At 46.8% G+C, this 143,812-nt stretch overlaps 1 protein-coding gene across 2 annotated transcripts; it reads right to left on the reverse strand.

Moving 5' to 3' along the window:
* Positions 1-6,125: 6,125 nt before the first annotated feature.
* Positions 6,126-97,332, reverse strand: BRINP1 (BMP/retinoic acid inducible neural specific 1). 2 transcript variants are annotated; one of them, XM_063409483.1, is made up of 8 exons: positions 96,969-97,332; positions 68,768-69,035; positions 34,331-34,521; positions 27,382-27,551; positions 26,004-26,109; positions 19,164-19,400; positions 13,373-13,595; positions 6,126-7,864 (listed from the first exon to the last, which is right to left on the reverse strand). In XM_063409483.1, the coding sequence occupies exons 2-8, from the start codon at positions 68,983-68,985 to the stop codon at positions 6,724-6,726; spliced, it is 2,286 nt and encodes a 761-aa protein (XP_063265553.1). In that variant the 5' UTR covers positions 68,986-69,035; positions 96,969-97,332; the 3' UTR covers positions 6,126-6,723. The 2 variants fall into 2 exon arrangements, with proteins under 2 accessions (XP_063265553.1, XP_063265554.1); XM_063409484.1 differs by lacking the exon at positions 96,969-97,332 and adding an exon at positions 69,306-69,385.
* Positions 97,333-143,812: the final 46,480 nt, after the last annotated feature.

The following is a 143,812-nucleotide window of genomic DNA, read 5'->3' on the forward strand; positions in this document are numbered from 1 at the left end:
CCCTCCCTTGAATTCAGCAGCACCACAATCCAGGCGTTCTCTCCTCTGTTCCTGGCAGCAGCTTTGAGAACTCCTGACCTTCAGCTCCCCTTGGCACACCCTGTGTGAGCATCTTGGAAAATCACCCCTGCTGAACTTCTCCTTCCTATTTAAACAAATCTATGTTCTAGACAACATGACTGACAGTAATGAAACACAGGGCTAGCTCAGATTCTCAAAAAGTAATACCCCTCCCACATTTGTCAGTCAAGAAATCTTGACTTTAAACTATTTTTTAATACCTAAAATTTCAGCCAAAATGATTCAGTTGGACATTTTCTACTGGAAGCTCTTGTGTAGTTAAAAATTAAGGTATCTCACAGAGATTTATCACTGGCAAAAAAACATCCCTACTAAACAAAATGAGTTGGTGTGCTTTTCCTATTTCATTTTGCTTTTTTTGTTGTTGTTGTTCTGTTTGATTTATTTGGCTTTTTCAGCATTAAAATATTACCTTAAGCTGTGCTTGCTTGCATGATGTGTGTTTTATATATATATATATATACACACACACACACACACACACACACACATATATATATATGTGTGTGTGTGTATATATATATATATATATATATATATATATATATACACACACACACACACACACATATATATATATAAATATATAAAATATCTAATGGGCTGGCTTTGTCATCACTCAGTCAAAATTGAAACAAGGAGGTGATGAGAGACAAGATGAGCTGGGGGAGTGAAAGGAGTCCTCCCTGAGCACTGAGGTCAGTATTCCAATTTCTTTTGAGCCTGCCTGTATCTCTTCAGGGTCACCTCACCAGATCTTTCTTCTCCACAGATTCTGCTGCTGTGGTGATTTTTTCCTGCTATACCGTTTGTAGTTCTCCTGGGGTGGAACCCATGGACTGTTTTTTTAAGGGCTCTACACAAGGTCAAATTTCCTTCTTGGCTTACAAGAAGGAAGTGGACAGGAGCCACCTGGAGATTGCACAGATCTACAGATAAATGCTCAGGATGGGGACACAAAGAGGGGTAACAGCACCTGGAGCTGTTCTTGGAGATGTCTTTAATATCCAAGAGGCAGAGACTTGGGTAATTTGCCTTTTTTCTTGTTACACTGAAGGAAGGTTTGGTTGAACATTGTATTGGTACAAAGCACCCATCTTGTTCCAGTTAAAAATTCAGGAGGAAGGACTGAAGTGTCCAACAAGGCTTTCATATAGTATTTCAGTCCTCACTGATTTCCATATTTATTTGATTCACAGATGAATAATAATTCTGGTGACATTAGGAGAAGATTTTGATTAAGGCAAAGAAATTGTGAAGGTGAGATAATTGATATGTGAATTCTTGGGCAAGAAGTCTGTCATCTGACTGGCTCCAACAGGGTTAATCTATGATTTCAAATCTTCCAAAGTAGAAAGAACATGGAATTGTCTCCCCCATGACCTCCTTATGCCTTGTGTGCTGTATTTCCCTTCAGCCCCTCCCAGAACACACACCACAGACCATCCTCCTGTGTCTCTGCTCTCACATTGCAGCCCCTCCTCCTTGTGCCATTTCTTCCTTTCAACGAGGGTAAATTCCTCACGGAAAGTGCTTTAGGAGCCAGAGCACAGAGCTGGCACTGGCAGTGCCTCCTGCAGCACTGGGACTGAGCAGCCAGGCTGGGGATCTTGCTACACCCCTGTGCAGGAGGCACCATCTGCCAAGCGTCCTCCCGAGCCGTGTTTTAGCAAGTGGGCTAAAGAGCTAAAAAGAGCATCCCACCCATGGCAGCTGAAGTCCATCACAGCTTGCTTACAGGATTCTGGCTCTGAAGGGAGGCTGGGCAAGTGGCCAAGAAGCCTCTCTTACTTGCCCATGTTTCACTTTGAGGAAAGGGACTCCTGGTTTAGCGTGGCCTGAGATGGCTTTAGGGAGCAGGATGGCTTTAGGGAGCGCTGGAGCTCCCTCATCCCAGCTGCACCCAAGGAGATGTAAACTCCAATAATTGGATTTTCCAGGGCCTTGGGGCTGCTCCTGACTTCCTCGAGGTCACTGGCATAAACCTTGTCAGCTCAGAAAGCAGCAAACCTCTTGTGTTCTTCCATGCAAGAGCAGCCAGGCTTCCTGGGAAGGGAAGGGGCAAGGAAAAGGGGAAATTATCTCCATCCTTCACCTATTTCTGTGCTTGTGGCCCCCTCTCCTTTCTTGTCCACCTACTTCTCATCCCTTCAAGAGGACATTTCTGCTCCAGAATGTGGCTGTTCTTGGAGCTGTGCAGGGGTCACTGGGCCTGACTGGGGGGGTCTCTGGGGCTGTGCCCTTTGCCTCGGAGGAGGCCAAAGCTGCTGAGGTCCAGATTCTTCCTGACGATTCCATGTGATAGCTAATTAATGGCCTCCCCCCGTTTCCATGGCAACCTCATGCTGTGCTCTTAGCCCTGATCCAAATGGACGTTCTGCACACTCCTGAAGCCATACCATCAGCATGTTAATAAGACTTGCTGACGTCTTCTGCTTTCTGCCACACCGGCTGGTGAGCCTAAATTTGAATAATTTAAAAGGAGCAGAATTCTTAGGAAGCTCCCAATGAATTTCTGTCACGTGACTGAAGGAAAATGGTCCCAGAAGTCTTCTGCATCTGAAGGGAAGCAGGATTCTGCCCTACCTGCTGCTTTTTCCATGCTTTAGCTTTGGGACACCTGGCATTGGCTTTTCTATTTTTTCCTCTGGGTTGTTTGGAAACTCCAGTTTTCATGTAGTCCCTAATTTAATGACAGCAAGGGACAAGTATCTGTCCTGAATTGGTAGAAGCATCTCTCTATTAACTGAGCTGGACAATCTGATGGGTTGCTCCCTAATTCCTTCTCATGCCAAGGAAGGAAGCTGGGTTTTGTTCTCATACAGTCAGACAATGGTTACTTTGACTTGAGACTATGAACATCCCTTTTATCATTAAATTCTGCAACAGTACCCACTGGTCATGCAGTCAAGGTGGGTCGAGTTTTATGGTGAAGGGGTTTTCTGGGTCCCACCTAATTCTGCTCTGTTAATTACCCTCATTCCAGTCACTGTCTTGTCAAACACATTTTTATGACCATCATTTCCTCGGGAGCCCATTAACCCCACTGCAGCACTGGCGTGGCCTCTCTGGGGGATCTGAACTGCTTTCTCTTGCTGAGACAGACGTCAGATGCCTCCACATCTCCTGTTGCCTGCAGAACAAAATCCCTAAATCAAACCTGAGGGATGTTTCTGGATCTGGCTGTCACAGACTATCCCTTACCTGGGGATGTTCTTTAGGGACTCACCAATGGAAGCAGAGCATGTGCCCTGTTTAATTTATTTCCTAGCATCAGAAGCAATCATCCACATTTGATTGGCTTGTTTGGGTTTTTGTCCATTTTCTCAGTGAGCCCAAAATGGAGGCTGAGCTGCTAAATAACTTCATCTTCCCTACCTTGAAGGACATGGGAGCTTATTCGTGACATTTTTGCTCCATTCCTTCGCAAAATTTTATGTGGCCACGTTGGAGCGTGGCTCCACGTTGTGCTGTGGATGTGCCATCATATCCAGGTGCAGCAGCAGGTACTCCCAAGGTGAGTTCCATATGCTGACAGAATGTGCCAAAATTCCTTCCCCCTCCTCACACTCCAGAGCTTGCCCTCTCCCAGCCAGGGTGGGAATGTTACCTCAGTGCCTCTCTCAGCTCCACACCAGCCACTTGGTTCTGGATGGGCCAGCCAGGATTTAATGTGGTGTTGGCACCCAAAACCTCGCTTAATGTTTATGGAGTTGCCCCCCTTGCTGGAGGCAGTAAATGCTGGGGGCTGCTCATCCCGAGGCACCATTAAAGATACATGAGGGCAATTGATTTGATCCCTACCAGTGCCACAGACACCAGGCGAGATTTAGGTAATGTGCTGCTAGCTACCCATGAGATCTGAGATTTAATTGCAGTTTCTTTGGCTTCTACTCTTTAGACCTGGATTCTTATCTCAAAGGAAAGAATTTATCGAATTAATTTCACTCCGTGTTGGCACGGCCACTATTCCCAGCCACGAGCAAATCCCATCATTGCATGCAGGCTGCAGCTCAGGCTGCTCAGAAGCAGCAGTCAGTATTTTTAGAGCTATAACCATAGCTCTTTCAAGTGTCAGCTCTTTGGGTCATACATGTAATTTAAACAGTACATTTCTATTCCCTGCTTAGATGGATGTAACTGTCAGGAACATTATTTCTACTGATAATTACAAATTTGACATTCATTTCCCATGAATACTCTCTACTATTTGCTTAAAACTCACCTCCATGCATACGATTGCTGCCAAATGTTCTCTTATCAGAAAGCTGAGGCAGAAATGTCACATCTATAAAGAACACTTTTGGAATGCTGAGGTCTAATATGATTTTCTGCTACACAAAGCAAAGACCAAGCAAATGAAAAACAAACACTGGGAAAAATGGGCAGCCTGAGGCCTCTTGTGTGGAGTGACCAGGGCAGAGATCTTGATACAAGGTAGGAGAAAAAAGCTACTACTAAAGGAAATGTCCCTAAAAACATCCTTACTGTTTAATTCACCCCGCTCTTCTTCTGACACCCATTCTTGGATAGACAGGCTTTTGTGACTAATGCTCCTTTTTGGGGTTTAACTGATCACCCAAATTGCTTCTCTTATGCCCTCAATTGGTAGCTCAGCAGAAGAGGTCAGTGAATGTATATTTTCCTTAAGGCATCCAGTTCCTTCTCAGGAAATTTGGATGAGAACAACCTAAATCATACAAATTAAATCTGAAACCAGCCTTAATTGCCCAAGTCCCCGGTGACACAAGACCAACACCACTATGCATTCAGGTCTTTTCAGAACTGATGTTACTCAGAACCTCAGCCAAAGTCTTCAAATAAAGTCAAAACTCCTACAAGACTATTTTGAGCTCAGTTGAATCAACATGTTAAATCTTGAGCCAAACCTGATTCTTGGTCTTTGGATCAGGACTGTGCCCTTTGCTCAGACCTGTTTTCCCCAGGATGCTCCTCCAGCTCTGGAAGCCATCAGGATCAGAGATTTATTTCTCCCTTTCTGGAGGGCAGGAATTCCAGTCTTTCACTAGCACTTCTCAATCAACTCAACTAAAAAAACCCAGTGAAATTAAGAGAAACACCTCACTACTCACCTCCCACAGTGTTCAGGCTTCATCACCCCACTCAGCTGATCCTTCATTCACACACTCCATTCAACATCCTATTTTTTGTTTAAATCCAAACACATGTCAACACACACATTCCAAAAAATTTTACCCACCTTTTGGTTATTTTAGTTTGTTGTTTTTTTTTTTTTTTTTTTGATCACTCTTTTTAATCAAGTTCTTTTTAATTTGGCTTTATCCTTGCAAACTCGGGAAAGGTTGGTGGTTGTGCTCTTCCCTCCCACCCCTCCCTTTTACTAATTTTGCATATATTTTAATAAAATGTTCTCATATATTTGCTGTATTTTTTTTTCTTTTTGTGGACAAAGTGTAAGTGAGACAAGGATATTATTCACAGCCACAGAAACATAAGAAAGTAAAAAGGATTTTTTCTTTTCCCAGTGAACAAAAATGACCTATGTACCCTTCAGTGTCTCCAGGTTTCCTTGGAAATGTATTCCCTTGCATTGTGCTTTAGTTTTTGTGGTGATGAGGGTTACCCAGTGCTTTTGGCAAACTCAGCACCTGAGGCAGAAAGACAAACTCAGCTTTGCCTTTATGATTTTGGCTTTCTCTGCTTTAGGGACTATGTAGAAGGGCCTGAAAGACAAGTGAGTGAAGATTTACAGGTGCTGCTCCTCCTCTGGCACCACTAAAGGCAGCACCAGCCCAGTGCAGGGCACAAACTGCAGGTCAGGCTAAATCACCCAACACATCCCATTTTCCAGCACCTGCTGAGCCTCTGCCTCTGGTGAAACATCTTCCAAGATGGAAATCCCAAAGTGAGGACACCTGAGCCCTGCACCCACCATCCACCCTCCTCTTCTGTGTGGTCTCACCAAGGAGGCATCAGTTTTACTCCCCAAGGGCTGCTATCCCCTCCTGTCCTCCAGCAAAGCTCAGCACAGGCTATGGGAATAACTCAACATAAAGCTGCCATAAATCTCAACAGAAGAAATATCTTTTATCTTTAACCATTTACTCCCACTATAGGAATAATGGTAGCTCTTTTACATTTACATATAACTCTTGTTTGTTTGCTTGGATTTTTTTTTGTATGTCTCTTTGTCTTGGCACCTGCATAGCAGAAAACTTGACAGTTCAGTACAGAAGTTTGCCCCTCTCTCTGCTCCTCCCTTTATTTCCTCTGCTGCCCCTGAGGACTCGCAAGCAACACCCCCAAGGTCAAGAGAGAGTGCGGTGTTACCCTTTTATGACGGATTATAGAAATAACAAACATGCCTGACAGTTTTATACAGCTGCTAGAACGGGTTTAGTTTTCAACAAATGAAGAATTTCCTCTTTTTTTTTTTCCTCTTTTGTATATTAATTACATTTTACAAATCTTATTTTTTCCCCTTTTCCTTCCTTTCCCCCCACTTTTCCTTCTTCCTTTTCACTTTTTTTTTCCTCTTCCTCTTTTTTCCTTTTTTTTTTTGCCTTTTTGTTTGTTTGTTTGTTTTATTTCTTTTTTTTTATTATTATTTTTATACAGCAAAAGGATCGATCACCAAGGTGTCCATTGCTAAGTCCAGGGTTAGCAGAGTTTGGCCGTCATCTGGTCGGACTGTTTGAGGATCTCGGTGTTGTACAGGTCCAGGGCGTGGTTCACGCGGATGATCTCGCTGTTGGTGAGCTTCAGGCGGTGCTTGAGCATACAAGAGAACAGATCCAGCTGCGGCTTCCCCGGGGCCACCGGAGGCGCCAGGCGGTTGATTCGGTCCCGAATATCCAGCAGCAAGAGCATGACGGAGGAGGAGGAGTAGAACTGCCCGCCCTGCGTGTAGGACTGGTTGACCTGCTGCACCGCGCTGCGCAGGAGGTCGGCGTTGAAGCGCAGGCTGTAGCCGTAGACCTGCACGTCTGAGATCTTGATGTAGAACTGGCGCTTGGTGGGGTCGGAAAGGTCCACGGGCCCTTGGCCAGTCTCGTTGCGCAGGAGGGAGGGCAGCCGAGTCCGGCTGCGTAGGTAGATGTGCACGGTCTCAAAAAAGGTTTTCCACCGGTTGCCCAGCAGCAGGGTCCAGTTGTAGCACTGGCTGTTCTGGAGGCGCATTTTCTCCCAGCGCGGGTAGCCGTACTCCCCGAAGGGCATGTTCCAGCCCTCCGAGTGGCTCCCGCTGAACGGGTTGACGTAGACAAAGAACATGGGGTCCAGGCTGCTGTTGCGCATCTGGCAGATGCGCATGGAGATCCCGATCACCATGTGGATGAAGTCCATGCGGTTCTTGTTGCTCTTCAAGGTGAGGGACATGCGCTTGCGCCACCGCGGGTCGAAGAAGGTGTCCAGGCGGATCTCGTTGCTGATGAAAGTGGTGTGCACGTACAGGCGGGAGTCCATCTTCTGCAGCAGGTACTTCAGCTCCAGGTCCTGGAAGTCCAAGTCTGTCTCAAAGCTGATGAACTGCTCGCTCCGCTCCGAGTCCACGTTCTGGGGCTCGCAGCGGCCCCGGTAAAGCTTGTAGCCCTTGTTGCACGAGCCGCAGAGGGAGATGTTGGCCAGGCTGCACATGGCACAGCTGTTGTTGCCCCCGATGATGCAGGGGATGGGGCGCTGGCACAGACTGGTGCCCCCGTGGCAAACGCAGCTCCGTTGGCTTTCCAGAAAGGTCCCCCAGAAGCCATTCTCGTTGCAGTAGAGCAGGGACTGGACTCGGGTAAGCCATTCCTGTATCGTCCTGTGGGTGGGGAGAAGGAAGATTTAGCACTCTGAGGCCTCACAGGGACTCGGTGTTGGCATCTTGCTGGAGCTACAGGAGTGTTTTCAGGGATGTGTCTGAGGCAGAGCTCTCAGAACATCGATGCCCTGCTGGGCATCTGGGAGCTATTCCAGTCTATTTCTAGACTGAATCTTTCATCTGCTCTTTACTCCTTTGGTGATGAGCAAAAGCCTCCTAAGAAATCGCTACCAGTTAGAAATGCTCATTTGAGCTCTGTCTCTTCACTAGGAGCTGAGACAGGCACTGTGTCCTGCCAAGGATCCCAGCAGTGCCACAGTGGCATGGGAATGGAGCTGATAAAGCCATGCCAGGGCTCTGGGGCTATCAGACACCACAAGGGCAGCAGAACTCCCAGGCTAGCAGGAGAAAACTGCTCTTTGGTCATTGGCAATGGGCGCTACCCTCTAAAATCAGACCCATAACAAGGCAAGGCAAAGCAAGCAGCAACCTCTGCTTATGGTGCAGAGATCAGAACAGCAGGAAAGAAGATGGAAGCCAGGATGCACAGAGACAAGGCTGCTAAAACTATTCCTCCTTAAAAACCCCAAATGACTGCTGCTAATTAACCACTTCTTGGAGTCTTTCCCTTAAAATCAGCCCCACTCACCCACCCCTGATCCCCACCACTCCCACAGCTGCTGGATCAGCATCTCCAACCCCACATCCTTCAGCCCTGTAACGACTCCTGGAAAATGACACTGCAGCCCACATTCACTTTTTGCACAACCCACTTGCCATGTTGCCTTGTTTCTCCCTTTTCCCCCTTTCCTGTTGCCCCAGGAAAGCTGGGTACAGCAGCTCCTCTCTCAGCAGCCCTCAGCAGAACCCTCTGTGCAGCCGCTGCTCCCTCCCCTCCGCCTCCCCCCTGGCTAATGAATACTTCATTGTCTCCTCTGGGCAAAAAGTTCTTGGTAGTGCTGCAGTGAGAGGACTGGCTAATGACAAATTAGGATTCAGGCCCTGTAGAACGAGAGGAGTGATTATGGACAGAGGCTCTCAGAGCTGGATTAGTGAAATTCATGGCACCTGCATCGCCTGACCTCCGAATAATCATTAAGCTGTAGGCTGTATCAAAGAAGGCATTAAATGATACAGCAGCAAAGAACAGCAAGATGATTAGGGGGAGGGAGCGAGTGCAGGGATGAGAGTGTGAAACAGAGGGAAGCACTGGAAGGAAAGAAATAATCAAGGAGCAGAAGCAAAAAGGTTGGGAAAGAAGGAGAGGAAAATGTGCAGGTAAAAGGAAAAATGAGAGAGAAACACAGTGGACAGGAGTAGCAGGTGGAGAAAGGGAAAAACTGCAACAGCAACAACTGAAAAAGAGCAGGCAGGAATGAAAAGCAGGAAGAAAAGGAATAAAAAGAAGGGAAAAACAGGGTGAGGGAAAAAGGAAGGGCATTAGAAGAAAAATTCTGAACTGTTGGATGTGCGAACAGACAATTTTCACATTCTTCCTGTGGCACAGGGCTGCCAGGGTCTCTTTCCCTTATTCTCAGCCAAGAGAAGCTCTTCTGTTGGTGGAAAGGACAAGGTTGTCTGGGGAGCTTGGGAGCAAGGCAGTGACCTCTGTAAATACCTGCTGTAGAGGGAGACAGTGACAGAGCCCTGCTCCCTCAAAAATGTGCACAGGGCTCCTCTGAATCCCTGGGACAGCTCTGCCTCAGAGGGCAGGGAGCAGCACAGAGCAGTGTGGCTGCAAAACACAGCCACAAGCTGACAGCAACAAGCATTTCCAAACCATCCCGAGGGGCTGAGGCTGCCTTCTGCTCACAGGTGAATTTTTGCTCACTTTTCAGCAATACAAATGTGTTTTCACCCATCTGAAGCCTTGTGCTTCCAGTTTGGGAAGCCAGACAAATGCACCTGGATTTGTGCAGTGCTGGACTGATGCTTTACACAGGTTTTAGGTGTTGAAAATGCCCCTGAGTTCCTGGGCCAGGGGCTGCCAGGCCATAGCAGGGGACACAATAAGAAATAGAGCCAGGTGACCACATTCTGAACATGAACACATTTTTGGGTGTGTTCTGTCTTAGGAAAAAAAATCACTGGATAGTTCTGTCCTTTATATGAACAGCAGAACAAAATGGGAAAGGCACCTCAGCTGATATCTTGCAATGGACACCAGTAAACATCCTCTTCCCCAGATGAACTTTGTGGAGGATGGAAGGGAGGTTGTTTTTTGTTGTGTGTGTGTGTCTTAGCTTTCAGCAAAGACACGAGTAGGACTAAAAAAAAACAAGAAGAAAATGAAACAGGAGACTGCCCACCATCTGCTGATGGCAGCAATAAAGGATGTAATTAAATAAAAATGCAGAATCCAGGGCAGAGCTGGGCATCGACTACAAACACGACAATGGGAAGTGTGAGAGAGTGAGAGAGAAGGAAAGTGCTATAAATTACCCCATTTTTTCTTGCAACTGGGACAGTTTAAGAATATACACAGAACCAGCCAAAGTCCTTCAGCTGACAGGAGGGAACATTTTAAAACAGGCCCCTCTGATGGCTCAGGCTCATGGCACTGTACCTAAGAGGTGTCAGAGCAGGAGGATGCTGGAAAGATCCACTGTTTGTAACAGCTGAAAACCAGAACCAGAGCAGACATTGATTTTCATTTAAAATATTCCCAGGGAGGTGGTGGGAATCCCCACCCCTGGAGGTGTCCCAGGAACACCTGGATGTGGCACTCACTGCTCAGGTTGGGGTGACAAGATGGGGATCAAGCACAGGTTGGACTCGATCTTGGAGGTCTTTTCCAACCTCAAGGATTCCATGATTCTAAAGTGAAAATAAATATGACACGCAGTTCAAGCTCCAAGGGAGAACTACTTTGCAGAGTTTTCTGACTGCTGCTCACTGGAAATGTGGTTCCCTGGCAATGCTGTGAACAGGGAGCCAGACAGATTTTTGGTTTTTATTTGCAAGACAAAAAGACAGGGATTTAAAAAATTTCCTTTGCAAACTCACTTTTCACTTTCCAACCAGCGCTAGCTGCTCTGGGGGTACTTTTGGGTTTTCTGTATGGAACAGTGAAGTAAAAAATGCTATTTTTATTCTCAGCAGCCATGAGATGTATTTTGGCTGAAGGCCAGAACATGTATAACCCCTCTCTCCATTGGATGTTATTTCTATTTTACATCCAGTGCTTTAAAATAGAACTACAGGTGATCATTCCACATCGAAGTTTTATTAACTGAGGAGTTGTCTCCTTTTTAAACCAACAGACTTGCCTCTGTTTTAAACCTGTAAATTTTCCCAGGTTTTGACAAAAGAAGTACAGACCAAATAGATCAGTATCTATTATATCTATATAGGTATATAGATATATCTTTATCTATATTTTTATAGATAAAATATCGATATATGGATATATAGATACATACAGATATATAGATGATATATAGATATATAGATATATACAGATATATAGGTGATATATAGATGATAGATATATATAGATATATAGATATATAGATATATAGATATATAGATATATAGATATATAGATATATAGATATATAGATATATAGATATATAGATATATAGATATATAGATATATAAATATATAGATATATAAATATAAATATAGATATTTCTGTCTCCTTAGCCATTGCAAAGGGTCATGGAGAATCAGTCTAATTGCCAGAATCCTTACTCTTCCTTTCTTATCTTCCTTTTGGAAACACCACCTCTTCCTTTCCCTGAGGACAATCAACAGCAATCTCATTGCTGTTTTTCACATTGCCTTTGAATGTATAATGCAGGCTTACAATTATGTGTATTAAAGAGAGAGAGGAATGCTCTTAATAGAACCATGCCATCCTTTCAAAGGCACTGGCATGCTTGATAAGCCTCTGTCATCCTGTACAGCAAAAATTAGAAAATGAGAGTATTTCCCAGCTCTGTGAGGAGAAAGATGGGTTGCACCTCTTCCACTACAGAGCTCCTACCACACTGCTCCTCTGCCTAGCTGCAGATGCAGAATGACAAACAAGAAAAGAAATTATAATATGCCTGCTGATGTTGACTTAAACAAATCAAGCACATCAGTCAGTTAAAAACCCATCTGCCATCATCCATTCCACCCTCCTTCCCCCAGATTTCATTGTAGTAGTTGGAGGCTCCCTTTCTGCTTGGCTGGGTTTTTAAAATAGATGATAAATGCTGAAGACATATTTGTCTGAATGTTTTGGAGCAACGTGGTTGCATGGAGATTTCCTCACTGCTGCTTCACTTGGTTATTGTTGTCATTGTTGTTGCTGTGGCAAAACTAAAAACTCCACCCTGGACCTGTCTGTGGCTCCTCCAGCACTCAGCCTGGTCAGAACAGCTCAGCCAGTTGGCAGGGATGGGCCAGGTTTAGGAAGCTCTCCAAAGATTTTATTTCATAATCTCTTACATTTAATAGATATTTCTCCTCATCCCTAGTAAGTCCATCAAATCTTTGTCTAGAAACATGACATTCTTTCGGTAATTAAAGAGGTGTTAAGCCCTGGAAGAGTCTTTTTGAGCTGCACAGTGATGGAATGAAAAGTCAGCGTGTTCAGCAGCCAGGGAGCTGGATGAGAGCAGTTGACAGCAGTGAATCTGTCAATTTTGTCTTGAAACTGAATATTTAGGTAATGAAGGAAGTGGACAAACAGTTTCTCTTCAAATATTAACTTGGCCTGACCCTTCCAAGAGAGGCATGGAAGAAAAGGCACTCAGACTCTTTTTTTTCCCCCAAGATTTTCAGTATTGCTTTAGCCCAGACAATGTAGAACTACACAACAAGAGATGTTTATTAAAATCCAGAAATGCAAGTCTCCAAAAATGACTTGAAGCAAACTTAGCTACAGATTTGGGCTCAAAGGAGCCAGCAGGAGGGGATTATTAGATATCAATAGTTGCTGTAGAAGTAATGGAAAATCTGCTCTCTCCCCCTGTAATAACCTTGCAAGGCTTCTGCTCAGTGAGGTTTTACAGGTTCATGCTGCACCTCACAGCAAAAATGTGATATATTCCAAGTGAAACTAGAGCTTCTCTTTCACTCTGGAGATAGTGAGGAGCACAATCCAAAAATGGGCTGAAGCACCCTGTGCTCCACATGTCTCTTTTGACAGCAAGTAAAGACTGAAAGCTTGGCTGTGGATCTTGAGGGAAAACCACAAAAAAGCAGCTTAGCCTGACGAACAGACTAAACATATTCTTGCAGAGCTTGAATAATAAGCAATGCCCTTCCCCTGGGTGGGTAAAACCACACAGAAGGGACATGAGTGTTGTCAGGAATGTGACAAAATTTACCTACACCTCCAGGAATTCCAACCAGGGTTTGGTTTTACCTCTCCCAGGTTTTACCGCTTCCCCCAGACATCCATGCCGACACACCCCACCTCCAAACACAGCCTGGTGGGATTCAACCCAGACCCAAGCTGAGCTCCAGCAGCCCCCAGCCCAGCTCCCCCGTGCCCCAGGGAGGATGGGGGTACCTTTCCCTAGGCAGCTGGTGGTTGGGATTGTGCCGACACCGGACACTGAGGCCAAAGAGTTTGCGGGCGGTGCGCTGGATCTTCTGGCGCTGCGCTTCCAGCGAGCTCTGCAGCAGCTTGTAGCGGTTCTGCAGGTCCCAGTCGTTCCCCCAGTGCTGGTGGATGCTCCCAATGGTCAGGAAGTGGTTGCTAGGTAGCCTTTTCATGAAGGATTTAAACTCGTCTGGAACACACACACACACACAAGAAATGGGGAGAAATGCGGAGGTTTCTGTAATGTATCACTGCGGGGCCTGACCAGAGATGAGACTCGGGACACAGTTCTGAGTTCATCGGGCATGCAGGGCAGGAAGACACTTTATTTACTAAAACCCAGTTTTATACATTTCTTATGAGGCATGTGGATTGGAGGATGGAATTCTCACCTCCCCACCAGATTGGCCAAGGAGGCTGTCATTTAATCTCCCCTTCTCCTTGAGAAGGAATTCATAACAAGGGCAGCATTTACAAAACATGGTCCTGTGTTTAAATTCACAAGCGCGAGAAACTGCACATTTCTCCTTTAATATGAACGCTCGGCAAACCAGGAAAAAACCTCATGGCAACAGTAATGGAGTCACAAATGTTTTCATTGTTGGGGTGGAGGAAGAGCAGTGAGGGACGAAGCCACCAGCCCTGCCAGGACAAGGTGATGTCCATTAACTCACTGCTCTGTCACTCTGCCCCAGGAAGCCACTAATTCCACGCCTGTTGCTGCTCCCATATAAGAAAAAAAAAATCCCTATAGTGAATATCAAGGTGAAACAACACAGTTAAAATGCACAGAGTGGAGGCAAAAAAAAAAAGAAATTCCCTGGAACATGAGGTTATAGTCTAAGGGTTATAAACAAAAAGCTGGGAGTTGCAATCATTGTCAATTAAAGAGTTCTCATTTACATTGTTTTTCAGCTGCTCCTGAAATGCTGTTTGTTGTTGAAGGCAAAGCATTTTGCTGTGTAATTAAAAAAAAAAAAGGGTGGGGGGGAAACGAAGCTTTAAAAATTCCCCAGAGGAAAGGTTTGGATGCTGTTAAAGTGTCCTGCTTTTGCATTTTTTAAAAAGAACATTCTGATTCTTACCTCTCATTTAACTCCATTTGAAGTTAAATGAGTTGCATTTTGTTATGAGGGAAATAAAATAAAATAGTTTGCAGGGCTCTGGTGAGAACAAAAGGTGCCAATTTTAGCCAAAGGGAACAAATCCAGTTGATCAAAAAATATATTGTTCAATGTTGCTGTTTGTTGTGTTTGTTGTTTTTTGATAGTTTCATTTCCATTTTATTTTGTTTGATAATGAAAAAAACCCCCACTGTTATGCAGGGTTTGTTTGAGGGTTTTTGTTTGGTTTTTTTTTTATCACGATCAGAAATTCTGATACTGTTTCTGTTTATGATCATCCCTTCCTACCTGAGAAGGGTGGTTTGCTCAGACTCTGATTACCAGGCTGGGACATCCTCAGATGGGAAAAAACCAGATGGTTCCAGCTTTCTCAGGGGAAAATAACTCAGTTTTGGATGCTAGAAAACCATATTTGACACAGTGAGACCTTCAGAAATGCAATGAGTGGGACAATAAGAACTCTCTAAATGCAATAACCACAAGAGCAATGTTTTATACCAGGAGAGAAAAACCCCACGTGTCAGCACAGGCTTGGGCACAAGCAGCTGAGGAAGATCCTGGGGGGTCAACGTCCTGTTCTCACTGGAAAAATCCTTCATACTGGGCTGAATCCAGCTGGTTGGGGAAGTTAATATTCACCTTTTCTTGGCACTGCTACACCTGGGGCACCCACCTAAAAGGGGTGAACAGGGACTGGGAGGGCAGAGCTGAGGGACCCCGAGGTGCTCCAGGGCCTGAGCACGTTCTGCAGAGTCAGGTGTGGGGAGCTGCACTGGTTTTATTTGGTCAAGAGGAGGCCAAGGATATTTAATTACAGCAGCAACTGCTCAAAAGGTGCTCACAGATATGAACAAAACTCCTCTTTTGAGAGACAGTTGGTATATAACAAGGAGCAATACGCAGTTTGCAGCTTGACAAATTAAAATGATTTACTGAAAAACTTTGTCACTTGGAGGCAATGCAGCGCTGGAACATGATCAGAGATGTATAAAAATCTCTCATTTTAAACTCTGCTAGACAAAACCAAGGCTGACCTGCCCTAGTGCTGGCTGTGGTCCTGCTTCTGGGTGGAGGCTGGACTGGGACCCTGCCATAAACTTCCCAAACAAGTCAACAAGAAGTATAGCCATCTTTTCCCCTACATTATCTACATTATTTCTGATCCTTTCCCAATCCTTTTCTCTTTTATTAATTCCTTCATCCTATTTTCAGAAGGAAAAAGAGAGCTCATACAGGCTGACATCTCTTCAAATAAAAAAGAAATAATCCATAGAATTAGTGGAGAAAACCAGACCGGATAATTAATATCTATAGTACAAAGTTAAAGATATTTGCATAGCAGATTCTCTGTTATTTATCAAGTTGTAATTCATGCTTAACTGCCTAACAAAGGCTATCTGTACATTAGTCAGTCTCACCCTGACACGGATGGTAAATGCATGTTCACATCCTACTCATCACATGGTGCAACCGAGCTCCTCCCAAAAATAACCACCATCCCTGCACTGCCAACATCCCTGGGACATCTGCTTGCCTCCCTTCTCCCCCAAAGACAGCCAGATTTTTTTTTTTAGTCATGTCCCAGGTTTTCACTCTGTTTTTAGTGCTGCTTCCAGTGCCCTTCTCCTCCCCCAGCCCCACCCTGTGCTGTTCTGGGCCTCTGAAGCCACCATCACGTATAATTGCTTCTGTTGACCACGCTGATTACTCCGGGTACCTTTCAGCAGTAAAAGCCTTGCATTTGCTTCCCGCCCCTTATAAATCAATTTCCTCAAAAGCCTTTTTGTGCAGGAGCCCGGGCTCTTTTCCCTCTGATGATGAATGTGTTACATTTTTCATCGAGACGGGCAAGGCAGGAATTTCGGTGCAGTGTGCACATTTTGCTACCGCAGTGCAACGTTGGGGGAAAAACAAATGAGCAGCAAATCTGGCAAAATAAAAGCTGGAAGGGGTTGTTTAAAATTAGGGTGATGAAGAAAAACAAACAAAAAAAGTACTTTAAAACCAGCATAGTTTCTTCATTATTTATATTTATTTATAACTCTGCCTGGAAACCAGTGGTATGGAGGGGGATATTCCCTGTTTCTGGGAACAGTTCAATCTTAACCCTGAGATTTGCCAATTAATTAACAAGTCTGTTTGCATTTGCTGTTGTTTTATTCCTCTGCACAGCAAACCTTGCTGGTGGCTGGAACTACACCTCCCGTGATGCAGCTTGGCCCCTCTTTCTGCAGAGTCACCCTGTCCCCAAGGCAGTCCCACGGCAGTGACTCAGCACCACAAGTGGCACCACAGGGAATTGTCAGGTCAGACATCTCTTTCACAGATTAAATTTTCCTTTTGCCAGCGTTAAAAAAGGAATAAAAATACTATTTACGTCAGAAAGCAATAGTCTTGAATAAACAAACAAATCAACAAATAAAACTCCACCAAATTACTTAATTAAAAGTTGGGGTTGTTTTAATCCACAATCATGGAATTTTTTGACCAGCCATTCTAAAATGCCAAGAGTAAGGCAGTGTTATTTTTCTCAATTTACCCACAAGCAGTGAAGCACAGGGCTAAAAAAACTCCTGAGCTGATTCAAAGCAGTTCACTGCAGCCTCCTTGACTTTGAAGATACTATTCCAAATCACAGCAACTCTTGATTCGCCCTGCAGGATTTTTTTCAAATTAACAGAGGATCCAACACAGACCAGAAGCAGAATACAAATGTTTTGGACTTTCAGAAGCTTCCTGTGCAAAATGGTATTTGCTTTCAGAGCACTCCTGTGCCTTTCAGTCCACTTTATTGGAAAAGCCTTCAGATGTCATCAGAAATTTCTCCTCTGCTGTTCATAATGAAGAAAATCCTCTAGTTATTGGGAATATTTATTAAAACAAAGAAGCAAAACACTAATACTGCAGTCTTTTGTGATAGCAACTTCCATCTCAAAGGATAAGTTCACGCATGATGCATCAAAGTGATGAATCAGATGCAACAGCTTTAGACATAAAGATAATCACTCCATCTAGCCCTGAAAAGCCTCCAGCCCTGGGTGGAATATGGCAGAAATTGCACTGCAATATGTCACTTAAACATGGCAAATGAAAAACACCTTCCCCCATTCAAATCTCAAGGGGAGGGAGCCTGAATATAATTATGTACCCCTGTCTGTGCTTGGATGGAGTGCAGCAAGGACAGAATGTGGGACTGGAACTCCCCTCTCCCACCTGCTCAGAGCCTGGGTTAGAGCCCCTGGGAAGGGAAGGGGTTTGATGGGACCATCCTGTGGCTCTTGAGCACCTGATGTGAAGATCCTGTGCAGAACTAACAACTGCTAACACATGACCAGTGCAGAGCTGTGCTGGCAGGCACTGCCAGCAGCCCTTGTAAACTTGTGTGGTACTGAGCTGGCAAAAGTTCCCAAAATCCACATTTCTGGTTTGCCCTGGTGTTACCCACCCCATCTGTGAACCCACAGAAACTCAGAGAAAACATCTGGCCTCGTTAGCTGGTGACCTGCTCCTGGACCTGCCCAGGCTCCCCAGGGCACAGGGGGGATCTGGTCAAGGTCATTAGCCTCAGGTCATTAACTCCCACTCTGGCTGCTCAGCCCAGCACCAGGGTGCCAGCCTGAGTGGGACAGAAGGATCTGTGCAGCAGCACAAACACCAGCAGGGGCCACGTGTTGAAGTATGAAGCAAATCCTCAACAGCCCTTCAAGGAAACATCACAGGCTTCTGCATTTCAGCCTTTAAAAGGATTAAGGTGACTTTCAACATGAAGAAAGAAAGAAAGCTTATGAAGGATTTGTCTTGGATTGAGCTAGAGGGTCCTTTTCTCAGAGTTTTCCTTCCTGGTGTGGAGATCTGGGCAGTTCTGACAATAATAATTGAAGAAAACGTGTCAGAAGGTGGCTGGTTAAGACTGAAAGATGGGAGTCAGCACAAAGACAAGCTCCTGATGAAGTTCTGCTTGGTGCCTGTGTGGTTTCAGGGCAGGCAGGCCGCTTGCTAAAGGATGGAATTCACTGGAAGTGTTGCTCTTTCCTACCTCAAGCCCTCAGGAGTGAGTACCCTGTGAGTACAACACACCTACCATAGGTAAACTACTCCCACTACCAGCATCGACACAGAACAAACCCTGCTGACACCCCCAGCCTCACCTGGGGAGAAAGGGGAAAAGAGAAATGTTCCCAGCAGCAGATATTGCCCTGCAGGAGAGAGGAGTCATTTTCCCTTCTCTCCCTGCCTCAAAGGAGGTGTCATCTGGCCTGTGTGTTCTTCCCCCTCTGAATTGCTTTCACCAAAGCAGAATAAAGCATTCATGCAAAACTGAAAAGCAATTTCTGCATCATTCGTATTGGGGAAGTTTCTCCATAGAACCATTAAAAGAGAGATTTGGAGATGGTTTGGTCTGAAAAATCAGACTTTTAACCAAACATATAATTTCAAAATATCCCTGTACACATAATTCCATGTGTGGTGTGACTTCAACAGAGGAAAAAAGGGTACTCCCTCAAGGCTAAGGTCCTGAGTTTGGGTTCAATATCCTGTTTTTTACCCAAATTAGAGCATTACACTGAGGGAATAAAAGATTTTTACCTGCTACAACCTGCCACGAATTGAAAAAGCGAGCTTTGCTCAGTTACCTGAATTCTCCAGATCTTTATAGGCTTCTGTCCAGGTCTTGGCCATGTTTGCCAGGGTGTACTCCATGATCTGGATGTCAGTGATGGGGCAGTTGCACTGGGGGAACTCCTCGGAGCACTGGCAGCCGCACTGGCTGTCCCGGCAGATGTACTCGCCCTCCCCATTGCACATGATGTAACTCAGGGCAGACTGGACAAACTTCTCCTGTAAATATTGAGGGAAGATGATCTGGAGACCTGGAGAGAGAACAACAGGGTTATGGGAGGGACGAAAAGTAAATTAAAAAGTCATTTCAGGTACTCACTTCTCTTTTCAAAACTGTTTCATTAACAAATTGGGAACGTTATGGTGAAGAATTAAAAGCTGTTGTGAATAAGGAAGGTACAAATTGCAACCGTCCAGGGCAAGCAGTGATTTAGCTGAGAATGGAGCCCATCTCCTCTGTGGGTGAAGGGTGACCAGAAAATTCCCCTTCCCCAGCACCCCTTCATCCCATTCCCAGATCCCAGCACAGCACAAAGACCCTGAATGCAAAGCCTCCCTTCTTCCCAGGTGTGTTGGTTTTTGTCTCCTGAAACCAAGTGCTAGTTCAGAAGTAATGGGCATTACGCTGTTCTGACCTGTTTTGAGAGACACTAAATGGGTTTGGTACCACAGAAAAAAGGAAAACACACACTGAAAGGGAAAATAAGAAGGATCAGAAAACAGAGGAAAGGAAAATAACACGAGAGGGGGTTTATAAAAGACCCTTGCAGAGTTAAGTGCCCAGCTCCCACAGCATAAATACAGGAGCTGGGTACCTGAGCCCTCGCAGCTTGCTCCCTGCTAGGAAGGCTGCTTGCCAAATCCATAAAAGTGCAAATGGATTTAGTGCCGATGATTTCAGTGTTGCTTGGCAGGCTTACATTAGCAGGGAGATCTCTCCCCTTGTCCTTTTCTCCGTGGCAAGTGTTTGTGTATCCATCCATCTGTGCAGGCATCAGTGTAAGTGCACCCTTGCTCAGGTACCAGGGGACAATACCAGTTTAAGTGCCCTGTACACAGTGGGTTTTCCATCCTGCCCTCCCCCGGGCTCCCTGCAGACCTCCCTGAGGACTCACAGCTGTTTGCTTCTCCCTGCCAGGTCCTGCCAGCCCCTGTCAGTGCCTGTGCTGCCCGAGGCAGAGGACAGGAACTCCGAGCAGGCCTTTCAGGGGACCCCACTTGGAAAAGGGCAGGGGCTTTGGAGAGGCAGCCAGAGGAGTTTATGGCCTGAGCAGCAGCGCTGAACTCGGTGTGATGGAGGCACCAGGGTCAATTACCCATCTGCTTGTGTTTCTGAATTAACAGATCTGTGCCTGACAGCTCACTGGAGTGGAATGAAAATCGGGCCATAATTCAGAGGATGAGAGCGTGCAGGAATGGCAAAAAGGGTTGTGACCCCTTTCAGGAGTGCAGGCCCATCTCTGATGGGTTGTGTTCACCTCAGGCAAGGCACAAAGAGCAGGTGGTGACCCTGGCACCCCCATTACCCTTTTGCTTTTGGATCCAGAGAAGCACCTCAGCCTTAATGAGGTCCCCCTGGAGGAGCAGGCTGGGGGGCTCAGAGGCTGTGGAAGGCACAGGGAGCCCCGTTCCTCTCCCCTGCTCTGGGTGAGGACCACGGCAGCAAGCTGGCATTGGCAGCCTCCAGGCAGGATGAGCTTGGAGCACCCTCCAGCTGGGAATGTATTTGTGACACTTGCACAGGGAAGGGTTTCCAGCCTGGCATTCACAGACACGGCTTCTGCACAGATCCTGCTGCCGTTTCTGCTTTGGGGTTGGGGACTGGAAGGAGAACACGATGAGCTGACCATCCCTGCAAACATCTCAGAACTGGCCTGCAGAGGATCAACATTTTGAGGTCCCTTTTGGTCTTTTCTCAGAACCTCAGATTTCTTCCTGCTGTCTTCAGGAAATCCTGAAGCTCAGCCTCTTCTAGGGGTTGTAATGACAGGACATGGGGGAGTGACTTTAAACTGAAGGAGAGTAGGTTTAGATTAGATATTAGGAAGAAATCCTTCCCTGGGAGGGTGGGCAGGCCCTGGCACAGGTGCCCAGAGCAGCTGTGGCTGCCCCTGGATCCCTGCCAGTGCCCAAGGCCAGGTTGGACAGGGCTTGGATCACCCTGGGACAGGGGAAAGTGTCCCTGCCATGGCAGGGGGGTGGAACGAGAAGATCTTCAAGGTCCCTTCCAATCCCATTCTGAGATTTTATGATTTATCTGAAACAACCACTGCAGGGGAATGGTCCCTTGTCAAATCCTCACACTGATATCAGTGATGGTCCCACCTGCCAGGATCCCAAACCTTCCTTCAGGATGGAATGAAAACAGTGGAGAACTGACCCACAAAGGGGACTGGAGAGCCTGAAGGCAGCTGCACTCACTGAGCTTTCAAGCTCACATGAGAGCAGAGCTGGACTTCTTGATGTGCATTGACTCTTCATTCATGGTCCAAATCCCATGAATACATTTTCCACTCTGCTTCATGGAGGAGCAACCTGCTCTGACTCTTTGAATATGATCAAATTACCTCAGGCTCTTAAGTTCTCCATAGTTTCTCTTTGAATTTTAACTTGGATAAAGCACAACAAGCTGTTTGGGCCCAGCTGCAAATAATCCTGGCTTTGGAGATTTTTATTTTATTTTTTTTTCTGGAGGAAATAGGAGTGAAAAAAGCAACTGAAATTTCAGGGAAAGCACCTCCCATTGCAAGGGACATTGACTGTGCATTCCAGCAGATGCAGAAACATGAATACCCTGTAATCTCCAACACACAACATGTTTTGACACTGCAGTGCTTCACATGGATATTCGCTTTTTGCCCATAAAATTCAAGGTTTCTGAAAAAAAAAAAAAACATTTCCAGGAAAACCTCCTCTTGTAAGAAATAATTTCATGTTTGAGGGGCAATCAGACCTCTGTACACTTAGCACCAACTCAACAAAGCACTTATATAAATACTTAACTTCATCAGGAAAGCAGTTGGAATCCAGCAGTTCCCTGAAGCATTTGACAAGCAGCACTCACTCAGAGCTGTGTTTGCACAAGTGACCCCCAAATCCAGCCACTCACTGGAGCCCCAGAGTGCACACTCCAGACACAAGCCCTGACTTTCAAACAGGATTATGTGTGACTCACATCTTCCAGCCAGGAATTTCCTTGTGGAAGAAGTCAGTGTTACTAAAATACAGCTGTGCCTATTTCCACAGAAGTACTTTTATATAAATATACACACAAATATTCACAGATTTCTCATCATCCCCAGAAAAGGGCAGGTTCAGATGAATTTTTTTTTTCTTTAGTTTTGAGCATCTCTGTGATCAGATCCCAGCAAGAGATTTTACAAGCACTGTGCCAGCAGCATCACCTCACCCAGGCCTGGCATCCTCTTGTTCCTGTGTAGTTTTATCCCATGCCCAGGGACTAAATACTGCTGGAATTCAGTTTGTTATGGTTGGCAGTAAAGCACAGGTGGCATCAACCTTTTGAGACCACTGCTCTGGGGGCTTCAGTTGCTTCCTGCAAGGCAGGAAAGCTGTAATCCCCAGGAATGGAACAGCCCCACTGAGCAGCTTGTGCTGCCTGGGAAAGCCCTGCTGCCAGCCACAACCTTCATAAAATATCCCAAATGCTGCGTTGTTCTCTAAGAAATTTATTTGGATACTGCAAACATTCAAAAGAATATATATATATATATATATGTATATTTATATATTCAGTCTTTCACTGTGGTCTACTGATGAAACAACCTCATGTCAGCAGTCAAGAAGAGAGGCAAGCTGGTCTTAAGAACTGGGATATTGAACTATTTCCATGGGGAGAATCCCTCAAACCAAGCCAGGGGGCACAAGGAAGGGGCTCATCCCTGACAGCAGCCTCAGGAGCTGATAACTGATGCACAAGGTAAGTTTGCTGCTGACTTGAATATCTTAGTTTTGGAGGTAACTTATTGATCAGAGGAAGAATTCTGCCACTTTGTAAAGCATGAAATTTCTCTTTAAAAATGAAGAGCAGCACAAATTTGGTATAGGTTTATCTTAGATAACTACAGGCAGAATATGAAGTATCTGACGAGGGAACATGTCCTTAATTCACCTAGAAAAACTATTAGAGAGAGATGTTTGGCTTTAGACTGTATATAAAAGGCTTCCTGCATTAAAAGAGGTAAATTTCCCCAGCTCTAAATTAGAGCTATTTGAAACATTTTTCACAGAAGAGTTCTCTGTTGAAAATGCAGTTCCATTGAAGCATTTTGTGAGAGCATGTTGACTCCAAAAGCACTTTTGACTTTCTAAATGTATTTTTTTGTATTCCCTCATTTCACTGCACTGAAAAGCTGAAATGTTTTGTCTTGCCATTACTGTTCTGCCCATCCTGGAAAAAGCTTTAATAGTAATTGTAATGTAATTCTAATGTTATACTATCACAGATACTATGTAGGTATATAATATATCTCTCTATGTAGTTATATATATATAATATATAAAGGTATTTGCACATCTATTATGATATAATATTAAATATTGAAATATGATCTATTTAATATTACATAAGCATTGTGTATAACATGCATTATGTATAGTATTATAATATACGACCATATTTGATGTAGCAAATGACCTGATATGCAACATTTCCTGTTTATTGTTGCTCGGTTTAGAACAGAAGGATTGTACCTCACTGAAATAGTGCTGTGCTCCAATATTGACATATACTGTCAAGAACAGTATTGATACAACAAGACATGCCTGTGAAATTTGGATTTCCTGAAATTTTTCAAAGTGTTGCTTTTTTTCAGTCAATTTTTCCGATTTCTGCCCAGGACACCACTCCAGGGAACACAAATTCCCCTTTCCCAACAGGTCACTGCAGAGCTGCTGGCATCCTACCCTGCATCACCACAGGGACCCTGCTCCAGGGAGTGCTGGGGGAAAGGGAGTCCCTCCTTCTGTGACAAACATTGTGTATATTTGTGTATACATACACCCCAGAGCATGCCATGCATGCTTTATAAATTAGTGATTCTTTTTTGTCCCAGTAACCACAAGCACAACACTTGCACCATCCTTCCCCAAAATCGACCTGCCCAAGCCCTACGTGGGTTCATGGAACCCCTTAGGTTGGAAAAGACCACGAAAATCATCGAGTCCAACCTTTGGCTGATCACCACCTTGTCAGCCAGAGTGGGGCAATCAGTGCCACGTTCCACCCACTGTCCCTCCTGAAAGGCTCAGCTTTGAAACCCCAACTCCCAGGGCTGGGCAGCAGCAAGTTCAGACTGAGAAATTCTCCCTGTCATGAAGAAGCTGCTCTTTTATTGAGCCAGGCTCAGAGCTGGAGTGACACAAAGGCAGGAACATGGATTTCTGTCAGCAGCTCATGCTCAGCTGCTAATCAGATCAGAGGAGGCTTGGTCACGATCCATTACCTGCTGCAGCCCTGTGACTAATTCCTAATGAGGCTTCTCAGAGCAGAGGAAGGATCCTGGGTAATTATCCCAAGAACCACACTCTAGGTTAGGTAGAAAACTCAGGTGGAGCTTTAAAGGTCACTTTGTGCTGTTAGGAAGAGCTCCTGCCTTCCTCCCTTCCCTGGCTGTCTCCTTTGGTTTGGCTCCAGCCTCTCCCTGCACTGGAGCTCCATAAAACCCACCTGTGGCTGACCCCCAAGGTCCTCTGTCTGCTCTCATCAGAGATCACAGCCTCATCCCCTCTCTCCTAACTTTTCCCACTTCCTCCACGTCCTCCCCCCTCCCTTGGTTTATCTCCTCTCTTGTAGGATCAGATAACCAATAGAGGTCTATTGATTTACCCACTAGTCTGCCTATAACCCGAGCTGCCTGCTGATTTAGCTGCTTCCCCACTTATCTCATGTGTCATCCTTGGGTTTTCATTACCACCAGCTATCATCACAGTGTAAAAAACCCCTCAAACTGCTTATTGTTAATTAGCTAAGAACCAGAACTCAGTGATTTGGATAATCACTGGCACAGTGAAAACAACCTGCCTATTATTTTTAAAGGCAAATAATAACAACAATAATATTATATCCACAACATTACTTGGTAAATGAAACCCAGTTGCTGTGAAACCAAAGATTAAAACAGCACTTGCCAAATTATACTCAAAGCGGAAGATGTAATGTAGCCCATTCATCTGAAAAATTAAAATTTGTGCAAGTACAAGGATTCAAGGAATAAAACCATCTGGGCAAATGAGCAATTAAATCCCACATTTCCTTATTTTGTCAAAAACTTGGGAATAACCTTCGTAAATTACATGCCCAGTGAATTTCCTCCTTCTACTGAAGTTGACTTCTTGCTAACCAGCATGTTTTTATTTATTAATTCAGCCATGACCTCTATCTGTTGACTTCTGGACTAGCTCCCCATCTGGGACTGAAGCCATGGCTTCTAGCATCCAAATAAAACCTCTATGACTTTTCCCAAAGATTATGGTCATTAGAGAGTCTCGAAAGCTGATCTGCAAACCTCTTACACAAATCAGCATTTCGGGAGGGACGGAGAGACGTGGGCAGAATTCTCCTTCAATACTGATGGAAGAGGTCACTTATTTTTTTTTTATGTTGGTGTGTGTATCATACACAGAAGTCCATCAAAATTCAATGGCAGAGGGCACTCAGACACTTCATTGGGGTCAGTCCTTGCTCTGCTCAGCTGAGCCTCATGTGAAGCCACCAGGAGCTTCAGGGAACTTCCAGACACAGCAGAATCCCAGCCAAGAGAGGAGGGGGAAAGGCCCAGGAAAAGGGCACCCCTGTCCCATTCCCACCCCCGTCCCTGGTTCCTGGGCCCTACCTTGCAGGTGGAGTTTGCTCTCAGTGCTTTGCAGAAGGACAGAACTCACAGAGTCCAGATTGTCGTAGCTGTTACAGCCCAGGGGGCCGGTCCGAGTTTCTGTCACCTACAGAGGATGTAGAAAAGAGAGAATGTTCCCTTGGTCTGCAGCACCACACCTTCCCCAGGCTTTTAAATCTTTTAATTCAAGGACTCCTTGTCACCAGCTGATATAACCCCAAACACATCTTCCCTAGCTGGGAAATAATGCCCCACCCTGCACAGACACTGCTAAAGTTTGGTGCAGTCGCAAGCTGAAAAATCAGAATGAACTGTGGCTGCTTTCTTTAGGGTACCCCAGGTTATCCTGGGCTTGGCAATGGGATCCTGTAGACTGATGTTTCTCACAGAGGATCTCCACTGGAGAACATCAGAAGCCTGTAGAGGAATTATTCCCTGGCTTCTCTTATTGGAAAGCAAGAAACAGAGATGGACTGCCAGCCCACAGCGGTGCCTGGTGCTCCCACCACAGATGTGAACACCAGCCCTGTGCTGAGGATGGATGGAGGCACAGATGACCTGCAGTGCTGCTGCTGTTGGTTTCCAGCCATGGAGGAAAGCTGCCCTTCTGGAATTCACCACGGGTGATTATCTGCTGTCACTGTTTCAATATCTCAATACAATTTCCCATCCAGAAGGGAACAGACTCAGCCATGAGACAGCACAGAACAATAACGAGAGCTGAAACCTTTCAGAAATGGCTAACAATGACGACTCCATCCACATCACCTTCCCTGGAGTGAACTCAGCAACAATAAAATCCCTGCCCAGTGTAGGATGATTGCTTTCAGAGAAGGCAGCCTTTGCAGAGCCATTTTCCCTGTTTTGTATTCTCTGAGCAGCTTCCCTTCCTTCCTGCTGCAACCCCCAAGCTGTCTCTCAGTCCGTTTCATTCCAGATGCCTCAGTAATGCCACACTGAGTTTTTCAGCTTTTCTTGTAGCAAATTCAGCTGAGAGATGTTTTGCAGCCTTACACCCCCAGGAGATAAATACTCCTAGGTGGCACAGGGTTGTTCATTTCACAGACCTGCCTTTCCCTTCCAACCTCCATCACAGACCGGGGTTCTCTTCTCCCTCTCTCCCTTCCAGAAGTCACTGTCACACTCAGTGAAAGCCTCCTATGCTACACCACCACCACACTGAATGCCCACCTCTTTCCAGACATTAGCGTCCCTGGGGAAATCAATTCTTCAACTGAATAAGAGAAAAACTAACCCTGGGAACAAAACAACTCGCAATCAAAGAAGACATCAGACTGGCAAAGCCCTGCCCCAAATCCCTAGAGAATCCATACAGGGCAGGGAATCTTTTTCCTCTTCCTGGGGCAGTATGTGGTACCTTGATTGCTCCTGTAGAGATCTGGATCTCGTGGAGTCTCCTCATGGTGCCATCACGATCTACAAAGTAGGAGGACGCGAGCTGGTGCAAAGCCTCCACGCTCTGGGTGGCGTTTCCTGACTTCCTGTCGAGGCGGCTTTTGTCCATGTACATGGTCAAGGCCTCCTCTCCTGCAGCAGAAAGAAAAGGAGATTTCAGGCTGCCAGGCAGGGCCATCCGAACAGGAGCAAACGGTGTCCTCTGCTGCACCTGAAGGAAGAAAAGCCCGACACCTCAAGCACTCTTGGAGGGATCCACCCTTCCTCACCAGGACCCCACGGGGATATTCAGAATCCTCCTCCTCCTCTATTGAGACAGCAAGGCCAAGGCCACCAGAGAAGTAAAGCAGCTCCACTGAATTGAGAAGACAACATTCTGGACAGTTTTTAGGCAGCAGAGCTTTGCCACAACTGCTGGAGAGGACTCAGCCCATCTGTCCACTCGAGGAACATTCTCCCTGTGGGCAGTGCCTCTAGAATGCTGCACACCTGACAGGAGAAGATCCCACTTCATGAAAGTCTCTGTCCAACCTGATTTCTAGGAGGAATAGATGATGACTGCAAATTGAACACAGTGTGTGGGTAGGTACAGTGCACAAACAAATGTTAGTTAGGTCTCTTCAGCTTCCAGTGGCCTTGCAAAAGGGGAGGGGAAAGGGGATGAGGAAAGAGAATTATTCAGAGGAAAGAGCAAATAAGAAAGTTAATTTGAACTAAGAACCCTTGCTGTCTTCTTTCCTCTCCCAGAGTCTCATTCAGGGAATATAAGAAGAGAGTGAAAATACCACACCAGATAAGGGACAAAAGTAGGTGATTTTGAAATGGTAACCACAGAGAATCTGGGAGTGAAGCAGTTAAGAACTGATAAACGCCAGCAGAGACCTGAATGTAACAAAACACATTTGAAAAGGACATGAAGCTGAGAAGGAATATTTACCTAATAGTTCAATTTGTGCTGGGTGAGGCACATTAAAATCCAGTTCATCCTTAACATAAGGCTGCTACTGTCAGAGGTCTAAAAAGGTGGAATGCCATCCTGCCTCCTTAACATGGGAAACTTGGATTTTAATAAATGAGGAGAAGACACAACTAGGGGAGGAATGTGCCATTTCTACATAACTCTCTTAATGAGAAGAATGGTGCTTGTTCTGATTTGATAGATGAACCACTGATGAATACACTGCCTCTGGCAGAGATAGCATGGTCCAAAAAATATGTACCACCACTTTCAAGGCCAAAAAAATATTTCGTTCTTCATCATCTATGTATATTTTTTTTAAGATAGCAAGGACTTACTTTTCTTAAAAATTCTTATTAGTTGAAATAGTTTGATTCATCCAAATTATTTCTTTTATTGCATATATGAAAAAAATAACCCAAAATCCCAGTAAGCCCTCCCCCTCACTTTCCCTGGAAATTTTCCAGCTTTTATCTGAAAGCCAAATGCCTCTAAACAGACCAAAAATATTCTGGCTGAAAATCAAGTTTTTATTAGATTTCAGTTTTTCAACCAATAGTTGTGTTGAGTATCCAGCCTTTGGCTTTGAGATGAAAAATAGACTTTTTTTTTTTTTGTGGAAAGAAGATACTTTTCATCAAAAGAATTGATCAGTTGAAATCTTTTAATTTGCTTTGCAGGACCTAAGTGGAGAAGTTAGGCATGTAAAACTTTGTCTTTAATATTTTGTTAAAAATAACAGACTCGCCTTCCCACCACGATCAAAGCTGTGGTAGTAACAATGTCATCATTGTTACCCCTCACAAAAACACTTTCCCTGCAAAACGACCACCTTTGATTTCCTTTATCACCACTATTTTTGTGCGCTGAGCTTGTGAGGAGACCTTGGCAGGGATCAAGGCTCTGCCACATCAGGCTCTGTGCACACAAACAAAGTCAATTCATCCTCCAGAGGATTTAACCCCCTGTACCTGATGAGACTCAACAGGTGAATACAACAAACAGCCAGCAAGGCACAGGTAAAATGTCTGTGATTAGTGTGAGGAGCAGTGGTCTCTGCACTGACCACTCTCAATGCATTTTTCCAGTTTCATCTCTTTGTGTTTTTCAGGGGGATTTGAAGGAATTTGGTCAGTTTTCATGAGCCAACTCATTTGCCACTGAAGAGGCTGGATCAATGGGAAAGTGTATTTTGAGCCAGAAGTTGTGGCTTTTTCAGGTATTAGAAGCATTTAACTGCAAGGAGATGCAGCAGAGAGAAATGAGCAATGATGCTTTGCCACCATTTCGTGAGGCTGTGGCAGGAGAAGGAAGATCTGGGATAATTCTCCCCTTAGATTTGATTCACAGCCATCAATTCCACCAATAACTGGGAAAAAGAAAAAAACCTTTTCCTGGAAAAATATTATGCCTCATATTAACAGCCAAGGCATGAAAAACAGGACTTTTTTTCATTCCAGCCTAGTCCATTTTCACTAGAGGAATACTGAGGCTGGAACGCCTTGGCCAGAGGGCAGGCAGGAACCCTGGGTGGAATCACATCAGGCAGCAGCACTGGTGTCAGATCACCAGCAGATCTCCTGTTGGATTTGGTCCCTCCACAACACGAGACAGGCACTGAGAAACACAGCAGAGAAGAGAAATCTGTGCTCTGGGGCTGTGGGGATCAGTGATTTCCCCACAAAAGCTATTTTTGCCTCCAAAGGAAGAAAACAGAAGTCGAGTCCATGAGCAATGAGGCTTTTTCCTGAAGGATTGAGGGATGCTGAGCAGGGACACTGCTGCTGGAAACCTATTTTGTGTAGCTCTGTGCAGAGCTGGAAAAGCACAGCATCCCCATGGAGGGGTCACATGGGAAAGCAGCTCTTGGATCAAGAGAGGTTAACAGAATTTTGCTGCATTATTAAGTCTTAATTTCTCCTTTATTAAGTGAATTATATGTTCAAAGTTGTTTTTCCTTGAGGGATTTTCCTGAAAATTGGCTCTCAGCTCTGTCTGCTCCATCCCAGAGCACGGATGCCCTCAAAGTGACCCTGCACCAGTGCCATGGTCAGAAGCAGACTGGAGCAGAGCTGGGTTTTCACTGGGCTCCCAGGGAACCTGGCTGCTCAGTAGGCTGGAAGGCACCAGAGCTGTCCCTCCTGTGGCCAGGTGTGACAATTGCTGTGCTCAGGTGCTGCTCCCTGTCCCACCCTCCTGGGGCCCAGCAGCAGCTGCTGTTTCAAAGCCAGACAGTTCCCTGTGTGTTTGTCACTCGTCTGTCACCTCCTCAGACACCAGGCTGAGCTGCACACAGCCCTAACACCGGGCAGGGCTGCTTGGAGCTCTGCTGAGGGGACAGCAGGTCCTGGGAGAGCCACCGTGCCAGGACACGTCTGCTTCTATGTCCCAGAGCTCTTGTTCAGGCACAGACTGTGATTAGAGCCTATCCTCCGTGCATAATGCATGCCCAGCTCCAGCTACATTTTCCCTGGGACTGCCATTGCCAAGATAAATCTTCTTTTTTCCTCCCTGCCGTTGCTCGCCGTGCTCGGGGCTGGCGAGGCGTTTAGCTCTCCCCTCCAATATCCCGTTCTCATTACAAGTCTCTGCATATTTAAAGTTGTTGTGTTGTAAAATCAGGAGGAGAAACAAGCCCCTGTGAATAATTTACAACCTCAGCCAGGCAAAATTAAAAATATATTTTACCATCAAAGGTCTTTCTTATTTTGAATTTCCATGGATGTGAGTGGCAAGAATAAGAGGAATGTCAATGGAAAAGAAAGTAAACCCGCAAAAAAAAATGAAAGAATCTCACATTACTTGGCTGTCTTGGGCTCTGTAAAACATGGTCAAGAAAAGTGAATTTCTCAGTAAAAAGCAGTTTATCTTTACCCAGACTTCATTAAGGCCTGAAGAAATCAGTCACTTGTGCTCTTCAATGCTTGGAAACCTCCTTTCTCTCACATTTCTTGCTGATGGAATGGACTTGTTTGGGTGCCTGGACTGGAAGAGCAGCCCAGGGATCTTTGAAGGACATTACCACACCAGAGGCTATTTGACTTCAGGGGAACTGTGCCAATTTACCTACACCTAATTTGTGCATGAATCATAGGCACACATCTAATCTCATCCCAGTGTCTGCAGAATGCTCTGGGAACAGACAGATGGCCAGAAATTCCTCAAAGTCTGCTACAAACACAGGAATGTGGCAAGGCTGGAGGTGAGGTACATTAGAAGGAGCAACAACAACAAATTCTGAAGTAAAACTGAGCCTTTACCACTGCAGAATCCTTCTCACAGACAGCTGTTCTTGGAAGAAAAGCATTTCAGTGAAAGAAAGGCATACCCCAAAGTGGGGAAAGAACTGTGAAAATAATGGAGAGGGGAAAAAAGAGCCAGGAACAAATACCAATAGGAGCTGCTGATTTTCACCCCTCCAGTATTGAACAGTAACTACTCAAAATATTCCTGCAGCACCACCAGCAGCGCCTGCTCAGGAGTTCATGGCCCTACAGGGCTCTCTCTGATGTCATCCCTGACACATTCTGTGCACACACAGACCTCTCTGCAGCCCTTGCATACACATTTTGAATTTTACTGAACTGCTGTTTTTCCAGAAGCCTGCTCCATGTTAATGCATTCAGCCTTCTGGCCATCCCTTCCCCTCTGCTCACGCTCCCTGCCCAACTCCTTGAACTCCCTTTTCCTGGAGCTCTTTAAAATTCCTCCAGCTCCAGCAGGAAAGGATGTTTTTCCCCCCCGTGTTTGTTTTCATCCTGTAAGAAGAGGATGTTGTGAAGCTGAGGGCAGTGGAGCAGGGCTGGCAGGACAGTCCCCCAGCTGAGGGACGTGTTTCTCCTGACACACACCGTGCTCAGAGCAGCACAGGGCCACAGCTCCCACCTCACACTCTGAATTCATTTGCAAAGGCTCTGGGGACACAGACGGGCTTTGGGAGGGAGAGCTGCAGCCTGGCCTGTGCCTCCAGTGCTTTTCAGGGTGGTTCAGATTGTAAAGGACCACACTGGGGGATTTGGTCCAGCCTCCCTGCTCTAGCAGGGCCATCCCAGAGCACAGGACTGCATCCAGTTGGTTCTGGAATAGCTTCTGTGAGGGAGACTCCACACCCTCTGTGGGAAATCTGCTCCAGTGCTCCCAAGAAATTCTTCCTCACATTCAGGTGGAACATCCTGGGCATCAGTTTCTGCCTGTTCCTCTTGTCCTGGTGGTTGGCATCACTAAGATGAGCCTGGTCCATGCTCTAGGCACCCATCTTTAGATAATTATACTCATTAATCATTAATTCTTGAGGCTGAGCAGCCCCAGCTTCCTCAGTTGTCCCTCATAACAGACACCCTGCTCCCATCAGCACTGCCCTGGCTCACTCCAGGAACTCCACACCAAACTGGACACACTCCCAGCACTGCCCAGTGCCCTCCCTCTAGCAGGAGCATGATGTGTTATGGAATGAAGTTTGAGCTATCCCAAACTGGGCCTCAGATTTGGGCCCGTGTAGAAGCAGATAAACCTGTGGCGCAGTTAGAATTTAAGTTAAGGTGTGTGCATGCTTTAGATAGCACAGTTAGAGTAGAATCACGGTAGCTGCCTTAAGCTAAGATTGTTTGCATTCTTTCTCATACTGAATGCCAATTAGAAAGCACCTAGAACTGTAAACTATTTCACACTGTATAAAACCAGCCATTTCGAGAATAAAGGGGAGAACGTATCTTGTAACCATATTGGTTGTATCGTGCATTGCTCTGTTCCAGCTTCCATACAGGGACCCTGGTTTCACCTCCCTGACGCAAAATCAACCACACAGAGGCAGAGGTCTTCAGTGAAAAGCTGCTCCCCACCAAAAAAGGGCCAGCCTGTTTATTTCTTTTCCTTTTATAATTTTGTGGGTCTGGTTATGGATTGGCTTCTGGGGTTACTACCCCTTCACCCCACTGGCCAGACCAGCTGCCAACCAACATTGTTTTCAGGCTGGAAATATGTAAGCAAAGGACAGTGAACAAAAACAAGAAAGGTTGTTTATGTTCCAGAGTGTGAGAAAGTGAAAAACTGACCATTAATATTGTACAGTAACTAAAGAACTGACTCCATCTTATAAGCAAGTAGAAGGTTTTAAAAAAATCTCAGAAAAACCATGGCAACACCTCCCTGTTGTAGTCCAGGATATTCCTCTGGCCGCCCTGGAGGATTTGGGGTCTGTCCAGGGGGGTCTGGGGTCTGTCCAGGGGGGTCAGTTGGACGCACGGGGATCCCAGGAGGACACTGACTCTGATTCCTGTCCATGGGAGTGAGCACTCGCATGCAGGAAGAGTCACGAATCCTGGGAATTTGGAATAAGTAGTGGATGGTTTGTTGTAGAGTATAAATATAGAAATTAGAATTCTTAGTATATGGGGCTGAAGAGGCAAGATGGAGGAATTGGGGAGTGGCCCTTGTCCTCCTTGTTCTTGCTCTCTTCCCCCATTTTGTGCTGAGTTGGGTTTTAGAGATTGGCTTAGAGTGGGACTGACATGTTAGTATAGGTAGTAGGCATTGGCAAAATTTTGTAAATAAAAAATGTGTTTCGGTCGGTGGCTGGGTCAAAGATACTGTACTTAAGGTGCGGGGCTCTCTGATCCGCCCAGTCCAGCCGCGTGTCTTGCTTTGCTGGGGACGCCTTGCAAAGCTCGACAAGAACTGAGAGATAATTAAGAATAAACAGCTTGATAACATGAACTGCTGGACTCAACTTGTCATCTCTGGCTTCGGTGTGAAACACCCAGGGCGAAGAGAAGACCGAAAACCTGATTACCTCTGGGAACAGCAACCCAGGGGAAACTCCCAGGGAACAGCAACCTTGGGGGAACCCTTATCACCTTGGGGAACAGGAACCCCAAGGAGAATCTCAGGGAAACAGACAACCCTGAGACCTCCCCACCTCCCCAGAGCCCCCCTCACGCCAGCAGGTGCCACCTACCTCCCAGGGTGGCAGAGATGAGCAGGTGGGTGCCGTACTTCTTGATGATGGTGTCGATGAACTGCTGCGTGGTGGGCCTCCTGCCCAGCAGGCGCACGCTCCTCTGGAACTCGGGCATCAGGGGCAGCGGGTTGTGGAGCAGGTCCCTGCGCTCGACGGCCGTGTTCCTCACCTTCCAACGGGCAAACTCCCTGCGCCACAACACAGCAACACAACAGGGGTCAGCCTCCCGCTCTGGAGGGGCAGGGAGGAGGATGGAGAAGGGGCCAACCCTGTTGGACACCCCCACATGGATGCACACACGAGGCCACAAGGCTGGGCAGAGGGGAAGGGGAGGAGAAGAGGAAAAGAGAGACATTACTGCACAATGACTGTAGGTGGGAACTAGCGGTGGTCAAACAAGAGATTTTCAGGCTTCAGGCACTTGAGCCTGTGGGAAAGTCAAGCACACAACTTTCCCACTCCGGCCTGGGAAATCCTGAGGAGGAATCCAAACAATCCTTGGGAGGTGAAGAACCTCTAGCAGGTGGTGTTTTCCTAACTTGTTTACTGTCTCTAAATGGGTGTAGGCTCTAAATGACCAATCACATTCATTGTACCAAATTGCTGTATGAAAGGAGTGTGTTTTTAATAAACCCTCCCTGTAATGCCCTCCAGTGAAGGCTCGTAGCCTCATATCATTATTTTGCCATCCCGAATCACAGCAATAACTGCACACGACAAGGATCAGGCTGCTGAGGAGGTGCCCTTGGAGCCATCAGAGGTGTCTGTCAGAGAGCTGGGCTTCCCTAAAACAAAAGCAGGCTGGTCCTTTCACTCTCCCACATGGGCCTGATATTTTTGGGCCTTAGAGATTTTAGCCTGCTGGTAGCTGCTAACTCCTTTCCCAAGGGAAAAATTTCTTAGGAAAGCTTCTTCCCAAAACAATCTTGGCAAAAAACTATCCTTTCCCAAAAAAATCTTTTTCCAGGTGGTGCTTTGCCTTTCTGGTTCTCAGAGAGAAACATTTTGGCTGTTTCCCTACTTTGACCAATGGCATTGGGGAGGTTTCAGTCCTGTTCACCAATCGTGTTAAGTCTGTATTGGAACACATTATAAAATTAGACAATTAAAGCCTTTTTTATGCTTTTTGCCTTCTGAAATATTTGGACTCTTTCCTCTTTTGTTCATGTCCTATAATGACACTCCCACACTTGGGGGTCTTGTACTTCTCCATAAAGCAGCAAATTCTGGTCTCTGTCAGCAAATGGTCTAGACCACAGACCCAGCCCAAACTGATCACTGCTATATCCCTGCTGCCCACAAACCTTCCTAGCAAAGCAAAGCTGAAGAAAATGCATTTTCTCCAAACATCTTCGTTTTTCAGCACCATGAGTATGGCAAAAGGACATTTTGGAAAACAATTTTTGAGATAAACCATGTAAAAGGATGGATTCAGATATAAGCAGAGTCCAGGATGAAAGCAGAGGTTTTGCTCATGTTTTAGGAAAAAAAAAAACCAAAGTGATTCTCAAATCCATGCTTTTAAACTGAGAGCAACTGGGAAAAAAATAAAGTTAATGTTTGCAAAAGCAGTTCTTTATTGCAGGTATCCATTTTGAAATGACACAGAGCGAAATGCCTAGAGAAAAGCTTGCACACCTGCAATCTAAAAATCAGGCCTCTGAAACATCACCAGCTGAGCACCTGAAAAATGAGAAACCTATTAATGTCTTTCAAAAAATATTGAGCAAAGCCTTCCTTAAAGGAGAGGATGTTATTTATACCCATTCTCCTACAATGCACCTGCTCTGTCTAAGCTATCTCCCAGACCACCAGCTCACAGACTTCTCTGTCACTTTTCCTTCTCCTTTTCCTGTATCTTGGGCTTAAGACCAACATTTTATTTAGATTATAAGTGTTGAGGTTTAATCCCAGGTGGCAACTCAGCCCCCTGCAGCCAGTCACTCCTCCTAGAGAGGAAGAGGGTCAGAAGGGTGAAAGTGAGAGAACTCATGCGCTGAGATAAACAGTTTAACAGATAAAGCAAAAGCTGCACGGGTAAGCAAAGCTAAACAAGGAATTCATTCCCCACTTCCCATCACAGTCTGGAGTTCAGCCATCTCCAGGACTCCACCAGAGTGACTGGGGAAGACAAACTTCCTCACACTGCACATCCCCCTTTCCTCCTCTTCCTCAGCTCTACAGGCTGAGCATGATGTCCTGTGGGGTATCCCTGGGGTCAGCTGGGGTCAGCTGTCCAGGCTTTGTGCTCCCTGTAGCTCCTTGTGCATCCCAACCTCGTCACTGGTGGGGTGGGATGAGAGGCAGAAAAGCCCTGACCTGTGTAAACTCTGCTCAGCAACACGCCTGTGTTATCAGCACTGCTTCCAGCAAAATCCAAAACACAGCCCCATACCTGCCTCTGTGGGAAAAAATTAACTTTATCCCAGCGTTACAGAAGAAATTTAATAACAGTGTTCTCTGAGAATAATGATTGTTTAGCATTCGTGTGGCTCAGCAGGAGCAGCTAAGGCAGAAGAAGCTTTCACGTGCAAGAGCTGACCAAGAGTAAACTTCTTTGAGAAAATTAATTCTGCTAACAAGGAATGAGCTGAATTCAGCAGACACAAGTGGAATGAAGATAAGGACCAAGGAGACTCTTCCAAGAGAAAGGAGTAACTTCAGAGGAGGACCAGCCCAATGAGCAGAAAAAACAATAAAAAGTTAAGGGACCACTGATCAGAATTAAGGATTTGGGGTTGGATTTGAGGATTGGGGGATTAGGTGACACAGGTCTAATTCTGAGCAGTGAACTGGGACAGGGTCCTCTCTGCAGCTGCCCAGCTCAAACCCAGCAAAGGCTGACTGGAAACCTTCAGGCAGACTTGGCATTCCCAGCAGGATCCTGGGTCAAACCTACCACTGTGGCTGGTGTGGAATAATCCATAACACCCAGTCCAAACCAGGAATGACAACACCTGGCCCTGGGGCAGCCCTTCCCATCCCAGAGTGTCCACCCAGCACAACCACCCCTCCTGGCTGACACAGGCAGATTGAGGAGAGTCAGCTGCACAGCCAGGGTCACAAACCAGATCTTTTCTGCCCAGGTTGATTCCATGCTCAGTCCACTCTACGTGTGTGAGGTTATTTGACTTAATGTAATTATGCAGGTATTTATTTTGATCGTGCTCCTTCACAACACTCCACCCTGCCTGACAGCAGTTACACTCACCAAAACAGCAAAGTGTGAGCTATTTACTTCAAAATATCTCCTAACACTTGAGCTAATGCCCCCTCTGTAGTTCCTTGCTTTCACAAGCCAAGTGAACATGCCAAAACAAAACACGCCCCTTACTACATTACAAGAGTCATTAGTGTCAAACCTTGCAATCTGAAGAAACATCCATCTTTCCTAGAAAAACCTCAGTCAAAAGGCAAAAAGAAACCCCATACAACAGATTCTTAACACAAGGAGTGACTGAAACAGAACATTGGCTCCCAAGTTGTCTGCAGATAACAAATACCACCAGTGTATTCCCTTTATAAAGCAGGGTGTTCTCTGCTGTCCCAGAATTGTGTAAAAGTTGATTTTAGTGATAGATAAAACTTTAAAGACAAATATTTTCTCTCTGACACTACAGGGAGGTTTGTCTAATCATTTCAGATTAGAGTTTCAATCCCAGATCTTGCTACACAAGGAAATCCCCTTTGAGGAAGGAATGGTCCCTTCAGCAGCTGCACTGCATGGGAAGAGGCAGAGCTGGATGCTCAAAGACAGGCAAGGTTTTATAATAAATAGCCATGCCCATCAGAAAGATCATAACTAGCAAGCATAGGAAGAATGCCATCTGTGCTTCCTCTCCAAAGAGACGATTGTTGCTTCCTGTAAAACTCAAGCACACATTCAGATTCCTGCTTCCTGCAGCATCCGTGAAGTCAGGAGGGACCAGAGCACTCCAGAGCCAGCAGGTTCTCAGGAAGGGCTCATGGAATGTTTCATGTTCAAAATAAACTACAGAGACTTTGGTTTTTCTGCTTTGCAACAGATAATTTAGCAGCAAAGATCATAGAGTTGGAATGTGCAGCTGGTCAGGTGTTGATCCCTATTCTCCTTCAGGGAAGCTGTGGCTGCCCCTGGACCCCTGGAAATGTCCAAGACCAGGCTGGACAGGGCTTGGAGCAGCCTGGGACAGTGGAAGGTGTCCCTGCCCATGGAAGGAGCGGCACTAGATGAGCTTTAAGGTCCCTTCCGAGTCAAACCACTCCAGGATTCCATGACATTTCAACATCCAGACCCTGGGATGTCTCCATTCAGGATGTGGAGATGGACAGGGCAAACTGGGAAGTGATGAGCAGAGAAGGCAGGAGAAGGCAGGAGAAGGCAGGAGAAGGCAGGAGAAGGCAGGAGAAGGCAGGAAAGGAGAATGACATTTTGATAAACAATGTGTCCTAAGGGAAAGTGGGTTCATTTTTTACATCAGGTCCAACATCACCTTTTGACACCACTGGCAGAAAGCAAAAGCAGGAGTTTAGGAGAAATCATTGCCATATCTTCAGCCTTTCCTGCTGCCAAGGAACAGCCCAAGACCCAATTAATGAGCCCTGAGCAGATCTGAGGCATGATGGTGAAGGAGGCTTTTCCCACCCAGTTGTTATTGGTGCCATCCCTCCCTAGGGATGCACAGGGCACATCAGGGAGGTGAAAGCCCAGTTCTGCTGTGCTCTCCCTGTGCTTGGATGTGTGGCTCTCCCAGCTGACAAGAAAAGCTGAGCAAATATGTTATGATGAATAATTTATACAACTAACTTAGATGTTTATCTTCTGCTCATAGAATATCCATGAACCAGTTGCAATTCACTCTAAGCTATGCATTATTTGAATTTACTTAGTGACATTTTTCAAGCTTTTTTATAGGTTTTACATAGCATTTGGCTGTTTCGTTTCTTTGTGTGCTGTTGATTCATTGGGATTGGAATCAAAGCAGGGTTAAATTTGGAAGGGAACACCATTGGGGTCATCTGCTGCAACCTCAATGGTCAAGCAAATCATATGGCTTTGTTAAGCTTCCTTTTTAATGTCCAAAAATACATTTTAAATTTGGCTCACTGAATTCTGATATTTTACATGGAAAGCAAACCTCTAATTCCAGCAATCTTCCATGCAACCTGCAGAACCCTGTGCTGCAAGATGCACCTGAGGCCAAGATTATGGTTACAGTTTTGGAAAATAGATTTAACGTTAATAGATATGGCTACTGAAATAATTTAGGAATATTGAGGTCATAAAATATATATATATTTGCAGGGAACAGCATAGATCCAGCCTTAGGGAATGCTCCAGCCCGAGACTCCTGAAGTCACTGAAGAAACACCTCCAAGAACAGGTTTTCTATTAGCTTGCAACTCTAGATTTAATTGCATTTTCTGCAGAAGCAGAAAATCAGCCAAAATGAATTCATGGTGCTGGGCTAGGTAAACAGTATTTTTGTCTGTTTGTCACCACTGAATCTTCCCACCTGTGAATCTTGGGAGGCTTTACCGAGGCCTTGGGTTCCTGGATAATGGGTGCAAATGGGAACTGAAACCTTTTCTCTTTGCTTCTCTGAGCCACCAGTGTCTGTGCCACCACCTGGGACACAGAGGTGAGGCCTCTACAGGCACTGAGGCATTTTAAAAAGAGAATATTGGCCTCTGCATCACTTCTTTTCCAGGTGAAGAAGTGGCAAAGACTCAGCCATGATTAAGGGGTTGGTAGGATTGGTACAGCTGGGATTGGCACAGAATCTTCTGACCCTCAGGGGAAAAGCCAAGCAAGGCCCCGAACTTCTGCCAGCAGGGAGGTTTTCAATGGCTTTGCAAAGATGAGAAACCTCTTAGCAAGAGGGAGGAAGGGTCAGTAAACCTGAGGCAGAGATGGGGTAAGGAGAAACTCTGACCCAGGGTCTGAGTAGTGGGGGAGAGGCACTTGGTGGTGCTCTGTCTCAACAGGGCTGAGATCCCAAAGGAATTTGGGGTGTGCCAGGAAATACCTGCAGGGCCAGCACAGGGCAGCTGCCCCTAGAGAAAATAGAGGAGCTTCTTTAAGGGCTGAAAAGGGCAGGAAGAGGAGAGGGAAAAGGGATGAGGGGTGAAGTACTGCCTCAGGGAGGCACATGAAGGCTTTCCCCCGTAACAGCAAGGGGACACACTTTATTTGAATATGGCTGAGGATGAGAAAATACTGCCCCTCCAAGCCTGCATTAATGAGCTTCCATCAAGGCCAGCACGTCAGGGGCAGGAGGAGCCACTAGGAATGTCTCAGTGCTCATTAGCACTATGACCCTTCCAGGGAAACAGAAAAACAGGGAAAAAACTACAGAAGAGGGAGGAAAAGTCAAGAGACTGGAATAGGTACGTCATGCAGAGCCCACTCTGCACCACCAGAAAGGACAGCAGGATCCAAGGGCAGAAGCATCTCTGCCCAGAGAGGGAAGTCTGAGGGAAAGGGGCCACCAGAGCAAATTAAATTCCCCATCTCCAAATGGCCAAGGCAACCAAAGCATGTAAGTGAGGAAACAAGTTCAGCACAGACATGGGGGCTGGTGCTCGGAACAAAAAAGAAATTAAATGCATTAAATAATGATCGGGACAGACACAGTTTTTAAAAGGAAGGAAATAGCAGAGGAGGAGGAAGGCACAGAACAAAGCCTGAGCAGAACAGCCCAGCCCCTTGTGGTGCTGGCTGCACATCCTCCAGGGCAGCCAGAGCATCCCACCGAGTGCACACTCCAACAGGAGCTCCCTGGGAACTGGGTGAGGACAAGGCACCAGCTCCTTTCTGCTCAATGGCTCTTTGCTTTTTTAATAAAATTTATCTTGAAAGTCATCAGCTGCTCCCAAAGGTGGTGGGCCTCCCTGAAGGCAAGAGCTCTTCAGTAACAGCAGGACACAAACCTTATTTCATGCCCTCTCCTTGGCACAGTGCCCACATAATTGACTGTGATGTCATCAGGACTCCCTGATGGCAGAGATGTTCCCTGGCATTTTGGTGTCTCTGTCCCTGTCCTCTTTCAAGCACTTCACCATCACTGAGACAGACATTTTTGGACATGTCTGTGTGTGCTGCAGACAAATATTCGTAGCTGTCAGAATGAGTGTGAACCAAACCAGACAGATTTTAGGCCTTGTCTGGGTAAGAAACAAGTTCTGTGTTAGCCCTAAATCTTCCAGAATCCTTCCAGATGCTCCTACAACTGAGCTGTTGGGTTGGGGGTTTTGTTTTGCTTTGCCTTTCCTTTTTTTTCATCCCAATTGTCCCAGCCACTGGGCTGCACAGAGTCCTGGTTATCTCCAGTCCCCAGGATGAGGGCTTGCTCCTCCAGGCTCCTGTGAGTCCTGGATCCTGCAGACAATGCCAAGGAACAGGGTCTGAGCATGACAACAGCCCAGGAGTGCTTATCTTGTTCTGCCAGATCAGGCTTTGTGCAGGGCAGCTGTGATTATGGTGGGGTCAGTGATGTTTCATTTCCAGTCTGTGCCCTCAAAATGCCAGACAGCCCCAGGCTGAGCAGTGCAATATTCCTTCAGCACTTTCCTCTGCAGCGTGGCCTCTTCCCTATCTAGGCCAGCGTGAAGAAGTCACTCTTCAAAGCTGAGCTTTTCAAAGGACCTGCAAGAATTAGTTTCCTGTGAGGGTTTGGCACTCATCCCCCCTAATCTATTTAAAAAACCTCCAGTCTGTAGATTTAAACTAGTTCCAAATTAGACAGAGGCTGAAACTCTGCCATGAAAGAGAGAAAAAAACCCAAAAAACTAAAAATTTAATTCCGAAGAAGTATGAAAAAGAAATCACTTAAGCTAAAAGTCCAACTGCATTTTGCATAACAACCAGGCAAGCAGACAGGCTCACTTATGACAGCTGGCAGGTGAATGAGATAAATAAATTGACTATTGATCAATTGATAAATGCTGTGCTGTCTGCAGCAGCTCTATTGCTGTCAGGGCATTTCCCTGGCTAGGACTGAACCAAGGGGAGGACAGTCAGCGTTTGAGTCGCTCAGCAGAGTCCTGTGGCAGAAATTTAGCAATGCTGTTGGACTACCTCCTCCTCCACCTGGCTGCAAAGGACAAAGGAAGGATCTCCCGTTGCTCTTCCCCTTGGTCTGTCCTTTGGCCGTGTGCTTGGTGTTGGCTGAGGGGTCTGAAACCTCAAACACTCCTTTTCTGGGCAAGCAGTTCAGCCTGCTCCACAGTTTTGTTTTTATCTCTCTAATCATTTTCTTAAAGATATTTAATTGCTCCAGAGTTGAAAGCTCTGAGGGCTTTTTTGCTTTGGTTGGTTTTGGTTTTGTTTTCTTTCTTTCTTTCTTTTTTTTTTTTTTTTTTTTTTTTTTTTTTTTTTTTTTTTTTTTTTTTTTTGGGGGGGGGGAGGTAAAAAAGAGGCCCAGAACAAGATGACAATTGCAAGAATCAAAATGAAATAAAATTACTTCAAAGTTAGAGGAACTTCATGTGACCTTGAAAGCCCCTTGGTCAACAGGTAATTCCAGCACTGAATTAAAATCCAGTCATACAAACATGATTTCAAGTCCTGTGCTCTCTCTTAGGGTAGAACTGCATTTGGGTCTCTCAGGAAGCAATCTAGAATTGTTGGGTGCCCAAAAGATGCATTTGTGTAGAAAAAAGCTGAAATAAATTTATTATTAGGGACTCAAAGCACAGTGATTCAGCATAGGTAAGAGCAAGTGAAAAGATGGGTCATAAGATTTAATTTTTTTTTTTAACTGTTAAGTGTGATCATGGCCAGGATGTGGCTGTAATTCTTAACCCTGTCTTCAAATCCAAACACATGAAAACATGGCAGAGTAGGTTTCTACCCCTTCACCTGCTTGGGTTCCCCTCCAGGTCGTGTTTTTCTGCATCCTCAGTAACACACAGTAACTTCTGAACCTCTTCACGTCCTCTATGTTCCCATATCCCAGCAGAGCCAGCTGCTGCAATCCCTCTCCATCTCACCCCTCAGTTCCAGTGCAAACACCTTGTGCACATCTATCCCCCAGCTCCCCCTGCAATGTCATTTGTGCAGATTTCCCTGCAGAAATCCCACACCTCCAGCACTGCATGGACCCCTCCCAACACCAGCCTCCACCAGCCTTGCCCCCCAAGACGTGCTGCTGAGGGGATCCTGTGCTGCTGAGGGGTTTCTGTGCTGCTGAGGGGTTTCTGTGCTGCTGAGGGGTTCCTGTGCTGCTGAAGGGTTCCTGTGCTGCTGAGAGGTTCCTGTGCTGCTGAGGGGTTCCTGTGCTGCTGAGGGGTTCCTGTGCTGCTGAGGGGATCCTGTGCTGCTGAGAGGTTCCTGTGCTGCTGAGGGGTTCCTGTGCTGCTGAGGGGTTCCTGTGCTGCTGAGGGGTTCCTGTGCTGCTGAGGGGATCCCGCAGTGCTGAGGGGATCCTGTGCTGCTGAGGGGTTCCTGTGCTGCTGAGGGGTTCCCGTGCTGCTGAGGGGTTCCTGTGCTGCTGAGGGGTTCCTGTGCTGCTGAGGGGTTCCCGCAGTGCTGAGGGGATCCTGTGCTGCTGAGGGGTTCCTGTGCTGCTGAGGGGTTCCTGTGCTGCTGAGGGGTTCCTGTGCTGCTGAGGGGTTCCTGTGCTGCTGAGGGGTTCCCGTGCTGCTGAGGGGTTCCTGTGCTGCTGAGGGGTTCCTGTGCTGCTGAGGGGTTCCTGTGCTGCTGAAGGGTTCCTGTGCTGCTGAGGGGTTCCCGCAGTGCTGAGGGGATCCTGTGCTGCTGAGGGGTTCCTGTGCTGCTGAGGGGTTCCCGCAGTGCTGAGGGGTTCCTGTGCTGCTGAGGGGTTTCTGTGCTGCTGAGGGGTTCCCGCAGTGCTGAGGGGTTTCTGTGCTGCTGAGGGGTTTCTGTGCTGCTGACACCACCTCAGCTGTTCCCACACTGGGCTGAGGGCACTTCTGAGCCACTGCAATTCCCACCAGGCTGATGGGAGCTGCTGGAAGCAGGAGTGACATCTCTCCAAGGGCTCCCAGCACTGTTGGCACCATGGCAGCTTAACAAACATTATTAATAATAACAAACGTTCTGCTCTGGTGCTGTTTTCTCCCTGAAAGCTCACCCAGACCAGACACAGCTTATGAAGCTACAGGAGAAGCTGCTCCAACAGGCTGCAGGCTCCTGTGCTCCCAGCACAGGACAGAGACACCCAGTCCTTCACTGTGAATTAGGATAAAAATCACGGGACAGGCCGCAGGAAGAGTTCTCCCACCAAAATACCTGACACAGCCTGAGAAATTCATCTGTGGATGAGGCATTTTGAGTTCTCTGGTTGCCTATACAATGACATAGATGTTATTTTTTGTAGCAGGGTCTCCTGGATTTCTCCTTCTAGAAGTTTGACCCAGAATCCACAATCAAGCTGATCCTGGAATGTCAAGGAGCTGTCAAGAAGAAGCTTTCAAAGAACAGCACTTTTGAAGCAACGGATGGAAACATCTGAGTCGTTTCAGGAATTTTAGGTATTACTGAGGAAAGCTGGGATAGCTGGCATGATTGTAGGTTCTCTTCTCCACATTTCTTTCAATTCCCTTCTTGGACACTCCTTTGCACTCAATCCTAATCCAGGGGGGTGAGGGCAGACTTCAGCCAACAATAGGTTGTAAGACACAGGATGCTCAGACAAATTATAGGAACATGTTGCATAGACAGAAAAAATGCCCCAAACCATGCAGTCTTGTGCTGTAGCAATTGGTTTGGGGAAGGGGAACAAGAAAAAAACTGCAAATAATGCCAACGGAACAAAGAAAAAGCCAAACAGAACAAACAAACAAACCCAACAAAACAAATACAACACAAAAAAATGACGCAACAAAAAGACCCCAAACCCCAAAACAAACAATAAATCCACAAAGAAACGCCTGACAAACCAGACCTTTTCACATGGATGTGTTTATTGGGACTCCAGTAGATTAGAGGATTACACCTTTGATGAAGTCCCTTCTCCAGTGGCTAAGTAGTACATGAGAATATTTAAATCTTTGGTAACCAAGTTTGTAATGGAAGAAAGGCAGGGAGAGTTTAATTGATAGAGCAGATAACAAATCCCCAGGGGTGACTGGCTCAAGTTCAGTCCTGGTGAGCCTGGTTACCCCAAGGACCCTGTCAGCAAGCTGTGCCACCCTGCCCCAAAATTCACCCTGGGGGTTCAGAGCCTGCCAGAGTTCCTAGGAGCACAATGGCACCAGTCAAAGTCTGTAACAAGAACACAGTTTGGAACAAATCATTGCATTAAATTGCACTTGCTTCATTTCCTGAAGACAGAGGTGTGTGCAGACCACAGGATTTTTCCTAATTTTAGCTGTAGCAAGATGATAACCTCAGCCTGTGACACCACAGCCCCAAACTTTGCTCTGTACTTATCATGATTCACAGTTTGCTCAGATGAAAAAACTGAGAAATGTCTCCTTGAACCTTCATTCCTCACGTGGCAGCCAAGGGTACCTGGCTGCTGCACCACCAGCAGCTTAAGCACAGCATTTGTCAGTACTGGGAAAGTAATATCAGAAATTTAGCCTTGATTGCCCTTTTTGTCAAAAAAAAAGCACCAAATTTTCCCCAACACAGCATGCAACCATGTTTCAAAACTCGAGCTGTTGTTAGAAAATGGAGCCATCACCCCTCCTCCGGTCAGTTGTGCTCCTCACTTGGCAAAGCCTCAAATCCACTGATTTAAGAGTGGGGGAAAGAAAAAAGAACAAAAAATGATGTTTAAATACAAAGCTGTCCCTGCCTCCTCTACCCAGCTGAGCCGTCCAGGTGGCCCTGGCAGAGCCACTTGGGCACAGCTGCCAGGCTTGTGGGCAGAGCAGGCAGGGATGGGAAACTGTCCCTGTCACCCACCCCTGGGCCCTGAGTCATCCTCAGCTGATGGAGACACCACGGAGCACTCACGGCAGGGCTGGTGGGTGGCTGGGATGCCTAAAGGACACCAGCTGGCAAAGTCACCTGTTCCCACCAGGATCCTGGGCTGCAGGGCAGCCGAGGGGGGTTTTGTGCAGATGAGGGGAGGTGAGGAGGGTCCAGCCCCTTCCCCACCATCCTGCAGACTGAAGGGTGTGCTCCAGGCTGCACAGAGAGGATCTGCAGGGATAGCAGCTTGCAGGGATGCAGCAGGACAGGCAGACTGAGCACTGCCTGCTCACAAAGGCACACCCAGGTCCAAGGGATGGCCACCAGCCTCAGAATGGCACAGGGTGTGGGATGAGGGCTCATAGCCTCCATCAGCTCAGCCATTGCCAGGGGTCTGGCAGGAAAATTCTGGGAGTACATGGCAGAGGTAGGAGAGAGCAAGTGAACAAAAACTGTGCTAAAATAGTAAAACAAAGCCACGCTTCCCTCCCACTTTGATCCTTGCCACCAAATTTCCAGTGTTGGGGCATTGTTTCCTCAGAGTTGGTTTAGGAGAGAACAGTGGTTCCTCCTCAGGGCTCCTCAGGACACTCAGTTCTGTGTTCTGTGCCTTCCCCCTCAGAGCTGGGTCTCCACATCCCTTTGGTTTCCAAGCTGTGCTGTTCCACTCAGGCCACTGGCAAAGGGTTGCTTTTCAAGCAGTGGCATCCAGCAAGCAGGAATATCCACAGTGGCTGCATGCAGAGGATGTCCCCCCTCAGTGTGGGATTCAGATGGTGACTGGGTCTGAAATTTCTAGCAAATAGCATAAGATAGGAGGTCAAGGGCTAAAAAAAGTTGGGCTGCAGAGTGTAGCTGCAGCGAAATTCGAGTCATACATAATCAGAGACATTTGTGCTTTACTCAAGATTAAAAAGAAAAAAAAAGTAGTCCCCAAAAGCCTATGACATTTCAGTATTACAGTAAAACTGAAGAAATTTTCTCTAGGAAAAAGGTGACCCATTTCCTCAGACTACATCCCTCTTTAGCAAAAAAACTGAACACAAGCTGTGAGAAAGCCTTGAATATTCCCTGGTTGCTCCAAAATCTCATTTCTACAAAAATCAGTTTTGATGTATTTAATTTTCATTCCTAGTCATGCCATTTCAATCTCAGGCATGTTTTGATGGAGGAAATAAAAAGACTGCAATAAAATAAAAATTCACAAACTCATGAAGAAAGGCAATCTCTTTGCATGCTGCAAAGTGGCCTGCAATGAAAAGATAACCATGCTTTTTATGCAACACTTCATAAAGAAAAAGCTTTATTTTTGTCCTGTCCTAGCCAGTGAACAGGGACTTGTGAATGCAAATGCTTTTGTTTCCTGGGATCTGTTTGTGAAGCTCTGAGGCACTTGGTTATTCAGGCACATGCTTGGCAATTTCCCCATCATGAGTCATGTTTTCTTTAGCTGTTATTTGTGACTTTGATATGTGGATCTCAAAGCACCTTTAAACAAATGTGTCGCTGTAGATGGAGAAGCTAAAGCTAAAGAGGAGATGAACAACTTTCCCAAGGAAGAGATCCAGGATCTAGCACAACCATGAGGAAAATCCACACAGATGTAGAGACAGGACAAAATATTTCATCAGCAAGGACTGAGGTGGATGTTGGGGGTCAGGGCTGAGGTTGCTGCCCTGTTTTGCCTGCCCAGGGCTGAGTTCATCTCTGCCTCCACACCTCACTCAGGGTGCTGATGATGTGCAAACACAACCCCACATCAGCTACAGAGAACAGAAACAGGGCCAGAATCACTCAGTCATTAAATTTGGTAAAGACCTCCAAGATCATCCAAAAAAACTATAAATAATGCCAACAAAAGAAAGAAAAAGCCAAACAAAACAAACAAACCAACCCAACAAAACCAATACAACACACAAAAATAACCCAACCAAAAAAACCACAAAAAACAAAAAACAAACAACAACAAGAAAGAAAAGGAAAACAAAACAAAACACACACACACACACAAAAAAAAAAAAAAAAAAACAAACAAAAACAAACAAACAACAAACCAAACCCCAAAACAAGCAATAAATCCACAAAGAAACAAACCAGACCTTTTCACATGGATGTGTTTATTGGGACTCTGGCAGATTAGAGGATTACACCTCTGATGAAGTCCCTTCTCCAGTGGCTAAGTAGTACACAAGAATATTTGTGCAGACCAACCAGCAATGTGGTGGGGCCACATTCACCATTAAACCACATCCTTTAGTGCCATATTCACACAGTTTTGAACCCTTCCAGGGATGGCAACTCCACCACTTTCCTGAGCAGCCCCCCAATGCCTGCTGTTCCACAGTTCCTAATACCTAAACCATCCCCTGGTGCAACCTGAGGCCATTTCCCCACATCCTGTCAGAAATATGGCTATTAAAAATCAGCACTGCATGGATTCCCAGCTCCCAGCCCTTTATGGAGGACACAAAAGCCATGTGCAAGCATGGAGTGAGCTGGAGTCAGGCCACAGGGAGGGTGTTGGAGATGAATTATGCTAAAAGTGAGAGGGATCAAATGCACACCCCTGGCACTTGTCATCTCCCACACAGTGGGGTGGGAATGCTTTGCTGAATCCAGGTGGGAACTCCTGGGGAGTTGGTTCTTCCCCTCCCTCCTGTGCTGCTCTCTTCATGGAAGATTTTTTGGTTTGTTTTGAGTTAAAATACAGGATCCTTCTGAGGATTCAGTTTGGGGGCATCAGATGCTGCAGAAAAGCTGAGGAGAGACCCTAAGGTGTCCCTGCCTATGGCAGAGGATTGGAACTGGGTGATCTTTAAGGGCTCTTCCAACCCAAACCATTCCAGCATTCCATGAAAATCCTCCCCTCATGGCTATTTCAGGAGGGGAGGACTGGGCAAAGTTCAATTATCAGCTCCTATTCCAATTCAAGATACACACACTCCTGAGTTAGGGATTATGTGCTATTGCACATCTGAGCCTCTGCTCCCAAAGAATGAACTGAACCCCAGAATTTAGAAGCACATGCATATGTATATATTTATCTATTGAGCAAAACAACAATATCTGCAATGCTTTTTATTTGCCTTCCGTGTTTTGAGATTTAAAGACTTGCATTTTCTGGCTTTCCTCCGCAATCCTAAAAGACAGCCCATTCTTATTTTTTAAATGGAAGTTGTGAGTTATACAATTATATGACTCAAGCCTGGAGTGCTTAAAGAAGACAGGAAAAAAGCTAATGTGAATCCCCCAACTCTCACAAATACCCGAGGAACAGAAAATAAAAAGCAATATCTTTGCAGTCTGGTAGAGAGCAGGTCTTGATCTTGTCTCCTACTGACTGGAGACCTCACCATCTCCAATGCCTGAGCGAGTGCTGGGAGGAAGGGGGACAGGAGAACAGCTGCTTCCTTGTCCTGGGCTAGGAATGTATCCCATTATCCTTGGATACAGTTCTGCCTTTTCTGGACTAGGATAAATCCCCAGAGTAATTGAGTGATGCTCCAGCCAGTGGGATGCATTTCAGCACATCCCTCCACTCCAAGGCATCCAGCTTTCTCCTTTCTCCTGCTTTTTGGTGGAGTTCCTTCCCCTCCTCATGATTCCCAGCCTTCCTTTCCATTTTGGTCTCCCCAGCTCCTGCAGTGTGCAGAGCAGGACAGACACACCAAGTTCTTTGGCAGGGCATAGAACCTGATATAAACTCATCCCAACCTGAAAACCTCATGGAGGGCAGGGAGGCTCCTCAGACTGTGGGAGGAATGAATTATCCGGCTCTGTGCAAGAGCAGCACCCAGAGGCCTCCACAACAAGTGCACGTTTATCTCACTGAGATCTGTCCCTGCACCAGCCCTGCCTGTCCCTGCTCCTTCCACTGCCACTGCCGAAGCCCAGCTGCTGCTGAATCCCTCTCCACACACAGGGAGGTGTCTTTGTACAGCTCTGAGACTGCTCCTGGTTTAACTCATTCCCAACAGGAGGTGCACGGGGTGTTCCCACCTGCCCTGCCCGCCTCTCCTTGCCCACTTCTCCCCATCTCTGGAAGGGCAGGTGGTGCCTGTATTTAAAGCCTCAATCTTCCTGGGCACTGGACCGTGCCCAGCGGCGCACTCATCGCCGGGGCCGAGCTTCACTGACTGATTGTTTTCTGATTCTGTTTGGCATTTTATCCTGCCTGCATAGAAAGCTTATTATAAAATCATATTTGTGTTCCATAGATTATATCTGTGGCTCACTGCGGCGGGAGCGCGGCGCATGGCAGGCAGAGTGGAGAGCAAGGTGACAGGGACTGAGCTGCAGTGCAGCCCTGGGGCTTGCAGGGGACAAAACAAGAGTCCCTTGGACAGCCACGGGTTATCCTGGGGGTGGGATGGGTGGGAAAACTGTTCATGATTAGCTGTTGCAATCCTCCTGGCCAGATCCATGCCATATGCCACAAATGAATGTTCTAAGCACAGAAAAATTTCATGTTAAATGACTGCAACAGTCCCCACTGCTGTTAAAAATGTGTTGATTTTTCTTCAAGATAGTCCCAGCTTAGAGCTGCTGTTTGTTTGCACCTGTGTGGAGTCCAACAGCCTGTGATAGAACCAGAGAAATTTATTATTTAGGATTTTGGTTATTCCTTGGATTCTGGGAGCAGCCAAAACTGGAGAGATGCAGACTGCAAAGAGAGCAGTGTCCCAGAGGTTTAGGATTTCGTGGAGCCCCGTGAGTTCAGCCAGAAGACAGCCCTGGAACTGCATATGGCACAGAAATGGAGGTAGCCACCCCTCCTAGCCATGGCTTTGCCATGTTCCTCCCAGCTCCATTCCCTGCTCACCTCCCAGCTGTGCACAGAGGGTGTGACTGGTGGCATTCAACCTTCCTCCCCTCGCCTCTCTGCTGGGGAGAGCTAAACATGCAGACTCACATGTTGCCAATTAATTGTTCCCTAAACAGGGAAGGTGATCACAGAGAAAGATCAAAGAGAAGCTTTACCTCTGGAGAAACAACTGGATATGGTGGGATGGCCTTCTTGGAGAGGTGGAAAAATGTTCCAGCCTCCTCTCCAGAGTTGTTTCTGCTCTCTAGAATATGCTTTTAGAAGGGAGCTCTCCTATTTCCTTAGCATGGACAGGTCTGCTGGATCTTCCTGCCCACTTCAGCTAAAAACAAGGGGTCACAAGTTCATCACAAGATGCTGGTGGTGCCAGAGGCTCCCCATCAGTGGAGTTTGCCATCTGGAACAACCCCCGTGTATCTCTCCATCTCATTGACTCTTTGTTCCATTTCAGTCTCAGCTGAAATTGGATCTTTTATCTCTCCTCTCTTGCCTGTGACTCCTATTTTCCCCCTCACACTGTATCTGCTGCTATTTATGATTTATTCTCTGTCACTGTCCTATTTAATGCTGCAGAATGGTTGGGATGATGGTTTCTGTGGACGGTGGAAGACAGCAGAGGGGTCCTGTCCTTTACCCCTCACAGAGGAACAGACTGAACACATCCCAGCACTGTGGGAGATGGGAATCCCACAGCAGCACCCTGATTCCTTGCTGCCCAGTACTGTGAAATGCCCCAGTGCTTTGGAGTCTATTGTTATCATATTTGGGATGGCTGATATAATGATATGACTCCAAATCTTCCTGGAGGGCATATAGCAGCATTTATTAAAAGGCACACCCTTTTTATACACTGTTCCATACCACTGGACACGATTGGTCATTCAGACCAACACCTCTTCACAAACATCTTTGCAAGTAAACAAGATGGAAAAAACAGCAGATGCAAAGGTTAGAAACTGTTTGGAATGTCTTCTCCCAGCTCCTCCAGAGCAAATGCCTAGGAAAGTCTACCTGATTTGCTTTCCCACAGGCTCTGCTGCTGCCTGATGCCTAAAAATTTCTCCTTGACCAGGCTGTCAGCGTCCACAGGGGTTATTGAGGGTCATGGTTATGGAATCCTGGCTAAAGCAAGGGGCCTTCAGGACGTGGGGCTGCTCTCCTCACAGTGAGCTTGATCCAAAAGCACTGGGTGCCCTTTCACACCTGCCATTCACATCCTTCCTCCAGGCTCTGGAGTGCCCACAGCTCCCAGGTCTCCGTTTCAGGAGCCCCTGGCATGTGCAGGGTTCAGAGCAGCAAGACACAACGAGTGTCTGTGTGAGGCTCCTTCCTACACTGGGAGTTTTTATCACACGAATGCCACACTGCAGCTGGCTCTGGGAAGTCTTCTGCCCACACACTAAATAAATTCTGGTGTGGTGCTCTGCTTCTCTATGGAAACCGTACCCTGCATCTCTCTCCATAGGATTTTTCTCATTTCAGGCTCCATAATAAATTAACGAGAAGATGTTTTCTTTACACCAACCATAGGAGAGACACTTTTCTGTACTCGATTAATCTTTAGCGATCTATATTAAATATTTATCTGAAGAAATGAGGCCTGTATTGCAGCAACATTTTCTATTATGAGACTTTATCATATCAAAAGATATTTTCCTGGTGCTGACTCCTTCGTCTGTACCCAGCCAGCATTTCCAAAGGACGGGTAACTTTTTTTTTCCCCTTTCTCTCCCAGTGACCTTTTCCCTCCATAACAAGCTGCTGATATGTTAGAATTTACTGGGTTATAAACATTTTTTATCGAGTAGGAGGGAGCTGGGTGATTTGGCACCAGCTTCCCTAATAAAACCCAGGGGAGAGGCTGTGATGTTTGACTCCAATAAAGGCCTGGAAGGAGCTGCAACCTTCTGGGATGCTGGTCACAAATGACAAGAGGAGTTGGGGAGTGTCAGTCACGTAGCTTCGCTCTGCTGAGGCACTTCTGGAAGGAGTCCAGCTCGCTGGCACAGGAGATGGAGCTGGGAGGGACATGGTAAAAGACTGCTCTGTTCTCCCCCAGTATTTCCAAAATTGTGTGATTTATCACACGGAGCAGGGAGCTGGGAGCCCTCAACCCTCTTGTGCAGCAGCTGGGAGGGGAGGGGAGACACTAAACAATTATTTTATCAGAACTAATCAGAAGGGATTGGTGCTGGGGTCAGACACTGGTCCTGCGAGGACGCACAGAACTCAGATCACAGTTTGATTTTGAGTAAGAAGATGTATTATCCTGCTTGAGGTAGACCTAGCGTTGGCTAGAGAGAATCAGAATTAAGGCTGATCTATTGAGGCAGTGCCAAAAGGAAACCCAGATGCAGTATTCTGCTTTTGTCAGGTCCTGAACAAAACCACAGAGATGGCCCAAGAGATGGCCCAAGCTCACCAAGAGCTCCCGACCTTCCACTTCCAAGGGAATGGGGCTTTAACTGGTCAATAATTAAAATACCATAAGACTGAATAAATCATCTCAGGACTAGATATACACACATTATAAATGTTTAGTTCTGATGATATATGACTGGGTTGTTATTTTGACAAATAGCTAGTGAATTATATATCTGATGAACTGCATAATATTTTACTAATGATTAATTTATACATTCCAAACAAACAAACAAAGCCCAGCCTTTTCTTCCACTATCCTAAAGAACTTTAATGGCTGCAAAGAGTTTTGAGATCCCTGGATGAGCCATGTCTGTTATTCCTCCTTTTATCATTGTGTATTTCTGGTGATTTATTACCAAGGAGAATAAATTCATGGCTTATGTTACAGATGGCCTCATTTCAGATTGCAGCAGATCCTGTTTAAAAATTCCTGATTTTTGTAATGCCCCCTAAAATCTCCAGGAATTTGGTACTTAGGCAGTTATTTACCCACACAGTGTGCTTAATTTTTTTTTAAGTCTGGGCCAAGCATATCTGAAATATTCTGACTGGAGAAATGTTTGGGACACTGTCCCTAGGGTTAGATACTACAGGATATTTACTACAGGACAGAGGTCTGTGAGATTTAGTTGAGGATTTCCCTGGCTGTGCCTTTCCCTCTCCCTCACTCTCAATCCCATTCAGAAATACAATTTCTGTGAGTTCTCAGAGAAGATAAAGGACCAAAGAGCAAGAGCTCTTCCTCGGAGCTCTCCTGTGAGGGCGGGCTGATTGATTACGGATCAGAGGCTGTTCCAGCTTCCCTTCCTAAATGAAAAATTGAGAGCTCTTAAAAATTGAATAAAATATGCCGTTCTGAGAAGGATTTCCACTGGCATGAGCACAATAGGAGGTAGTAGTGAGCTGCTCAATATTTCTGTGTGCTCTGGCTAATCCTTTACTGCTCAGTCCCTGTGCACTGTCCCCGTGGCACCTGAGGATAACTCATCTGTAATTGGTAAGGGCTCAGTTCTGTGTCTCCAGACAAAGCTTGAATCGCTCACGTTTGGGAGAGCTCCAGCTTCAGCTGTGGCTGGAGCTGCCCAGGAGAGGATTCCTTTTAGCAGCTACTTCCAGGCCTGCAGAATCTGGCTCTGTTCCATGTTGGAAGAATCTGGAACAGCTTGTAATGCTTTCACTGGACAAAATTTTTGTCAAAATAGCTCATTTCTTAGATCTCTTGCTCTCACCGTAGTCACTGGTGAGCAGAGAGGCTAGGATATCAAAAATATGTTGAACTCAATTCATCAGCCTGAAACACTCTACTGCTAACAAAACAAAGCGTTTTGTCAAAACCTTACTGTGGAAAAAATGTTTTTCTACCTCATCAAAACAATCTTATTGCACCTAAAATACAAAAATTTTTCCATTCTGTTGTTTTCCTCTACCCTCGTAGAATTTCATCAGTTCTGTTCCTCTTTCAGTGCATAATCCCTACCACTATGAGTGAAAATCCTACTTTGGTGTTACAAACACCAGCAAGACCTTGACAGGGAGCTGGGATACTTCTGTGCCAGCTCACAGACTGCCACTGTGCATAGAAAATCTTTTCCTTTGGATGCTCGCTCACAATCGTGCAGGAGATGGTCACCAACAGAGCTGATATGTTCAAGGGGGAGATAAATACTGTCTTTTTTAAAGACCTGATCCAAATATCTCAGTTCCCTGGAGTGAAAACAATAAACTTATTTTTATGACTCTTCTGCAGGAGAAAATTAAGTCCAAGTACAGTTGGCAATTATCCTGTAAGCTTATTATATAGTAGCATTCAGCCTCTTGCACAGTCTTGGTTCCTCTTTTTTTACGTGCTGGAAGAGCTGGTAATTTCTGTCCCTTATTACAGAGTCATTTCACAGGGAAGCACTCTCAGCTTTCATTTAATCCACTGCAGGCTGTGCAAGATGCTGCAGACACCCCAAGAGCTGTGGGCACCTCAGACATGGATGGTTCTGTGGGCACAGAGCCATTTCTGAGTGACCAGCAGGGCCCTCTCTGCTCTGTCACCTCCACACCCTTCAGTGTGTGTGGGTCCCAAACAAAATGACACAGCCTCAGTAAACCTCAGAAAGAACCAGTGGTGATCCCTCTTCATCTTATCCCTGCTTCTGTGTCTGCAAACACTCCAGGAGCATTGCCGTGGGTGCCACATGCCTGGAAGTGTCCAAGGCCAGGTTGGATGGAGCTTGGAGCAGCCTGGTCCAGTGGAAAGTGTCCCTGCACATGGCAGGGGGTTGGAATTGGGTTGGTTTTTTTTAAAGATCCCTTCCAACCCAGAGCATTCTGTGATTCTGTGATTAATAAAAAGCTCCTGGTAGTGTGTGTATCCATAGAAATATTGGAACTATTCGTTTCACCATTCCAAGGCTTTTTTTCCTGTCAGATCAATCCAATTCATCTGAGATCATCAAACAATTAGCAAAACTTCAGCTGTGGCACTGCTAAGTTAGCCACAAGTGTCTGTTCCCTCTGCAATTGTGTGGCAGGATGGAAGATTCTGGAATATATTTCTCCCTGGGTTTGCAGTGCTATTGCTCTGTGGCCTGCTCTCCCTGCTTATGCAGGCTGAGGAGATTTGCTGTTCTGAATCCCACCACAAAACTACCTTCAAACTCAAATTTAATAACCTAAGTATTATGAAGATCAATATTATGGCTATTCTCATTCATATGACTAACATTAATATAATTTGGGGAAATATTTATGCTGCAATAGTGACTGGAGACCTGGATTAAGAGGAGATCCTCAGCAACTCCTCAGAAGAAAAGACAACTGCACTGTTGTCTTAGATGAGCACTGAAATGCAATGCTCCAGCCCTGAGTCTCCACGGGCTTGGATATTTTATGTAAGTTACCTAATAAGATAACAAACCAGCCTTACAATCCCTACAGCCACACTGGTGACAGTTTGAAAATCATGAGTCAAGCTCAAAAAAAGAATTAAGAGATTGGTTTTAAAATTCATGAGACTTTTAAAATCTGATAAACTTCAGGGGTTTTTTTCTTTTTTTTTTTTTTTTCCTTCTGCTTTCTGAGTATGTAGGAGTCGTATTATCAAGTTTTCCTCTGCAATTATGAGGGCCGTAAACTCACTTTAAAAATTGAGTTGAGACATTTACATAATCACAGGACTCTGAAAGTGTGGGCTTTGAAGAGACATTAAATAGTCTTGAGATACAGTTCATCATGTGACTTGGCAACACTCACTGCTGAACAGCACAGCACAGACTCCAAATATCAAATACTCCCAAGGAACAGAGAGGAGTCTTTTATGGGTGGGAGGGGGGAATCTGACACTTTCACAGTCTGCACATGAATGGGGGAGAAGGGGAGGAAAACAGGGGAAGGAAAACAAGGAGAACAAGGAGTGTGGGACTATTCATTCCACTTTAATCAGAGATGAAGCTAAAAAACTTCTGGTCTTGTTTCTATATTTCCTGCTTGCTCTTAACCATGCAACACACGCTTTTCCCTGTGTACCAAGCTCTCTGATTAGCCTAACCCTGGCTGTGCACCTGCTCTCCCCAGGGACAGCCCCAGATATTTGGAGGGGAGTTAAAAGTAATGCTCATTCTGGGGTATTCACTGGAGAGCTGGAAGCTAACACTGAAATATTTAATGCTGAATAGTGGCTGGGCAGGTTTGCCTTTGCTGAAAAGGAAATAACCAGAATGAGAGAAAGGGGAGGGAAAGCAAAGTGAGGTTGGGTGGGGGTGAAGGGACAATGAAAACACCTTTCAGCAATGCATGGATAATGAAAATAATTTTGCAGGGATGCACAGGCAATAAAACACCTTTGCTCTCCTGACATAACACAGCTTCCTCCACCTGCAGGCTGGGGTGGAAGGGCCCCTCCCTGGTCAGTGCATCCTCATCCAAGCTGAATGCCCCGAGTGCTCCCTGATGTTCAGATCTCCAATCAGTGCTCAGCCCCAGCCCATGCTCCAGCAGAGCTGCCAGTCACCACCAGCCCATGGAACCTGTGTTTGCAGCCTGCAAAGAGGCACTTCCATTGCAGGAATGACAAGCTCCAAATGTCAGGATGCTTCACTGAGGCAGAGTCCAGAGCTTGGTCCCAGCTGTAAGGAACAGGGGAGCTTTTCCAGAGGCTTTTCCATGACACTCACTCAGGGGAATGAGAGGTTGTTGCAGTATTTGCGTTTGGAAGCCTCCAGACCCTGGTCAGAGCACAACCATCAAATGGGGCTCTCCTTCAACAAGCCTTGTGGATCCCTGGGAGATGGAGAGTATCCAGAGGATTTCCTTAAGTGGCCTCTAAAATGCCAGGTTGTTCCCTACCCTTGCTGAAACTGCTGGCAGGAGAAAGCACAGCGTGGGGCTTTGGGCCAGCAGTGTTGGTACAAGGGTACATTAAAGGCACCCCTTCAATTTGGGCTAAGGAACTCCAGGAGGCAAAGCACCTCCTGCCTCAATCCCAGAGCAGAGGATTCCCATGCTGCTGCCTAAAAAGTGCTGTGCACCATTGGCAGGCTCAGTTAGGCAGCTCTCACACATCCAGATGTTTTTTTTTCCTGAGCAGGGGCTGTGTCCGTGTGAAACCTGGCCCTGAAAAGCTGCAGGACAGCCCTGAACAGTCTGATCCCGTGGGTGGCATTCCTGCCCACGCCAGGGTGTCTGCACTAGATGATCTTTAAGGTCCCTTCCAACCCAAGCCTTTCTAGGCTTCCACATTTCTATTTAATTCAGTCATAGCACATTTTCTGGACTCTCTCTCTCTCCAAAAAAGCTCTTTCACTGCAAGCAGAAGCACAGGCTGGCTTGACCTGATTGAGAATTTGATGGAACGGCTTCCTCTCCCGGCTGCTCACCCCTCTGCTGGGAGCCATCTGCACATTAAAGCAGATGTTGGTTGAACTCAGGTCGTGTTTCCAAGCTTTCTTTTGTAGCCATAAGGACTAGAGACTCTTCCCTCCCTGCCTGCACTCATTTCTTAATTAAAGCTTAAATTCTGATGTCGTCACATGACTGTAGGAGCAGATCCCCAGGCAGGCATTTAGCGCTCTGTGTTGTCAGCGGGACTTTGATTTAGAAGCATCACAGATCCTTTAGAGGATCCCACCCCTCTGGAAGCCCCAGCCTGGCCCTGCTGGCAGCTGCCACTGCCAGAGCTCCAGGCTCCCTCTCAGGCAGGTGCTGGGGCAGGTCAGAGGCTTTCCCACGCCACGGAGCGTGGGGATGGGGAGCATCTCTGTCTCCTTGGAACACTGGTTCCAGAGCCAGGCAGCTGCGAGGAGCCTGGCAGGGAGGGAGAAGGAGGAGGAGGAAGAGGAGGAGGAGGAGGAGGGGGAGGCAGCAGCTGCCAGCAGCCTGCACTGCAGAGCCTCAGCCCAGAGAGCGGGGTGGGTGTAAACACCAGCCCTACCCATCTCCTCCTTCTCTCCATGTTTTTCACTTGATGGGATGTATTTGACCAGGAAAAAAAAAATTCCACAGTGAAGGAAACCTCATGGCAGGTTCCTGTAAATACTTTGTGGTCACCATGCCAGTGCTGGAAGGGTGAAGGAGCTGCAGGTGTGAAATGGGTTTGGTCACAAGAGCTCCCAGGCTTGGCCACCAGCAAACAGAGCCCTGGTGCACACCCCTGGCAGCCAAATGCTGCCTCCACCAGCCCTGTGCCTGCAGCAGAGCAGGGCTCACCTGCCCAGGGCTCTCCTGAGGGAAGCTGGGCTGTGCCAGGACACCTGGATGCTGTGTCAGCTCCTCCCCAGGCACACGTGGGCAGCGGCACAAAGGAAGCGCTGGCTCTGCACAGGAATATTTGATCTCACACTGCCTGCAGAGGAGATCCTGGCACAAAGGGCTGGCCCAAACCTGCTGCAGGCAAAGCTGACTTTGTTTCTTTGTGTCCTTGGGTTCTGTACCTGCCCTTAGCAGCTCAGCCCAGGAATGCTGCCTGCATGGCTCAGCTGCCCTGGTGGGACACATCTTGTTCCATTTACAGAGCCTGGTGGGTAGCAGTCAGCAAAAAAGAAAGAGAAAAACCCCCATACTTTCTGGAACCCAAGGGAAACATTGGGAGGATCTAGAAATAAATTTAAAAAAAAACTTATAATGCCTTCTCCCAGTGCTACTTGTGCCAGAACAAAATTATTCTATCTAACAGGATGACTTTTTTATTTTAATGTAACAGCTTCTCCGCTGAAATAAGCATCTGCCTGGTTTGAAAACAGAATTAATAAGATTATTAGAAATAATTTTAAAGAACAGCTAAATATATATATGCTTTTTTTTTTAAGGAAAGAGAGTGAAAGCTTCTCTTTGCCTTGTTACCCTTTAAAATATGTTCCCAAGCCACTGGACCATAGTCTGCTGCTCTGGAGGAATCTGAGATGACTGTGCAGAGTCATTGCTGTCACAGCATGCTGGGAGCAGCCCTGCTGGGCACAGCCTCCACTTGACATGTGGAGGGGAACACTCCCCACCATGCAGGACTCTCCGATGGGACGGGATGTGGACATCCTTGTCCAAGCCCAGCAGGAGGCAGATCTCTTTGGAAAGGTTCAGTGACTAAAATATTTCTGTGCTGCTTCTGGGATTCACTGGGAGGAGGACCAAAATATTTCATTATGGATGGAGAAGGGGAATTTTGCTGCTGGAGCTGCAGCTCTGGAGATCTGTGCTAGCACTCAGCTAATCCAGCTAAGAGCTTCCCTGGATCAGCAGGCAGGGCAGGCAGGCTCTGGTCTGCCTTTCCAGGCACACAGCTCACAGGAGGGTTTTTCTCCAGAGGAACTGGCTTGTCCTAACCACAGGAGCCTCATCAGGATGGGAACTCAACAACTGCTTTGCCTCCACGCCGTCCCCATGGGCTGGGTGTGCTGCCCTTGGACACAGGACTGCCCTTCCCCGAGCCTGGACAGAGTCTCTGCTCCCACATTTCAGCAGCTCCAGGTTTATCAAAGGCTGGTGCCACTTATCCTTCCTCCTGCTCTCTGTTCTCAAGAATCAAAGAGAAGGAGAGGTGTGTCCTTCTGTCAAGCCCTGCAGCTGCCAGGGATGTTCCCAAGCTGCCACCATCCGAATCCAAAGGCAGCCAGGGCAGCTGCTCCTGCAGCCTGGGCAGGGCCAGGCTCTGTGCCTGCTCACACAGCCCAGGACAAAGCTCTGCACAGCTCAGCCCCAGCCATTCCCTGCCAGCCCCTGCTCCTGCCTTTATTCTGCTCATGCAAACCCATGAAGAGCTGCACACATGCAGGGAGCTGCATTATGCAGGGATGTGACAGCAGCAGCCCCTGCACTGCATGAAGAATGAGGGCTGGGGCTGAAGGAGGTGCTGTGTGATGGAATTGTCTGGTTTATGCCCATCCCTGAAAGGCTCCTGTTTGCCAACTGCTTTTAGAGGAATGCAAATCGTGGTTTTTGTAAAGTTGCACAAACGTGTAGTAATGTCATTTTTAGATGAGCATTTACATCGAAGACAACACTAGGAGGCTTCATTGTTTACATGCACTATGGAAATGGAATTCAGGTTTTGGTTTACACACGTTTATTTACACGGCATTTACTGATTACAAACCAATGTACATCACTCATTTACAGGCATAATATAAACTAGGCAGATTCTGTATTTTTGCCTGCATGGATTTCCATTGCTCATCCCACACAGAGAAAAGAACCTCCTTTCATCTCAGCTCCCTCTGTCCTTCAATTGCCATGCCATTTCTTCTAAAAAAGCCTTGCCTCTGACTGGAAAACAAAAGAGTTGATGTCCCCTTTAAACACATAAAACCCTAATAAGAAAACCTTGTCAGCAGAACTCCAGCACGACTAAAAAAGCCCAAGCAAAGATTAAAAGGCCTAACAGTGCCCATCAATTCATACCTGAGCTAAGCATCACCTTAATGCTGCTGGAGAAGAGCGTTCATGGTGCTTTCTTGGATGCTTCTGACATCCAGTCAAGTGGAACAGCACTGAAAAGCTGCCAGGGTGTGTGAGAGAGGATCTGTGAGTGCAGTTTGTCACTGTCACAGCAGCCTGGCCCCAGCACCCAGCCTGCTTTTGGGAGGCTCCACCAGCCTTCCCAGGCAGAGCTGCACTCCTGCTGCTCCTCTTGGCCCTCACTCCTTCATGGGGAAATTATTATTGGGATTTTTCTTTATCCTAAGATGTTGAACCCAGGGAAAATCAAAGCTGTACCCCAGGGAATTTCAAGATTTCAAAGTCACAGAGTGAATAAGGAGAGCCAGCCTTTTTCTTTTTTTTTTTTTTCAGTCCTTCCCTAACTCAAGGTTATAAAAACTCCTTGGAAATTCAAACTGAAGAACAAACAGCTAAACACAATACACTCAAAATCAAAATGTTCCTCTTTTGACATTTTTGAAGTGGCACTACTTGACTTCATGTCTTGAGATGAACTTTATCATCTTAAAAATTGCAAAAAAAAAATTGTTGGATTAATAAAGTGAAAATAAACACCAAGGCTCAAAACTTTCACTGCGCCTGAATTGTCTGAAATGAAATGTTTTATTTTTTTCATTTTCCTGAAAAGTTGAACAAACATCCACTTCATATCAACCCATTTTTAATGTTATTTTTGTTCTGTACAACCAGTGAACCACAAAATCAATTATTTGTACTGCTCTAGTGACCAGCAGATTAAATTCAATGCAATAAAGAAACAGCAAAAACAGTCAATGAGGAATGGAGAGAAGAACAGCCTGAAAAGATGATGGAAGCAGCTCTAATAGATTTTGTCTGTGCCAGAACTTAGCACAACCAAAACAACTCCACAAGCACTTTAAAAGAACTTCAGTTCACATTGCTGCTGGAAAGAGCAGCCTCACCAGTCCTCTTTGTCACCCTCCTGCCTCCATCTGCACAATCCTGTCCCCTTCCTATCCCCTGACCACAGGAATTAATGAGACCAGAAAATGATCTAGTAAAAATTAACTTTTTAATGTCCTTTTTTTAATCTTTCAGACTGTTTTTCTGCCAGATCAGTTCCTCAGCTCTGGAAATCCCAGGTTTGCATGAGATCTGCCTGGAAGTTCCAGCCAGGAAAGGCCAAACTTGTGCAGGGTGGAGAAAACTTTAACCTGGAGAGAAGGAGGCTCAGGGGGGACCTTCCTGCTCTCTGCAACTCCTGACAGGAGTGACAAGTGACAGGAGGAAATGACCTCAAGCCGGGCCAGGGAAGGTTCTTGTTGGACATCTGGAGGAATTTTTTTTTGGAAAGGGTGCTCAGGCCTTGGCAGGGGCTGCCCAGGGAGGTTTGGTGTCCCCATCCCAAGGAAGGGCTGGAGGTGACACTCAGGGCTCTGGGTTGGGGACAAGGTGGGGATGGGCATGGGCTGGACTCGATCTTGGGAGTCTTTTCCAGCCAAAACCATTCTGTGATCTGTGATTCTGATATAAAACCAGCCATAAACCCCTCACAATCACTGGCCAGCTTGGCCAAGCCCAGTGCCTGATGTAAGAATCACATTTTGCTTTTGCTCAGAGATAATAAAAGCTCGTTGTGCTCCCAGCCAGGGCAGGCAGCCCTACAAACCCTGGTGCTGTGTGTGCAGCTCAGGGCACTGGGCAGTGCTGCATGTGCTGGAACACCTTCTCCAGCCAATAAATTGGTGAATTTACCTTGAAGTCAACAGTTTCACTTATTTATGTCACAAAGAATCTGGCTCATTGTTTTTAATTTGTGGTGCCATAAAACTTTGAAAGTTTTGTGAGACAGTTTTGTGAGACCAATCTTTTTTCCTCCTTCCTTTATTATATTTTTTTTCCTCTGAGGGAAAATTCAAGCAGCAGAACAGCATATGCATTTCTAAGTTTGTTGTAGCCCATGCTACATGCACAGCAAAGATCCTGGCTCCAGGATCCTTCTCTTCCTCTACACTGAGGCAGTGACACATTTAGGGAGCACGTAGCTGCTCAGATTTGTGGGTTTTCTAGGACTAAATAAAATCTCTAGTGTGGCTGAATGCATTCACCAGTGCAAATCCCTTTATGAGCACAGTTTAGTGTCCACTCTGAACTGGAGAAACAGGGAAGTAACAGAAATGCTGCTTAGATGGGACCCTGGGGGTGCCTAATCCAACCTCCCACTTGAAGCAGGACCAGCTCTTGAGCACATCAGCCGAGGCTTTGTCCAGCCAAGCCTTGAAAGCCACCAAGGATGGAGGCACCTTTCACCTCTCCACTGACTTGTCCTAGACCTGCCCTGTTCTCCTGAAGAAACAACATTTTGGGAGAATAATAATTAAAAAAAAAAAAAAATCAGCATTTTTTCCACTCAGGCAACATTCTAACCGATTTCCATCCAGCTTCTGCAGCCAGTTATTCCCAGCTTTTCCTGTCTCACAAGCTGCTTTTCCTTTTTATCTGTCTGGGACCTTGCTGTACCAAGTGTATGTGAGCAATTGTCTCTGTGCTGTCACTCTGAGAGGCAGGGATGGGGCAGGGCTGGCTGCTTTGGTTTGCAGCTGAGTTTTGAATCTGCTGGTGTATTTTAAGCAGACCTGACAGAGGTCTCAGAAGGATTCTCTATTTGCAGATCTCATGAAATTAGGCAGCCTCTAACTGGTCCCACTGCAGGAGAAGTTACAAGGCGAGCAGATCTCCTTTTTATACCCCAGGGTTTCCCTGCTCTCTTACACAAGGAGCCAGATTTCCCCGTCCCCACTGTCATTTCAGAAAATGGAATTAAACTCCCACGCACGGAAAATCTGCATTTCTTCTTGCACATGCACATTCCACTTGCAGCCCCATGTGATCATCCATTTTACATCGCTGTTGTCCCTTATGTCCAAACATCTTGCAGCTTTTAATTAAGTCTGTCCAGCAATGCAGAGCAGGCAAGTGCTGTCATCTCCTCATCTCCCCTCCTTGGGGGGTGGGGAGGGAATTGAGGCACGCAGAAATGAGCTCACCCACAGCCACGCCACAAACCTGGGGCAAAAATCAGATCCTGCCTGTGTCAGCTCTCTGCCACTCTACCTGTGGGCTGCTATCTTTTTCTTTCTTTTCTTCTACGAAAAGAGGTTTTTTGAGGTTGTTTTTTGAGGTTGTTTGTTGGGGTTTGGGTTTTTTGTTTGGTTTTTGGGTTTTTTTTTCTGGTTTCTTTTTGGTTTTGGGGATTTTTTTTTGTTTGGTTGGTTGGTTTTTTGTTTTTTCTTTGTTGTTTTAGGGAGTGTTTTTTGTTCTGTTTTTGGGGGTTTTGTTTGTTTTTTTCTAGAACCTGCTTCAACTGAGCAGCATCATCAGGGAAATTCCTCTGTCAGTGCCTCTGCCTGGCAATTTGCATGGAGTATTCCAGTGCTCAGCCCACTTTTTGCTTTGCCTTGTAGCTAAATAACTTCTGAGGGAAAGAAAAAATAAAAAGGACAACATGACAACATACTTCAAAGCAGTGGGCTGAAGCTGTTAACTGTTCAGTGGTAACAGAGATGTTTTCTGGTCTGAGCAGGACCCCAGTCCCAAAGCCAAGCTGAGCTTCATCTGTTTTCCAGCCTTCCTGCAGTACCTCGTACCCAGGGCTCTCAAGACTAGGAATAACAACAAGGATGGTGATAATGAATATTCAGGCATCCCACAAACCACTCTCAGCATCTGCCATCCTATCTGCATTAGCACCAGCGTGCACAGATAATGATCAAAGCAGCATTTTCCTGCCAGAGGCCCCCCTAAACCACCCTTATTAGTATGAATCAATGCTGACTAATGTGCTTCCCTAATGCAATTGTATCCACTCCTACTGTTCATGATTTAATACAAAACATCTCCCCCTTTGCTTGCCTTCCTCCTAATGCCACATGCAAGGTGTGAGCCTTGACTGAGGGTACCAGGAAAACCAGCGATCCAAGTTTTACAAGAATGAGACCAAAATCCATGGAAATGAAATGCCTGGAAGGAGGGAACAAGACTTTGGAGGTTGTAACAGTGAAGTGTCTCTCCATGCTAGGATGCCAGATCTGGATCCAGGCTTCCTATGAAAGATATCATCAGCTCTGAGGTTCTACAGCAGTTCTGCTAATGCAGAATATAAAATAGCCCTGCTCACTGCAGCAGGCTCTGTGCTTGCTGCTGACAAGCCCTGGACTTCAGCAGTGATGGAAGGAGGACTCCTCCATGATTTTTTGTTGTTTCCTTTTTATCACCTGCAGAAAGGGGAAAATTCTGTGTTTTGCCTTCTGCTGCCCTTAGCACCAGCAGTGTTTTTACCTTGGTGGTTTCCAGTGTAAATCACACAGTCCTAATGTGAGGTGTCCACATTCCCACCCAGCAGGGCACCAGGAAAATCACTGAACAGCCAACAGGGTTTCAGCTAGGGATGGGTGAAGTCCTCTGGCCTGATTTCACATCCTCTCCAAACCCTTGGTGGCTGTGGCTGGTTTGAGATCTGCTACCATGGGCCTTGGGAGAAGAGCAGGTATTGGGAAAAATCTCACCCAAAAAAATCTCAAGTGCCCCAAGAAACTGCCTGACAGAGCAACAAACTGAAATCCAGCCAACCTAAAAAAGTATGGGAGGAAAGGGCCATTGAAGGGGAAGATTGCACAGAAAATTCCCATGCTCCGTATCAGCTGCTTTTCTAAGGAAAGGAGTGATATCCTTAATGCAGGATATGTGCCTCCCTTGGGCTAGTCTAGTGCAAAGAGCAATTGAGAGGCATTTTTGGTAGGAAAGAAGCTCCTATGTCGGAATTAAACAGTTGACAAAATCCCAGCAGCTTTACAGATTCTCGAAGTCAATTTAAGGAGCCCACAAAATGAGATTTTACCCCTGTGGGTTTCAGTAAAACGAAATGTTCTGGGGGAGTGTGGGCACAGTCTAGCTCTTAACTATGAGAATTGGCTGTGGCTGCACTAATGCTCCACAGCCAGAATGAGTCTGATATCCCTTCAAAAATGCATGGGCTCAGTTTTCCAGTGACCGCTCTGCCAACAGGGCCAGATATTAAAACCAAAGAGCCCTCCAGCAGCCAGCCAGGCTCCCACTTGATCATTCCACGTGCTCTGCTGAAGCACGTGAGGCTTTCCCCTTTTCCTCAGCCCACCGTGGTGGGAGCAGGCTTGCCCCAGACTTGTATTTCCAACCACCACACACAGGGGTGGCATTCCCCAAGCACTCAGCTCCCTCCTCCTCAGTTTGGCCATGAGATGCCCTGGGTGCCCTTGAAGTCCTCTCTAAATTCTCTCCCTAACTCCTTCCACAAGATTTTGTCTTATTTCCTGTTTCTTTTGGGAATGGTGACTTCTCCAGCATGGCCATTATCTGCAAGGCCCCTCTCAGACACCCCCTGCACACAGAATGCTGATGCCTCTTTTCTGTCATGCTGGAAGGGGAGCATTGTGTTCTCCACCTGCTCCATGTGTCTTCCATAAATGGTTTAGCAATACTCAGCAGAAACACAGAAAACAGATCCCTTCCCACTTCCCATACATAAAGTTCATCCTGAACTGAGGTAAGACCTTGAATTCATATTAGTTTCCTAGAAACCAAAAGGGAATTTGTTCCTTATCCCCTGACAGATAAAACAACAAATCACAAGCTTCACATGCAAACAAGATTCTGGCTGCTTTATAAAAGAGGAGGAGGCAAAGCCATGGCACAGGCTGCCTGCTCAGGGTGTGAATCCCCCATCACAGGAGACCTTCCAGGTTCCCACAGACCTCTGCCAGACGTGACACAGGTATGTCTGAGCCTGCCCTGGGGAAGAGGCACAGATGAAATGACCTCTCAAGGTCCTTCCAGACCCGTTTCCCCGTGATGCTTAGAGACAGGATCCCAGGCTTGATGGATCTGTGGCCTGACCCACAGTGACAGCTGGGAGATGTGTCTGAACACATCCATCGTGTGCCTCTCTCCCCCAGCCCCTGCAGACTCCGTGGTGGCATCCTGGGCTGCACAGCTCTTTAGCAAAGGGCAGAGCCAGCGCCAGGGGCGAGGAGCAGGGCAGGGATCTGCAGCCCGGGTCACTGTGTGTGTTGGCAGGCAGGGCAGCAGGGGAGCTGGGCACAGCACAGCCAGGGAAAAGGCTTTTGGGAAAAGGCATTTTCTCTGCTGCTCTGTGCACAGACAGTGAGGCCTCGCTGGTGGAAGCAAGGCAGCACAGCTTTTAGTTCAGGGGGCTGTCTTCCCCCTGAGCTGTTTTGGAGAGGACAAGCCAGGACAATATTTTTAACCTGCCCTTGCTGCTGGGAGGGGAGGGGGTGCTGCACTCCGTGGAGGTCACAGGACAAGAACAACTCATTTTTCTTCCCCACACAGAGCTGATGCCTCTCACATCTCTGTCACCCTGCCTGTGGCTCCGTGCCCATGGGACCCTCCCTGCACACAGGTGATTCCTCCACTCCTGCTCCCCCATGCTCAGTCTCCATGTGCACAGTGCCATGGGCTGCTCACCAGCATTTCCCTGCCCACCCCTTTGCATGGCTGTGTTTGCAAGTGTCTTTCTGGAGCACAACAGGACCATATAATTATGTAAATGCACACATGGCTGGGAGAGTTTTTCAGTCTCTTTGGGTTTCAGCACAAACCTCCTGACACTTGCTGGCTTATTCCCCTTCATTCCAAAGTGCTTGCTGCTTTAATGGGGCGTTCATGTGAACACCCCAGCTTTTCAGATTAAAATGAAGAGGAAAAATGTGGTTCTAGATAGCACAGCTGGCAAGAAGAGTTTGAAACAAGCAACAACTAAGGCTTAAAAACCTAGAAGGCAAAATAAAATCCAAATCCTGCCTATCCTCTGTAGGGTTTTTTTTTTAAACTCTATTTTTTTAAAATAAGATCGCAGTTCTGGGCCAAGTCCAACTTATACATGGAGATAAATCCTCAGAGATGTGTGGCAGGCAGCACAGAGCCAAGGCTCCCACACAGCAGTGTGAGAGCTGTCACACTGACGTGCGTGGTGACATCTTTATGTGAACCTGCAGCTATTGGCAGTTCACATGTACGAGTTTGGTACAGAGGCTTGGGCTGTCCAGAGCTCCATTGATTCAAAAAAGCTGCTTGGGAACCTGCCTGTGAACTGTCTGTCACCAGGAATGAAGAACACCCACCCCCTCAGCTCCTTTTCATCTCACTCTGTGCTGTGCACATTGCCATGACACTGCAGCGCCTTCATCTCACTATCAGAGCACTCCAGCCCAGCCTTTGAAGCAATCTGCATTGAAAACTGAGGGCCACGGGGAACCAGAGCAACATTTCCACGTGGGATGGGGACAAGGTGCATCTCCCACGGGCTCCCAGCCTGGAGCCCAGGGGAACTGGCAGAGCTCCCACCACCTTAAAAACTCCTGCAGGCCGCAGGAACCCGACATACCTGTATATTTTATATCTGGTTGTAAATCCTTGACGATGTCTTTCCACAAAGGATAAGTAGCTCCGTGAGTGGTGGAAAGGCCCCCTGTCTGAAATAAGCCAATCAAACTCCTTGGAGACATGTTGGTTGGTAGCAGCTGGGTCCTGGTGGGAGGGCTGTATGAGTATATGGTCCCATATAAACAGGAGGTAGAGGAACTCAACAAGCCTCCAGTTCATGCTTTTCTGTCTGCCTTTTTCCTCTCATTCTTGCTCCATTCTGTGGAGTCCTGTTGGAAGAGAGAGGGGATAGGAGGAAGGAGAGAAAGAGAAATGGAGGGGAGGAGAGGGAGGAGGGAGAGAAAGAGAGAGATTAAAAACGCTCTGATCCTTTGACAACCTTCCCTCAGGATGAAAACAGACGTGAAAAATCAAGTTTTAAAAGACTTCAGTATGCCTGTGTTACAGCTTAGAGTATTTGGCGGTGTTTTATTCATGTATTTAAGTGGTGCCTTTAACCTCCTGAGCATATATCACCTTTGAAATAACCAGGTCCTGACCTGAGACATCCTCACCCCAGCTTCTCCATCATTTCCCTCGTGAAGTTCTCCACAGTGCTGCGAAGGAGAGTGAAGGCCGGGTGCAGGAGGTGGCTGCACCCTAGGCTACAATTACCCCTTTATTGTCCCTTTAATGCTGTGCCAGAGAAACGTGGCTTCTGCTTTCATGTCTCTCTGATGATCTGTAATCCATACTCTGTGCAACCTGAGCAATCTATAAAGACCCAGCTCTTACTTTTAAGTGCTGCCAAAAAAAGAAATAAAACAAAATAATTACCCAGGCTTTGGCGACGAGCACACATGGACACGCAGGCACACAGACACACACAGCTATGAAATCCTGCCAAACCCTGACATGCAAAAATATCCTCACCCTGCCTTCCTGCTGGGCTGTTGGGGACTGAGTGTGGTGCAGGGGAGGGGGTCTGCTGCTCTGTCAGTTCTGGTGGCACCTTGAGGCTGTGCCCAAGGTCAAGGCTCTGCAGGGTGACACCCTGGAATGCATATTCAGCCAGGGAGATCCTTCCCAGCACCTGGGGCAGGGCACACTCTCACTGCCACGGTGGGAGAGTGTGGGAGCTGACAGTGGTCAGATCTTAGGCTTCAGGCACTGGCTATGGTTTGCAAAAGACAAGCGAGCAACTCTCTCGTTCTAGCCTGGGAAAATCCTCAGGAGGAATCCAAACAATCCTTGGGAGGTGAAGAACCCTTAGCAGGTGGAGTTTGTCTAACTTGTTTACTGGCAAGGATGTTTACAAAGAGGTGTAAGCTCGGAATGACCAATCATTCCTTGTACCCAAGTCCTGTATGAAAGGAAGGTTTTGGAGAATAAAGATTGCTCTCACTTGCTGTAAGCCTGAGAGTCCGTGCCGTTGTTTTCATGCCATCCTTAAAACAATAACGACGGGAGAGCAGCAAAGCAAGGCTGGGGACAGCCCTGTGCCGAGCCAGCTCCTCTTCCAGGCTTGTGACAAGACATATGATGAGTGGGAAGGCAGTCAGGGGGTGAGGTGCCCTGCCAAAGGTTACACAGCAAGCCGTGGGTACAGCTGGAAGAGAGCCCTGCTCTCCTGACTCCCATTCCCAGCCCTCAGCTCATCCTCCCCCACAGCCAGACTGCTGGCACCGTGCCCCAGGTGCCAGGTGAGGACCTGCTGAGCTGTCACCACACACCAGGACTGTCCCCTTCTGCTTCCCCAGCTCAGCCTGCTGGGTTGTGCTCCCCACCCCTGGGAGCTCCTCGCCATGCTCACAACTGGTTCCTCCTCCTGCCTCCTGGGTTTGTGCAGGGTATGCCAGCACTGTGGGCTGGCAGTGACCTTAGGGCTGCTTGACTCTGGGAGCACAAGCTGTCCTCAGGACGTGTGATACCCACAAACAAGTGATACCCACTTGTTTCTGTAAAACACAGTGCAGAGAGACTGCAGATACCTTTTAAAGCAGGAGAAATGAGACTACTCAGAGCTTTGCCACAGTGAGTTTTCATGGCAGGTTTTTTTGTACATATCCAGAAAATCTCCTAGTTTTGAGCCTCTGTAAGCACTCTAAAAGTTAGTAATTCCCAGAAAGAAATGACTTTTCTTTTCTGAGGTGTGTAGTGAGTGTAGGAGAGGTGTGCTAGAGGTGCCACCTGCACTCCCAGCACTGTGGGGTGAGCAGCAGAGCACAGACCAGCAGGGCTCTCTCCTCTGCTCCAGGAGCTCTCCCTGCAGCGTGGCAGGGCTGCATCCCACGGCACTGAGGCTGTGTGTGAGGCTGCTGTGCAGGTGGAGTGCAGCTCAGGAGCCCTGCCTGTGTGCCAGAGTGTGGGAGCCTGCACGTGTGCACAGCATGTGTTCCAGGAGCTGCAGCAAGCTCAGCAGCACTCAGAACCGAGTTGTGTAAGTCTGGGTAAAGATGACACTCAGCTGTTGCATTACAGGAAGAAATGGGGGGAAAAAATAAAGGATGGGAAAGTCAGCCAATGTTTGATTTTTCTGTTGTTCCCATATAAAATTCTTTCTAATTGCAGGTGGAATATTGCTGATATTAAACCTGGTGGTACCTGCAGCTCCCAACTGAGGAGGTTGTTCCTTTTCTGGAGAAATGTTTTTAACATCAGCTTTCACCCCCAACCAGGGCAGTTCTCAGTGCTTAGTGCCTCACATCACCCACAGACTGGTTCTGCTTTTCCATACAAAACAGGGGAGTTTCTAGCCCTGCACTGAGGGCAGCAGAGCACATTCCAAGTAGGCCACAGAACATCCCTGCTTCCACTCACTCATGAGCTTCCATACTGGAGGATGCTCCCAGCTACATCCCACCCTCAGGATCTCCAAATTCCAGTTCAGAATTCCAGCTTCTCCACCCAGGCTCCCTCCCTGCCTGGCTGCTCTTGTCCCATCAGGGTGAGCAGCTGCAAACTCAGCATATTTGCCATGGGCTGGGTGTGCAGATAACAATCAGCTGCTCTGGATGTGCTGTCCCAGCTTCCTTGGTTGTCTGTTCATTAAAGTCACCCATAGCAATTCCCCTCATCTGCCAGCCTGGATCAGTTTTCCCTTAAATATTTCACTGTCTGTTGGGTTCCTATTGCAGGGAGGGGGAGGGAGCTCCCTCTGGACAGCCCCCCTCCAGTTTCCAGCACAGAGCAAGTGAGAACTGAAATATGAGCCAAAGAGCCAAAAAAAATGGGTCTCAGAGAAATCCCAGTGTGTCCTCATGCACTGGGGAAACATCAGCTTGTGAAAGAGAGGAGATAGTCCCTGATTCCCCCCACACAACTCTTCATCCTCTCTTCCTTTCCTTTGGGGCACAGTTGGAGTCAGGAGGGTTGGGGCTGTGATGTTCTTATGCAGCAGGTAAGATATGGGGAGAGCATACCTTGAGACCACTGAAGAAATGATCACATCTCCAGCCTGGAAGCTGCCTGGATCAGTTCTGAGAGCAGGGAATGGTGCCCAAGGCAATGAGGGATGGTGGAGCACAACTGGGTTCAGTACTATCACACCACCAACTTTAATTTTTTAGTAGTATCTTTTTCCCCCCTCTAGCTGGTGTAGAGATGTTGTTTCACATTAAAGATTAATCTACTCCACAGGGCTGGTCCCCATGGAACCTGCAAAGCTGAGTAAAGTGGGATTATCTTGTGTCTAAGACAATATTGTGAGGTGCATTCAATCTCCCTCCTAACAAGCTTGAATCTGAAATTAATTTTTCAGGTGTCTTTATGGAGCTCCACTGAAATACGAAATGTGAATTATGTTCTGTGGATTTGGCAAAAGGAACTGGGGAAGAAGCCTCCAAGTCTTGAGCCCTTGGGTGGGAGACCCAAGGCTAACTAACAGCTGAATCTGGCACAGAAGCAATCTGTGGATTAAAGGGTAGGCTTGGGGGAGCAGACACTGAGTTTTGATCCAAGAATCCAGTGTTTTGCTCAGCTCTGCCCCAAACTCCCCCTTGACCTTGGGCAGTGCCCTTACACGTGGCGCCTTGGCCTCACTTTCCAATTATCAACATGGAGTCACAATGGTGTTTGTGGCACTATTTACACCATGACCTTGTTGGAGAGGCCAGAATTGGGCTGTAGCCCCTCCCAAAACACAAACCTGCTGCCCACCTGGCTCTCAAGGTGTTCCTGTCCTACAGTGAGTGACAACCACTTCAGCAAGCCTTGCAATGCAGCAGGTAACAAAATCCAGCCACAAAGCCCATCTCCACCAGAAGCAGAGCAGTGAGCGAGCTGGGTCCTTCTGCCTCGTGTCAACAAACACCACCATAAATCATCACATCTGTTAATAAACATGATCCGTGGGTGAGCCAGGACATGGCTCCAGTTCACAGCAAACAAGCAGTGGGAGAGGAAAATGTTGGATGTGCTGACTCTGAGTCATGGTACAGTCATTTTCCAGCACCATCCAGCATGGAGACACATCCCCCAGAGCACATGGAGATCCCTCTAAAAGGCCCTTGGAGTTTGTTGGGTGGCTTAAGATGCCCTTTTTCTAATACCAATTCAGCCTGGAACATTAAATGCTCCTTATCTTATGAGTCGTCAGGATCTGTGGAGGAAAAATAGGCAAGTATTTTCTGTAAAGTGCAAGTTGTATTTGAATGTACACTTAATTTCTTTGTGATTGATATCTGTGTGTTAATTATATTCTATTTTCGGCAATACCTTTGCTGTCACAAGGCAGTGCCTTTTATCCAAGGAGTTCAAATTGAATTAGAGACATTAATTAAAGCTCTCAGCACTCTAGTAAGGCAGGCAAGTGCTGTTACTCCCATTGTTTCTTGAAATAAGAAGAAAAGAATAGAGCTGGATGTCTACTTACCCACTTAAAAGGCAATTTTTATACAGTGGGAGAGCTCAGAGTGATAGATTTTGCACAAAATTATACTGCAAGGTCTGTTTCGTGCAAGGGAGGCTGTGCAGCCCCAGATCCCTGCTCTAAGCAGCAGACAGGATGCAGGTGCTCTGTCTCTCCATCTCTTGCTGTGAACACTCCTCTGCCTCCTGGGATTTTTTACCTTTCCCCTAACCCCTGCACCTTTCATTTATCCCTTCTATTAGATCCAAATTGATCTCACACATGTCCCTTCTGCTTTCCCATGCTCGTTGTTGTGAACTATTTCCATCAGAAATGCAGACTCAGGAAAGGGAAATTACTGAACACATTATTTGCAGTACAGGAATAAGTCCCCTATCTCTTTAAGCTTCATGCACCAATAATTCTTCCTTGTGTCCCACATTTGGTTCTTGGCAGGTTGAGAGAGGTTTCTGCCTGCTGCCATTTACCAGAGGGAAGAGGCTAACAATTGCTATTTGTATCTGAAACACTTCTGCTCTTCAGCAACTTCACACACGGCGTTGGGATGCTGATAAATTAGTAAGAGACTGAAGTGTCAGGGGAGAGATGAAACAGCTTATGTTGGTTTAGAGCTCAACCCTGGGAAGTGACGAATGTCTGACCTCATTTCAGCAAACAGATTAAGTGTACCCTTAATTTTAAGTACAGGATGTGCAACTCTAGATTTTATTCAGCTATGCCTGCTTCGAGTTTGTGCCCTCAGAATCCTGGACAGCTAATTGCTGCCCCACACATTTAGGATTTAACTTGTGCAGCAGTAACATTTCTGTCCTGCCCCTAACTGAGAGATGGCCCATGAAAATATTGGAAAGACAACACCCAGGACAGCCCTGCTTGTCCTTTGGAAACCCTGCCCAGCAACCCAACCAAGCTGGGGACTCCTCTCCTCTGTCAGGGCTGGAGGAATACAGGCAATGTGGATGGAAAGGGAAGCCAATCTGTCAGAGTTTAAGTCATATGAACTGCTGTGGATAAACCTGAGCTCTGGGAAAACTGAATTTAGGCACTTCTGACCTAGATGTCTTTATAGCTCAGACTGCAGACGCTGATATCTGACTGAGTCAGGGCTGGAGCTGCAACTCAGCAGTGGCTCTGACTCTCTGGGTGACTGTGGCATACAACATCGTAAAATCCCAAATGGTTGTAAAGCTATTTCTTTGGGGAAGTGGGATTTCACTGTCTCAGGCAGTGATTGGCTAATCCCTCCCCAAATCTCAGTAATTCTGCTCTGATCAGTGTCTAAATTTGCATTATTCTTTAACCACTCCAGTTTTTAAATATGCATGAGTGGTTAGACCTGCGGGATATTCATCAGCTGAAATATTTTTTGGGTGAGGAAAGGCAAGGAGAGAATATGAGAAACACTTCTTCAAAAATACCAATAGAGTCCACAAATTCAATTCATTTTTGCCAAATTGCTCATGCTGAAAAAAAATAATGATTGGGAGATGTCAGTGTTTGGGTTGTGAGAGCTCCAAGGGGAAAGGTTTCCAAATCCCTATTTGAAACTACTGGAGCTTTTTCTCCTTTTGATTTGTATTTCCACCCCCTTAAGATGGAACAGTGATAAAAATATCACTTTTGACCCCAGATGACTTACAGGAGAAAAGATTTTTTTTCTTCTTTTCTGCTTATCAACACTTTGCTTACAACTTGTTGGAATATTCAGTGAACCAAAACCACCCCACAAACTCTCTTTTATTAATGCAATTCAACCAGCAGCCTAAAGGGAGCAGTTTCTGTACAGAAACTCCAATTACTCCCTGCCTGCAAGGAGGCGAGAATGGCAATGGTAACAGCTCTGTACCTGCTCTCAGCTCGTTTGTCCCCACACTTCAGCTAATTATAAACTCCTGGCGTGATGAGGAGGAGGATGAGAGGCAGCTTCAACCAAGCAAGAGAAGCAGGTGACTCCACCAAGTCACGAAATCAGGTGGTGCTGGACAGAGGGAGTCAAACCCCAAAATCCAGATCATAAATCTGCTGGCCAAGGTGCCAAAGTCACTGCTCTGAATTCCAGGCTCCACAGGCACTTGGGTCTGTGTGGGAGATCCTTCCCACAGAGCTCCATAGGCTGGGAAAATAATTAAAAGGAAGGGAAGATAATTAAAAGGAACTTTTTCTGGTGCACACACTCAGGCACAGGTTTGTGGTGAAGTGTCACAGGGTTATGAAGATGGTGAAGGTCTGGAGGAGAAACCACAGGAGAGGCTGCTGAGGTTTGTCCAGACTGGAGAAGAGGGGACACAGGAGAAGTTGTGGTATTCAGGTTCCTCACATGGGGAGGTGGAAGGGGAGGCACAGATCTCTCTCTGGCCAGAGATGGGATGGAGGGAATGGCTGGAGCTGGGCCAGGGCAGGCTCAGGCTGCAGAGCAGGGAAAGATTCCTCATCCAGAGGTGCTGGCACTGCCCAGGCTCCCCAGGGAATGGGCACGGCCCCGAGGCTGCCACAGCTCCAGGAGCCTTTGGACAGCACTGCAGGGATGCCCAGGGTGGGGTTGGTGGGGTATCCTGGGCAGGAGCTGCCCTCTGGTCCTCGTGGGTCCCTCCCCACCCAAGACATTCCACAACCCTGCGGTTCTGAAGCCAACCCCGCTGAATCCTGGAACAGTGGGTGCTGCACAGACAGCACCAGCAGGGCGGTCCGTGCCCCAAAAAGCTCCCAATCCATTTAGGAGAGCAAGGACAGCAGATGGCCGGGGACAGATGGGGGAAGGCAAGGGAACAGTGAGCTAATCCCGCTCAGCGGGCTGCGGAGCAGTGGTGTCAGCACACCAGCAGCCCAACTGTTGGCAAGAGTTTGATAGCTATTGTCACAAATGAGAGTTAAAAATAGGGAGACTGGATAATGAGCTCCCTTTTGTCGATGTTTGTGAGGAACTCCTCTCATTTGTGAAGTGGCAGAGATAGAATGAATGTAGATGATAATAATAATAATGATAAATTGCACTTTTCTGAGCTGCTTATTAAAAAAAAAAATATGGCGGGTGCTGAGCAGTGATTTCTATTAAGCACTGCCCTGAACTTGAAATTATTCCTACTATTATTAAAGTGTTGTCCTAGCTAGTCCATTTTCCCCATAATTTCTTTCTAAGTTACACAAAAATGCAGCTCTATCTTCTGTCTTCCTCAGTATTTATATGCCTCATATCAAAGTCCAGTAATCTTACAAGTGTTAATAGATTTTTATCCTTGCAGTAGCTTCAGGAGATGGGGAAACGGTGCTTTTTTCCATTCAGCAGGATGGGAATTGAGGCACGGGGTAGATTAATGGCTTGTCCCAGATCATTTTAGAACTGCTCCAGGAATTCCACCCAAATCTCTGACGTCTCAGCTCAGTGCTACGTCTCCTTGCAAAACCCTTCCTACGCACCTTCATGCTACTATTCCAGAATTAGCTGGGGCTTGCCACAGAGCTGCTTAGAATTATTTTGGATTGCTCACTTCATGTCAGGAAAATGCCAATTCATCAGAGGCAAAACACTTTGTAGAAATTTGTTGATTTAAGGGGGGGAAAAAAAAAGCGTTTTGATAAAGTCAGCTTTTCTTTGGAACAGAATGTGTTGAGTGTTCCGTTTGGAAGGGATTGGTTCAAGATTGTGTTTTGTTTTTCATTACATGTTGAGTAACATACATTCAGAATCAAAATCAAGTGTTTTCTTAAGCTGTGTGTTTTGACTGAGCTGAAATAGATTTTGTAATTTATGCACAAGAGGAAATATCCAAATTCGTTTAATACTTTTCTTAACAGTTTGGAAAAAGAAACACCTGCAAACCAGGCACAATAAACTGAACAAAAATCATACTATTCCCTGCAATTTTTACTGGAAATTTAGGAAAAAGTAATCTGAATGCTCAGTTTAATGAGGCCTGTGCCAGAGTCCAGAAATCCTGGTTTTTGCTTTCACGATGGTTCCATCCTGGTGCCAGTCTTGCCTTTCTAACATATTCCATTGCAACAATTGGGACCTGTAAACTGAGAGGCTGAGGAAAAAAAAAGTGATGCCAAAACTCCTCTGGAGAGCAATAATGTAATATTCAATCCAAGAAAGTAAACTCATATCCCACACCTGACAGTCTGTGCAATATTTCTGGTCTGAAGTTCATTCCTGGGGAGAGATTTTGTCACCTAAGCCCCACATGGAGTGATCCCACTCCACAGGGCTTGGGAAATGCAAACTTCCACTGATTCTTTCAGTAAAAGAAGCTGATGTTACCTAATCCTTGCGAATGTTTTATCCTCCCATTTATCTTGTCCCTCTAAAAGGAGCTCACTCTTTGACTGGGTCATTGTGTTCCTCCACTCTTACTGGAGGAGCAGAAGGGGTTAAAATCCACAGGGGTTAAAATCCTTCTCCTGGTGCAGCTCCTGCTGCTTGGACAGTGCCAGGCTGCCTGCCAGGATGAAAAGCACCACTGGAGCTTCCTCTGGGCACCGTATTCCACCAGCACTCAGCTGGATGGAGCCAGGAGCAGCAGGGACAGCTGAAGAGGGGACAGAAAAGGGACTCTGAGCTGCCAATTGCAAATTCCAGCCTTGGGCAGCTCCACCTTCCTGATGGCACTGAGTGGATCAGGAATTTGCAGTGGCTCTCTGTGCATTTAGTCCCCCTGGTTCCTGCAGCCACTGGCTCAGACCCCTGCCAGGGCACTCTGGAAGCAGTTTGGATGGCTCAGGCTGCTGTGGGGGAACAGAGCTGCAGGCAGGGCCAGGGTGAGCACAGCTCCACATCCCTGCACTCCCTGGGAGTTATCTGAGAGGTGAGCTACACAAATCACTGCTTTAGGCATGCAGGGCACAGCTCTGAGGCTGGGAACACCCAGGGTCAGCCCCCTCTGCAGCCCTGCCACCCCACAGAGGAGAGGTTAGATGCACTGCACTTCAGCTCAGGCTAGAAATGTGAGCTGGAATGAGTATTAGCTCCAAATAACAGCATTTCATGGGCAGCTTCTGCAGCAGAAATCAGAAATGTGGAGTGCAGGCTCTGCCATTGCAGGTTCTCCTGGAAAGTCTATTGAAGTCAATGAGCCTTGGGTTGGATCTCATTGCAAAAAGATAATCAAATACCATATTAACTCTTAATTTGGAACAGCGTATTAAATTAGAAACTCACATTAACCTGGAACTGCATTTATATAATAAGAAGATTTAAAATCTGTGTATCACGAAGGTGGGAGAACTCCTACCCAAAGCTGTTCTCAGAAGCCCTGAATCCCAGAGCCAATCTACCTGCAGCACTGCATTTCCACCTATTCCCCGAGCCCTAAGCCTGAGATTTCCACTGGGACACAAGGATGTGTGCAAAATAAAGCCATCTCATCCTTACCAGTATTAATCTGTCAAGCACAGAAGGCTGGTACCAGCCAGACTCCAACCAAAGCCAAGAACTAGAAAATCCCAGAGGATATTGAGGATCTGCACTGGCATCACAAACACCCTCTCCCATCAGCGCACCAGTTCTGCAACACAGATATGCTAAAAAATTTAAAATCTGAAGGCACTCAGTCCTTTCTGGGATTAGAGTTCAACACCACTCAAGTGTGAGCATCTCAAACATCACAGCCCTTCGTTACCCACATTTGAGGCCACCTCTAGCTCTGGGCTTTATTTATTTCCTTCTCTGAGACTGTTCTGCTGTGTGCTTAATCCATCTCCTGACCACCTGGAGCGTTTGAGAGTCTTGGCTGTGATGCTTGTCTGCTTAGAAGAGCTGTATGCAGAGCTGGTCAAAAAAATTTGACAGAACAGTTTTTCGCAGGAAAACGCCGTTCCCTCCAAATCGAAGCATTGCATGGGAACATGTCAATTTTGACAAACTTTTTTCATGTTGAAAGTGTCAAAACAAATCATTCGGATTTTCTCTCTTCATTTCACTCATATCGAAATGTTTAATTTTGAGGAAATAAACACATTACTTTTGTGTTGTTTCAATTAATTTGTTTTGACATTTTTACACATTGTGTATTGTATTGATATTTGTTTAGAATCCATTATGTATTGCATAAAATATTTGGTGCTGTTTATTTTATTATTGTATTTATTATTATCATACAATGCTAAATATTTCCTGTAGCATCTTAGTGCTTCAGCACCACAGGAAAAGAAGATATTGATAATCTCAAATTATTATTGCTTTTATATTTTTAGGTCATAAGAGCGTTGTGGGATTATGGTTCTCCTTCACATTGAAGTTAAAAAATAAACAAAGACATATATCCAAAGACAGGAATTTCACAAGGAATTTCCCAAGGAAATTGTCCCTTTTCCAAACAGCTCAATGACAGCAATGTACAGCTTCTCTCCCCTCTGCACACCAGAAAAGCACCTCCTCTACTTGTTAAAGAAAAAAATATTAAAAAAAAAAAAAAGAAAAAGAAGAAAAAAATGCAGATTTTCCCACAGTGAAATTTGTATGCAATGTTTTCATAAGCATCAGGGATTTTAAAGTCTGAATAACATTGACCTCCTGGGACCTCTGTCTTCCAAACCACTTACATACTTTTAAAAGATACATTCCACCTCCTTCTCGGAAGGCTACCTGATTTCTTTTTTTTTTTTTGCCTGTTTGAAACCACATTTCCACTGCCCTGCACAAGCAGAGGGGAATTGCTCCCTGTAAATTCCTGCTGCCACGTCTGTGTAGGTGCTGGAAACAGCGAGTTGAAAAGAGGGGCAAAGCAAGAGGCAGAAGGGAGAGCAAGAACAAAAAGGAGACCTGCAACAAGGCAACCCCATCGATTCCTCATCTCAGAAAGGAAAGGGTCCCCGAGGTCCCCTGGGCAGCCACAGGTTCTGTAAGGGATGGAGGCAGCGCTGGGTGGTTGGAGGACACATTTTAAACGTGGAGAGGCAGGAAGCCCCCGAGGCTGTTGGGTTTGGAGAGAGAGCAGAGCATGGCCCTGCAGGACCATTCTCTGTCCGCTCCTTCCTTCCATCGGTGTTAAAGGAAGTCCCAATACACACTAGGAAGGACCAGCCCTCACCACCTCTCCCAGGGAGAGCTGTGTTTGTGCAGTGGGAATAAAAAGCAGCATCTCCAACTTTTGGAGGTTTATTTACAGAGGAAGAGGGGCTTTTCTGTCTGCTGCTCCTCGGAGCGGGACGTGCCTGGTGCGCCGGGCTCCACGGCTGGAAATCTGAATTCCCCCACGCAGCTGCCGGGAGTGCACCTCTGAATGCAGATCTGCCTGGAAGTGTCCTCGTGCTCCAGCTGGCCTGTCACTACGGATTACAGCTCTTGGCTAATGGTGAGCACTGCTGGAGCCTGAGACTCCCGTTAAAAGCCCACGTTTCCACCTCCCCGCCCCACAAGCGGCTCCATCCCATCCCAGCTGACGTTTCTGTGTGTGTGGCCTCCTCTCTGGGGTAGGGAAGCAGCAAAGTGCCTCAATTTGTCTCTGTGTTAGGCAACAATGGAGCAAGTCAAAAGCAGGAAAGAAGGTTTGAGGATGATCAATTTTGAAAACTGCGGGTAATTTACTTGAAAGTTGACCTTACCCCTTGTCACCAGCACATCTGCAGTACTGGAATCCCATCCCTGTGACAGCAACAGTACAAGTGAGCATGGAATTACCCCCTGGAAGAGTCCTTGAGGGAAATGTTTCATTACTCCAAGTTACACTGTGGAGTGTCTTTTGGAAAGGAGGAATGCTCCTGCAGGGAGATACTGCCCATCCATGCCAGACACTGCAAATGGTTAGCCCTTCATGGCCAGAGGGCTGAGGGCTGCTGACAGATCCAAAAGAATTGGCATGGACACTTGACCTTTCTCAATGCCAGGAGGAAATCACTGACCAGGAAGAGCAGCACATGCTCAACCAGGCTCGACAAAGGGAGGCAAGAAGCTCTGGAAGAGCTGAGAGCATTTTGTAAAACAAACACTGCAGTTTCAGCACACCCTGTGCACTTGGCCGGCGCTGCCATCACTCGTGGGCAGGCCGAGGGGTGACTTCCAGTTTGGCAAGTGCCAGGTGCCATCACAGCTCCTCCTGCTCCAAGGGAGACATCCAGAATGAATGCCTGCAAGGCTTCCACGGGAATGCTGAGAGATTCACACCTTTGTGGGCTGGGGGAAGGACAGGACATGCTGAGTGCTACTTTAAAGTTTCCCTGGCATGGTGTCATGCCAAAGGGAGCGAGCAGTCCCCTCCACCAGCCTGCACACATGCTCCTGCTAGAACTCCTCACCCTGGATGGATCCTGCAGGCCTCTGCAGCTTCCCAAAGCGACTTTGAAAGCAATCCAGAGCAAGCATCACATTGGTGTCTTCAACAGCCTGACTCCCAGAAAGATCCTGTGCAATCAGCTGGCCAAATCCAAATGTGAAAAACACCTCCATGGCTGGTCATGATTAATAAATTCTGCCTTGACATTCCCCAGGGCACCTAGCAGCTAGTCAGAGCTGCCAGAGAAAGAGACACTGCTGTGGGAAAGGATAAATAGTCTTTCCTCAACTGCAGACATCAAATTAGATAATAAATAGCTGGCTGGATACATAATTTTGTGTGAGTGTTAAATTAAGTGCAGAACAGGAATAGAGCTGGCTTATCCCTGTAAAATCAAAGGTGTTGGGAAGGAGTTCCCAAAGAAAGAAGAGTATTTAGAGTCTGCTGTGCTCATGAACACATAGCCTGAAGTTATCTATCATGGCTTATGTGACTGCTTACAATGACAGACAGCTATTCTTGGACATTTTATTCCTGGTATAATATTCTGAGACCAGAGCAGCTCAAGGAAACTTCCCTCTAATTTACACCTCTGTTTTGTCCCTCCTCCTGCAGACCAGACAACATCTTGTTCCCACAGGACCAACACAGTTTGTCCCCACCAGCTGTTGTGGGTTTGGCCTGTGCTCCTCAGGGAGCTGCAGCTGCCAACCCAAACAGGGGCTCTCCTATGTCCCCCTTAAACACTTCAGTCCCCTAAACCCACAGGTTCTGCCCAGGTTTTCCCAGTGACCACACAGCAGAGGCTGCAGTGACAAACAGGGACCCTGCAGGGCTGGAGGAGGCTGGCAGGAGGTGTGGTGACATCCTGGCTCAGGTGTGGCCCTGTGGCCCAGAGCAGATGGCTGTGGAAGCCCTGCCAGCGCTGTCACCCCTGTCTCACTGCATGTGCACATCCACAGCTGGTGTTACTGCAGAGCCACCAGTCCCTGTGCACAAATCCAGCCACACAAACCCAGCACACAAACCTCCTCTGAGCTCCTGTCACAGCACAGGGCTCTGCTGCTTCTAACACATCTCCCAGTCCTGGAATCTTTGCTTTGATCCCTGAACCCCAGTGGGGACAAGTCCCCCTTGCAGATGTTGTTCTCCTCCTGAACATTCAGTTCAGGCTCTGCTCCCGTGGCAAGGAGGTTTCTGAGCGTGCAGGGGCTTCCTCTGCCTTCCTGCACCTTGGTCCAGAGTCTGAAATCAGCTCAGATCCTCCCTTTCCTCCTTTGCAGCTTTCCTCCACCCACCCTGCTCCTCCTTTCCCCATCACAGCAGGCACGGCCAAGACATGTTATTAACACTTGCCACTTCGTTAGCAATCCTCTCCAGGAGGAGCAGACGAGAAAAGAGGAAAGCCTGCAAAAATTGGAGAGTCAGGGAAGCTGGATTAAAGGAAGAGTAGCAAAGGCTTGAAGGTGTGAATGAGAAAGTGCAGGAGTAGAAGGAGTATGAGAAAAATCTAATGGGTGAGAAAGAGATTTATAATTAATCCCCAGGCTGGTGAGAAAGCAGGGAATGGAGTCAAGACCATACTCTGTATGGCTCTGCTCCTGATTTACTTAGACTTCAGACAGATCTTTTTATTTTCTCCTTTTATCTCCCATCACTCTGGACTCTTTGAGCATCTGTTATTTGAGGCAGGAATTGTCTTTAACTGTGAGCAGCATGAAGGAAACTGCAATCATAGGCACTAAAGGATGCGAGACATTGTTTTTAGCACGTCCTAAAATTAGGCTCAGAAAAGTGCTTGGGGATTGTCTGCCAATGTTTATTAATTCAGATTGAATTCATTAGATAGTTACTGTCAAAAAGTGGGATGGGGAAAAAATGAAAATAAAGTACATGACTGCATTGTTTCTTAACGTAAATGCTTTATGATGAGATGTTTATAAAGTGGATCTAGAAGGAAATGCTAAAAAACCAAAACCGACCAAAAGTGAAATAATACACTTATGGGGAAAAAAAAGTTATTCATTTATGCAAAATTTAAATTTTGAAGTGATTTTCTACTCTCTTTGCCTTTTAGTCTCAAATATAAAATCTTTTCATTCTTCCCCCGCCACACCAATTATATTTAAATACCTAAAAGTATTTTTTTCCCTTCGTTTTTCCTTCCAGAACTAAACTGATTAAAAAAAAAAAAAAGAGTGAGAGAAATCATTATTCACCTATTCCTACCAGGAATTCCAATAACTGTCTGTCAGATCTTCATAACAACATGAGGGATCTCAGCAAGGCTGAGTTTCTGTGAGTTCCTTAAGCTGACGACTTTCAGAGTCCTTTGCTGTCTTCTAGTCTAAACCTGCATTCATCAGAGAACTTAAAATGAAATAATTAGATTTACAGCAAAATAGATGAGCAAAGCCCTGTATCAAAAATGAGTGAAAAGTTCCCAGGAAATAATCTGAGAGCGAATTCACTTTTTCCATTAGAAATTGCCATATGCTGCTGGTTTATTTTAAGACAGTGACACCATCCCTTTTCACCCTCTATTTCTCTGAATTCTTCCTTTTCACTTCTCCTGGCTTTCTTTTCCTTTTTCCTTTTTTTTCTTTTTTCTTTTTTTTTTTTTTTTTTAATAATCACCGCAGAACCAAACGGGCACAAAGTCCCCACAGGAGCGTGTGATGTCCAAGTGCCTGTGAGATTAAACCAAAGAAAAAGCAGCAGAGCTCCCTCCATCAGCCATCCCTGACTCAAACCCCTGAGGAGCACTCGGAATGAGACACAGCCTGTTCCAGGATCCTGCTTTTCCTGCACCCATTTTTTGTGTCTGGTTTCTCCAGCACAGCACCCTGCTCACAGCAGTCTTGGTCCTGGAGGTGTTTAGAGAAGCAACACCTTGCTGCATCCAGAGGATTTAAAAAAAAATAAAATTAGCTCTGTGTGTAGGAACTGAACACCCAAACATCTCTGGATGTTTCCACATTGCCAATGATCTCAGCTCCCTGCATCAGTTTGCTCTTGGAGTTTCTCCAGGAGGAAACAAGCTTCCTCTCAGAAGTAACCTGTTTCTGGGGATATTTTTCTTGATTTACATCAGTGTTGGTCAATATGAGCAAGCAGAAATCCTCCAATGGTTTTTTGTCATCTTTCACAGTCCTGCTGCACGGCCGCAGCAGAGCTGCACGCTTGAACACTCTGCATGTGGGGCATGGAAAATGCATCCTGGGTCTCTGAACACAAAAATATTGCGTTATTGAGCTGGGAATCAGTCCTCACATCCCTTCAAGTGCCTGGAATTTTAAACTTACACCTAAAAATAAAATCCGGAGTGTGTCTCAGCTCTCCTGTTGATTTTCTTTTCCCTGAGTTGCTGATGGAGGTCTGGAGACCAGAGAAGGCTGTGCCAGGGCAGCAGAGTGTGTTTGTCCCCAGCCCTGGCATCCACCACAGCCCCAGCACCCGAGGGAGGGTCGTGCCCCAGCATCAAAGGCGTGATGTGACACACCAGGGGTTGGGGACTGCACTTCACTGGTGTCAAGGCTTTACAGCAGAGCGGCCTCAGAGGAGCAGCAGTGAGAGAAAAATAAAAAAAAAGTACAGCCATGGACAAAAATCTCTGTCTTCAAACTTAATAAAGTATTGAGAAGCACTGCAGGAGGATCCACTGGTAGGAAGGACCTATCAGCCTCTTCTGCTCCTCTATTTAATGCAAGCAGCTTTATCATTAATTGTTATTTACTGCAAATGCTGAAGGTGGTAAAAAGATTAATATGAAACAGCAGCCTTGATTCAGCATTTTTAAAGAACAACGCACATCTGTGTGTGTGTGTGTGTGTGTGTGTGTGTGTGTGTGTGTGCACTTGCAAACTTTATTTTTTGTTTTGTGTATGTAAAATCCTCATTCCTGTGTGCAAGGGAGACAAACAGATGCAATTAGCGTGTTCTTCCCTTATCTATTCCAGTAAAAGGCCAGCTCTGCCACTGATCTGAGGCGATGAGGAGAGAAATTAATTCAGGCCAGATTTCTGAAGAAGGAGCCATTTTACTGGGGTGGAGGGGAGAGAGGCAAACCTGTACTGCCTTTGCCCAGCCCTGGAAATGTAAAGAGTCAGCACAGCTAACTACCAGTCTTTGGGGGATTATATTTCCTGAGGACGGGGGTTGCTGAATTCTTTAAAAAATCCAGATTTTCCCTCATACCAAACTCAGATCCAGTTCCCTGGGTAGTGCCCATCCGCTGTGTGAGCTGAGGCTCAGAGCCAGAGCACTGAAGGGGTTCAGCTCCTGTGCATGGGCACACATGCATTTAAAAAGCTCTTCTGCAAAGCTGCCAGCCTAAGTGACCTGCTCAAGGTCATATATAACATGCCAGTGACAGCACCATGATTGAACTATCTTGCTACAGCGCTGCTTTATTCACACAGTGCTGCTGCATCCCAAAACAGGCCGCTGCTGCCTTCCTCTCCTTATCTCATCCTCCTTAGAGACACATCTGTCCTGTGCTCCGTAAACCATAATATACCTGTAGTCTTTTATTCACTATCTGTCACCGGGCAGTTTTATTACAGATCCCTGAATTATCCAGCCTAGACTACAATCTACTTATTCCTGTCAGCTGTTCCCGCTTTCGACCCTCACCTCACCTTTCAGCCCTGTCAGTGTTTTAAGGCTTTCAGGTACTTGAAATTCCTGATTCTCGGGGGAAATCCAGCAGAATTTCACCAAGGCCAGCCTGCTGGTCTCCCTCTCCTTTCTAAATGCAGATGGTTGGAAATCAGAAGCTTGCACCGGTCTCTGCAGTCCCATTTCAACCAATCCTTCAAGAATACTAACAGCTGCCATTTTAGACCTCTGATCCCCCTTCTTGCAATCCATAAAATTTTATTCCCCTCCTTTCTCTGATCCTTTCATCAGAAATCAATCTTCCAATAATGCAGGTAAATTGCAGTCCTACCTTATAGCTATTTTTTTTTTTGCATGCATCTTTCTGTTCTGAATTTCACAGAACAAAACCTCCCTCATCCATCCTTCCCAGCCCAGGCCAGAGCACAGTAATCATCACACCTCCACAACACCTCACCGGCAGATTTTGCACCTGCCACTCACATCCCTCTCTTTTTTGCCATCCAGGAAGCAAAGGAATTGTTTGTCCTGATGGAGCAATTTACCCGAGCATTGACACCTGCCCCACCAGCGACCTTTGTGTTCCCACCAGCCAGCTCCCCTCCCTCCTCCCAGCCACACCGCTGTCAGAACTTTATCCCATCTATCCATGTGTTTTCCTCACAGCCATCCTTCCCACCTTTCTGAAGGAAGTGCTGACCATGGGAGAGCAGTTTCTTCTCTGTTCACCTAGAGATGCTCATGGCCACTGCAGAAGTGGCCCTCAGCAAGTGTCACCTGCTGAAGCTGAACCTCCCTGTCTGTACTCAGCAGCCTTGTTTTCTCCTCACCCAAACTCTGTCTTCAGCAAAGGAAAAGAATGGTTGATGGGAGTGATGGAGAAATCCCTCCTCCCTGCCAGCAGCATGGTGGTGTGGATGACCCTGGGCAGGAGGCAGGATTGTGCCCAACACAAGGCAGACAGGGGGAGCCACCCTGGGACCCTCAGGGGGATGGGACTGTGGGGAAAATATGGGGAGAGGACACGGCCCCATAGCTGATCTCTGTCCACCCTGTCACTCATACCAAGGTGCTTTGGTTAAGTGTCAGGATTTCATGCACACACTTATCTCTGTCACAGCCTCCCTGCATCAGCTTGGCCAGAGTCTTCAAGGTGACATCTTACAAACACCTCAGAGGCTGATTTTCCAAATGTTTCCCATATCCCATGGCAGTATTTAAGCTCCTGTTTTCTATAGTGTTCTGCTACCTTGCCACCAACTACTTCCAAAATCTGCCAAGGCAAAATTGCCAGCTGAAATGCTTCTACTGACGGGATTGGAATTGTTCTCGGAGCCTTGTGCTGCATTTCCTCTGGTACTGAGCAGAGGTGTCGGCATTCCCTGTTTCTTTTCCTCCTCCTCTGTCCAAGCAGCAGGCCCTTGGGGACTGGGAGCTGTATCCCTGCAGAACCTGGTGCTGGGAGGCTCCAGGCTGATCCCAGCTCTGCACCAGCCTGCAGATTGCAGTGCTGATAGAGGAAACTGAGCTGTGCAGCTCAGGGTCGCTGCTGCCGCCTGTAACCACCCCTTCTATGTCCTACTTCAATATCTGCTCCAATCACTGAAATTATTTTTGTGGGAGTTGACACAGAAGAAGAGATTGCTGGATTGATATTCTGTCTGGCATTGATGGAAACCTTTTTATAATACCTTAATCCAGCACCCACAGAAGCAATTTGCTAATCTCTTGCTGACTTAGCTTCCAGCGGGATCGACCATAGGCAGCCACATTTACCTGGCCAACCATATTATGTTCTTTTTATGCAGAGAGAAAATGTCCTGCCTGACCCCAGAAGATGGTCATCCCTTGCTTTGAAGCCTGAGACCTGATTACCATTGTCCCAGATTGCAGGGCTGCAAATGCTATTAATTGCTACAAAGTTATGTAGCCTTTTACACTTCAAATCCATCCGGACTTTCATCTCAGCGACATCCTGCAGCAGGGAATTGTGTGCCTTCACTATGCACTGAAGAAAGGACTATCTCCTTTTAATTTGCTTTAAAAGTTGCGCCCTTTAATTTTGATGTGTCCCCTTGTTCTTCTGTCATCAAAGTGTTAAAATACTTCTGATCACTTTTCATTTTAACCTTCATATACCTTTGTACTGGAACCCGAATGTCCCTCCTCACTCCCAGCTTTCCCAGACTAGATGAACTATTATTTCCAGGCTTCCCTTATTTAACTTGTTAATATTTGTAAAGCAATTTAAAACGTATTAATATGGTTCAATTATAATATCACTTCTATTTTCCATCCTTCCTTTTAATGTCTCAAGTGTCCATCTAATTTGCCATCAATCTCCATTGATTCTCCCTCTGATGATATGTTAGTCTTTATAATATCCCAGGGAATATTTCTTCTGCCTTCCTAACCAGCATTTTGGAACAAAGAAGCTGAACACTGATGGACCATAAACATGATTCACTCTGCACTCAGAATGTGTATGGATTTGCTGTTTCTTAGGCTTTGGTCTTGGAAATCAGTTTCATTATGTCCATGAGGCTGTAATTAAAAATTTATCTGAGTGATTCCAATTGCAGGATCAGGCTCTTTGTGGTTCTGATAGCTCTGGGTCGGTGACAATTGAGCCTAAGTGTGAAAAAAAGTCTGTGTTTGATAAACTTTGAGCAATATATGAGCACTCAGCGACACATCCTGCAGCAGCAGGGCCTTTGAGACAAGAGGAGTGATTTTGACATCTATCCAGTCACAAAGAGGGCAGAGAATTGAGATAATGGTTATTTACTCCTTCTCTTTCCCATAGAAAGCTGAGAGACACCCAAGGAAATTATGTGGTGCTAGATCTAAACCCTCCCCTCTAAAAAATACACCCATAAATGACTCGTAACTTACTCCATGACTGCAGAATGTTATGAAAACACAAAGCATGGAAGGAATCAATAAAGAAATAGTCATACACAGGATATTCCATCTGGAACTGCAGATGACAGTCCTCAGACAACCACTGGCTTTGCACGTCCCCACACAGCTGGGAGGTTCTCCCAGGAGTAACAGTGCTCATCCAGATCTTTCTGATCCCTTTAGTGTCCTACTGTTGTGGTTAGAACACTTCTCAGGTTTTTCCAGCCTTAACAAGGCCCAATCCAGCTTCATCAGCAAAATATATCTCTCCTTCATTCCTCATCCTCCAGCAAATTCCCAGAGCAACACTTTCGGTTCCAAATCAGTCTTTTCACCTTAGCTCTTCCCCCCAAGAAGCAAATAAAAGGATGGATGCACATGTATCTCTAATTGCACAGGAAGGGATTTATCTCAATATTTCTAGAACTCAAATTTCCGCTCTTTGGATAATTTAGGCAAATATTGTGGGAAAATCCTAATTGGTCTCTTTTCCCTGGTTGACCAGATTTATCTATTCACTGGCCTAAAACATGGTCGGTCATTTTAAAATACTGTACAGTTCTCTTTTAGGAGAGTGGAAATGGCAGATAAACACATTATCAGCATTCTCCAGCATCAAGCAGCAAAGCCTGAAGTTGTTTTACAGAAGCAACTCCAAATTTGGACGATATGACAATAAGCAATTCTAGAAATAGCTGCTCATCTTAAGGCTATGTTATAGGGATCCTTGTTGCTGCTTTCTTCTCTGTGTTCACAATTTTAGCACAAACACTGTGCTGTCTTTGTCAGTTCTTCCCTTTGACTTGCTCAGTATTTCTCAGGCATTCTTCGGTCTCAGCTTGTCCCTCCTAAGCTCTCGCCGCTCCCTCGAAACGCACCTTTGACTTTGACTGCAGACCTGGCTCGGCACAGAGCGGTGTGGGAAAAGGCTGGAACAGCAATCCTGTTCCAGGCAGGGAGGTGGGCTGAGCCAGGAGGGACCCAGAGGCACATATGTACCCCAGCATATGTCACAGGGCTCTGCTCACCCGCTCGCCATCTGTACCTGCCTGAGGAGCAGCCACGCGCCAAGAGCAGCCCGGCTGCTCCTGCACCCGCGTCCTGCCCTGCTGGTGGCTGCTCCACTGAGCCCACAAGTCCAGCTAAGGACTCACACCCGCTCATCCTGGCCCTCCTGCCTCCTCCCTGGGGTCACAGCTCGTTTCTGTTCATTATTCCCTGGTTAGTTTTAGATGCTTTGTAATTTTCCACAAACTCCTTTTATTTCGTTTTCTTCCCGCAGCCTCACCTGGAATGTGCTGCCTGCACGAAGAGATGTTTTTAAAGATCACGTTCCCTGTCTTCCACCCTGCTTAGCAAATCAGCATCCACAGCTGCAAGGATAAATTACCACAGGGGTCCCCAGTGCTAGCAATGTATCTGACAGCCACACACGCAGCTAGGGCAGGGTGAAGAAATGGCTAAATGGGATCAGTTGTGCCGACTCAGGACTTCTGGCCAAAACTGCATCCAAAACCGTGATGGATGCAGTGGAGCCCAGAGCGCAGGCCAGGCTCTAAATCACACTCTAAATCAAAGCCTAAGAAAGAGATCCTCACTCACCACAGAGCCAGTTAACAGCCCTGGCTCCGACAGGCTGCGATGATTTACAGCGAGAGGCTGCGAGCTTTTCACAGGAATTCGCTGTACAACATATTCCAGCTGTAACATGCAAAGATATAAAAGTCCGGGCTGTTAGAAGACCTGTCGTAAGGCTTCAGGATGTGTCTTCTCTAAATACCAGGGTAAAGGATGTACTTCCTTTCAGGATACCAATGAGACAGGTCCCAGGCATGAAAAAACCACAGGATCCAGATCTACTCTATTGGAAATTGGGAGTAAAGAGAACGGATGGGAGTGAGAGCTCCCTCTACTCCTATATTCTCTTTTGATATCCAACCAAAAGTCCTGGAGCAAATTACTAAGGTTTTGTTGGTTTTCTGGAGCTTCTCTTATGTGTGAGAACCTCTCATAGCTTGGTTTGCAAGCTTGGTGTGTCAGCTCTGAGCTGGCTTTGCTGTAATTTGTGACTCTCTAAGAGGGAAGATGTTTCTGTGATGGAAATACTCCCCCGAATGGTGCCCACTGCTAACACACACACACAGAATTGTTCTAGGGCTGCAGAGCTGTACTGGTGCTTCTGGCACATCAGTTTCTACCTCTGCCCAGCATTTCCACCAGTGAACAACAGCATGTGTCTGGCAAAGGCAATCCACTCCATCCTCCTCTGCAGGTGACCCTCTCTAGATTATTCACTCCCCTTATTCCTATTGCCACTGGAAGAGGCGATCCATCAGCAGTGCAACTGGTTGTTTTTCTGGCACAGGAGCCAGGAATCACATGTGTGAGAGTTCAAGCACTGGGGAGTGCTATGTCAACACTCAGAAATGTGACACCACCACCGGTGCCACCGTGGGTGCCACTCAGCCAGCGGACACAGCAGCAGCTCTGTGCAGAGCTGAGCTCTGCCAGCTGCCGTGCAGGCAACGATAAAATGGATGTAGAGCACATGACTTCAGAAGAACAAATAGCAAAAATAAATAAGCATCTTTCTCCTGTGAAGCTGCTTGCAGGTCCTGCCTTAAGGCTGCAGGAAAAGAGGTCTCTGAGCAAGGGGTTGTAAATGTTGTGTTAAACTCCCCAGCCCAGGCTCAGGGGAGTCCTGGGCCTGACTCCTGTTTTCTTTCCAAAATGACATGTTCATATACCCAGTTTATGCCACCTCCAGTTGGGATGTGATCCAGCATTCCTGAAATAAACTTAAGTCCTTCAATAGCTTCCAGATCAGTCTAAATCAGCTGCTCCTCTGATTTCTGCTCTTTCTCCCATTCCTCCCTCCCACTAGTCAGGACTTTTCCTTCCCTGGCACTGCGTAGCTTAGCTCATCAAGCCAGCAACAGCTGCCCTGTGCCCACTCCAAACCCTGGGAATGCCACCTCATTTGTCTGATCCATCTCTGCCCATCCTCTCTCCAGACAGAAGTACCTGGTAGATACATCCAGTTTGCTTCCCCGGGTCTCTCTCCTTGATAACCTTTCCCTTTCCCACACCACCTGCAGCCACAAGCCCGCTGCAGCCCTGGCCAGACGTGCTCCAGGCCCAGCACCTCAGCTGGACGTGCCATGCAGAGGCACAGCAAGCAGGGGAAAACCTTCCCTGGCATCCAAGAACGCTCTGGAGTACCACACATTGCCGGGAGGAGATGTTTTGCCCTGACTCAGCTCAGCACCATTCCCTAACTCGGCATCCTGCTCTGGCTTCCATCTTCCAGGGAAGAGGGAGAACCACAGGACCAGACCCCAGTCCATGGATCTGTTTCGAGGCCAGATATGTGTGTGTGTGTGGATATTCTTCCTTTCTGAAAAGCTGCTCTGTGTGGCCTGGAAGGAAATGGGCCAAGGTCCTTATGGTTGTTAAAAATCTCATGATACTTTCGCAAGCAGGATGGTGTAAATCAAACAACTGGGCACAAGCTCCCTCGGTCCGGGTAATTTATATTCTGCCTCACTAAGTTCATCTCTGCACTTCCAATGCATGAAGTGATTTTTCACTTCCCCTGTAGTATTTGCTGGCACGGAAAAGCTGCTGGGCTCTGTCCCAGAAGTAGCTGCATTTCATCACCGGGTGAGCGATCCCTGCTCGCACCGGGCCGGCTCCCGCGGGCTCCGCTCGCCCCGCGGCTCCGGAGCGGGAGGACGCGGCCCGCGCACATCCAGCCCCGCCCGGGCTCCGGGAGCTGAGCCCCGCCGGCACCGAGCGCACACCCCCGGCCCCTCCGCCGTGTCCGCGGCTGGGGATGGGCCGGGGAGGCGGGCAGGGATGCGGGCAGGGCTGAGGGCAGCGGTGCGGGAAGGGGATACTGCCGGGGAATGCGGGCAGGGATGATGCGGGCAGGGATGATGCGGGCAGGGGCACCGACAGGGGATGCTGCCGTGGAATGTGGGCAGGGATGAAGTGCAGGGAGGCAGTGCACGAATGCAGTGCACAGATGTAGTGCACGAATGCAGCGCAGGGATGATGTGCATGGATGCAGTGCACGGCTGAAGTGCAGGGATGCAGTGCAGGGATGCAGTGCAGGGATGATGTGCAGGGATGATGCGGGCAGGGGTGCGGGCGAGCCCCGCTCCGCTCCGCGCTGCTCCGCGCCCGGCGCTGCGTGGAGCCACAGCGCCCCCTCCTGGGGCCCGGCGGCACCGCCCGCCCGCCGCGCTGCACAGCAGGGCTGTGCTGGGCTGTGCTGAGCTGAGCTGGGCTGAGCTGGGCTGAGCTGGGCTGAGCTGGGCTGATCTGGGCTGTGCTGAGCTGAGCTGAGCTGAGCTGAGCTGGGCTGTGCTGGGCTGAGCTGGGCTGAGCTGGGCTGTGCTGGGCTGAGCTGGGCTGTGCTGTGCTGAGCTGAGCTGGGCTGAGCTGGGCTGTGCTGGGCTGAGCTGGGCTGTGCTGAGCTGGGCTGGGCTGAGCTGGGCTGAGCTGGGCTGAGCTGGGCTGAGCTATGCTGGGCTGAGCGGGGCTGAGCTGGGCTGAGCTGGGCTATGCTGGGCTGAGCTGGGCTGAGTGGGTCTGAGCAGGGCTGAGCTGGGCTGAGCTGGGCTGTGCGGGGCTGAGCGGGGCTGAGCTGGACTGGGCTGTGCTGGGCTGGGCTGAGCAGGGCTGAGCAGGGCTGAGCTGGGCTGTGCTGTGCTGGGCTGGGCTGAGCAGGGCTGAGCAGGGCTGAGCTGGGCTGTGCGGGGCTGAGCTGAGCTGAGCTGAGCTGAGCTGAGCTGGGCTGGGCTGAGCTGAGCTGAGCTGAGCTGGGCTGAGCTGAGCTGAGCTGAGCTGAGCTGGGCTGATCTGAGCTGATCTGAGCTGAGCTGAGCTGGGCTGAGCAGGGCTGAGCAGGGCTGAGCAGGGCTGAGCAGGGCTGGGCTCGGCTGGGCTGAGAGCAGGGTGTGTTCCCTTCCCGGGCAATCCTTCCCTGGTTTCCCACCTCCGAACACTGTGTCTCATGGTGCTCAGGGGCTTCTTCACCCTCAGTTATGTTCTTCAGCGATTTTTCCCACACACCCTCCCCAAACATATTTTTTCCTGCTTTCTCAACATCTCTGCATCAGCTGTAAATAGCAATTCCTGGATAAAGCCTAGAAATCCACATCCATTCCTGGAGGTGGGCAGGGAGCTGGGTGTGGATCCCTGGTTCTGGAGCTGGTTTCTCTCCCGAGCAATGCACCTGGAGAAGGTGGTGGGGCTCCTGCCTGAGCAAAGATGGGAGGATTTGGCTTTGAACTATTTCTGTCACACAGACAACAATGACTATTGTCTGCTGGCAGACCCATTCCCACGGAGTGTTTAGCATCTGCCTTACACACACCTCCAGTGTAGTAAACAGTGCTGGTTAGGAGGGAATAGAGACACATTCAGTGCCGTTTCTTTTGGGACACATTTCACCTAAAACAACCCAATTCACCATATGTTCCTCCTCTCCAAAGTTTTAACACGGACTTTAGCCAGCCTCATTATATCCCTGCTCTTGGAGGCTTGTCTCCTCACTAGGCCCTATGGAAGGAGGGGAAGAGCAGGAAGGTCAGAGGGGGTGTTAAACACCTCTAACACCGGTGACATCATCTCCCCCGTGCCCACTCTGCCATTTCTGATCAGCGGGGCTTGCAAAGGGAGTATCTTCCCCTGAGGATGAGAGGGTTTTTCTCTGAACAGGGTGAGACCGAAGCAGAGCCTTGCATCGTGTGTTTTAGCCGTAGATGTGGTTTTGCTGTAGAGAGTGCTCACACACACTCACACATATAAAAAGCTATGCAACTCCAGCAGAGCTCTTCCCATACTCCCAGACTCCAGCTCGTGATCAGGGAAGGCATGACGAGTATGGAATTGCCACTGCTCCCCCAGCCATTTCCCTGCTTCCCTGTCTGCTGCTCGTCTGCCTTTCGTGTAGTGAAATCATCCCCGAGTCCTGGGAATCTGCAAAGAGCCATAAAACAAACGTACACACACCAAATGTAGAGGGTTTTCTGCTGAGTTGCAAAGGGCTTTGGAGTCAGACAAACCCCAAATCAATGCCTGGAGCCAACTACAACAGAGAAAGCTACACTGGAGGAACAAACCACCTACTCCGAGCCCTGCTAAGAAGACAGCATGTGTGCGCTCATGTGAACTTCCGAAGGGTTGATTTACATAGTGAGAATATCAATGCAGCTATTTCGGCACGTTCCGTGTGTGTGGATCCCCCGTGTGTGGCTGAGGGAGCCGCGGGGCCGCAGAGCAGGGAGAGCTGTCTGCATCCACGGCACAGCGAGCCCGAGGCGCTGTGTGTGAGCACGGGGTGGGCTCCGAGCCCCACAGCGTGTGCCGGCTGTGCTCGGCGTGTTCGTGCTCCAGGGACACCGCGCTGCCTTGGCTAGGGTGCGTGGGAGGGAAGGAGTCCAGTCTGTCTGCTACTCACAATCGATATTTTTCCTTTATAAGGAATCTTTTTCAAAAACCTCTCATGTTCCTTACGCCAAAGCCACATCTCCTCTTTACTCCAACCCTCCTCCTCTCACTGTCTCCCAAATACTTCTCTACAACTCCTGGGAAAGCAGATTTACTGCCATTAACAAATTATTATTTCGCAGCCAGAGTAAAGCATGAAGGACCCTTCTGTCCTGCCTAGTGCAGATGTCAGTCACACGGCTAAATTCAAACACCAGTTCTGCCAGCATTTCATCTGCTGCCGGGTTCCCTCCATGAAGAGGAGACCGCATCCAAGAAGTGACACCTCCTCCCCTTCCCCACCCTCAGGTACGAGCACGGGGGAACTCTCCAAAGCCGAAACACACACACCTAGAACCCCCCTCCTCTCTCCAGATCGTCTCTGGGGCTTTAGACCCGGGCTGTGCCGGACCTCGAGGATGATGCAATGGCACGGAGATGCCCTCCGTCCCGCCATTCCCCAAGGACTGGGAAAAGGCAAAGTTATGCTCCGCACCAGCCTCGCAAGCAGCACTGAACGGGGAAATGAACGCGGGGAAAGCCCATCTCCAGCACCGTGGGGTGCAGCTCCCCGCCGTCCCTGCCCTCCCCCGGCTCTGCCGCTGTCTCCCATCCGCGCTGGAAGTGGAGGCAATCAGCCCAGTGTGGGATTCGAGGCGACAGACTTTCCTTTTCCTCCGCGATTCGCTTGTCACTTGCGAAAGCGGAGCGGTGGATTAAGTGGAGATGACACCATCTCCTTGGGGACGGTCCCCCCCTGCTCCGGGATGTACCGATACTCCGGAATACAGATGGATCCCGGCTGCCTCCCACCCCCAGCGCCACCCCCGCCCCACCGCCAGCCCGGCCGAGCCGGGGCCGAACCCAAATTGCCGGGGGGGCTGCCCCAGTAAAAACCAGCGCTCGCAGCCCTTCCCAGTGCGCGAATCTCGGCCCCTCGCTCGGCACCGCGCAGGCAGAAGGGCTGGCGGAGCTGCGGGACTTGGCCATCCATCCATGCCCGCCGCTCCCCGGGCTGCCCAGGGCGGGGGTGCGGGCAGGGGCGGCGGAGGGGCCGCGTTACACAACAGGAGCCGGCCCCGGGCAGGGGCAGCGCCGCAGCCGCAGCGCAGCGCTCGCCTTACCTGATGCTAATGTCCCTCTGTGGCGGAGAGCGGCTCGCCCGTGGCTTTTATTCGGCTCGGTAGGAACTTGTGGGAGAGCTTCTCTGTCCAGCTCGCATACTGGGTGCGGGGCTGATACTGCAGGCGTGAAAATCCTGGGGCTCTAGCAGTCCTTTTCATGCTCAGACAGAAAATCCCCTTCCTTGATCCAGATCGCGGGCATTAAGGGCAGAGGCAAGGAAAAAAAATCCGCTTCTCTCCTTCTTCCTTTTCCTTTTTCTTGCTTTTTTCCCCCTCTTCCTGTGCCCCCCCTCTCTTCTGCTGCTCAGTTCGTAGCCATCGGGGGAAAGAGCAGAGGCAGCAGGGAGAATGGAGAGGGGGTTAGAAATAAAAATGAAAAGAGCTCCAGGAGGGAAGCGAGAGGCTGGGCTTGCCACCGGAGGAGGGGCTTGGAGCGGGCTGGAGAGGATGAATGGGGAAGAGGAGAGCAGGGCGGAGCCCCAGCTTGGCCATTTTATTCTAAGAAGTGTTTTGTACATAATTAGAGAAGGGGAGGGGCCGGGGGCGAAAAGGAGGGACTTAAGCTCCGGCCAGACGGAGCCTGGGCCGTGGGAAGGGAGGGTGAGACCGCGAAGGGCCGCGGGATGGGGCTGAAACTTGTCTGCCGAGGGGGTCCGAGGGGTTCGGGGGGGAGCGGGGCCGGCTGCCGTTCCAGGAAGACCCCATCTATTTAATTTTTTTAGCATTATTATATTTTTTTTTCCTACACCCCCACGCCTTTTCTCCTCCCCAGGAGGGGCAGGCTGGTCCGGCCGAGCGGGGAGCGGGTGCAGGGCAGGGTGAGGGCTGAGGGCACCCGCAGTGGCTGTGCTCGGAGCGGGCCCGCGCCCAGCCCGGCACCGGGGGGATCAGCACCGCGGACAGCGCCGGGAGAGCCGGGAGAGCCGCGCCGGGCCGGGCTGAGCCGGGCCGGGCTGAGCCGAGATGTGCCGAGCCGAGCCGAGCCGGGCCGGGCTGAGCCGGGCCGGGCTGAGCCGAGATGAGCCGGGCTAAGCCGGGCTGAGCTGGGCCGGGCTGAGCTGGGCCGGGCTGAGCCGAGATGAGCCGGGCTGAGCCAAGATGAGCCGGGCTGAGCTGGGCCGGGCTGAGCTGGGCCGGGCTGAGCCGAGATGAGCCGGGCTGAGCTGGGCCGGGCTGAGCTGGGCCGGGCTGAGCCGAGATGAGCCGGGCTGAGCTGGGCCGAGATGAGCCGGGCCGAGATGTGCCGAGCCGGGCCCAGCTGAGATGAACCGAGATGAGCCGTGCCAAGCTGAGCTGGGCCGAGATGAGCTGGGATTAGCCAGACTGACCAAGCCGGGCTGAGATGAGCTGAGCTGGGCCGAGATGAGCCGGGCCGAACTGAGCCAAAGCGACCGAGCTGAGCTGAGCCGAGCTGAACTGAGCTAGGCTGAGCCGAGCCAGGCTGAGCTGAGCCAAGCTGAGCCAAGCCAAGATGAGCTGAGCCAGGCCGAGCGGAGGCGAGCAAAACTGAGCCAAACTAACTCTGGAGGCAGCTGGCAGCGCTCCCAGCCCGGCTGTGCCTGCCAGGTGAAAGCCCCTCCCTGGGCTTGGGGATGGCCTGGGTGAGCAATGGAGATGGGGCTGATTCAAGGGCATGACCCTGCCAGATAAACCTCAGCAGATCAGCAAAGGCTGCCCAGTGCAGGGGCAGAGCAACAACGCTGTGATGTGAGATTTCCTGACACTACCCCTGGGCTGGGCTGGGCTGGGCTGGGCTGGGCTGGGCTGGGCTGGGCTGGGCTGGGCTGGGCTGACAGAGGGAAATACATCACTTGTAGGTTATGTGGGGCAAGGAGGGTGAAGGGAGACACCCTCTTACCTGCAAGGACAAGCCCTTCTCTGGCCTGCAAGGACACTGTGTCCTTCTCTCACCCATTGCCTCTGCTACAGAACATTGTCTTAAGCTAAATCTTCAGCAAATCTTTCCTAGGCAGAATTAGAAGCTGTTTCATTAAACTCCAAGCTGCTCCAATAGCTTGTCTCAGTTACAGGGTACCCAAATCTCCTGATTTTCCAAGTGACTGTTTCCAAATCACTTTTCCAAGTGACTGTTCAGCCACAAAGGACACCTCCTGGTGAGCCACCTTGGATTCTGTCACACTAGTTCAAATGAAAGACTGAAATTATTCTCACAGATCCCCCTGGTGCAAGGCCACAGAGGCAACTCCACAGCAGGGAAAATTCAGGCACTGGGTCTTACACAAAACATATAAACAAGGTCAAAGCCCTTGTTTAAACAAATAAATGGCTCTTGGGGTGATCATCAGTGTGTTTTTTCATTGATGCTCTTGGCATTTACTAGAAATAGAAGGGGAACCCTTGTGTCCTACATGAGGCTGTTTGAAATTAAAGCAAAGCCTCCATGAACCTGCAGTGCAGCCACGTGGGGTTTGCCAGCTCAACCAATGCAGCAGTTCTGGGTGTCTTTCCCCTGAGCAGGCCTCTGTGGTTTGGTCTAGCAGGATTTGACACCAACCAGAATGACATTTCAAATTCCTGTGAAGAAGGAGAGAAAACAAGTGAGATGATGCTCTTCAGGCACCCAAGGGTCTCACAGACCCAGGGAACATTTCATCACCCAAGGGCTGGAGCTGTGTCAGGAGAGGGTTAGGCTGGATATCAGGAAAAGATTTTTTTGTCCCAGAGGGTGCTGGGCACTGCCCAGGCTCCCCAGGGAGTGGCCACAGCCCCAAGGCTGCCAGAGCTCATGGAGTGCTTGGACAATGCTCACAAGGACAGGGTGGGATGGTTGGGGTGTCTGTGCAGGGCCAGGAGCTGCAGTGGATGATCCTGGTGGGTCCCTTCCATCTTGGGATATTCCATGATTCTGTAATTCTGTGATAAAAACTCTACAGAGTAACACCTTCATCCAGAAAGTCAAAGTCAATCAACTCCTGGGGTAGGTGTCCTGCTGGAAAAAGGATTTTTCTATCAATATAATAAGAATATAGTTAGAGGAAAACATAAAACAATACAGAAAGAGCAGTTTTGCTTATAATTTTCCTGTCCAGAATGTTTTCCCTGTCCCCCCCCCCCCCAAATCACACATACACTGTTTGCTGCCTTGTTTCCTGAAGCTGTGACTGTCTCTGTATCAAAAGCAGATTATTTGGTGCATTGAGTATTCAACATGTTCTCTTACAGTATTGTTGTGCTCAATGAGCTTTGCTCATCTGAATGGACACTCACTGCATAGTCCACTGGTTTAATTTGCTGCTTTGGAAACCTAAGCAGGTTACAGCATATTTGGCTGTGTGTCTGTTCTTATGTGTCAAAGATAAGGTTTCTGGATGCCGTTTTTAAAAACAAAATTATTTCACTTCACTAGCTTTCTCTTTTCAGTGGTCTCTTCTTTTTAGTCTTGGGTATTTCTGCTCACCTTTTCCCTACAATGAACAAAGCCTTGATCTTCACCCCAAATCAGCAAAGCTCCATTGAACAAGAATTTCTTTTTCTTCTTCCTGTAAGGAATTTTTTTTTTAGCTTTTAAAAATTTTAGCACATCCAATCCTCACTTTTTTCACCCCTCTTTCCACAGATGTCTTAAAAGCTATGTTTGGATTTCTTTAAACTATAATATTGTTCCCATGATGAAAATAGAAACCAGTCTATCAGGGGAGGATATGAAGGAGAACAGAAATTCACAACACACAGGATGAAAAGAGAGAGCAGTTTGCATTCATTGGGCAAACAAAAAAAAAATTATAATACTGATGAGGATGGGGAAACAATAATTTGGGCTCTTTATTAGAAGTTTAGGAAAAAATCACACAGAACTGAGAGACCTAGAAGGCAGAGAACTCCAGCCTGAACTCTGGGGGCCTGGGGAAAGAGGAAAGGGCAAATAAAAGCAAGAAAACTTGGTGGCCAAGAGAAAAAAAAATTCAAAATTGAAGCAGAGGAAGATGACTAAAAGAAAACAAAAGAAGTGAGACAAAGACAACCACTCACCACGTCGAACAGGTAGACCAATACCCAGCTGAATCTCAAACAAAAAATGACTAATCTAACTGAAATCCTCTTTTTCTGCTTTTCATTGCTGAGCAAGATGTTCATTATCAAAATCAACAATGTGTTAACAATAAATGTTTTGGTCACAGATCTACAACAGGATCCTATGAGCTGCTATAAAGGAAATTCACTCTACCCCAAACAGGCTGGCACAAAGTTTTAATAATAAAATTATTACCTCTTGCAAAAGGAGCAGTATGTGCCAGCTACACACAGTGAATTCTTCATCTCTGTTTGTGATTCTACAGCAAAACTCACTCCAGAGTCCCATGAGCTGGTGAAGATATTCAGACTCCACTCTGTGTTCTTCTCATGCTACCGGCAAACTTCTCTTTCCCACATATCCTGTTGTGCTGTCCTCCTTGAGGATGCACAATGTATTCTTGTCAAGGTTTCACAGACTTCATTGTTTATTACAGGCTAAAAATGGATTAAACTTGCTTTGTGAGCATTGTATTGATATTCTGGTGCTCTCTCAGTCTCTTGTGAAATATATTTCCTCTTTCTCCTCTGCAAACAATATCACAGCAAGCAGTGATCTCACTCAGACTGTGCTTTGTGCTGGCTGCAGAGATATCCTGGGCACCAACCAGACTCATCTGCTGCTGGTGTCCCTGAACACCTGGATGAGAGTGTCAGTGTTCCCCAAGCAGGATGGGTGACACAAAGGGCTCTGTGACCAGGAAACTGCTCAGAGAGGCAGCAAGGAGGCTGTGAATGGGCTCAAGGGTCAGGCCAAGATGCAAGGAGCAAACAGAGCCTGTTTCTATCACCCCCAAATGCAGAATTAAAGGTTTAAGCTGAGTCTTCAGCAGTGGCTGGGGAATCCCTGGCCAAGACAAAATGCTGGCAGGTCCCAACAGAATGGGAAGGAGCAGTTGGGAAGTGTTTGAGTTTTTTTTTCTAAAAGGAGTTTCTGATATCTAGTTCCCCTGCATTAAACCGAATCCTCATCCTCAGTGCAGTTCTTGGATACCTTAAAAATTCTGACCTCACTAATCTTTCCAAATAGGTGCTTCCCCATCTTTGCATTGTTCCTAAAATAACATATCCCAGATTTATCTGTTTAGGTAAATCCCTTTCCAGGTTCAAACTAACAAAGGCAGAAATGCCATAACTTCAGAATCAAGCTCCAGCTGTCCTGGGCACCCATCTTTCAGGACACTTGTTCTGAGCACCATGAGCTTCTGGGGTTGCAGAATGAGATTTTCAATTTCCTGAGATCCAGCTTTCTAATTAGCTTTTTCAGTATTTTGTCCTGCTGGTCTGCTTCTCAGCAGATGTCTTGTGAGAAAGAAATAATTGTGATTTGTCTTTCATTGAAGTTTAAAATAAGGCAGCGACCAGTCTGAGGCCAAATCTAGGGAAATACAGTGGGCAGAAAGAACAGTTGGAATTGGTTGTTTCCCAGCTCTGAAGATTGTTTCCTGACTGTCATTGATGTGACAGTTCCTGGCCAAGACTAGAGGATACAAATTAATGATTTGATCCATTGGATTCGTGGGGAATTGGAACAGGCCAGACATTTGGTTTCAGATATTCATCTAAACATTCTCTGCAGTTAACAGAAAGTGGTAATTTTAACTCTACAGGTGTAATCTTCCTATTATCTTAGAGAGTGTCTTTGACATGGCTTGAATTTTCTTCTGAAATCGTGTCTCTCTGTGTTGACTCTAAAGGGAAGCAAATCAGTGCTTAAGAGGAATTCCTAAATTTTAGAAGGATGAAGCCATAGGATTTGAATACTTTCCTTTAGAGCTTGCTGTGGTGCATGGAAGAGCAAGTAAATGAACCTATATCTGCTGATTTTCCCATTTAGGCACGAATCCATATCCTTTATTAGCAGTCTTTCATATTCACTATTGTTGCTATTGTGTGGGACCAAGCACAAGTCATCAGTATTCATCACCTGCAGTTTAGTTTCCTTCTGAACTTGGACTACGACTTTCAAAAGGGAACTACTTGTAACTCCCAGCCCATCATGAGCTGCACAGGAGGCTTCAAGCCTTGCTCTGCCTCTATCTGCAATCACTCAGCACTTCAGACCACTCAAAAAAGAAAAAAAAAATAATGTTGTCAGATGAAACTCATGTGCAGTCAAATGCAGGGACTAGAGTGTTCAATGGATTTTTTTTCTAATTCCTCACTCCAACATATCTATGTTCTTGTAATGTTTTATATCTCACAGAGGCCCCATAAAATTCACTGCAAAGGAGATGGCAAAGCAAGAGGCATGGGTATTATGAAGCAGGCATGAGAATAAAAAGGTTTAGCTTGATTAAAAGAGTTGCAGAAGAGCCACTGTCATCCAGAGTCCGAGCTAACTCTGATGAGAGTGAGAGGGTCAGTTCTGATTTTCCCATCCAGCAGGGCTGTGCTGAGCTCCCGCACTGATGTTAGCACAGAACAATGGTACCACCCCCAGCAGAAACCCAAATCATGCCACAAGCACCCACCCCACTGGTGACTGTTGAACTGATCTGATCCATTCTAACCCTCTGGGCCCTTCTTTTCAGCCTCTGGGGGGGTGGCTTTGTCTTCTTCTCCCTGGATTATAAATCCCAGCCCAGTCACCTGGCTCTCTGCTACACAGCACAGCAGGGAAACTCTGTTTTCTGGAGCCTGAGGGTCCAAATCTCCAGGACAGGGAGTCCATCCAGCATTTCCAACAGATTCAAGCAGCCTAAATGCACTTTTTTCAACAACAGAGGTCCAGGTCAGAACAGATCATCACCACTATCTCTGGACCGACACACCTGGCTAGTATTGAACATAGAGGGAGGAATAAAAAGCAACTTTTATTTTTTCACTGTTGGGTATTATTTGTTATTTATTTGTGAGAAAATCTGAACCAGTGAGGAATGCCATGTCTGAGAGCGTGCTGCTGCTCTGAGATAACTGCATTTTGCCTCAGGTATGCAGTGAGTCACCAGGTTGATGGCTGGTGCATTCCAGCACCCTGAGAAGTGGAGCTGTTGTTACCTCTCAGTAACCACATGCCTTGAGCAATATTATTTCTCACCTACAATTGGGACTTTTTATCTGGTTAAGACAAAGTGATGCCATCGATTTTCAGGAACTATGTTGAAAGTGCTTCACAAAAACTCTGCATAAACGCAGCCCCTCGGGCTATTCTGGTTAGAATAGTGGCCAGAGCAGGAAAGGACAAATCAAAATATTCAGGAATCTATTTACAGAAGCATGGTCAGGTAAACCAAGGAGGAGCCGTGCTGTGTGTACCCTATCCAGGTGTCTGGGACCAAGCTCTTTGTGTGAAACGCAGCTGTTTAGATGCAGCTTTTATGGCGCCGTTTCCCAAGCAGCATGTTAAAGAGTGAGTATAAAAACTCCAGTTCGTTTATTTTATTTGGATGCTTCCCAAAGCAAAGACTGCTACATACTCTGTGTGTGCACACCTCTCCCTGAGCAGCCCTGAACTCAGCTGCTGCCTTTCCCTGGAAATGGGGATATTCCTGACAAGGAACTTTGCCTCAATCCTTCCCCATTTCCTGCTGCCTGGACATGCCCTGGTACCAGCAGGTTACACATTTCCATACCAATCACTTCATTCTCTGTGGGTTAACCATTAGCCAGAAATTCAGTCTGGGGAATCCTAGAGGTTCTTATTTCCTCTATTTTCCCCTCTGGGTATCCATTTTCCTGTGGCAGCTCTGAACCAGCCCAGATGTCCCCTGGAGAGCATTGTCACCCTCAGTGTCCCCGTGCTGTTCCAGTAGATTCATACCCTGAGCTCAGTCTCTGCAGCTGACACTATTTTTTGGATTCTAGCAATGAATTCTGCACACAGACACTCAAGGCAACTGAAAGGGCTGTGGCTGTCAAGTGTTTCTTCTTGTCGTGCTCAGTTCTTGTTTTCAAGCTCTTCTTACGCCTGTGACACCTTCTCCAGGAATAAACATTTCTTTCCCTGCTAGTTATAGACCAACTCCCTCCCAGCCAGTCAGCATTTAGCTCTTCCAGTGTTTCCTGAGGAAAATCACCCAGCTCACCTCTGGAGGGAGTGATCTATTGTAGAAACTGTTCAGGACCAGCCTGGACACCTGGGCTCTATTTTTAGCTCTGCTGCTGCTGATAGACACATATTGTCAAGGGAGTCACTTCACTCCTCCTCACTCCTCCCTGCATCTGTGTAACACAAGTGATAAAACACAGCTCTGATACTCTTGTCAGGATTATTTGTGTTTGTGTAACTTCCACCTGGGAGCCAGGCTGACCCAGCTGCAGTTGCCCACCCAGTTTTTTGCCCACACAACACAAATGCAGCCATACCTTGAGGTATTTATGGGCAGTGGTACAAGTGAGAGCACCGTGGTTTGCAGTTATGCACACCAGCAGGACTAAACCACCATGGGAACTCTAACACCCTCTAGCAAGGCCTTTCTGGGCTCTGTAGATCATCCCGAGGGAAGTTCTAAGGTTTGCCTCACACACCTCAGTATGGCAACAGGTGAGGTCCAAAGGAAGCAGTACCAACCCTGTTGTTCATGAGAGGGATGTAGAAAGAACCTGTTTTACATAAAAACAGAGGCAGAACTTGGAAAAAACACAGTGCCAGACCTCAGCTAAATGTCTTCAATCTCCAAATCATCCATCTCTACACGTGTTGACAAAACCCACTCTATAGGGGCAAAGTAATTATTTTTATTCTCTTTCTTTCCTTGCTGCTTCACCAATACTCGATCAATATTGTCATTAAAGCTCTGAGAATAGGTTCTGTTGGTTAATCTGTGCCTTGAGTACAACACGAGGAGAAAGGAAAACAAAAGCCCCTCAATCATGTCGCTCTTCCACAGCCATCACCAATCCCTTTGTTTGGGAAAAAGGGGCACATCCATGGATGTCTCTTTCACAAACAACAAGGCACACGGTCCCCGGTTTTCAATAGGCATTTGGAGCCCAGGAGAGCTCTCTCACCAGGGGCAATTTGTAGGTAGGTCAGGTTTAGAGGATGAAGTGACTGAGGTGTCCTATAAATAGCTGGCTTATTGTATATTTAGTGTATGCCTTTAACAGGCTTATGCTGCCATTAAGTCTTGTGTGGAAGAAGGGAGCCATTGTGCCACTGCAACAGCGACCTAATTAGCTTTGCTGAGGATTTCTTTAACAGGTTTATTCTAACAAGTTTATTCTTTAAACGGCTGATAACCGATTTGTTATAAGTCCTTTTAATGAGTCTCTGTCTTCCTCTGTTGGGTTCAACTCGTGTTGCTGTGCTCAGTAAGGTTTTGCATCTACACAGAAGGCTGATTGTGATGTGCTCAGGCTTTGATAAGCTTTATTCTTGCAGCAGATTCCTTTCAGTGTGCTGAAGTAGGTGGAGGCACGTATATTCCTGTAAATAGGAATGTGTGAAGAAGGAACTTTTTCTGAATTGCATTTCAGTGCTGTGCCTTTCATCCAGAGAGGCCCGGGCAGTCTCACAAACTCCCGCACTCAAATTCCGCTTGCTGAAAGGAGAGACTGCCACTGATTTCAAGTGGGTCTCTAATCACAGACACAATTCCTGATTGGTGCATTCACCAACAAAGTGATAAGGGGTTAATTGTGCAAAAGATAACTCCAAACACGGTCTGAGCCCGCTGATATCTCCACAGCACCCAAGGGTCCCTTGGGTGACAGGGTGAGGCGTTCCCTGGCCTTGTACAGGAGCACCTGCGGGACGTGGGGCTGTTCTGACCCTGATGCTGAAGGTGAGATGGTTTCAAATCCTCTGACTGGGCAGAGTGTCCTGTTACAGCCTCTCCCAGGCTCTCAGAATGTGCAGAGATGCACACTTTTCTCTGTGCACCTCCAAACACCTCTGCTCTGGAGGCAATTAAACATAAATTTAGCTGCGCTCTTATGAGACGTTGTTTTTGTATTACTTCAGCAGGAAGGGAAACTCAAGCAAGACCTGTCAGAGAATTAATCAGAATTGCCCCACAGATCACTGGGATAGATTTTAACTTTCCCAGCCCAGTTCTGCAATCTCAGGCTTTGTGTTCTCCATGCAGGAATAAATATCAGCATGTTCTAGAATAAAAGAAGAAAGCACCCTTGCTTAGGCCAAAATGTATTATTGTTCTTCAGATTCAAATAATAATTTTAATTGATAATTGATAATAACAATATAAATATAATAAATATACTTATTACATATAATATACAATATATAATTTATATAATTATATAATTATACAATATTTTACATAATATAATCTATATTCTAATATAAAATATAATATACAATAAGAATAATCTATGATAATATATAATAATATACAATACACTAATCTAGATATAATAATCTATAATATAATGTTATATAAAATATAATTAATTAATATACAATTATATAATCATTATATATAATTAATATTAATATATAATTAATTAATACATAGATAATACTGGAACTTTAATCAAATTATGTATTAAATATAAAACATTGATATTATATATAACCATAATTAATAAATACAGCCAAAGGATGTGTGACCCACATTGAGACAGTCTGCACTGCTTGATCCAGACAATGTGGACAGACAAACTCCTCTTTGATCTTATTCACAGTCAGATTCACCCAGGCACTGCCTCAGCCAGAGAGAGCATCAAGAGCTTAATGTCTGGTGGCAGAATTTTGTGTCATCTTTATAATGTTATTTTGCAAAGAGAAAAGGAGATTCAGGGAAAAGCCAACTCCTGGAATCAGGGAATCTGCTGTAAGAATGAAGTAATGCCTCTGTGGAAGGGGAGGAGGAACTGCAGGTAGATATATGTGCTCACACAGACAGAAAGCCTCAATCTTCTAGATTTACTTCCTAAGACATTTAGGATAAGGTGGAAATATTCTTATCATTTTTATAGATGAGAACCTGACAGACTGAGGGCACTTATCTGTAAAGTAACATAGAAAAGATGTGTCCAGACAGCAAATTTAACTGTTGCTTTCAAAATATCACCCCTGTTCCCTAACCCTTGGATCAACCTTCTTCTAATGGAAGCTTTCAGTCCATAGTACCTGAAACCCCCTGGCTTCAGATCACCAGAAATAAGTGAAGAATTAACTATCGTGGCTTTCTGTATAAAGGGAGTCTGCAAGAGGCCCTGGAGATAACTGCTTCTTCAATTTGCTTCACCTCAGCTCTGCCAGTGGGTTTTTTGTGGGGTTTTTTGTTTTTGTTTGTTTTGGTGTTTGTTTGTTTTTGTTTTTGTGGGTTTTGTGGTTTTTGTAGGGTTTTTTGTGGTGGGTTTTTTTTTTTTTGGTGGGTTTTTTGTTTTGTTTTGTTGTTTTGTTTTTTGTGAGGCTCTGCTAGCAAAAGTTTTACATTGAAAGGGAAAAGGAAGAATTAAAATTTATTTTCCACCAAAATTTTACTAAACAGCTCACAGTGTGACAGAAAATATTTCCAGCATGTGATTTCCTTCTCAGCAGGACTTCTAAACACAGAGACTAAAATCTACAGGACAGAGATGGATGTATACTCCCTGATGGAGTGGGATTTTATTTAAAAATATCAATATTTTGACCCCAAAATTTATATGGAAAAGGCTTTTGTTTCAATAACACCTCTCAATCACAGGATTCTAGTTATACGGAAAACAAAGACAAAGAAATTTTCAGTGAGGCCCCTTGAGATGTGCAGGAGATCAGAGGCTGGGACTCCAGTTTGGGTCTTGTGTGACCCTGTGGGGTCTTTGATGCAGGGAGTGGGGCTGCACTGGGACTCTGCCCCAGCCCTGTCCACAACCCCCAGCAGGGGCTGGCACCAGGCAGGTCCCTGTTTTACCCCTGGAGCACATCCACACCTGCAGCCACAGCCCCTTCCACAGGGAACCTGAGCCAGGACGAGGAGAGGACGCCTGTCCCACCCATCCTCACGGCTCACACAGTGCTCTCCCGTCCTGTGACTCAGCTGTGAGGATAAAAAGCCATTTCAGCTTTAGCCAAAGCCTGACCTTGGTTATGAACAGTACAGGTTTGTGCAGAGACTGCTGATGGAGGATTTCTTTCAGCATTTCTGAGCAAGAGTGAAACCTCATCTCCAGCACTCTCCAGTTTTTCTCACAGCTTATGAGTATAAGTTTCTACCCTTAAAATAAAAAGCCCCTTTCCCCCTCATAGCTCCCTAAAAATCCCCATTTATCCCCGTCCCTGCACCTGCAGTTTTATGTGAGCACAGGACAGTGCCTCGGAGTGTAAATGATGAGTGTCCGAGCTGCCCTCCACAGGCTCAGACCCTCCCCACCCCGGCAGCAAGGCCAGCTCCTCCCAGTCAGCTTCTCTGTGCAGGGGCAATAAAACAAGATATACCTTCCCTCCCCACCTGTTTAACACAGTTGTTTAATACAGTAATTCTGGGAGAATGTGCAAGCTGGGAATGACTTACTGTTATTGCGTGCGTTTAGGGCAGCCCCAAGATTCAAAAACAGAGATAAAAGTTCTATTATCCAAAGGGCCCCTCTGCCCACGGCAGTGTTTATGAAAATCATTTTGTTCCCTTGCAGTTTGACTTTGTTTTATTAAACAGTAAAGCATTTTAAAAGGTGCATGGAAAGGAAATGCACGTGCTTGGTGGAGCCACCTCAGCCAGGTCAGGGATAACCTGTCCCATGTCTCTGCTGCCATCTGAGCAGACCCATGGGAATGAAGAGGTGGGATTTAAACAATACAGCTTTTTTCTTGCTTCCTTCTTTTGAAGAAAAAGAAAAAAAAAAAAGAGAGAGAGAGAGAAATAATCTGTTCATAGCTCCTTACAGCAGCAGAAAACAAAAAAATCTATGTTTTACTTAGCAAAAGAGAGAGCACAGCACACTCCACTGCTCCAAATTCTTTTGCTATTGACTGTAGAAGTCTTGCACTCTTCAAGTCATTATTGTTACTTTGTTACTTTTAAGGACAGACTCTTCATTTTAGGACATTCTAGATTCCAAAAGCTCTTCTTGCCTTTAAGACATGAAGCTCCTCAGACCAAATATGTCATTATTGATGTGTCTGAACATCTTCTGGTACCACAGAGCCCTGATCTTTGCAAGAACTCTGAATTTCTCTTCTATTGCAGTTAATGCTAATTTTTTCCTGATGGATTCCATTGGTTGCTACATAAACATGGAGAATGTTCCTGAGGCTTTAATGGATATTTTTTCTGCCCTCTGAAGGTTATTCAGAGCAGGAAAAAAATATCAATATCTCCCCACCTGGAGTACTGGGTCCTGTCAAGCTCCCCAGCTTTGGAGGGCTGAGGCATGCAGGAATGTTTACAGAAGTGTAGAAATAACATCCTTGCCATTATACTTTTAATTAATGGTTGGTCAGTGCTGATCCCAACTTCTGACTGCTGCACTTTCAGTGGTAGAGCAAAGGAGGTGAAAGGAAAATCCTGCGTATTTAGATTAGGAAAGAGTATGGATGGCTAGAAAATGCTATATCCTGCTAAAAAGAGGATGGTGATATAGCAGGTCTGTCCAGCTTTGAGATGGGAAAGCTCCAGGAAAAAAAATCCATGAATTTATACCACACATGTTGCTCTGTTCTGCTGGGTTAAAACACCAAATAACTGCAGCTTTCTCTCTCTAGGTTCTGTGCAAGGTATTTTGTGTAAAATACAAAGTTAACTTAGAAAAGGATATTTTGACCTCTATTGTCTGATCCTTTGGAATGGTCACAAAAGATATTTTCTACTTTTTTTTTCTCCTGCCATGAAAACTTGATTCCTAAAGTAGCTGGAAGACAAATGATCCAAATTATAATATGGCACCTAGATATGGGGCTTTTTCTGAAAGCAATTGATATTATCAGATTTATAATAACTCCCTTAGAATTATATCAGTGCACATCACTGATGAAATCCTTCTTTCTATATTTTGTAAGGATGACTTGTGATAAACCTTGCACTCCCCATCTTTTTTTAGGTCATACAAATTCTTACAAATTTTCCCTTGCTGATGTTCTATCCTCCTCTCTGACCCCCTGGTGAGGCTCCAGCAAACCCTGTTTTCCTGGGGATGGGAATTCCCAACATCCAGTGATCTTTAATTACTTCAAAAGATTGCCAGACACTTCTTTTGTGACATGCAAACCTTTCAGCCAGAGCCAAACCCAACTGAGTGTCTTCATCACGTGAATATGGTCACAATTTTGTCATTTGTGTCATTTATGTAGTGAGTGAGAAAAAAAAAAAAAGCAAAACCACCACAAAAGGGCAGGGTGAGCTGTAAACAAGGGAGCTGATAGCAAAGGTTAGGCATTAACCCAGTCCCAGGGCTCCTGGAGAGCCCCTCCCACAGAAGCAGAGGCAGGAGAACAATCCAGCCCAACTGGCTCCTCCACCCGCCCCTATTTTCCAAGCCTTGATTAGATTCTGCAATCACAGATCAATTGATAATTTCATAAGACCAAGTGAGTGGCTGTCAGCGCTGCAATCAGCCCAGGATGATGTGTATGCATTGACCTTCAATCCCCTGCCCAGGAGTGTGTGTCAGAGATAAAATGCCTGTTTGGAATGCCTCTCCCTCCCACTCTCCCCAGGCTGTTGCTCTTTATGGACTGAGTAAGCTTTTGTTTAATTGGTTACAGCAATGGGAGAAATAAATAATATCAATACCGAGCCTGCCTCCAGTGGCTCCAGAGCGAAGGCTTTGCCTGACAGGTGGCCCTCAGGAAAAGTTTGCAAGGCTGCTCCAAGGAAAATAAAACACACACAGACTTCTAGCTCCCCAGCAGAGGAGGTTGATTTTCCTGTGCCTTAGTAATTGGAGTGAAATAGGAATCATAGAAAATCATTTTTCTGTAATTTTTCAACCCATGCTCTGGAGCTGGCTGTGCTCTCTTCTCCAGTGCCTCAGTGTGCACTATCACACAAAGCTAATTCCCTTTTCTGTCCTTCCTCCTCTTCCCACCCATCCCACTGGACATCCACCCTGAACTGAGCATCCACATCAGCCCAGACTCGGGAAGTGAGGCAGAGAAGTAAATTGCCAACAGCCACTCGGAAAAACCACCCTGAAGCCTTTTGAAAGCACCAGTGCACTTCTTATCTGCTTCTTACGTTCCCCATTTCAGCCCAAATAAATGCAGCCATTCCTCTTCACTCATGTTCCTATGTGAGCATCCCCAGTTCTTTTTCCTGCAAGCACTCAGTTATTCTCAGAGCTCAGTGAAGAATGTATAAGCCATATATAAACTCTTTTTGCTGCTGCCAGAGTATTCCATGAATAGATTTTAATTTTCTGAAGCATCTTTGCTGTGCAAATCCATCAGGATCACTATCCAGACTCCCATCCTAACAGATGTTCATGAGCTGATCAACACCAGGCAGAATTGGTCACTTAAACCCCAAGGTCATGTTGAACCTGTTTCCATGTTAGATGGTGGCTCACAAACATTTGCAATTAGGGGCTCATTAAAAGCACGTGCAAGTTTTCATGCAACATTGCATTCTGCAAACAGGACTCACACAGCCTGGAAGGGAGCACAATGAGAGCTGCCTCCTTAAAAATTCCAGCTGAAGTTCCCAGGATCCTTGTGTTGAACAAGTGTTCCACAATTGTGTCTCTGATCAGGAATAAAAATATAAACCCTTTTGACTTTGGGATAAACACAGCATGAAGTGTGAAATCAACCCATGTTGTACATCATTTAGAATGACCAGTTGCAAGCAGAGTCTAAATAATTAGCAAAATAATTAATGACCTGCCAAATAATTAGCAGCATAATTAGGTATGGATAAAAACGAGAGCCTAAGTACGTGTGCTCCTGGGTTTGGGTCGGAGTGAGCAAGCTTGGAATGTCAACAAAGTTTTCAGCCATCATTGCATAACCTGGCTGGGTGACTTTGGGAAAACTGTGGGAATGATGTAGGAATGTGGGTCTTGAGTTTATTCAGATAAAATTACATCTGCCTCACTTCTACCCTCCCCTGTTGATTAATACTGAGGCAAACTTCTTTTTATGGCACCTCTGTCCCCAAGAACTTCTGTGGAAGAGGCAGGGTTTACTTTTCTTTAAACCCAGTTCCAGTGACCAGTGGAGGGCAGCCAGGACCACACGGACAGAGGATGTTCCCCATAGTTTTCATCATAATATTCCCCTCACACCTCCAGAATCACATCTTGGGCCTGGCTTTCCCTTGCTGGGTTGTTTTTCTCCAGATTCATCTTCATTCAGGCTAATTTTACAGCTTATGGCTCCTGTGGGACAAGACAGAGGGAGTTTTTGCAGGAAGGAACACACTCCCTGAAGGAAATTTTTCAAACCTAGAATCACTGAATGGTTTGGGTGGGAAGGGACCTTAAAACCCATCTCATTCCACCCCCTGCCGTGGCAGGGACACCTTCCACTACCGCAGGTGACTCCAAGTCCTGTCCAATCTGGCCTTGGGCATTTCCAGGGATAGAATTACGCAATTTTTGACTTCCTTCCACTTCTGAGAGAGCTGCACAAGAAAACACCGATTCCCCAAAGCCACAGGAAGCTGCTCATCTCCATGGCCAAGACCAGCAGCATCAGCTATGCAGACCAATCCAGAGGTCTTCTCCAAAAATCAATGCACAGCCACCTGGTGGAAGGACATTTGGTACAGATGCCTCACCTCGAACATCACACTGGACAAGCAGGAGCCTTGTGCAGCCCTTGGGGCACCCCAAGGAGCCATCCATCCCTGGGGGCAGGCAGCACAGGGACCAGCCAAGTGCACAAAAATCAAATCTGCTGGGAGAGGAGCACTCCCTGCAGCTCCCAGCACACACCCCGGGCTCCATCTGTGGTTGTGCTGAGCCAGACCTCCCCTGGGTGCCTGTGGGGAGGGAGCCTTGGCTGCATTTCCCCCTCCTGGGGCTGATGTGATATACGAGGTGCAGGTGACACTCGGGTCAAGCGAGCACCTGTTCTGCGGGGCCTCGGGGGAGTCTTACTAACATGGGAAGAATTTATTTTAACAGCGAGAAACTGGGGGAGATTAGCACAGCACATTCTCTCCCGGGGAGCTGTAAACTGCTGGAATTCACTTCTCCCCTTTGGGTTGCTGCAAAGGAGAGAGGAAGGGTCTCTGCAAGGGCAGGAGGAAGGGCTTTGTGACTGAGAGCTGGTGTCTCTGTTAGCTTGACATGTGGGTTGCAATAGTCCAGATATCCTTGGTCTGCCAGCAATGACAACCCCATCTCTGCAGCATGGAACCTGGAAGGCTGAGCCTGTTTATATTTTGTCCAGAGGATTTGGGATTTTTGTTAAGACAAGAGGTGGCTTCCATACAAACACCATTTGGAAAGCAGGGACTAAAACCATAATCATGCACATACACATTCAATATCTCCTCTAAGCACCTTTGCCTGCTGCAAGGTTAAAATAAAGGATTATTATTCTTGTCAGGTAATTGAAAAGGAGAAGTCCCTTTCCCTATTCTATCTGAGCCTACAAAGTCACAATGTACACCATTCCTTACCCAGTCAAAAAACCCCCACATTTCATGGTGAAGGCTAAGAAAGGGTCCTACAGATCAGTCTGGGTTCAGAGGGAAGCTGTGGCCTGTTTGTCACCAGCTGATGGTGTTTTCATAGTTCATGTAAAAATTAATTGCTTGTCTTAGTTCAGTTTCCAGTGGCTGGGCAGGAATTGCACAAATCCAGCCTGGGGTCAGCATCCTCACAAAAAAGAGCCGTGTCTGGGCTTTAATCCTGGAGATAGGAAAAGTGGGTTGGACATCAGTCCTAGGGAGGAGAGTAAATGAACTATTTGGTCACATCAAAACACTGCAGAGAATGTCTGATCCCTGTAGAAACAGTGGAAAAGGGAAGCAAGAGGTTAAAAAATAAAAATTAACAACCCCCCTTTTTTTTTCTCCGCTTGTCTTTTAAATGTTGATTTTAGCTGTTGTTCGAAAATTACTCTCTTTTGACATTTCCTTTAATGTTGTTGTTTTACTCAAAATAGTTGCAATGGTAGAAAAATAAGTGCAATACTTTCCCTGACCCTAAATAGAAGTCATTTTGTTGTTCTGGTTGCATTTTTTTTTTACTTTTCAATTTGCTAAGAAAGCTGTTATTCACCAGCCCTGCTGGAATCGCTTCTCTTCCCTCACTCCCAGTGCTGGTACTACTGGCATCAATTCAGCAGACAAACAGAGGATTTCAGTCTTCTAAAGATGCCAATCCCACACCTTTCAGAAATGCCAACTGCACTTTCTGTGATAGCAGGGAATGACTGTGCTGGTGCAGGCAGAGCTGGAGCCCACGGACAGAGCCAGCAGCAGAATCCAGGCTGGGGAGCCTGGGCTGCTCCACAGAAATCAATCACGGGCAGCTTGTTTTCCACAAGGGCCAGCTGAACACACCCCAGCCTCCTCTGATCCCTGGATACAGGCAAGGATCACAAAAACAGCTCTTCCTCCTCCTCAAGAGGACTCGGGGTTTGGGCAAAGGGCTTTGCTGAACAGGAGAGGGGCTCATCCAGGGATTAATGGGAGTTTGTGGCAGCACCTCTTTGTACTCAGGGACAGGGAGGGTAAAATGTTTCTCCAGTGTGACCTCTGCCAGCTGAGCACCTGCCTGCCTGGCCGAGGGTGTCTTGTTCAAAGGAGCAGCACCCTCACCTCACTGTGGCTGCTGTTCCTTCAGCAGTGCCCCTCTCTTGGAAAAGGTTGGCTCCCACTATGGAAAATACATCACTTCCAGTGACAGAGCCCTCCAGGAAGAGCCACTGTGGACAGAGGAAAGATGACTTTCTGCCCCTGGGACTGCCCCAGCACCAGTTCTGCTGTGGTACTGATCGAAAAATATCCCTACACTCCCCCTACAAAGATTTTCTGAAGGCCCTATAATCCCCCCACACTCCCAATTCACACCCCCAGCCACCCCATTGATGCAGGGCAGGGCTGCTCCTGGTAATTAAAAGGTAGCAAAGCTCCTCGTCTGCATGAATAGGGGACAAGTCAATACGGTTCAATCTGCAGCTGAATTGACTGCAATCAATTCCTCTCTCAGCCCGTCCAAGGCTGCAGATGTAAAGTGCACACAATCTGATCAATGGTGACCTTGAGAGCAATGAAGAGACAAAGCCACACTGCAAACAGGGGCAGTGATGGAGAGGAGCCTTCGGAGCAGGCAGCGATGGAAAGGAAAGCTGAGCCTCACCTTCCAGAGCCAAGGTGCAGCCTGGGGAGTGGGCAGAGCCAGCAGGCTGTGCCACGCGTGGGCTTGTGCCCTCTGTCACAGCAGGAATTCCTCATCCCCCTGATCAGCTGCAGCACCAAGAGGAGGGGGCCTAGCCAAGGAGTAGGATGGTGCTTGCCCAAAAGGTTTCTGGAGTGACACTGATGAGGGATCACCAGTCCCCATCAACCTCCTCCACCCTGCAGGGAGGTCAGGATGAGGAAATCAGGGAATCGTGGAATGGACTGGGTTGAAAGGGAGCTAAAAGCTCAGACAACTCCAACCCCCCTGCCAGGGGCAGGGACAGCTCCCACTAGAGCAGGCTGTCAGGGAAAGATTTCTGCCTGCCCCTGGCAGGGGGACTGGAGCTGGATGATCTTTACAGCCCAACAAAACAGATGGTACCAAGCATCCAAGACACCCAAACATCCAAGGACATCTGTCCACCACTGGCAACTCCTGCAAAGTTGTCTGAAGACAAACCAAGATTGTGTCTTAGCACTTTGCTCTTCTGACCAGCTTCAACCCAATCACCAGTAATGAATTAATAATTAATCAATCATTCCCTGATTTCATTTTCAGCCTGCAAGCAGAAAAAAAAAAAAGAAATGGGATCTTAAAATAATGCTCTGCAATGGGTTGTGTCTGTCTCTGGCAAATGCAATTTAACTGCCTTAATGAAATGCTAATTGGTAGAAAATATATATAAAAACCATCCTGAATACTCCTCTAATTGAATTTCCTTTTTCCAGATCTACAAAGCAAAATGCTCCGTGCAGAAAGAACAGTAAACAGACTCAAAGGCTGTCCTTTCTGAGACGGGGTAAAATCACAGAGAGCTGCACAAGGGTTCATTTGGAATAGCACCATTGTTGTTCCTAATTGTGCGTGTGTGTGGTGTGTGCATGTGGCAGAGCAAAAAAAAAAAAAATGGACTGGAGGCGCTGATCCGACAATTAAAGCATCATCTCAGTAATAGCCATAAATAAACAACAGCATTAGAACAGCCTGGCAATAAAGATGGTATTAAAAGGAGAACAAAATGAGAGGCAGCACCAAATGGGAAGGGGTGAAGTGAAAGTCACATTGATCGGCTCTGCCTCGCTGAGGAGGAGGAAACAATGAAGGGAATGAGCACTGGGGGACCCCCAGTGCTCCCCAAAGCTGCTGCAAAGGAAGAGCAGCACAGGCTTCTAGCAAGGGGTGATAGGTAGAACTTTTAGTCAGAAAGAGTGAAAAGGAGAATTAGAGTGGATGCAATCAGGGCTGTTTAGAAAATTTGCATGGAAGGTGGTACAGGAAAGCATTGGTTTGTCAAAATCCCAGCTCCTTGCAGGCTGGGGGCAGCTCTGACCTTTCTTCTACAATCCACAAGTTCTGAGCTGTCAGAAGTGTGACACTATCAAAGTGCTGAGTTCCCAATTTCAAGTTGTTATGACTTTTCATATAGAAATTGTAAATTACTGCACTGTAAGAGTTTAAAGGGAAAAAAAGAAACCCAACCCTAATGACTCAATTTCAAACACAAAATGCCAACTGACCTGACAAAGAGATCTCAGTCACTCCCCACAAATTACTGCCCTCACATTTCTCAAGTTACAAGTTTTTGTCCTCTTTTGAGAGGAAAAAGGTGCTGATGCTCTGAGAACTCCCTCCCCTGACCTGAGAGAGCCGTGCCCTCTCTAGAATGGACACCCTTGACTTTGCCACTGGCAAAGCATCACCTGACTCTCCCATTTCCTCAGGTTCCTCAAGCAGGACACCAGCAGTGCTGGCAGCCCCAGTCCACACAAACAGCAGATTTCCTGTGCTCTATCAGTACTATTGCCTTTAAACCCTCCTAGAGACTTTAAATGCCTCTGCAAATAGCCCATCTAGCTGAGTATAATTACCTTAATTAAAACCCCACCTCATCCTTCTGACTGGAAAAGTTCATGTGTTTGCCTTAATGATCTCCTGAGCAGCAGGCTCAGAAAGTCCTTCGGCTCCTCTGGCAGCTGAATGCCCACGGTGGGGGAAGTCACAGAGGTGCCTCTGCTCCTGGGGTGGGGTGAGTTTTGGGGCTGAGGTTTCCAGGGAGTGGATGGCTGACAGAAGACTCTGTTCTCCTCTAAGCATCGATAATTTCTGGCTATTTTTTTTCTTCATGAGATGGGAACCTTCCAAACCTCCAAAGTCTGGACTTAGCTGTGTCCTGATGCCATGCCAGGGAAAGGGGACGGCACGGTTATCTGTGCCTGGCTGAGGACAGATCGGGAGATAGCAATGGCCATAAGGCAGCAGGAAATGCCTTTGCTACTGGTCTAGAACAGCCAGGAATGTTTTTCCACCTCTAGTCTATGCACAGCAATTCAGTTTTGTCTCTGCTTCCCAAGGAGCCCTTATGGTTCACAGAAAGCAGAGAACAACCACTTTTGATATGCATCCTACTTACCTTCTGTGCTCTTCCCAGGGCTATGTCTGTGCAACTCCTCTCTTTCTCCTGGGGTTTAGAACTCTTCCCCTTGTTTCTTTCTCTCAGGGAGTTTTCTCCCATATGTGTGGCCAGGAGAAAACAACAACCGGGTGCTTAGGAGGGACAAAAGAAGTGGCCCAGCTCAGGGGAGGAGGGCATTGGGCTGCACCCCTCTTACCTGAAGGAGGGCTCTGGGCTGCACTCCTCTTAGCTGAAGGAGGGCTCTGGGCTGCACTCCTCTTAGCTGAAGGAGGGCTCTGGGCTGCACTCCTCTTAGCTGAGGGTTTCTCGGGCAGAGATACCCGAGAACTGGGCTGGGAAAAAGGGCTGGAGCAGCTGCTAGCTCCTTCTTGCTCTCTCAGCATTCTCAGGGAAGGGGAATGCAGTCACTCTGGGAAGGATTCACCATTGCAGGGATCTGTCTTCTGCTACTTTCTGCCATGAGTGGAGCTCTGCTCCTGAGAGCAGCATTGCACTGGGACCCTCCCTCACCTAACCAAGGACCCTTCCCCACCTGCCTAGGTGCCTCAGGGGAAACCCCGGGATCCTTGAGAGATGAGCAAGTCCCTAATTATGTCTGGTTAGATGGTGAGGAAGGTCTGTCCTCTTCATCCTCATGAAGTCCACAAACAGATCTGGTAACACTTGATGTGTGTTAGCTGAGGGGACTCCTGGGCAGCAGATTGTTCTAAAAAAGGCCATTCCTGCTCATCACTCCCTAATCCCTGTTCTGCTGTTGGAGAAAATTTAACTGTCAAGCAGGAAGGGTTCCTCAGTTTTTGGCTGGTAGAATGAGGCAGCAGCAAGTCTGGCTTGAGTGGATCTGGGAGATGAAATCCTGGCTGCCTCTTCCTCTTCACTGGGTGTGCAGATATCAGCACAGTGTTTCTATTTCCTTGCTGCCATGAAAATTACCTTATTGAATTTTTAAATAAACTCTGCTGGTTGGAATATCTAAAAAGCCTTTGCACAGACCCTGGCGGGACTATTTTTTTTTTTTTTTAAATTAAAAAACTTGGCCTCAGGCAAGATGGAAATGTCTTCAGATTTGCAATCAGTGCTCATGTAACATACCTGAAATACAGTTTAAATGCTGGTGATTTGATGGGATTTGTTTCTGGGGTGGTAATGGATGGATTTGTGGACCCTGGGAGCCCGGGATGCCATGACACAAATTGCTACCAATGACCATAACCAGGCACGAGGGGAAAAGGGAAAAGAACCAGAAAAGAACAGTCCAGTGGTGACTGCCGAGTTGCATATGTGAATCACATTGTCCTCTCCTGCCAGCCTCCTCCTGTCCCTGTGTTTAACCCACTGAGATGTCCAGTTTGCTCCCAAGTGGAAAACATCTATGAGCCCCAAGGTCATCCATCTCTGATAGGGATGGGAAATTAATAATAAATACCTGCTAAATGCTGAATAGGAACTGTCACAGAGAGCCTGTTGAGAAGAAAAAGGCTTGAACTTTGTCCTGAGGCTGCTTTCCCCAGTTACTGATCTGGATCATTTCATTAGCTGAGGTCAAAGGAAAATCCTTCTGGAGGGAGGCCTGGGGAAAGGGGAAAAGCAGTGAGAAAAATACCTTCCTCTCCTCAAGGATACAACTGCAATGGCCTTAGCTAGGGATTAAACAGATGAGCAAGTCCCTCATTATTCCTTGGTTAGAGGGTAAAGAACACCAGAGGAAGGAGTGAATAAGGGAAGACAGGATGTTTCTTGAAAAGGAGAGGGGCAGAGCTGCCCAGGCAATGCAGAGGCCAGAGCTGTGTGTAGCAGAAGTGGATGATTGGGGTGATTTGCCCAGGCCTCATCCAGAGCACACAAAGTAGTGCAGAGATTCATCAGTCACTGCTCGTGCCAGGCTGACACAGGCTGGGAAAGGCACACTTCATCCTGCAGAGCTGGGCTGGAATCAGCTGCCTCGGGGATATCTGCTCTGGGATGGAGCCCCTTGGCTGCAGCCCTTCCTCCTCTGCCCCAGGCTCATTTATCTCCTTATCCTGGGATAGCTCTCCTGGAACAAGCACAAAATGAATATTCTCCACACACAGGGACCACAGAGTCCAGCAGCACTTGGGGATCACACCATGCTACCAACAATGTGCTGTCCTCTCAGCCTGTAATTAACACCCTGAGGTGTCCTGCAGGTAATTACCTCATTATGGCTCATCCAGGGGTACCACTGACCCCTCCCAGCCCACCGGAGTTCAGTGCCAACCTTCTTTCCACACGTTATGATGATTTTAGACATCACTTCGTGACACATAGCAGCATCCAGCAGGATTTGTTCTAGGAACCATGCAGAGGGAGTGCACCCAACCTGAAATGAGTAAGAGTGTGTGGGGTTTGGCTGGGATCTGGAGTTCATTTTCCCCACGGCAGCCCTCACAGTGCTGGGCTGTGTATTGGTGACTGGGAAAGTGCTGGTAACACATCAGTGTGTTGGTTCTGCTGAGCACCAAGGCAGACTCTCCAACATTTCCCCCTCAGACACAGGCTGGGGATGGACAAAAAATTTTGGGAGGGATCACAGTCAGAACAACTGACCCAAACTGACCAAATGGATAGTCCATATTATGAGATGTCTGCCCAGCAATAAAATCTTGGAGAAATCATTTGCTATATTTGCCTTCCACAAAATCCTCTACATTTATTGAACCCCTACTTCCTGCTGATGGAAAGTAAAGAATAATTCTTTTCTTTTTCTTTGCTGCTGCTTGGTGCATTTGCTTTTGTTTAAATAAACTGCCTTTACCCCAAAATGACTTTTTCCATCTTATTTTCCCACCTGCTGAGAGGAGGAGTGGTAGACAGGCTTGGTGGGCGCCTGTTGTCCAGCCAAGGTCAGCTCCCCTCAGAGGAGCAGAAGCAAAGCAAGCAGGTTAATGTGTCTTTTGGAGGCTGCAGAGCCTACATGTCTGTCTCAAAGGTTTGCAGCCTCAAGGCGAAATCCTTTCTTCACAGCTGAGTTTTGCCTAAGGCTGATGCTGCTGTCGCTGAGCTGAAGCAGAAGGAGGAACAGGCTCGTGGGCTGATTGTGCAATGCTGAGGAGGTCAAAAGGATAGAAGTGCTGGGATGTTAGGGCTGAGCTGCGGGGCAGGGACAGGAATGTGCTGAAGGGTGGAGAAGCTGCTCCCTGCTCTGGGAAAGGGGGCAGGTCGGTGCAGAGCTGGGCTCCACAGTTTGGGACAAGCCTGGGAAACAGCGATGTTTTTCTCTGTCTCTCCCCCAAAATGGTAAATGATGCTTATCCATCATTGTTATGTCACTCGACATGGGGATGGCCCAAAGGCTCTGCTGAGGTCGGTGGGCTGATCCACTAAAAGGCACCCATAGATGAGCTCACTTCTTTCACATGAAAAAGGAGGCGGTGAAATCTTTAAATCTCTGGAGTGAGAAACATTTTGGAGCCTTGGTAGCTGGAAACTCCAGTTTTCAGTATCCATCATCCTTGTAAATGCAACTGACTCTATCTCTCACTGCCAAGTGCTGTTTCAGGGCTGTTCATTCCTCCCTAGGACATGTCCTTAGGAAATATCTTGTTTTTTGGTTGACTCCAGAAACAGGTTGTGTCTGAACAGCAACCCAGTGGCAAAATCCCTTGTGGCTCATTTGCAGATAGTGTAAGTGGACAAATCCCTTTATTATTACAGAAATTACCTTCAACTATCCATGTCACTCACAGCTGGACAGGATCCTACAACCCTGTGGTCACAAGACCATCCTGAAGTTCAGTCCCCTGAGATGCTGAGTGTGAGACATCTCTGATTTCCATGAGGAGTGAGGGCACCCAGCACCAGCCTGGACAGGAGTTTTTCTGGAGGGAGGGAGAGAGGAAGAGAGCAAAGATAAATAGGTGTAAGAGAGAGGGACAGAGGGAATGAAAGGCAGAACAACTACTGGAGAGCTTCATCATCTCCCTGTCTAGAAGATATTTCTCCATTGACTCTATTTAAAGTCAGCCTCAGGCTTGTGGGCTTGGAGAGCTTTTAGCAGATGAAAGAACTCACTCATCAGGCAGAGAATTTTTGATTCTTTTTTTTTCTCTCTCCCCAGCTCTCCCAGGTCTCTTTTAAAGCCATTTCAGCAATTGTTGAAAACTGTCAGATGCCTTTGACAGATCAGTACTTTACCCGTGGAATCCACACGGCCTGTTAGCCAATCAAAATGCAAATTCGGGATACATTTAAAACACAAGCCCCTAATTTGTCTTCCAAATGCTGCTGGAAAGTCATGAAAGCAATTTAGCTGTCCCTGGGACTGCGGCTTCTCCTGAGCTGGGCCGTGGCAGGGTTTTGGGCGGGGATGTGCGTGTCGGGGTGCGCGCCAACGCCACGGGCGGCGTTCCCGGCCGGGGAGCATCAATCTTCCCCTGACTGAGGGAGATTTATGGCCCAGCCAGGGGCTCCCGGCACCTCCCAGCACAGCTCTGCTCCTTCAGATCGGGACAAGCTCAGGGGTGAGGCTTGGGAGGAGGGATGGACACCCAGGGTCTCCTGCCCTTTGTTTTCCAGGTGGCAGTGGGGTGCCAGTGCCAGCAGCTCACCTTGGGCAATCATGAGAGCCATTTAATAGAGGCTGAGTCAACAGGAACACGCTTCCCTTTCAACAAACAAACTCTGTTATTCGCCCTCCTTGCTCTTCCCCCTAGGAGCTGTCTGCTGAGGGAAATGATGCCTTAAGATTTTAGCTTTTATATTTTTCATATATTTGTAAAGCTGCAATTCTTTAGTGTGTAACTCCAAACTCCACACACAGTGTGAGCTGCTGCTTCCCCATTTGGGGCAGACACAGCAATTCCTCTCCACGCCTGGGAATCAAGGACATCTCCCTGCCTCAGGCCTGAGAGATGGAAACAAAAGTGAGTTTGGGGAGAGCAAACTGGGGATAAATTATTTAATTACCTGAAGATGTAATTGGAGGATTAACTCCCAATATGCAAATGGAGCAGAGTTACAAAAGTGTGAAAACCTGTGAGCCTTTGTCCATTTTGGGTGTAGCCCCTGGGGGCTTCATCTGCACGAAATGTTCCTGAGGGCCTTTCAATAAACAGAACTGCTTTCTATTAACTTAATTCTGTTTCTGGCTTTTGTTTTTAGGTAGCCCCCAAAAAAGCATCAGGAACGGGTGGATCAGCATCACAACAGAGGAGTATCTTTGATTTCCCTCCTGATTAGGTATAATTGGCATCGTGGTGACACCAGCTCTTCCTGTCCCTCAATCCTAACCCTGACCCCTCTTCCCAGTCAGTGTTATCCCTCCATTCCAGTCTGAGAACCCAGGCTGAGCCAGCTGAACTAGTTCTCTTCATTTTTCTACCAGAAAACTGTTATTTTCCCCACTCTTTTTAAACTATTTGAAAGTAAAGATCTGCTTTGTCCGAAAATAATTTCTTTCTCCTGAAAAAACCCCATAACAATCCTCCAGTCCTGATTTAAAGCCACCTTCCAAAGGTGAGAGGGTTTGTTTTTAATGAGAACTAGAACTGCTGTACACAGGACAAAAAGCCTGGAAAAAGCCATTTCAGCTGGAAATGTCATTGTTTCATGCAGACTCATGCATAAAAATTAACCCATACACTTTTTAAATGGGTCTGGGGGAAAAAGGCTCCATTGACTGTTATTTACCTGTGGCGTTATATTTTTATATCAGTTGAACTGAGCCCACTGCCATCCCATGATGAAGCATTTCTTACCCCCAGAGCCCCAGACCTGGGAATCTGCAGATTCTACCACACAGGACATTCTCTGGCATTACCCAAGGCTGGAAACAATCTTCCAGTGAACTGAGCTCACGCCAAAGAAAATTCTGTCTCACTTATCAGATTTGCTTAATAAAATGGGTAAACCTTCACTGCAAGATTATTTGGAGTGATTTTTAAATGTTCCTCCTCTGCAAATGGCTGGGTTTATGTTCCCCTCGTTCCACCAAGGTCTGGATTCTCCCTTTGCCTGCAGTCTGCCTCTTGTCTGGCTCACTGAAGCAGCCAGATGGTGTAATTTGCAGGTACCTCCACAGCACTCACTGGTCTGACATGCCTGAACTGATTGAAACATGCACAGAAACCTTTGAAACCTCGTTGAAGCGGTCTGGATAAAGCCCTGGAATGTGATAGATCTGGGAGACAGAGCAGGTACATTCACTCCTGGAGACTGCACAGCACAAAGCTCCAGGGGAAGGAGTTTGTGCCTGCACAGGTGGGCAGGGGATGAGACTGAGCCTCTGTGGGTGCTGTGGATCCTTGCAGGACCACTTGGCAGTAAATAATTATGGTCTGGTTGCTCATGTAGTGTCTCTCCCTGCATTTATATGTAGGTGTGTGTGTAGGTGTGTCTACTGGTGAGTACATGATTCTATAATTCCGTGATTCTATACGACTCCCCCTTTCTTTTGTCCCCATGTTGTGTGTGTGTGGTTGATGTTCATGTATTTCATCAAATCATAGAATCACAGCATGGTTTGGATTGGGATGGACCTCAAAGCCCAGCCCATCCCACCCCTGCCATGGCAGGGACATCTCCCACTGTCCCAGGCTGCTCCCAGCCCTGTCCAGCCTGGCCTTGGGCACTGCCAGGGATCCAGGGGCAGCCACAGCTGCTCTGGGCACCCTGTGCCAGGGCCTGCCCACCCTCACAGGGAAGAATATTTTTTAAAATATTTTCTCTCTCCTTGGGCTTCTCGTGCTTCTTTCTTTAGGAGTGTGCTGTCAGATGCCAGACAGCTCTGCTGAAGGGGTCAGTGAGCTGGGGCTCCTGGGAAGAGCTGCAGCAGGATCTGGGAGTGGAACTTGCTGGGGACAGTTATGAAGAGCAGGGTGTGGAGAACTGGTCCAAAATGCCTCCTAACCCAAGGACAGTTTGCCCTCAATATCTGCAACAGTACCTTCCAGGGAAAGACATCTGCTGCCACTGAATAAAACAATCCCTGGAAATATGTCCATGAGCAACAATATCTTTGCAGTCAGGGATTTGAGAAAATAAACAAACACCTGCCAAGAATAGAATTGAATCAAGCATGATTTAAATATGACAGGAAGGAAAAAAAATGGCATTTTATTGATGGACTAAAAGATCAAAACACAAAGCCTCCTTGTGCTTCAGCTGGGGGCAGGAGGGGATGAGGAAGGGGACAAGTACAGGGAAAGAGAAGTGTCTGGCTCATGCATTGAGCTCTGTTGTTGCACAGGCAACACCCTGTCAGCACTTTGCAAGAAGCAGCTCCATCTTTCTTTCTTACGTGTCCTGACAGCTTTTCAGAAGAGATTTATACAGGGACAGATCGGAATATCTGTCATAGCAAACCACCGTGGTCAAGAGCAATGAGGCACTCCGAGCTGGGACCTCACACTTCTCAGGGCACAGGGGATGGGGAGGGGACCACAGTGGGTGCTGCTCCCCACCCCAGGGTGGAGGGTGCCTGGGCTGCACCAGGGAATGTGTTCTGGGATTGATCTGGCTCTGTGCAGGTATGTGGAGCTCCCAGGTCTGTGTCCCTGCAGGCTGGAGGTGGTATGTGGATCCCCTCGTGATCAAAGCACAGAACCTGTCACTTCCAGGCTTCAATTCATCTCTTTCTAAGGCAGACGTCTAAAACAAGTCAGATGGATTGTGCTGTGGAATTGGTTGTTTCTCTTTCCCAGCTCCAGTGGGAGTTTAGGCAGCTGGCTGGGCTGAGGAGAGCTGTGCTTGAGCTGCTGGAAGGAAGAAGAGACAAACCACAGAACCACAGAATCACTCAATGGCTTGGGTTGGAAGGGACCTTAAAGATCATCTCCTTCCAATGCCCCTACGACGGGCAGAAAAACTTTCCATTACTCAAACCCCATCCCCAGCGTGCAGACAGACCATCCCAGTGTGTGCCCTCATCCCCGTGAGCCCACCCCTGGCTCCAGCCCCAGAGAATCCAGCAGCAGGGCACACATCTCCTGGGAAGGAGGTGCTGGAGAGGTCTGCAAGGAGCAGGGATGCAGCCAAGAGTTTTAGACAGACTCAGAGCAGCCAAAATAAGACTTTTGTTGTTGTTGTTGTTTACCCAGGAGGTTAAAAAGGAAAAGGCAGGGAAGAGCTCACCATTTGCTCTGGGCAGTGACTCTGCTTGGCTGGGCCAGGGCACTCTGCAGTGACAAAGCCACGGGAGCATTTCACAAGGACAAAGGTTACTGGCTGCCGAACAGCAGAGTATTAGCATGGAAATGACAGCAATCCCTGTCAGAGCACGGCCGTGCAAACCTTTCCAAGGCTGTTGGCAGGGTGTGGGAGCCAGCCTCGGACGTGGGGCAGGGATTTGCAGGCCCTGGGTGAGTGGCTGGCAGTCCACAGCGCTGTGCTGCCAGTCCCACTGGAACACATCCACTGGAACTGGGAGGAAAAAAGAGGGAAGGAAAAGCAGAGCGTAGTTCAGAGCCCTGCTCTGTCACTGCAGCTCCTGCAGACCCCAGCTGCGGTGTAAATTGAGATTCCACATGGATGCTGCTGCCTGCTTTCACTGCTCATTGGGTGCAATTTACTTGTCTCATCCGATTTACGCCGTGCACTCAGGTCTGGAGCATAAATATCCCAGCTCATATAACTATGAGAACATCTTCTGTCTCGCCTCTCTCACACTGGCTCAGACTCATCAGATCCAGGGGAGGTGATTTTAATTTCAGTGATCTCTGCTTTCTCACCCAAAGCCCCACTGATTTCTCTGCTGAGGTCTCCAAACCACACAAGTGGAGTTTTCCATTGGATTTTGTGTTGTCTTCTGATCCGCAGGGTTTAAGTGTGAATTAAGTGATACCTTGGCTTTGAGCACAGCCCCCCTTCCTAGGGGTGAGTTTCAGCCTAAATGAACAGGGCGTGTGTGCATCAGGAGTGCACTCCCCATCAATGTTCTCAGGGAGATCCTTAACAACACACAATCTCCCAAGCAACAGGTTACTTTACTAAGATTAACAGCCTGGAGGAGCAGGATTAATATAATTGCTACTCCTAACCAGAGCTGTGGAAAATAATCAGAATTAAGTTCAATAAAATGTTTGAAAACTGTTAGGGATTGGGGGTGGTATTTTATTTCTTTTTTTTTTTTTTAATCTCTTAAATGTATTTATTTTATAAATCTCGCAGGAAGTTCCCTGATGTCAAACAGGATGTGCAAGCATTCATCTTCTCCTCCCTCTTTTTCAGAAAGGTTTTTAAGCTCAAATCAAACAAGATAATTTTAGGGAGCAACACCCCAACTGGCCTTCCTCCAGCTCTGTTTCATGTTTCATTTCATAAGAATAAAAGAAGTTTGGTCAGATGAAAGGAAAAGTCCACCTAATCCAGAATTAGAAGTTCAATAGTGGCCAAAAGTTGTCATTAGGGAAGGCTGTGCCAACAGGGTGAGCACGTGGCACTATTTCTCCCCCTATCTTTCTCAGCCTCCAGTGCTCAGCAGCTCAGGGACTGCCACAGTCAGAGGTGTTATCTTCCAGTTTAATGCCCTTGATGGATTATTTTTTCTTCCATGAAGTGTCTAACAGCTTCACAAAATGCATGGTTAAGCTGTAAAACTCTACTTTTTTTGTGAATGCCAGAAGTTTACATGGGTTCAAAAAGCAAAGTGTGAAACCACATTACATTTCTACCTTCTGGATGTGCTATCAAGCAAACACACCTTGACAGGGAAATCTCTTCCCAGGAGACATCGTGACTTTGATACATTCCATTTTTTTTTTTCCCTTCCTCTTTTTTTTTTTTAAATCCATTTCTGGAATAAATGTGTTCCACAGCAAATCTTGCAAGGAAAGTGTTTTCCTGCAACCAGCAGCCCTGCTTGCAGCACTGCTCCAGCCCAGCTGCAGGAGGGCTCTGCCTGATCAGATCAGATGCACTACAAGGTGTTTGTTCTGCTGCCCAGGAGTGGAACATCAGGAGCCACTGGACTGTGACCAGTTGAATAATTCTGAACAAATACATGGAAATAAACATAACCATCCTTATGGCATTAATCACTGTCTGGCAGGAAACCTTCACCTGGATTTTAGTGAATTCAGAGCCCGTTTTCTTCAGTATCTCTGATTCCCTGGTGGTCCTGGGCAGCTGGAGCAGAATTCAGCCTCGTGTAAGAGCCAGTGCAAAGTCACTGGCATGACTCTGCAGCCTGTGCCCTTCACATTTATCCTTTGCAAAGTGAGGTGGTGGTCAGGCCCTGTAGGATCCCCAGACACCCCCTAGGCCAACCAAAATCCCCAAATCCCTGTTTCTTAAGCCTTCCCCACCCTACAGGTGTTTTTCTTCTCTGTCAGGATGCCAAGACCCCATGCATGCTCCACAGGCACTGAAGAATAACCCCTTCACTTATGCAGGGAGGTTTTTAACTCCCACCAAAGCTTCCCACTAGGGAACTTGTTTAACTTTGCTTTTCCCAGTACAGAAACAGCCCTGGGAAGTCAAACTTGCTGCCCTCAAGAATAAGAGTGCCCGCTTTCCTTCCTCAATTTGAGCATGTTTTCCAGGAATCTGAACTGCTTTTGAAGCTGAATGTGTTCCAAGGCTCTCCAGGTCAGATCCCCACCCTCCTCCGTGGCTCTTTGGAGCTGACAGGGGGCACTGTCCCTCCCCATCACATATTTCAGATATCTTCAGCCCCATAAACAGCCCCTCTGCACAAGGAGCTGGAACCATTTCAGCCTGGGCTGTGCTGAGAGGAGACAGAGATGCCCCCTCAGGCAGAGTGAAAAGGGCCCAATGAATGCTGTGATGACAGCACAGTAAAATTCCCTGGGCTCTAAATATTTTATCATCATAAAATAAACATAGATCTTCTCATCATGAAATATACATTAAAAAATGTTTAAACATGTTAATTATTAAACCAATATTGATTCATATTGGATGAAGCATTAACGGGTGGAGTTTGGAGGAGGAAAATTGGCAAATGTATTTAATGTCGAAAGAGCGCTTGCCACATATCAATATTCATCAGGTCTAACCACTAATAATCATAACAGTGACAGGCCAGATTTATGGCTCCTCTGCATCAAGGCAAGTCTGTGCAGAGGGACAAACTGAGATATTAAGATGGGAAGCACAAAAATTCAATTTTTTTTTTTCTCCAGCTCATCATTGTGATTTTATGGATAAAGTGAGGATTTGCGTAAAAGAGTCTGAGCAAACAGAGGGAAGACTCTTGTGAGTTTATCTGAGAGCAGATTATCAGAAGGATTTAATCATCTGCTCTGATAAGGCCTAGGCTAAAGGTGTCCCCCTGTGCAGGTGCCACGAGGGTGCACAAGGAGTTAATGGTTGCTCCTGTGCCCTCTCTTTGGACATTTATTCAAAGAATCTTAAATGGATTTTCTGAAAGTCAGAGGGTGGGAAATGCATCATGTGCCACCTTTAGCATTTGCAGGGTTGAAGGTGAAGCTTGAGTTGGGGAGTTTTATGGTTCAAGTCAGTTATTTTGATTTGGGGTTGTAAATATTCTCCCCAGAGGAAAATGCCTTGCTCACTGTGTCTGCAGGAATTCTTTTGCAGATTTTTTTCCCACTGGAAGCTCTAGCTTTGATAATGCACTGAGATCACAGCACAAACAGAAAAGGAAGGGACTGGGAACTGAAATTCCATTAATATGGGAGACCTGCCAAAGGTCCTTAATTTGGTTTAGTTTTAAATGTCCATCCCAACCACTCCAGGGGCAGGAATCCAGATGTGGATGCAGTCTGTCCAAGGACATTCTTGGCACTTTGTCTGGGTCTGTTTTTCATTTCCTTCTCAGGACCAGGGTTCCAACACCCACCTACAATTTTTCCCCCTGATTTATTTCAGTGTGAACAGGTACACCAAGACCTCTATCTTCAACACCGTGGCACTATGTGAATTTAACAGCATTTTTGCAATATGCTGGAACCTGAGAAAACTTCAGAATTGCAGGGACCTCATTGTATTTAAAACATTTTCTTGTGAAGAGAGTCTCTTTTCTTGGTCTTTACACACACAAAAAAAAAGCACAATGAGGTTCTATGACTGTGTTCAAGGACTCCAGTTTAAATTCATTCAGTCTACAATTCAAAAATGAAATTTGTTTTCTTAACAACCTCCTCTGCAAATGCAGTGTGGTACCAGAGAGTTAACAGGTGCTCTGTCTTGCATGCCAAATTAATTTAATACTTTTTATTACTTTTTATGTCTCTCTTTGCAGGACTGGTACAAGTTACAAGAAGAAACACATAGAAACCTTCTCTTCTGAGGTGAGGGAGGGTCATACCACTACTAATGGACAGGGTCTTGCCAAGAAAAGTTCAATAAATTGGTTTTCCCCTTGCTGGAATTTGGTTTTAATGTCAGGGCTGGCACCTGAGTGAGCTGCTGGTGTATCCTGCAGATATGGAAGTGTGTAAGGTGCTGCACAGAAGACAAGGATGGGAGAAAAAAGGTCAGATGAACCACTCTGCTGACCAAAACAGGCCTGAAAACAGGGATCTTTAGGTCTTTCAGGTCTTCTCCTTTACCCTCCAGCCCTTCCTGCCTTCAGAATAGATTTGGAAATCATTTCTTCTCACTCCAGAATACATGCTGGTACAATGGCAAATGTCAGCCTTTTTCTTTGGGAGAGGACATTCAAACACCAAACCCTTTAACATCTGGCAGCTGTAGCTCTCTGCTGAACAACAGCTTTGTGTCAGTGTTTATGTGCTGGAGAAATGCTTCTGAGCCTAGGCATGGAGATGATACACTAAATTGTCCATTTAATTTCCACTTACTGGGAGGCTCGGCACACATTAAAGAGTATTTGACTATTAAAAGCATGTTTATGGACTCGAATATTGCTATCAGTGGTATGTGACTAATACAGAGTACAGTGCATTTTGTCACAATCGGTTGATTTTGGAGTAATCTGTCACTGGCAAGTGTTAATCTGGGGGTTCTCTTCCTAATGCAGCTCCAAAAGATGAGTCTGGAGGGATTCCTGCTCTGGTTGTGTCTTGCACAACATCCTGGCACAACGTCCTTGCATGAAACTCATCCTGAGTGGAGTGAGAGCTGAATTAACCTTTGGAAGTTGCACTGTTGGCCAGATTGCCTAACAAAATCATGCTCTGTGAATGTAAAAGTAATGAGAATTCCTTCATCCATCCACCCCACCACACAGTCCTATCCACAAACTATTGTACTGATTGACAAATCAAATGTGATCAAATTGTAATCAAATGTGATACAGAGATTAACAGCCTCAAAAATATTAAGTTCTCACAAGTTTCATGAAGAAGCTGATTTTGTTGGAGGTCCTAAGTAATTGCACAGCCAAGGATTCAAACACAGGATACCACTGCATGAAAAGCAAGTTTCATTTCCATGGAGCACAGAAGTAGCTGGCATCTTGATGAGATGTTCTCCCACTGGAAATCATCCACTTCTTAAAATCAAAATGTGCTACAGTAACAAACACTGATTTAAGTAAAATTTTGATTGAAGGCAGCCATTTAGTCAGTGATAATAAGTTATTTGATTTCTTTCAGTCTTACAGAATTTTCTTCCCCTTAATGTATATAATAACTCTCATACACAAAAAAAATGAAACAACAAAAAACAAACAAATGTGTGTGCTGTGGGAAGACTGTTGGAGGTTCATAAAACTCTCTTTTCTTCAGAATTTTCACATCATAAGTCATGGGAAAATATTGAAGTTTTGGGGGAAAAAGTTCAAAACCTGGAATATGTGCTGAAAGCAAAATTCCAAATTTTAACCAGAACATTAACAATTCCTCCAGAGCAAAAGGCCCAGCTAACCAGCAGTCGTATCCAGAGAAACCTCCTGTCACAAAGCTCTCCTGTACCAGAACAAGCAGTTAAATCTCCATCAGTTGCTGTCCTCCTGTAGCCCTGGGTGCTCCTCCAGGGGCAGCAGGCAGAGAGCAGAGCCAGCTGCTGTGGCTCTCCTTGCCTTTGTCTTTGGCTCCCCAGTGCTCCTGTCCCCCCAGCTCTGTGCCTTGGCTACCCACAGCAGCAGTGTCCCTTTGGGGACATGTGTCCCTCTGGGGACGTGTCCCTCTGGGGGATGTGACAAGACCTCCCTTGCTTTGCAGTGCTCCTCCTCCAGCCCCTCCTGGGTGTCACTGCAGTTACTCCAGCTTTTCCCCTCTCTCAGGTCAGCACTGAATCTTGTCCAGGATAACCAAACTCACTGTCTCCATGGCCTGCACACCAGCAGAGATGCTCTGGGGTCACAGGAATTGTTCAGAGAGGGAGCTCAGTGCTGGGGAAGCCTAAAACAACCACTTTGGATCATTGTTTAGGGAATCTGGTGAAACCAGTTGATGTTTTACAACAAATTAAGGGCTGGACTTGTTCACAGTGGGATTTTCCAGAGGATTGGGATCCCTAGGACTCAGCTTCAACCAGCTGTCCAGTTTGGTGGTGACAAATCCTTTTATGTGGTCTCAAAGCAGGGCACAGAGTGGCACAGAGTGTGCAGAGCCTGGGCAGCAGTGAGCATGCTGTGTGTCTGGTCCTGGCTGCAGTCACTGCAGAAAGGAGCCCTGAAGGGCACCACTCACACACCAGGCTCTGAAGAATGTCTTGGGACTCACTTTGCAAATGCAGCTGCCTCCTGGGCCTAACAGCCACACATTGTGTGGGGTGCAATTAGGAGGTCACAGAAACGCTGTCACTGATGGCTTTCCGGCTGCCTCTGGAAAATGTTCTCAACACATGGCTAATAAGTAGGTTTCCTTGATACCACTTTGATAGTTAGGGACAGCAGGAGGAAAACAACCAGTGGACCAAGCTTGATGCTATTATCCTTTTTAACTTTGCCTAGCAAATGATTCTGAAGTGCTCAACACAATCACTCCCCCTTTTAAGCATAGGTTTTTCCACTCCTCTTCCTTTACTAGGGTCTAATTTTAAGGGAGCACTTTGGGATTTTAATAACAGAATTATACACTTTGCCCACAGGTCTTTAATCTCTCGATGTTTATCCCATCAGCTGCGTCTCTGGCGAGCCTTTATCCTGGGATGTTTGTCTATTAAATTAACAGTATTTCAGAAGAAGATAAGCCATTTGCAGGCAGTAAATCAAAAGGCAGCAGCATCCACTTAGTTCTCTGGCTGTTGCATCACTCAGTACATTATACACTGTTCTATATACTCAGTATATCACCGAGCTCTTCATCTTCCCTGCCACCCCCGCCCTCCGCCCCCACTGCGCCGTCTGCAAAATGCACAAACCTCTCAGAGGGAAGGAGACAGATGAGATCCATGAGAGCAGCAAACCAGGAAGGTTGGGAGGGTTTGGATGGCGCTGCTGGATTTTGGCTGGGCTGGCAGTGTGGAGGAGAGGGTAGAGCAGAGCCCCTCCACATGTGAACTCTCAGAGCATGCCAAAAGCAGTGACAAACCCTGCCCAGCAAGGAGCAGAGCCCCTCCACATGTGAACTCTCAGAGCGTGCCAAAAGCAGTGACAAACCCTGCCCAGCAAGGAGCAGGGTCCCAGGGGACACAGCAGGCAGGGGCTGCCCACCCACTGCTGCAGTGAAAGCACCCCAGGGTGGAGGAGGCCCACGCTGAACCGTGCAGGGAGAAGCTCTGTGGTGCTGCATGACCAGAAGGAGATGGATATGTCACACAGAGGAGGAGGAGAGCTAGCTGGAAGGTGGCCAAGGAAATAGAAGTCATAATTCTGCTCATGCACGAAGTAGGGATGAGAGTGTGCGCCTTGAGTGGCTTTGTCTGTCTTAATTCTTGGCCTTAATTGAAGGGGTCCTTCCTCGAGAAACCTGCAGCGGATGTTTGGAGATATTTTCAGAGCTCGGTGCACTGTAACAGAACCATCAGCACTGAGAAATGTTCATTTTTGCTCCTTGGATTGTGCCCATCCAGCAAATGGAGCGGGCTCAGTCTCATTTAAACGCTGAGAAGTGCCAGGTCCCTGCAGAAAGCAGGCATGGTGCATCTGCAAGCAGATGGGAAACATCTCCATGTAAGCATTTATGAGATGCCTAACATAGTTTTCCTCTCACAAAAAGAAGCAAACAGATGAAAATCTAAATGTTAAGGGCAGTGTGAACCAATAATTCGGGGGAAAAACTCAGAACAAGTTGTACAAAGCAATCTGTTGCAACAACTTCTCTTTTATCTCCCCATGGACTTCCTGCTTCCTACTCTTCTTGCTAACATCTTTTACAATATAACCATGCAGACATCCTATTTTTGATACCAAAACTCTCTTTGAACCAAATCAGACTAGAAACAGCAAATTCCAGCCATACTCTACAACATAACACCCTGGGAATTTTGTCTTCCTGCCCTCCTTGAATTAGCAAATTAAAAGAAAATCAAAATAAAAAATTCCTGGTTTTTTACAAGTGCATGGCCTCTTTTCACACCCACGTGCCACATTTTGGCTAGTCACTCTTCATTTGACAGATTTTAAATCCCAAAGGCTTCAGCAAGGCACTTGGCCCACCTTCCCCCCAGATGGGGGAGGATATTTGGGTTTCTCTGGTTATCCACAAGTTGAGCGAGGTGCTGAGCTCATGGTAATCCCTTCCAGCTCTCTGACAGCTGGGCTGTGACACCCTGGGCACAGCGGAGAACACAGACTGAGGTGCTGCCCTACCTGCAGAACAGGGTATGAGAGCAGAATCACAGAATTATTTAGGTTGGAAAAGACCTCTGAGATCATCATATCCAATTAACAGACAGAGCAGACAGATCCTTTTTCCTGGCTGGGGAGGAGGGATGAAATGCAGAGTATATTTACATTTTTTTGATCCAATCTGGAGCAAAGATGATACCTTTCAGCACAGCCCCGAGTTATTTTGGGTGAGGGATCCCCATTTTCAGATTCCTTCTCTGGGCTCTGGAGTTTCAGCCTTGTTCTCCTCACCCCAGCTCTGTTCCCCAACCACACACTTTCCAAATCAGCCTCTGTCATTTTGTTTGTTTGTTTGTCTCTCTTCCTCTGCTGCTTTTTGAAATTTGTCTTTGGATCACATAAATCTCCCTTATGGAAATATTTGTGTACTTGGCATGTTTCCAAGGAATGTTTAGACTTTAATAAAGCAATTTTTGTGTGGTTTTTTTCTTTTTTATTTTTTTTCCAGGGGGAGAAGTTTGTCATGATTTTTTTTAAAAATGGCTTTCCTCCACAAATCTTGGCAGCTTAGAAGTCCCCTCCAGTAGGATGTAATTGGAAGTAGCTGCTCCCTCTGATAGCCTGGCTTTCAGAGAGTGGCCTCCAGTTCAGTAGCTGCAAGTAACTGTGGGCAATTTTGCCTAGTTTTTTTTTTTTTTTTTTTTTTTTTACTTAATTGCAACAAGGTTGTTTCCTCCAATTTTTAAGTCTTTCATTTTCAAGCAAAACCAGAGCTGAATGCTCATGTGTCCTCTTCTAAAACCCCTTTATAATAAGTGTTAAAAAAATATTTTCTGCCACTGCTGACAATTTTTACCTCAGGAGACTGGAGGAGATCCAGATGCTGCTGGAAACTTTGGGTGGTGGGGTCAGCAGAAGAAAATCTTGGTTTGGCTGATTGCTAAAGCACTGCCTCTGAACTGAGAGTAAATGTAGAGCTCATTGCTTATTCCCTCTTTTTCTTGGTAAATTTAGAACTCTTTCGAGCTGGGTTAATTTTAGTTTTAGGAATTGTAATGCCACAAAGGAACACAACCAGTGTTTCAAATCAATCCCACTCCTCCAAAGGAGTTCAGCCCCGACAGTGCAGCACCCAAAGGGTGTCCTCCAGTCTGGCCTTTACACTCTCATGTTTCCATGACCTTCCTGGGCTATTTTTTCCAGCACTTGACTTTCAGAAGTGTCAGAAGGGCAATCTAAATATCCTCTATAACACAAGTTTATCTCTGAACCACTCCAAAATTAAACTCTCTCAAGTTTAGAAGAGCACGGAGGAACCTCGGCTCCTCCATCTCCTGGCAGCACCAGCTGTCAGCCCACAGAAACCTTTGCAGGGATAGGAATAGCCTGGGTGCAGCTCCGAAATTCTTAGAAGAAGCTTTTCCCAGGAAACCGAGCGGGCGCTGCTCCGCCGCCTGCGCCTGCTGGAGACCCGCGGACGCACAACAGGAGACAAAACCATCCAGAAACCAGCAGAGATCACCTCAAAACGCAGACAAACAGAGCAGGGAGGCGCTTCAGGCCACCTTCCCAAGTGCTGTGAATCAGTGAAGCTCAGGGATTCCCACCCAGCTCCGCCAGGCTGCTCCAGCTGAGGGTTCTGTTCTCCACCATTAACTCCTCCAGCATGGCACAGCCGGCTCTTGGAGCTTACAGCTGCTCCAGCAAGGCCTTTGCTTTATCCCTTTAATCTGTCATCAGGCTGTGTAAACAAAAAGAACAGAACAAAAAGGAATGAGGAAAAAGAAGCCCAAACAGATGCACTCACTTTTCCTCCACTTCAGGCGGACTTTAGGGAAGAAGCATTGCTCAAGTGAGGATCTACTGGGACAGGTTTCATGGTTAGGATAAAAATGTTGGTTGAGATTTAAGGCGGGATGAATCTTGGCTCAAATTAACAAAAAAATAAAATAAGACTCTAACTTCTATTCAAGAGTCTTCTTTTTCATTACAATAACATTTCATTCTTCATTTCAATGTTTTCCAATCATTCTGAATCCTCCTGGAATCAGATGCAGATATCCTGAAACACCAGCAACAAAGCAAATTCTGACAGCATTTCTGAAGGATGAAGGGGAAAAAAAGATGAACATTAGGAAGAAAACCTGTTCTGCTGATATTGTCCATCCATTTTGGTGAACTGTTAGGAACTGAAAATTCAAAAAAGCCTCAGGTACCCCACAGGAGTCCTCACCCAACCACAGCCTTTGTGCCAGCTTGATCCCAGCTTGCAAACTTGACATCGTAGCTGAGCCTGGACCTCATCGTGCCCTTTCTGCCCTTGAAACTGATTTTCCACATTATGGAGATGGAGTAAGACTCACAGAGATGGTTAAATGGTTGGAAGAATTTTTAAAAATACATGTGGAAGTTAAATAAACAGGGAAATAAGTGGTCCAAATCTTTTTTCATTCTGCAAGCCCTCCTGTGAACCACCAAAGACATTATTTTCTTTACCACATGAAGTCTTTTCTAAAGCTGACTTGACCATGCCAAGGGTCACACAGCAGTTAAGAATTAAACCCCAAGACACCTAGATCAGAAAAAAACAAATACATCCTAAAATGCTTTTTACTGATTTTGTTTCTGGTAATAGCACAGATACAATAAAAGGTTTTCACTGGGTGGAAGCCAACCAGGATCAATCTTCTGACCAGTAGCAGCAGCCTCACAACTTTACCCCCCAAAGCTAGTGAAAAGGCAGCTTCCCTGTGTTTTTTGGAAATACCTTGTGCTCTGCCAGTCTCAGCTGGAGGCCTGTAAACCCTGCACAGGACTCAGTTCTGCCATTTCTGGTACTTACCCTGTTGTCTTCAATACAGAGCCTGTCAGAGCAATAAAATAGATATTTTTCTGTCCTGTGGCACAGCTTTACATGCTTTTTTTCCATAGGAAACCTTGGAATGTAGACTTGTGAGGAGCAGGGAGATGACTGTGTACATTTCTATATCAGCCCACACACCCCAGTGCAGGTCTAGCACTGTTCCTTTGTAAAGGAGTGTTTTCCCAAACACAGCACCAGGGAATCTGTCCGGACTGCTCCTGGGTGGGTTCTCTGTGCTGACCACCCTGGCAGAGGCCATGTGGACACAGCAGCAGCTCTGTCCTGACTGTGCTGCCCACCAGGATGAGGAGGGCAGCAGGACAGGGCTTAGGGCATCAGCAGAGGAAACGGGGTGGCTGCTCCTCAGGCTGCTCCTCAGGGCTTCTGAGAATGAGAGTGCAGACCTGGCAACTGCTCCCACAGCAGGACAAAAAACAGGGAAGAAGAAACTTGATGAGAACAAAATCCCCCCCAGGGCCGACACAACCTGTTCTGCTGATCTGATGGAGGAGATGAGCCATGTTTCACGTGTCTAAAGAGGGGTTGAACCACAAAATTGCAGAACTCTTGGTGACATCAAGATGGGATCTCTTTTACTCCAGACCTGCTGCTCGCAGTGTCCATGAGTCACTTTAAATACTCCAGGATGAATTCTCTATTTTACTTTCAATCTTTAAAAACTCACTTTGGCCTTTTAACTCATGCCTAGGTTTTGTTGCCCATGTGTAGAGTTGGACACTGTTCTTTTTATCCTTGAAACATGTACCCAAAGAAAACACTCAGGTATCTTTTAGTATCTGCTCCTGAATTGCAAAATTACAGGCCACAAAGCAGCACCACTCCTTATATCCCAGATGGTGTCTGCTCTTACTGTGTGGGATTAACACCATGATAAAAACATCTTCTACTTCTGGATTTGTGGAGTGATCCCAGTGATACAGCAGAAACAACCTGATATCTGAAACAAGACCAAAACTCAAGATGCTCTTGTTGGAAGAGCAGCCTAAACCTGAGCTGAGCTTTCAGCGTTGCATCCAGATCAGGGAAAAATTATCCTGGAAATTTCACTGTATTCAGACAGGCTTCCTTTATGGGTTTTCCATATTTCTAGCTGTCAAATACATTTAAAATATGACACCAGACAGTCTTATAATAGTCTGCTGCTTCTTTCTTTCAGCAGCAAAAGAATGAAACAAGTGAAGAACAAGCCTAAAACTGTAAAACAAAACTACTACTTGAGTAATAATATTCTTGTTAATTATTGTAGTACAACTCCATCTAGGAACCCTGCCACAACCTTGTTTTAGGCCAAGCTCAAGGTGAGAAAGCAGGTGGCAAAATCATTTTCCATCTTAACAAATTTGCCCATTCCCTGTTTGCAGCACACATCAACCTGGCCCTTTGATCTGGTACATGATACTCTGCTTCCCTGGAGAATTTGGGGCCAGATGCTTTAACACAAAGTAGCTCCATTAAATCTCTATTGCCTTCCACAGGGTATCACAAATTTAAATTGGCTGGAGACTTTGCTCTTGAGAGCTGATGGGGTGGACCAGGGGAAAATTATACATTTTATCAGGTTCTGCAGCAAAATGCCAAAACAGAAGTAGAAATGTTTTTTCCCCAGGACTGATGACAGCCCTTCAGGCAGCAAGAAAGAAAAAAACAGCTGAAGTGTTAAAGCCCACAGAAGTTTGTACTCTTGGGAGGAGTAGGAGGAACCACTGGGTTAATTTTGATGTCCACTCTTGCCCAAAAGTTTGTTTTAAACTAAAACTTGAGGACCAAGGTGTTCTACCCCATGCTTGAGACTGCTGGGCTCATTCTCTGCTCAATATGTCCATGAGCATCACTGACCTTCTCAGGAAATGAGGTCATGTGGAAACAGAGACTCCTTGGGAGCAAGGACAGAGTGATTTCCCCTCTCAGGGTGTGAGGGACACGTTTCACCACAGCTCCAGAGCCACCAGAAAGACACTCATGTCCCCTTGCAGTTGAGCCTCCTGGGGGAACCTCAACCTGGAGGTTCCTCAGACCATTTGAAGGTTTTTTCACCATGATCCCTCATCCTCTCCTCTCTGTGTTCTCTCTCCCCTGCTTTGCTCATTGCTTCTTCAGGCCCAAAGTCTCAGGCTGGGATTTGTGCAGGTACATTTGTCTGGCTTTGCCTGTTCCTTTTCCAAGGGCTGCTCCCACCTGGAGCTCAGCTGTGTGAAGGGAGGGAGGTTGTGCCCTCCTGCAGACAGCAGCCTGTGCATCCATGCAGCACATCCACAAGGACCCAGGAGTGCTGCCCGGGTTCCTGGGGATATTTACATGTCAGCATTCCCAGTTTTACCCAGGTAATTAGGTTGTTTATATCCATGGGTTTGTGCAGCTCAAAGCTTAAATCTGCATCTCACAGATGCCTTTGTCCCAATTGTGTGTTCACGGAGACACATCTTTTCTTACATCTGCACTAACACAGAGAGGGTTTGTTTCAAAAGCCAGTCTGCTCAGGAGGAGATCTGTGAGCCCTTCTGGCTGAACAAACACTTGATTTGGTCACATATTCACCATTCCATGTGGCCTGGGTTGGATTTCTCCATCCCCACACCCTCACTGCCTGCACTGTGCTGCCCTGCCTGGGTTCCAGCCCATCTGCACAGATCTGCACTCAGTGGTTTTCCAAGTGCAGCCAGAGCTGAAATGGCTCGGGGCCTGATCCTCAGTCACCTCCACAAGCTCAAGCACAGCTCTATAGATGTCCTTTGAGTCAGCAGGCAGCTCAACCCTTTCTTTCCCTGCAGAGCTCAAGTCTGGCCCATGTTTTCATCCACTGAGGGGACACAGAACCATTGAACCGTTTAGGTGGCAAAAGATCTTTCAGATCTTTGAGTCCAACCATTAACCCAGCAGTGCCAGGTCAGTGACTAAACCACACAATCATAGGATCATTGATGTTGGAAAAGACTTCCACAGTCCTCAAGTCCAATCTTCAACTGAACACTGCCATACCCACTAAACCTTACCATGAGGTGCCACATCTTCTCATTTTCTGAACACTTCCAGGGATGGTGATTCCACCCCTTCCCTGAGCAGCCCCTTCCAGTGTTTAACCACTCTTCCAGTGAGGAAATTTTTGCCAATATTCAATCTGGACCTCTCATAGTGTAACTTCAGGCGGTTTCCCTTGTACTGTCACGAGTTGCTTAGAAGAACCCTGTCCCCAGCACACCCACAGATCTTTTAAATCCCACAGAATCATTAGGCTGGAAGAGACCTCCAGGATCATCAAGTCCAACCCAACCCTAACCTCAACTAAACCATGGCACTGAGTATCACATCCAGTCTTTCCTTAAACACATCCAGGGATGGTGAATCCACCAGCTCCCCATGTAGACTATTCCAATATTTTATCACCCTTTCTGTAAAAAGCTTTTTCGTAATATCCAGCTTATATTTCCCTTGGTGCAGCTTGAGGCTGTGTCCTCTCATTCTGTCAGTGCTGCCTGGAGAAAGAGACCGACCCCACCTGAGCAGAGCCACCTTTCAGGGAGTCATAGAGAGTGATGAGGTCACCCCTGAGTCTTCTCCTGCCCTCTGCGATGGTGACTCCACCACTGGCCAGGGCAGCTGTGCCAGGGCTGGACAAACATCCACCAAGGTGGGCAAGGGGTTTGGGGTGTGGCCTCAGCAATTCCCCTTCCCCCGCAGCTGCAGGGATGCTGCGATGGGAGCCGAGGGTCCGGCCGCGCTCCCGGCCGGTCCAGCGGGGACAGGAGGGGACAGGGCGGGCAGAGCCCGGCGTGTGTCACCCCTGAGCGTGGGAATGCACTTCCCTCTAGCGGGGAAAGCTCTGCCGAGCCCGGCGTTCGCGGCAGCCGCAGAACATTGCCATGCCCGGCTCTGCGGGGCACGGCCGAGCCCTCCCGGGCCGTGCCCCGGGGCTGGCGCGGTGTCACCGCCGGCTCCCGACGCGCGTCCCTGTGTGACACCCCCGGTGCCACCTCCGAGCTGTGCCTCCGCACCCCGCAGCCCCGCAGAGCACACCGCCCTCCCGCACACCAGCCCGAATCCCCCGAAATGCTGTTTTTATAGAGGATCCTGGGGTATTTCTTTTTATTTATTTTTTTTTTCTAGAAAGATCAAAACCAGCTTATTGAAAAATTCCATTTCACAATGTCAAAAAAATGTTTCGTTTGGAGAATGGCAGAACGCTGCAATCTAAATGTTTAATCAAGTGACATGTATGTGTGGAATATTGCTATTATTTTAATTCAATTTTAGGAGGGTTTTTTTTTTTTCCCTAATATTATCCTTAATGTGAAATAAAATCAAATAAGAGGGCAAAAATGTCAAATCAAAAGATTTTCTTTTGATTGCAAATTGTTTCAACACTGCAAGTGCCTCTAGGTTTGAAAATATTTTAAAACACTTTTTAATCAAACTGTTCTTTGAAAAGAATATTTTAAGGCACCATAAGCTCAACACAATTCTGCTGCTGTGTTCTTCTCAGCTGGTTCCACAGGTCGTGCCTTTTTAGCTGGGTTGAATTAAAATCTTGTGTTTCCTGGCTCCCAAATTACTGAGCTTGATAGGCCATCATGTTTGGAAGATTTAATCAGGAGAAGAAGAGTCCTCCTTCCCCCGGTTCTTCTGCTGCTTTCAGATAGAGGGAGGTGGGAGTAATGAATGCTGATTGAACCTCGGCTGGGAATGAGTCAAGGGAAGGGGAAAAAAAAAAAGGCAGCAAGCCCCATCACTCTTGTGTGATTCAATTACCTCCGAGAACTTTTATTCTCATGGGGATTTATTCCTACGTTGGTGATGAATTCAATTTGTGAGGAAATGGAAGGGACAGGGATGGCACCCGCGTGGCGCTGCCGTGACGTGGGGACACAGCTCTGGGAGGCAGTGGGTGAAAATCCTTCTCCTCGAGGGGGCCAGAGGGGCTCAGGCAAAGGGAAGGGACCGAGGACACTGAGTGAGCCTGGCCAGAGAACAGGGACAAGCAGAGAGGTCTCAGGGAGGCAGGAGACAGAGGGGAGCAGCCAGAGAAGCAGTGGGAAGGAGGCGAGGCCAGGGATGTCAGTGCCATTTTCAGCTGCTCATTTTAATCTCCTGAATACAACGCCTGGTCAAAATAATGTCAGATTTGTGTCAAATTTTGTTACAAATCAAAACTTAATCCTGGCCTGGAGAAGAAGAGATGAGCAGAGAGACAGGTTCTAATACCTTAATTTAAGAAACGAGACAGAGTTGTTTTCTTAAATCGGTCGTTTTAGGAATGCTGAGTGATGGATGTAGGGCTCTTCCCCTGCTATTCATTCCAATTTAAACAGAGAAAGAACTGTTTGGTAGGAAAATCTGGTTCCTCTCACCCTTAAACCTCTTCTTTTTGCTAAATAAAATTTTACTGGATTTCTAAAGTGGTTTTATTTGTGTTAATCTCTAGTTCTTAATCATCACAAATTTAAAATGCCAACCCTCTTTAATTATAGAAAAAAAACCAGTCTTCTTTTGCTTAATCAGTTGAAGAAGGGTTTCTCCTCACAGTCACTGTCCAAACATCATCACTGGGATCACTCCATCCCTTGGAGAAGAGCAGGCAGAGCTGATTTCCTGAAATTTTAACGCTTGTTTTTGTCATACATCAAAATTCAAATGCAAAATTACCCCCAGATCAAAATAGTCAAAATATTATCGGGAAGCATCATGATGTTTGATTTTTATGAACATCTTCAACTCCAGCACTGTCGAGCCATTATAATGAAAAGCGAACATAG

The sequence above is a fragment of the Prinia subflava genome, chromosome 12 (assembly GCF_021018805.1).
Source record: "Prinia subflava isolate CZ2003 ecotype Zambia chromosome 12, Cam_Psub_1.2, whole genome shotgun sequence".
NCBI classification, from domain to species: domain Eukaryota; kingdom Metazoa; phylum Chordata; class Aves; order Passeriformes; family Cisticolidae; genus Prinia; species Prinia subflava.

What these genes read in the sequence shown, in the direction of transcription:
- BRINP1 (XM_063409483.1), bottom strand. Translation starts at nt 68,985, where the DNA reads ATGAACTGGAGGCTTGTTGAGTTCCTCTACCTCCTGTTTATATGGGAC. An exon ending in CATCTCTGCCACCCTGGGAG is followed by an intron (nt 27,552 to 34,330) that starts GTAGGTGGCACC and finishes TTTCTGCTGCAG; the next exon opens with GAGAGGAGGCCTTGACCATG. An exon ending in GAGCAAACTCCACCTGCAAG is followed by an intron (nt 19,401 to 26,003) that starts GTAGGGCCCAGG and finishes TTCTCTCTCCAG; the next exon opens with GTCTCCAGATCATCTTCCCT.